We start from the raw sequence: 144,179 nt of genomic DNA, 5'->3' as shown, positions 1-144,179 counted from the left end.
TAGGCAACCTACCTGAAAAAGAATGCAGAGTAATGATAGTAAAGATGATCCCAAATCTTGGAAACAGAATGGAGGCACGAATTGAGGAAATACAAGAAATGTTTAACAAAGACCTAGAAGAGCTAAAGAACAAACAAACAGAGATGAACAACACAATAACTGAAATGAAAAATACTCTAGAAGAAATCAATAGCACAATAACTGAGGCAGAAGAATGAATAAGTGAGCTGGAAGATAGAATGGTAGAAATAACTGCCGAGGAGCAGAATAAAGAAAAAATAATGAAAAGAATTGAGGACAGTTTTGGAGACCTCTGGGAAAAATTAAACACACCAATGTTCGAATTATAGGGGTCCCAGGAAAAGAAGGGAGAGAGGGTCTGAGAAAATATTTGAAGATATTATAGTCGAAAACTTCCCTAACATGGGAAAGGAAGTAGACAATCAAGTCCAGGAAGCACAGAGAGTCCCATACAGGATAAACCAAAGGAGAAACACGCTGAGACACATATTAATCAGACTATCAAAAAGTGAATTCAAAGAAAAAATATTAAAAACAGGAAGGAGAAAGCAACAAATAACCTTATGGGGATTCCCTTGTATGTTATCAGCTGATTTTTCATCAGAAACTCTGCAGGCCAGAAGGGAGTGGCAGGATATATTTAAAGTAATGAAATGGAAAACCTACAACCAAGATTACTCTAACCAGCAAGAATCTCATTTGGATTCGATGGAGAAATCAAAAGCTTTACAGACAAGCAAAAGCCAAGAGAATTCAGCACCACCAAACCAGCTCTACAACAAATGCTAAAGGAACTTCTCTAAGCAGGAAACACAAGAGAAGAAAAGGACCTACAAAAACAAACCCAAAACAATTAAGAAAATGGTAATAGGAACATACATTCACCTTAAACATGAATGGATTAAATGCTCCAACCAAAAGACATAGACTGGCTGAATGAATACAAAAACAAGACCTGTTTATATGCTGTCTACAAGAGACCCACTTCAGACCTAGTGACACATACAGACTGAAAGTGAGGGGATGGAAAAAGATATTCCATGCAAATGGAAATCAAAAGAAAGCTGGAGTAGCAATACTCATATCAGATAAAATAGACTTTAAAATAATGACTGTTACAAGAGACAAGGAAGGACACTACATAATGATCAAGGGATCAATGCAAGAAGAAGACATAACAATTATAAATATTTATGCACCCAACATAGGAGCACCTCAATACACAAGGCAAATGCGAATAGCTATAGAAGGGGAAATTGACAGTAACACAATAATAGTGGGAGACTTTAATACCCCACTTACACCAATGGACTGATCATCCAGACAGAAAATAAATAAACACAAGCTTTAAATGACACAATAGACCAGATAGATTTAATTGATATTTATAGGACATTCCACCCAAAAGTGGCAGAATACACTTTCTTTTCAAGTGCACATGGAACATTCTTCACAATAGATCACATCTTGGGTCACAAATCAAGCCTTGGTAAATTTAAGAAAACTGAAATCATATCAAGCATCTTTTCTGACCACAGTGCTATGAGATTAGAAATCAATTACAGGAAAAAAAGTGTAAAAAACACAAACACATGGAGGCTAAACAGTGTGCTGCTAAATAACCAAGAGATCACTGAAGAAACCAAAGAGGAAATTTAAAAATGCATAGAAAGAAATGACAACGAAAACATGATGACCCAAAACCTATGAAACACAGCAGAAGCAGTTCTAAGAGGGACGTTCATAGCAATTCAGTCCCACCTCAAGAAACAAGAAAAATCTCATAAACAATCTAACCTTACAGCTAAAGCAACTAGAGAAAGAAGAAGGAGAACAACAACAAAAAACCCAAAGTTAGTAGATGGAAATAAATCATGGAGATCAGAGCAGAAATAAATGAAATAGAAATGAAGAAACAATAGCAAAGATCAATAAAACTAAAAGTTGGTTATTTGAGAAGATAAACAACACTGATAAACCTTAGCCAGATTCATCTAGAAAAAAAGGGAGAGGATGCAAGTCAATAAAATTAGAAGTGAAAAAGGAGAAATTACAACTGACACTGCAGAAATACCAAGGATAATGAGACTACTACCAGCAAGTCTATGCCAATAAAATGAACAACCTGGAAGAAATGGACAAGTTCTTAGAAATGTACAACCTTCCAAGACTGAACCAGGAAGAATTAGAAAATATAAACAGGCCAGTCACAAGTAATGAAATTGAAACTGTAATTAAAAATCTTTCAACAAACAAAAGTCTAAGACCAGATGGCTTCACAGGTGAATTCTATCAAACATTTAGCAAAGAACTAACACCCATCCTTCTCAAACTTCCACAAAATTGCATAGGAAGGAACACTCCCAAGCTCATTCTATGAGGTCACCATCACCCTGATACCAAAACTAGACAAAGATAGCACAAAAAAAGAAAATTACAGACCAATATCACTGATGAACATAGATGCAAAAATCCTCAATAAAATACCAGCAAACAGAATGCAACAACACATTAAAAGGATCATACACCATGATCAAGTGGGAGTTATCCCAAGAATGCAAGGATTCTTCAATATATGCAAATCAATCAATGTGATAAATGATATTAACAAACCAAAGAATAAAAACCATATGATCGTCTCAATAGATGCAGAAAAAGCTTTTGACAAAATTCAACTGCCATTTATGATAAAAACTATGCAGAAAATGGGCATAGAGGGGAACCTACCTCAACATAATAAAGACCATGTATGACAGACCCACAGCAAACATCATTCTCAATGGTGAAAAACTAAAACATTTCCACTGAGATCAGGAACAAGACAAGGGTGTTCACTCTCACCACTCTTATTCAACATAGTTATGGAAGTCCTAGACATGGCAATCAGAGAAGAAAAAGAAATAAAATGAATCCAAATTGGGAGAGAGGTAAAACTGTCACTGTTTGCAGATGGCATGATACTATACATAGATGATCCTAAAGAAGCCACCAAAAACTACCAGAGCTAATCAATGAATTTGGTAAAGTTGTGGGATACAAAATTAATGCACAGAAATCTCTTGCATTCCTATACACTAACAACAAAAGATCAGAAAGAGAAATTAAGGAAACAATCCAATTCACCATTGCAACAAAAAGAATAAAATACCTCGGAATTAACCTACATAAGGAGGCAAAAACCTGTACTCAGAAAACTATATGACACTGATGAAATAAATGAAAGATGACACAAACAGATGGAGAAGTATACCATGTTCTTGGATTGGAAGAATCAATCTTGTGAAAATAACTATACTACCCAAAGCAATCTACAGATACAATGCAATCCCTATCAAGTTGCCAATGGCATTTTTCACAGAGCTAAAACAAAAAATCTTTAAAATTTGTATGGAAACACAGAAGACCCTGAATAGCCAAAGCAATCTTGAGAAAGAAAAACGAGCTGGAAGAATCAGGCTCCCCGACTTCAAACTATACTGCAAAGCTACAGTAATCAAGGCAGTATGGTACTGGCTCAAAAACAGAAATATAGATCAATGGAACAGGATAGGAAGCCCAGAGGTGAACCCACGCACCTGTGGTCAATAACACCATATACAAAAATAAACTCAAATAGATTAAAGACCTAAGTGTAAGACTGGACACTATAAAACTCTTACAGGAAAACATAGCAAAAACTCTCTTTGAGATAAATCACAGCAAGATCTTTTTTGACCCATCTCCTAGAGTAATGAAAATAAAAACAAAAATAAACAAATGGGACCTAATGAAACTTAAAAGCTTTTGTACAGTAACGGGAACCATAAACAAGATGAAAAGACAATCCCCAGAATGGGAGAAAATATTTGCAAACAAATCAACAGACAAAGGATTAATCTCCAAAATATACAAACAGTTCATGCAGCTCAATATCAAAAAAACAAAAAACCCAATCAAAAAATAGGCAGAAGGGCTTCCCTGGTGGCGCAGTGGTTGAGAGTCCGCCTGCCGATGCAGGGGACACGGGTTCGTGCCCCGATCCCGGAGGATCCCACGTGCCGCGGAGCGGCTGGGCCCGCGAGCCATGGCCGCGGAGCCTGTGTGTCTGGAGCCTGTGCTCCGCAACGGGAGAGGCCACAGCAGTGAGAGGCCCGCATACAGCAAAAAAAAAAAAAAAAAAAAAAATAGGCAGAAGACCTAAATAGACATTTCTCCAAAGATGACATACAGATGGCCAAGAGGCACATGAAAAGATGCTCAACATCACTAATTATTAGAGAAATGCAAATCGAAACTATAATGAGGTGTCACCTCACACTGGTCAGAATGGCCATCATCAAAAAATCTACAAACATTAGGGCTTCCCTGGTGGCGCAGTGGTTGAGAGTCCGCCTGCCGATGCAGGGGAAACGGGTTCGTGCCCTGGTCTGGGAAGATCCCGCATGCCGCGGAGCGGCTGGGCCCGTGAGCCATGGCCGCTGAGCCTGCGCTTCCGGAGCCTGTGCTCCGCAACGGGGGAGGCCACAACAGTGAGAGGCCCGCGTACCACAAAAAAAAAAAAAAAAAAAAAAAAAAATCTACAAACATTAAATGCTGGAGAGGGTGTGGAGAAAAGGGAACCCTCTTGTACTGTTGGTGGAAATGTAAATTGATACAGCCTCTGTGGAGAACAGTATGGAGGTTCCTTAAAAAACTAAAAATAGAACTACCATATGACCCAGCAATCTCACTACTGGGCATACAGCCTGAGAAAACCATAATTTAAAAGTCCACATGTATCCCAGTGTTCATTGCAGAACTATTTACAATACCCAGGGTGTGGAAACAACCTAAACGTCCATCAACAAATAATGGATAAAGAAGATGTGGTACATATATACAATGGAATATTACTCAGCCATAAAAAGGAATGAAATTGGGTCATTTGTAGAGATGTGGATGGACCTAGAGTCTGTCATACAGAGTGAAGTAAGTCCAAAAGAGAAAAACAAACATTGTATATTAATGCATATATGTGGAATCTAGAAAAATGGTACAAATGAACCTATTTCCAGGGCAGGAATATAGACTCAGATGTAGAGAACGGATTTGTGGACACAGAGGGGGAAGGGGAGGCTGGGACGAATTGGGAGATTAGGATTGACATATATACACTACCATGTGTAAAATAAATAGCTATTGGGAACCTGCTATAAAGCACAGGAAGCTCAGCTCGGTGCTCTGTGATGACCTAGAGGGATGGGATGGGGGGTGGGGTGGGAGGGACGTCCAAGAGGGAGGGGATATATGTATACATATAGCTGATTTACTTCATTGTACAGCAGAAACCAACACAAAATTGTAAAGCAATTATACTCCAATTTTAAAAAATGGAGTGTAATATACATGTAGAAGATGCCTATGTCATAAATGTATGTATTTCTACAAACGGAACCCTCTGTGTGACCAGCACCCAGATCAAGAAATAGTGTATCACCAGCTCCCAAGTCACACCTTTCCATCTTATCACTCAACCCACCAAGGTAACCAATCTTCTGATACCATAGATTAGTTTTACCTGTTTTTTAGTCCCTTATATAAGTGGAGTCATAGTATGCTGCCTTTGTGTCTGGCTTCTTTTGTGCAACATTATGTTAGTGGATTCACCTATACTATTTTATACAATTGTAGATCATCAGTTCTCGTTGCTTTAGTGTATTCTATTGTGTGAATATACTGGAATCTATTTATCCTACGATTGATGGGTATTTGGGTAGTTTCCAGTAGTCTATTATGAACAGTGCTGCCATGAATATTCTAATACATGTCTTTAGTGACATATATACATTTATGTTGAATATATACTTCAGGGTAGAATTGATAAACCATTGAATATGTGCATGTTTCACTTTAGTAGAAAAATGCCACACCATTTTCAAAAGTGGTTGCAATGGTTTTCACTCCCACCAGCAGAGTTGGAGAGTTTCACTTGCTCCATATACATGCTGAATTTTATCGATTTTCCTGCATCTATTGAGATGATCATTTGATCATCAGATTTTTTCCATTAATCTATTAATGTGGTGAATTACACTTAAAATTTTTTTCTAATGAAAAAGGAACCTTTCATTACTGGGATAAATCCAACTTGGTCAAGATGTACAAACTGTTTGTACATTGCTTGATTCCATGTGGTATTATTTTGTGTAGGGTTTTTACCTCTGTCTTCATTGGTGAGGTTGGCCTATATTTTTTATTTGATAATGATCCTAGTTCCCTGCAAGTTTATGAATGCTAAGGTAAACTCTTTTTAAAAAAATTTTTTTTATTAGTTTCTGCTTTATAAAAGTGAATCAGTCATACATATACATCCGTTCCCACATCCCTTCCCTCATGCATCTCCCTCCCTCCCACCCTCCCCATCCCACCCCTCCAGGCGGTCACAAAGCACCGAGCTGATCTTGACACCCTCCATCTCTAACAATCTTTGACTCCCCGATTTGCAAAACTACACATTTGATTTCCTCCTTGTTCTCATGACAAGGGCTTAGCTCAGGCATTCCCCAGGCAGAGGAATGAAGCATGGCTCCTACAGTAATCCTCCCAGGAATCTTCGGTGATGTGTGCATGTCTGCTAAAGCCCCCAGATTAGATGGGTCTCACACACTCACAAGGAATAGATGGAGAGCATGATTGTAGGGGCAGAGGAAGAAAGCCTCTGTGTTCATGAACCTGAGGCCCACTCTACTGTATAGGCATGGGATGTCTCTAGCACGCCTCCACTTTGTTGCTGGAGGCTCCTCTCCTGGTTCCCTGGCCCTACCCTCTCTCTGGTGTTGGTGCAGGATGGAGAGCTCCTGGACCACAAGGCTCCAACTTGCCCACCCCTCCCTGAGTCACTAACCACAAGGCTCCCACACAGGAAATTGGTGAAAAGGAGAATTCATGCCTCTTGAACCCAGGCAGTACAGACCTTTTTCAATGTTTCATCTTTGAGAGAACTTATTCTGCAAAAGCTTCCAGAACAGCACCCCTGGGAGTTTGATGGGAAATGGGATATCTACATGATCTCAAAGAATCTCTCACAAATGGCTTATTAGGTAAAGGGAAAAACAGCAACTTTACTACTGACGGACATTTGAATGAAGTGAACAAGGTTGATATCACCAACGCTGGACTAATGGACATCATGTGTCCCCTGAGAAGGACTCATCATTTCTGTGGTGTTCCTGCCAAAAATGTTTAACCTGAACCTAATCACAAGGAAACATCAGACAAATCCAAATTGAGGGACATTCTGAAAAATAACTGGTCTGTATTCTTTTAAAAATGTCAATGTCTGAAAAAACAGAGAGGCAGAGGCACAGTTTCCAACCAAAGGAGAGTAAAAGGATTTGACAGTACAATCCTTGCATGACCCTGGGTTGGATCCTGAACCAGAGGATGAAAAGGTACTATAAAGGTCATTACTGTGACAATTGGTGAGATTGTAAAATAGACTTCCTAGAGAGTAAGACTGTGTTAATGTTAAATTTCTTGATAACAGTACCACGGTGATGTAAGAGAATGTCCTTGTTTTTAAGAAATTCACACTGAAGGGTTTAGGGATGAAGGAACATGATGCCAAAATTTTCAGCTGATTTAGAAAAAAAATGTATATATCACATATATATAGAGAGAGAGAAAGAGCAAGTGTGTCAAAATGTTAACACTTGGTGAATCTTGGAGAAGAATATAGCAATTCTTTGTATATTCTTGCAACCTTTCTTTTCTGGATATTATTTCAAAACAATAAGCTAAAAAATATTTACTTCCATGCCTAGCAAATAGAAAACCACAAAGGTAAAATGATAAGGATCACCTTGGTGGTTAATATAAAGTGTAGTTATTAACACATACTTGGTGCTAGATGTCTTCAGAGGAAATTTCTTATCTTCTTAACCCTTTGAGAAAGGGATCATCACCCGACGTGTACAGATGAAAATGATGAGGGCTATAGAGGTGAAATAAAACACTCAAGCAAATCACTGAGTGCGATTTCACTCAGGTCTGTGTGACTCCAAAGCCTTCAGGTGCCACAAATTCCCTGGGATGTGACCCTGACAAAAACTGACCAGAAGAGAAGGTGGCACTTATGTCCTCTTTGTTGTAAGCTGTTGGGTCTTAATTCATCCTGCCTTTTCTAAGACCTACCTCTTGCTGCCTGCCTTGGAAGTAGTGAGTGGAGACCAAAAAAAAAAAAAAAAAAAAAAAAAGCAAGATGTGAGTTGAGTCTGGTGAGGAAGACAGCCCAAAGAACACGAGAGTGGATGTGGACAAGATCTACAGTGAGAAGCAAGGGTTTCTGCCAGCCCAGAGGAGAAGGAAGTTGATTCTGACTGCCCTGATGGCTTTGGGTAGCTTACTCTATTTCTGATGAGGATTGATGGATGTGAGAGAAGGGGCACTGGTGTCCAAGTGGACAGTATAACCTGGATTGGTACCAGTTCTGCCTCTTAGGAGCCGTGCAGATCTTGGAAAAGTTGGCTAAAATACCTGCAGGGTTGACCTGAGAATTGGATTTAGGGTAAGTGAAATGCTGGTGTGACTGGTTCAGCATCTCTTTTAGGAGCTGGTGTGGCCTTTTGGGGTCTGGGAGTAGCTAAAAAGAAAACAGAGGTTGGTGGAGATCATATTGATGTTACTGTGTCTTTGGTCATCAAGGAAACTAGAAGAATGTTGTCCCCAGCCTGGTTCCAAAATGAATATTCTGAACCAAGCTTTAATGCAGGAAAAAAAAAAAGAGGAATAATGCATTATTTCATAAAGTCCTCTTATATGCAGGGAACAGGAATGAATGGTGTCAGGAGAGAAAAAGAGAAGCATCTTAACACTCTACCTTCACCCTTAACTTGGGAGTACTTTTCCTGGGGCAGGGGAGGAAGTCCTCCTAGCTTCCCTTTAAGAGTTCTCCATATGCCCGTGAGCTGCAAAGCATCCTGTCTTTGCCAAACATCCTGGTCCCTAGGTTCCTCCCACAGAATTTGGAATCAATAAAACAGACAATACCCATAGGTACAGAGATGCAAAGGTGCCCACCCTAAGACAACACAGCCTGAGCACAGGTTTCACCAGCGATGGAATTGTCCACTGCCTGAGGGCTAGTGCTCAGTCTTGGAGCAGTCTCAACCTCAGTCTCAACCTGAAGCTTAAAAGAAGAGCACAGGGCACTCCCATAACCCCACCAAGGGCGAAATATATAAGCTATGGCTGGCTCATGAGGGGTACTCACAAAATGGAGATATTATTAAGTGAAGTCAGAATATGCCACCCCAAAATATGCCACTTTGGTATAAGGATTATTTTCAGTTAAAGGCAACTGAGAATCAATCAATACAGGAAGAGTTCTCTGCCTTTCCCTCGTATACCAAAAGCAGGGCATACATTTCCCTTTGAGAAAGGTGCCCACTCTGTACCAGAAAAAAAAATGTGCCTCTTATTATCAAAGATAAGAAGTTGACACCAAGTTTAGTTTGCATAAACAGACCTTATTTAAAATAGCTCTTATCTTCTATTAGTTCTCTCATATATTTCCTTGTCACTTTACCACAGTTTATCATCCTTTGAAGCCCAAACCTCCTTGCCTTTGTTAAAATGGTACATAAGCCCCCAAGTCTAACTGCTTCTTTCAGTTTCACTCCTTTCCTGTGAACACCCATGCACCTAAACATTAATTAAAATTATGCCTTTTCTCCTCTTAATCTGTCTTTTGTTAGTTTAATTTATAGACCTTCAATTACTGAGCCTAAGAGGGTAGAGGAAACTATTTTTCTCCCCAACATATGCTTAATAATGATAAACTCAGACTTCCCTTGTATACTACTTCTTGTCATCTAGATGCTTTTTGTCATTGGGAGAATTCCAATTGTGGATTAGTAAATTAATCTACAACTTAATCAGTTACAAAATGGAAACTTCTCTGCTTTAAATTTGTCACTGATAGCCACTTTCTATTTCCTAAAAACTTATTATTGAAAAGACAACATATCATTTTTTAAATATTTATTTATTTATTTATTTATTTATTGGCTGCATCGGGTCTTAGTTGCAGCACATGGGATCTTTCATTGGAGTGCACAGGCTTCTCTCTAGTTGTGGCATGTGGGCTCCAGAGCGTGCGGCTTATTAGTTGCGGCCAGAGTCCACGGGCTCCAGAGTGCATGGGCTCTGTAGTAGTGGCACACGCAGCCTCCAGAGCTCATGGGCTCTTTAGTTGTGGCACGCAGGCTTATTTGCCCCGTGGCATGTGGGATCTTAGTTCCCTGACCAGGGATTGAACCGGCATCCCCTGTGTTGCAAGACGGATTCTTAACCACTGGACCACCAGGGAAGTCCCAACAACATATCATTATTAAAGAAAACTTTCAAAATAAAGAGCAGTCTAATATTTGACTTTAATTTCTGCCTGTTTCATTCTAGAATGTGATCACATGCATCCGTGTCTTGGCACAGACAAACGTAGCATATATGCCACCTTAATCTGCTTTTCTAATCATAAAGATTTTTCTGGATTTCTACATAGTTTTCACAATGACTTTTTCCTTTCATTATTCATCATTCTTCAGAGAGCCATTACCTCCTGGGATTCCTGTGATGAAAGTGCCATTGTTTGCTAAACCCCTAAAGGGGGGAATCATATAATTTCACCTTTTTATCTCTTCTAATGACTAGAGCAGTGCTGGGAATGTGCTAGGTCCTCAGTAAGTGTTTGTAGTGTTGAAAAAAACCAAAAATGTTAGTAGAAGGTAAATTCTGGGAATAAAGAACCATGTTACAGGCTAAGAAGTCTAATCAGTTCGTGCATACAATATAGCATAAGTTTCCTGAAAATGCAACTAAAAGTACAAATATTATACTATTAACCACACATGTTTCTCCATTTTCAACACTTCAAAGCAATATTGCAGTTGTACCTTTGATTATATGTAGGCAATATTCCTGACCACTCTTATACAGGAAATAAATATTCAGCAGTAAGAAAAAAAAATCTGTTTATTGTAGCTTTTTTTGGGGGGTGGGTAATCTATGTGGGAAATCAAATTATATAGATGGCAAAAAAGTTTCTGATAAACTGGCTTTATTATCAATAACACATATGCTTTTAGTAAACTCAGGTTTCTGTCTACCACTTTTTGTTAAGCAAATGCTTTTGTACCCTGAAAATCATGGGTGGATTTATAGTTGGAAAATGTAGAAAACCCAAAAAGATTCCCCCTAGTTTTATCCACAACTCTGTAATACTATCACATGAAAATTTTTAAAATACAGTGTCATGTGAAAAAAACCCTAGGCTACGCTTCAGAAGACCTGAGCTCTGTCTCTGGCTCAACCACCAACTTACTGCGTGTTTTTGTGGGGAGTTACTTCCTTTCTGGGCTTAATATTCCCATTTATAAAGAAAGAGTTAGGTTTGATGACCTGAGGTCACTTTCTGCCCAATGCTCTATGGCAAGTATATGTGATAGTACTAATTTATGCATTTACACTGAGAGTTGACTTAAACACAGTCTTTTCTTTCTTTTCATTTTGAAGGAAAGGAGATAGAAGATGCTGTGATCTATTATTTGTCAAGTGGAGAATTGATGTCCTCTTGCAAGGTAACTGCCTCTGAGGAGGTTATTGTAAGATCTTAAAGTGAGAGAAGGCTAGCCTAGTCTTCCAGAGGAGGTGGAGCTGCTTCTGATAGCAAAGGAGGCTCAAGGGGAACCAGCTGTCCAAGGTTGTCAGATATCTAGGAAGATAGCTCACATTTCGGAAGATGTCCTCCCATCTTTCCTGTCTTTAAAGGAGTTCTGACTCTGTGCTGACGCACATCTGGGGACTGCATGATTGCATCCCTAACATAAAGCTCAGGCTAGGTCTCTTTGCCAGATCGATTTCCTTGGATGCACAAATCAAGCAAGATATATGTAACTGCCTGTTAGTTTGTTCCCATGAATCCCATGATTAACCCGCTTAGCCAGAGACATTGGCCCAACGTGTTATGTCCTAATCTGTGATTAGCTTGCCCACCCCACACTCTGTCCTAACATTGGCAGTAGTTAGCTGTCCTGCCTCAACACCCCAGGCTCTTACTGTCCCCACTGACTGTGGTGCTGTGAGCCCATTTCAACTATAGTCAGTCCCCAGCACAGCACTTTATAAGGATTTGGGGGTTTCCTTCATCAATCTTTTTCATTCTGAGGTGAAGGGAAGTCTTCTGGACTCTTGGAGGGACATGACAGAGTTGGACTTACATGGAACTTCCCTGGTAGATCCAATCTAGCATATCTGTGTCCTAGAGAATTTAAATTCTTTCTCTTACCTCTGTCAAAAGTTTTTTTAAAAAACATGTCCATCCCTGAGGGTATTCCTTCCAGAACCTGGTGAATGTTTCCGTGCAACAGAAGGTGGACTTGGAGAGACCATTGATTCTGGGGGCCTTACATGACCTTGTCTGTGTAGTTTGGTACCTTCTTCTAGGATGCTGAGATCCCTGCTGTGTGCCCAAAGGTGAGGAACGAAGGCTTCTCTTTAACTCTGTCACAGTCTGTGTCTTTAGAGCCAGGGTATAGTAATTTGAATAAAGGCCACCCAAAGATGTCAAGTCCTAATCTCTGGAATTTGTAAAAGTAACCTTTTTGGAAAAAGGGTCTTTGCAGATGTCATTAGGTCAAGGATCTTAAGAAAGGGAGATTATCCTGAATTATCCAGGTGGACCCTAAATGCAATCTCATAGTGAAGACTCCTTGGTGTATAAATGAGCCCCAGAATCACCTCTGCCCAAGTCAAGTCGCTCAGTCAAACTTGGCCTCTACCAAGTGGCCCAGTTTTGTGGAGTTGAGGAAACATGCAGGATGGAGGCCAGCCCACTCCCCCTGACTTCCCTCAGCCCCTACTCAGTTACCCTGCATAAAGCAAGGACATCTGCGCCAAGTCCCATGCTGTCATTCTAGCCCATCCTGGAAGTCGGCTTTGGGAGAATTCCACCAAGTCCCTTAGGCCTGCTTGGCTGAGCTGGGGAAGGGTCCACGGCTCCTTCCACAACTTCAGGTGAAACAGGTATCATAGTTCCCACCCTCATGATGTGAATCAGCAGTATCTGTGGGCCCTGAGTCTCACTTTCTGTGAACCATTGATCTTTGCTTATCACATACAAAACTCTTATAAAAGATCTGAGGTTTTCCCCAAACTGCATCGGCACGTAAATGATGTGGGTGAAGGGATTTACCTAGATATGAACTCAGGCACCAGCAGATATTCCTATGAGATGAGATTGCAGACAAAAGAGGTTGGATGTAGAGGTCATGAAACAAGGCATACAGGAGTACATAAGCATTCTAAATTGCATCTAAAGAAAGAAGTTGAAGTGTAACAGTGATGGGCGTCATCTGCATGTGAGAATTCTTACCTCGCGCCCTGTGTTTCCACGAGGAACTTCCACATCCCTCCAGGAGGGGGGGCAGTAGTGGAAAGGACAGCTCTGGTTCCACCTCTCTCCTCACTTACTGCTCCTCATTGGAGGGTGATGAGCACCTATGATTGGCAGGTGGGGAGAGTTTGTCACTTGTTATCTATTGGACCACAAAAGCCAGAGGGATAGGCACCCCTTCTCTGTTGCCTTCCTGGGACAGCCTGAACCCCACAGTGTTTGTGGCTGTAGACCTTTGTGTAAGTTAACCAAGTTGGTCTGGTTTTGTCAGGCCCAGTTAGGTTCTTGCCTCTCGATATTGAGGCAAGAGACTCTCTTCCATGCAGATGACTGAACTTATCCCACTGTCCTGGTCTCAACCAGCAGAAATAAACCATGAGTTCATCGCTTCACAATTCTGTTCCTGAAACGCCTCTTCTCGCCACTGTAAGGAAGAATCTGTTGCGTTTCTACACATGAAAAATGAAATATCAGAAAGAGAAAGTTTAAAAAAATACCATTTAAAATTGCATTAAAAAAACACCTAGGAATAAACTTTAACCAAGAAGGTGAAAGGCGTATATTCTGAAAACTATAAAACATTGATGAAGGAAATTGAAGATGATTCAAAGAACTGGAACGATATCTCGTGCTCTTGGGTTGGAAGAATCAGCCCCCTGCCCCTGAACCCCAGACAACCACTGATCATCTACTATCTCAATCGTTTTGCCTTTTCCAAAATGTCCTATCGTTGGAGTCATTTGGCATGTAGCCTTTTCAGACAGGCTTCTTTCACTTAACAATATACACTTAAGACTTCTATTTGTGGCTTGATAGCTGGTTTTTTAAAATCACTGAATAACATGCTGTTGTATACATTACCACAGTTTGTTTATCCATTCATCTATTGAAGGGCATCTTGGTCGATTCCAATTTTTGACAATTATAAATAAAGATGCTATAAATATTCATGCTCAGGTTTTTGTGTGGATATGTTTTCAACTCATTTGGGTAAAAATCAGGAGCATGATTACTGGATTATTTGGTAAGCCTATTCTAGCTTTATAAGAAATTACCAAACTGTCTTCCAAAGTGATTATACCAGTTTGCATTTCCACCAGCAATAAATGAAAGCTCCTCTTAATCTTCTCCCTCTCCAGCATTTGGTGTTTTGATTTTAGCCATTCTTCCACATCACAAGTGTGTGGCGGTAACTCACTGTTGCTTTAACTTACAATTCCCTAGTGAAATAATGTTTTATCACATGTTAATTTGCCATCTGTATGTGTTCTTTGGTGAGATCTATTTTTAATTTTTAGGTTTTTTGTGTGTGTTGTCACTATATGTGATTTTTAAGCATTTAAAAAAAATTGAAGTATAGTTGATGTGCAATATTACATGTCACAGGTGTACACTATAGTGATTCACAATTTTTAAAAGTTAGATTCCATTTATAGTTATTACAAAATATTGGCTGTATTCTCCATGTGTATATGATATCCTTGTAGCTTATTTTATACCTAATAGTTCATACCTCTTAATTCCCTACCCCTACATTGCCCCTCCCTGCTTGCCTCTCCCCATTGGTAACCACTAGTTTGTTCTCTATATGAGATCATTTTTTTAAACTTTTTAAATCACTGCAGGGTGCGATAGTAGACCCACCCCTATTCTGCCACTCACCACAGATAAGATACCTGCAGAGGAGCTGTTCTCGTCTGGGCAGAACACATGACAGCGCAGACTCTGAGGAAAGGGAATTAACAACACTGAAAACCTCTGGAAAGAAGGCTCTAATTAAGGTATGTATTACTAAGCATCGTTGGGGAAGAAGGATATAAGAAGCAGGGACAGTTTTATGTCCCTGGGGGCAGGCAAAGGGAAGACCATGATTTCAGAAATCTGGCACAAGAGGTGACTTTTTTTTTTCTTTGCATATCCCCAGAGTTTACAAACCCTGCATATGTCTTAATAGGTGTCCATGGCTCTGGTGGAGGAAAAAAAGCCATGCCATTTTTCTCTGCAGGATGCTAGGAGGTTGTCAAAGCTCCTCCAAGAGTGGGAAGGTGGATAAGAAAAGATCCCTCCTGTCACCAGGCATCTGGGGAGGAATCTGTCCATTTACTGCGTACAGTGCATCTGTGAGATAACGGGAAGACATGTGGGTATTATTCTCAAGGAACAAAGCTGGCAAGCAAACCTTCATCCCTAACCAGATGCTAACTTAAATGACCTCAGGCACGTCCCACCAACCCCTGAAAAGCGTTCTTAGCCCCCTTCCACAGAGGGGAACCTGAAACTCAGTTTGAAAAACAAGTCCAAGTTTACTCTGCTACAAACTAATCTAAAACTTGGAAGTCAGGTGGTCTAGATTCTAAAAGATAAGAGCTTTTTACTCTTTTTTTTTAAACACACGAAATAGAGAAATATGGAAAAGAACAAGGATTGGAGTAGACAGATATGGTTTTTGAGTCCTGACTCTAATCTCTCACCCTCTGTGTAACTTCAGGCACTGGACAGAAGCTGAGATTCGGTATAATCATAACTCCAGGAATAGAAAGGAGATATTAGTGCCTGCTTCATAGGGATTCAAGAGGAATAAATAAGGTGATGCATCTAAAATTCCTGGCCCACTGTGATGAATGGTAGAGCTTGCTAATACTTTCCACAGATTTTAATGATAAAAGAGCACGGGGGAAGTGTGGAGTGGGCGTCAGTAGGAAGGATCTGGGGAAGAAAATGAGTTGAAGACCTCTTCACAGTCCAGGATCTTAGGAGAGCAGAAGAGAAGGACCATGAAATGGAAATTGTTTTAAAAAGTAACTGTAAAAGACAAGTAAGGAGGAAGATGTAGGAGGGGAGACTGTTGTTTTGAAAGTTGCTGGCCACATAAAAAAGAGACTCACCTCCGTACTTCAGAAACTGTTTTAAAATCTATTTTGCGTACATAGTGAAATTAATATTTTTTAAATGGCTAACTTGCTTGGCATTTCAAATTATAGAAATGTGGCAGAGTGGATAGGGATGTCTGAATGTTCAATAATCAAATGCCTCAGAAAAATAATAAGCCTAGGTTGAAATTGCCTTGAATATAAATATCAGTTTGAGGAGAATGATCATGTTTTTGTTTGTTTTCTGAAAATGAATTTATTAATCTATCTCTGTAAGTGAATCAAGTGGATGTACAGCAGCAAGAAACAGAGCATTGAAAATCAGCTATACCCCATTATAAAGAAAATTTTTAAAAAAACATCAAACACAGTGAGAGACAGATAAATACTTACAAAATACATTCAGGGGATGTGATGCAACCGGGATTGACCACACTAAAACCACAGCTGGATGAGACCTAAGGCTGGACACTGGTGGGGCTGAGAGAATTGGTGAGGATGGGTCAGCAAATGTAGCCACTTAAGAGTAATACTGCCTGCCCCCCATTCCATGGGTCCCAAAACTCCAGGTGCAGGGGAACCGTCCTACCGCTGAAACATGCATGGGACACCCAGAGGATGGTACATCGTCTGATTGGGAAGAGTGTGGAAAAGTTGCCTCATCTCCTCATTTCCTGGTGCTCGCATTCTCCCCACCGGCCTCTTTCCTAACAATCTCCCCACTTGGGGAATGCGCACCTTCAACATCCTGTTTGGAACAGCTTGGAATTTGTCCGGAGGATGAAGGGGAAGCGGGGGAACCAATGAGAAACAAGCCCTAGGTGTTTGGATAGGCACATGTCACTCTAATTTCCAATTAGGAAGATGAATTGACCAAAGGCTCAGCTTGCCCCTGGAATCAGATTAAGGCTTGCAGCAATCTTGCTGTTTTGGGACCAGTTCCTACAAAAGCAAGTTAAAAAATGGAGATCAGGGGTACTGCAATTCACAAACCTGCAGGGTTGTAAATGATACCTATCGTCGAAAAATGTCTTGAAGAAAGTCATCGAAAAGGGCTTGAAAACAAGGCAGAATTGAAGGAAAGGGATTTCAAGAGGTTGGTTCGAGTCACTATTGAAGCACATGAAAAGCGGCTGAACTTCGCCATTGCTGCAGTTGGCCAAAAAGGGCATGTGCGTCTTTCCTGAATGTAAGAGAATGATCATGTTTTAAATGTTGAGTCTTCCTTTCGCTTTATCTCTATTGCAGAAGGAAGGAGGGAGGAAAAGGAAAAGAATCAAAAGCAAATATGGGGCTTCCCTGGTGGCGCAGTGCTTGAGAGTCCGCCTGCCGATGCAGGGGACACGGGTTCATGCCCTGGTCCGGGAAGATCCCACATGCCGCGGAGCAGCTGGGCCTGTGAGCCATGGCCGCTGAGCCTGCATGTCCGGAGCCTGTGCTCTGCAACAGGAGAGGCCACAACAGTGAGAGGCCCGCATACCACAAAAAAAAAAAAAAAAAAAAAAAAAGCATGGCAGTATGCTAGCAGTTGCTAATTCTGAGGGGTAGAACTATAGGTATTTAAGTTTTCTTTGCAAATTTTGGCTTTTCTTATCCCATACAACCCCTCTGTATTAGTCAGCCCAGGCAGTTTTCAGCTTTTAAAAAGTGCTAATAGGGCTTCCCTGGTGGCGCAGTGGTTGGGAGTCCGCCTGCCGATGCAGGGGACGCGGGTTCGTGCCCCGGTCCGGGAGGATCCCACGTGCCGCGGAGCGGCTGGGCCCGCGCGTCCGGAGCCTGTGCTCCGCAGCGGGAGAGGCCGCAGCAGTGAGATGCCCGCGTACCACAGAAAAAAAAAAAAAAAAAAAAAAAGAAAGAAAAAAAGTGCTAATAGGCTTTACTTCTTTGAGAAGTTTTAAGTTTACAGAAAATTTGAAAATTTGGGTAGAAAAGGCAGAGAGGTCCCATGTAGCCCCTGTATTAGTCTGTTTAAGCTGCCATCACAAAATGTCACAGGCTGTGTGGCTTAAATGACAGGAATTTATTTTCTCACAGTTCTGGAGGCTAGAAGTCCAAGAGCAAGGTGCTGACAAATTGGATTTCTGGTGAGAGCCTCTTGGGCTGCCTTCACACTTTGTCCTCATCTTACAAGGACACCAGTCCGATTGGATTAGGGCCCCATCTGATGATCTCATTTAACCTAAATTACCTCCTTAATGGCCTGTCTCCAAATATAGTGACATTGGGAGTGTCTTGGTCAGTTTGGGCTCCTATAACAGAATACCATAGACTGGGTGGCTGACAAGCAACGAATTTATTTCTCACAGTTCTAGAGTCTGGGAAGTCCAAGATCAAGGTACCAGCACAGTCAGGTTCTGGTGAGAGCCCTCTTCCAGATTGCAAACTGCCAAATTCCCATTGTATCCTCACAAGCCCTAGAGCAGAGAGAGGAAGCAAGCTCTCCTGTGATTCTTATAAGGGCAGTCATCCCATTCATGAGGGCTCCACCCTTATGACCTCACCTAATCCAATCACTTTGCAAAGGCTCCACCTCCTAATACCATCACAATGGGGGTAGGGTTTCAACATACAAATTTTGGAAGGACACGGTTAGACCATAACAGGGCTTTAGAGCTTCAACACATGAACTTGGGAGGGGCGGGAGGCACAATTCAATCCACACTTTTAAATAAAAATATTGTTAAATGAATCTCTCTTAGGTGCCTCTGTGGCCAAGTCTTCCTGCCTTGATGGATTATACACTTGAGCCCAATGTGACAATAACTGACTACTACTATCCTGATATCATCTCAAGCCCCTGTGATGGGGAACTTATCCAAAGAGATAGCAAGTTGCTTCTTGCCATTTTTTACTGCCTCCTGTTTGTATTTGGTCTTCTCGGAAACAGCCTGGTCATCCTGGTCCTTGTCACCTGCAAGAAGCTGACGAGCATCACAGACATATACCTCTTGAACCTGGCCCTGTCTAACTTGCTTGTTGTCTTCTCCTTCCCCTTTCAGACCCACTATCAGCTGGACCAGTGGGTGTTTGGGACTGTAATGTGCAAGGTGGTCTCTGGCTTTTATTACATTGGCTTCTTTAGCAGCATGTTCTTTATCACCCTCATGAGCGTGGACAGGTACCTGGCAGTTGTCCGTGCTGTATACGCCATGAAAGTGAGGACGACCAGAATGGGCACAGCCCTGAGTCTGGTGGTGTGGCTGATTGCCCTCATGGCCACCAGCCCGATACTAGTATTTTACCAAGAGGCCTCTGAAGATGGTGTTCTACAGTGTTATTTGTATTACAATCAAGAGACGCTGAAGTGGAAGATGTTCATCCACTTTGAAATTAATATCTTAGGCCTGTTGATCCCATTCACCATCCTTATGTTCTGCTACATTAGCATCCTGCACCAGCTGAAGAGTTGCCAGAACCACAACAAGACCAAGGCCATCAAGCTCGTGCTCGTTGTGGTGGTTGTCTCTTTACTCTTCTGGGTCCCGTTCAATGTAGTACTCTTCCTTACTTCCCTGCACAACATGCACATCTTGGATGGATGCGTCATGAGCCAGCGGTTGATCTATGCCACCCATGTCACAGAAACCATTTCCTTCACCCACTGCTGTGTGAACCCTGTTATCTATGCGTTCATGGGCGAGAAGTTCAAGAAACACCTCTCAGAAATATTTCAGAAAAGTTGCAGCCACATCTTCCTCTACATAGGGAGACAAATCTCTAGGGAGGCCTGGGAAAGGTCATCCTCCTATCAGCACTCCTCCCATTCCTCCAGTATAGACTACATTTTGTGAGGCAGGTGCCTTAGAGCAGCCCTCTGCTTCCATCACCCATCTTCTTTCAGGAGACAAAAATGATTCACACTGGAGTCTGAGACTACGTGAAGGGAGACTTAGAAATTTGGATACAGACACAAGACTTATTTCATGATATTCAAGGAATTCCTACTATTGCAAATTAATCTTCTCAACTTTCAAAAACTTTGTTACTATTTTCTGAAAAGAATCTATATATTTCACTATGAATTGTAATGTTAGCTCTAGGGATTTTTTTTCCCTTAGTTTTTGGAGTATCTTTATCAAATACCAACTTAAATTTTATCAAATGCTTTTTCCTTATCTATTGAAGTGATCATGTAGTTTTTCTCCATTATTTTGTTAATTTGGTGAACTATATTGATTGATTTTCTTATTTTAAGTCAACCTGTATTTTCCCTGGAAAAAATGACCTCATGGTTATGATCATTTTAATAAATAATTGGATTCTCTTGGGATTTTTGTATCTGTGTTCATGAGAGATCTTGTCCTGTAATTTTTCTTTCTTATAATGTCCTGGCCAGATTTGGCCCCCAAAACAAAGGGTGGATTGTATTATACGTCAATTATAACATAATAAAAAAATGCAAGTCCCCCTCCGCCACACACAACAAAACCAACCAACCAACCTGACAACTCTTCAACAGGGCCTGTAATACCCCGCAAAGACTGTCTCCCTTTTCTCTTTACTTGTGCTGGTCCAGCCACTCTGGCCTCCCTTCAATCCTGGGAGATTGATCTCCACGATTTATTCAAATGGTTCTTCAATTTGTGTGTGTGTCTTTTTCTCCCTGAATTCTAGTTAACTACTAGAGTGTTAATACTTTTCTTATCCATATCTTGTAGCTCTATTTTATATTTTCTGTTTTTTAAAGAGTTCTTTAATTTGCTCTTCCAATTTTCTAATTCATGTTTTAGCTATATTCCATCTATTATGCTCTCATTTCAGCTATTATATATATATGTGTGTAGATATATATATATGTATATAATGTGCTCCTTATTTCAACTATTATATTTTTCATGCTGGCACAGTGATGGCCTTGATACCTGCTGGGTTGAAATGATGAGGTCAGATAGAATCATGCTGTGTGTAGCCTTTTTTAAAAAAAAATTTTATTGGAGTATAGTTGATTTACAATGTTGTGTTAGTTTCAGGTGTACTCCCCTCTGTTTCTTTTTCTTAATTAATTAATTTATTTATTATTTATTTTTGGCTGTGTTGGGTCTTCGTTGCTGCACACAGGCTTTCTCTAGTTGGCGGCGAGCGGGGGCTACTCTTTCTTGCGGTGCGCAGGCTTCTCATTGCGGTGGCTTCTCTTGTTTCAGAGCACAGGCTCTAGGCGAGCGGGCTCAGTAGTTGTGGCTTGCGGGCTCTAGAGCACAGGCTCAGTAGTTGTAGCGCATGGGCTTTGTTGCTCCGCGGCATGTGGGATCTTCCCGAACCAGGGCTCAAACTCATGTCTCCTGCATTGGCAGGTAGATTCTTTTTGTTTGTTTGTTTGTTTGTTTTATTTTACAAATTTAATCAGTTATACATATACATATGTTCCCATATCCCCTCCCTTTTGCGTCTCCCTCCCACCCTCCCTATCCCACCCCTCCAGGCGGTCACAAAGAACCGAGCTGATCTCCCTGTGCTATGCGGCTGCTTCCCACTAGCTAGGCAGGTAGATTCTTAACCTCTGTGCCACCAGGGAAGTGCCCCGTCTGTTTCTTAAAAGGAATTCCTGACACCAAAGTCAGTCCGGTGGCTTTGTGTGTTCCTTGCTGAGGCAAGCCTCTACTCTTTGCCATTAGCTGTATGCAAAAGGATTTATATATTTGAAACAAATAATCAGCTGACTACTGGGCTATGTTGAGTCAGATTTAGATGACTCTGCTCAAGCCACATGCATAATGGCAGCTATCCTGTCCATGTAATAGATACCAAGATCAAGCCACAGCAAGTTCATTTAAGAGCGTGAACCAGTTTTTAAGTATTTTGACAGATATACTTGCGGGTGAGATGATATAGGAGAAAATAATTATAATACGTGAAAAACATGTTTTGAATTTTATAAAAGGCATTATAATTGGCCCTCGCGTAGCTCTGCTAATGGAGGAAACGTATATAAATAATCTTAAACGGCAAAAGCAAAATGCCATTAAACCCTAGGTCTGAAGTGCGTTGGAATTTACTTTCTCAAAGCAATAGCAAATTACCTTTCTAATAATAGATGGTTTTATTAAATATTAAAAGTGGCTAGTGTTTACTTGAGTTCATCCTGACTTGTCCTGATACATTCTGAGTGGCAGGGGAGTCAACCTGAAATGGAACATTTGCTAGAAATAATCCATCAAACAAAGAATAATCCATATGTGTTTCATCTAGAGATGACTATAAAAAAAAAGAAATGATGAGGTCAGGAGGGATATGGGGAAGGGAACAGAGGGACATTCACATTTTTGGGCACCTATACTCTGAGCTGGGCACTTAACTGGCATTTTCTCATTAATCTTCAAAGAGCCCTTCAGGATGATTATTGTTAACCTAAGAGGCTGCCAAATCAGAATCCCAGAGCATGATGTGTCCAAAGCCACGGAGCTCCCCACTACCTCCTGCAAGTGCACTGTCTTCTTATACGTGCCCTGTGCTCCTCAGCTGGGCTGCCCCGCTGCCTGGCCTGGAATAGGCTGAGTTCTGCAGGACATGACTCTGAGTTCAGCCAGCCCCTCGGAGGGGCCTCCACCTAGGGCACCACCAGACTGGACCAGCTTGATGGTCAGGATGTGAATTGGGGAGGGGTCTACTCTACGTGCTACTGGACTGCTGCCTGCCAGGGTTTTTCTCTCTCCAACCCAGCAGAGACCATTGGGAGCAGCCAACACTTGTGAAGTGGGATGTATCTCTGGATATTGAACCATGCTGGCCTTTCCTGATAGGACATTGCAGGGAATGCCTCAGAATTCCTGTCCTGGACCCTGCTCCTCACTTACAAGCCAGCCTAAAGTAACCTCTCTGCGTGTCAAGGCAGTCATGTATAAGATGAGGTTGAAGATGGTGATGATGATGCTTTCTGTCTTGCCTTCTCCATAGGACTGCCTGATGTCCCACGTGTAACCTGTAAACATCTTTGTACACATAAAAGGTTAATTATTATTACTATAATAAAAATACACAGCACATAGCCTTCTACTAGCTGTGCAACTTTGGACAGCTTACTTTAACTGTTCTGTGCTTCAGTTTCCCTACATGTAAAATGCAGATAGTAATAATGCATACCTCTGATTTCTGTGAGATGGTTGGTTATACAGGGTTATGCGCTGTGTCTAACGCCACCTACCGTTCGTTCACTAGCTGGCAGTAGCAAGAGTCTCCTACAGCAAGATTGAAAGAATGGGGGATCATTCCTGTGTGTATCTGGTATATGTGCTTGGTACGTTAAGAATGTATCTGTCAAGGAAAGGCTGAAAAACTGTTCCAGTTTAAAGAAATACATGATCTTAAATTGGATTCTGGATCGAGGGGGAAATGCTCTGAAGGATGGTTTAGGAACAATTGGTGAAATTTTAATTTGGACTATTTATGAGATAGCATAAGTATTAAAAGCAATAAAACAGGGCTTCCCTGGTGGTGCAGTGGTTAAGAATCTGCCTGCCAATGCAGGGGACACGGGTTCAAGCCCTGGTCTGGGAAGATCCCACATGCCACAGAGCAACTAAGCCCATCCGCCACAACTACTGAGCCTTTGTGCCTAGAGCCCGTGCTTCGCAACAAGAGAAGCCACCGCAATGAGAAGCCCACCCACCACAATGAAGAGTAGCCCGCACTCTCCGCAACTGGAGAAAGCCCATACACAGCAACAAAGATCCAACGCAGCCAAAAATAAAATAAATTTTAAAAAAATGTTTAAATGTGATAGAACAGAGAAACAGAACAGTGCCTGGGTACAGAAAGCACAACAATTAATGTTACTTGTTATTACCAACTAGGATGTAAGCCCCATGAGGTCATAGACTTTATCTGTTTTATTCACTGCTGCATCTCCAAAGTCTGGAACAGTCCCTGGCCCACAATATGTGCTTAATTAATATTTGTTGGATGAAGAAATGAACTGGTTCCTGAAACAAGACACAGTTAAGAACTGGGGTGAGGTATCAGGGCCATCTGTCCTCACACGCAGAGACTGAGGTTATCCACTCTGGTTCCTGGTCATTGTTTGTGACCCTGGTGACCCTGGCTTGCAAAACATTCTGAGATTGATTCAGTTGTTCCAGGCACATGGTTCACACAAACAAAAATTCATCTGGCAGCTCCCGAAATCAAATGCATTTGTAACTTACTAACCTGTGATTGCCTAATGTCCCTTCTAGTTCTGCTCGCCACTGCTTTGCCTGGCAGTGGGAGAGGGACTTGGGATGCCCTGGCTGCCATTCTCTCTCTGCCCCTCAGGGGACCAACACAGGCTCTGATTGGCTGAGTCTGAGCCTCAGGCCAGTGCTCATCTACCAGGAGGAAGGCTTGCCTTTGTAAGGAGGTTCAGTTGACACGTCTCAGCTGGACATCATGCTGCAGAGAGGTCTCAGGTGGCTGGTGAGGCACCAAAATGCAGCACCCCTTCTCCCAGCCCTGGCTGGCCAGCCCCGGATGCTCAAGTCAGACTGGATGCCAGCCCCACCCATCACCGTGTGTACCCACATCATGTACAGATGCGAGCAGCTGTGAGTGTGGTCAGAGAGTCCCAGATTGAGGGAGGTGGAAGGAACCCTAGACTCCATCGACAGATGAGAAATCTGAGGCCTGGAGATACAAGATGGCCTGCCCAAGGCCACAGCAGAGCCTTAGAGCCAGGACTCCTGATTCTTAGAAGATGCTCATTCTACTTGGCCATTTCGTCCTATATTGAGGGGTGGACCCTCAAACTGGGAACTTAGAGACAACATCTGGAGGCTCCTCCAGTCTTACCGACACTGCTGAACATTTCCCATATGGGAAAGTTGGGTTGCTGATTCCCCAGAGCAAGCAGAATTAGGGAAAGAGAATCTGATTAGTGGCAACTCAAGGGAGAGCAGTGATGACAGTTTAATGTAGCATTTTCCGGACCAAAAAAAAAAATAAATAAAGGCATAATTAAAAGTGAATTGTGGCAAGAGGGAGGAGATTTGGGGGTATATGTATATGTATAGCTGATTCACTTTGTTATAAAGCAGAAACTAACACACAGTTGTAAAGCATTTATAGTCCAATAAAGATGTAAAAAAATATACAGTTTTAAAAAGCACAAGCTTTGGAACCAAATAATATTCACTTTTTAAGTCTTCAGTTCAAAAGGAGATCACAGGAAGTTACAAGATACTCAGATCGTGGGTATATCTTAACGGTGCTGAATGGAAAAAGTAATAAATACAATGAAGACCTTAAATTTAAAAAAAAGTGAATTGTGGAGCAGAGTCAAGATGGTGGAGTAGGAGGACATGGAGTTCATGTCTCCTCACAACTAGGGCACCTACTAGGCGCTGGTAGTGGTCCTCGGACACCTAAGGGGATGGGAGGAATCCCTGCATGACCAGGTAGGATGTGGGAGGGAAGGAAAGAGGAAAGAAAGGTGGAGGTGTGATGGTACCCTGCGGGGGGCTGGGGAAGGGGAGAGGTTCCCACACTCGGAGGGGCCCACTCACAGCAAAGGGATCAGCGGGGATAGAGAGGGACCTTAGGGGGATCAGGGGATTGGAGGGGAATGTGGCCAGCCTCTCCCCCACCCACTCAGGCCCTGGCAAGCCTGCTGGGGTCCCAGGCCTGAACCCCCACCCCCTGGGGCCCCCTCCAGCTGGGCAGGTCCTGAGCCTGACCCTCTTGCCCCCCAGCCCCCCCACCCCTGCCAACACCTCTTCCAGCTGTGCCGGCCCCAGCGGGGGCGCCCCTGAAAGGGCGTCCTTTGGCCATGCATATACAGGTAGGTCAAGTGCCGCCTCCAAGGCCTTCTCCGGCTGTGCCAGCCCCTGCGGGTGAGCCTGTGGAGGCCTGTGCCCCAACTGACCTGCATGGGCATGTGTGCTCTGGGCCAGCTCCAGGAACAGAAGCTGGTGAGAGGAACACATGCAGATCTGGGGCTGGCACAGTGGGTCCAGATATCTACCTAGAGGTTTTGGCAGCCTATTGGGGAGGCGGGGGAGGCTGTAGCTCACTGTGGGGGCAAGTACACTGATAGAGAAGGCACCAGGGAATTTTCTAATTAAAAATTTTTTTCATTTTCTTTATTTTCTTTTTTCTTTTTTTCTTTTTTCTTTCTGCTGTTCTGGTTCTGTTTTGTTGTTTCATTTTAATTTTTTTTCTAATATATTTTTTATTTTTCTAATTTTATTTAATTTTTTATTCTTTGTTACTGTTCTGCTCTTTTCTGTTTGTTTTATGTTTTTTGTTTTTGTTTTTTTTGGCCATGCCACATGGCTTGTGGGGTCTTGGATCCCAGGCCAGGGCTTGGGCCTGAGCTCCTGTGGTGGGAGTGCTGAGTCCAAGCTGCTGGACTAACAGAGAACTTCAGGTCCCAGGGAATATTAATCAGTGTGAGGTCTCCCAGAGATCCTCATCTTGGCACCAAGACTCGGCTCCACCCAGCTGCCTGCAAACTCCAGTGCTGGACGCTTCAGGCCAAACAATCAGCAAGACAGGAACACAGCCCAACCCATCAAAAAAAGTGAGATGACAAAAAAAATATGTTACAGATGAAAGAGCAAGGTAAAAACCTACAAGACCAAATAAATGAAGAGGAAATAGGCAACCTACCTGAAAAAGAATTCAGAGTAATGATAGTAAAGATGATCCAGAATATCAGAAATAGAATGGAGACATGGATCGAGAAAATAAAAGAAATGTTTAACAAAGACCTAGAAGAACTAAAGAACAAACAAACAGAGACGAACAACACAACAACTGAAATGAAAAATACTCTAGAAGGAATCAATAGCACAATAACTGAGGCAGAAAAATGAATAAGTGAGCTGGAAGATTGAATGGTGGAAATAACTGCTGAGGAGCAGAAAAAAGAAAAAAGAATGAAAAGAATTGAGGACAGTTTCAGAGACCTCTGGGACAACATTAAATGCACCAACATTTGAATTATAGGGAGATAAGAAGAAGAGAAAGAGAGAGGGTCTGAGAAAATATTTGAAGAGATTATAGTCGAGAACTTCCCTAACATGGGAAAGGAAATAGCCACCCATGTCCAGGAAGCGCAGAGACTCCCACACAGGATGAAAGCAAGGAGCAACACTCTGAGACACATATTAATCAAACTAACAAAAATTAAATTCAAAGAAAAAATATTAAAAGGAGCAAGGGAAAAGCAAAAAATAACATACAAAGGAATCCCCATAAGGTTATCAGCTGACTTTTCAGCAGAAACTCTGCAGGCCAGAAGGGAGTGGCAGGATATATTTAAAGTGATGAAAGGGAAAAACCTACAACCAAGATTACTCTACCCAGCAAGGATCTCATTCAGATTCAACAGAGAAATCAAAAGCTTTATAGCAAGCAAAAGCTAAGAGGATTCAGCACCACCAAACCAGCTTTACAACAAATGTTAAAGGAACTTCTCTAGGCAGGAAACACAGAGAGGAAGAAGAAAAAGACCTACAAAAACAAACCCAAAACAATAAAGAAAATGGGAATAGGAAATTACATATCAATAATTACCTTAAATGTAAGTGTATTAAATGCTTCAACCAAAAGACACAGACTGGCTGAATGCATACAAAAACAGACCCATATATATACTGTCTACAAGAGACCCACTTCAGACCTAGGGACACATACAGACTGAAAGTGAGGGGATGGAAAAAGATATTCCATACAAATGGAAATCAAAAGAAAGCTGTAGTAGCAATACTCATGTCAGATAAAATAGACTTTAAAATAAAGATTGTTACAAGAGACAAGGAAGGACACTACATAATAATCAAGGGATCAATCCAAGAAGATATAACAATTATAAATATTTATGCACCCAACATAGGAGCACCTCAATACATAAGGCAAGTGCTAACAGCTATGAAAGGGGAAATTGACAGTAACACAAAAATGGTGGGGGCTTTAACACCCCACTTACACCAATGGACAGATCATCAGGACAGAAAATTAATAAGGAAACACAAGCTTTAAATGACACAATAAACCAGATAGATTTAATTGATATTTATAGGACATTCCATCTGAAAGCAGCAGAATGCACTTTCTTCTCAAGTGCACACAGAACATTCTCCAGGATAGATCACATCTTGGGTCAAAAATCAAGCCTTCTTAAATTTAAGAAAATTGAAATTGTATCAAGCCTCTTTTCTGACCACAATGCTATGAGTTTAGAAATCAATTACAGGGGAAAAAAACTGTAAAAAACACAAACACATGGAGGCTAAACAATACACTACTAAATAACCAAAAGATCATTGAAAAAATAAAAGAGGAAATCAAAAAATACATAGAAACAAATGACACTGAAAACACGAAGACCCAAAACCTATGGGATGAAGCAAAAGCAGTCCTATGGGGGAAATTTATAGCAATTCAATCCTACCTCAAGAAACAAGAAAAATCTCAAAAAAACAACCTAACCTTACACCTAAAGCAACTAGAGAAAGAAGAACAAACAAAACCCAAAGTTAGTAGAAGGAAAGAAATCATAAAGATCAGAGCAAAAATAAATGAAATAGAAAAGAAGAAAACAACAGCAAAAAAATCATTGAAACTAAAAGCTGGTTCTTTGAGAAGATAAACAAAATTGATAAACCTTTAGCCAGGCTCATCACGAAAAAAAGGGAGAGGATTCAAAACAATAAAATTAGAAATGAAAAAGGAGAAATTACAACTGACACCGCAGAAACACCAAGGATCCTAAGAGACTACTACAAGCAACTCTATGCCAATAAAATGGACAACCTGGAAGAAATGGACAAATTTTTAGAAACATACAACCTTCCAAGACTGAACCAGGAAGAAATAGAAAATATAAACAGACCAAGCATAAGTAATGAAATTGAAACTGTAATTAAAAATCTTCCAACAAACAAAAGTCCAGGACCAGATGGCTTCACAGGTGAATTCCATCAAATATTTAGAGAAGAGCTAACACCCATCCTTCTCAAACTTCCAAAAAATTGCATAGGAAGGGACACTCCCAAGCTCATTCTACAAGGCCACCATTACCCTGATACCTAAACCAGACAAAGATGTCACAAAGAAAGAAAACTACAGACCAATATCACTGATGAACATAGATGCAAAAATCTTCAACAAAATACAAGCAAACAGAATCCAACAGCACATTAAAAGGATCATACATCATTATCAATTGGGATTTATCCCAGGGATGCAAGGATTCTTCAGTATACGCAAATCAATCAGTGTGATACACCATATTAACAAATTGAAAAATAAAAACCATATGATCATCTCAATAGATGCAGAAAAAGCTTTTGACAAAATTCAATGCCCAATTATGATAAAAAAAAAAACTCTCCAGAAATTGGGCATAGAGTGAACCTACCTTGACATAATAAAGGCCATATATGACAAACCCACAGCAAACATCATTCTCAATGGTGAAAAACTGAAAGCATTTCCTCTAAAATCAGGAACAGGACAAGAATGTCCACTCTTGCCTCATTCAACAGAGTTTTGGAAGTCCTAGCCATGGCAGTCAGAGAAGAAAAAGAAATAAAATGAACCCAAATTGGAAAAGAAGAAGTAAAATTGTCACTGTTTGCAGATGACATGATACTACATGTGGAAAATTCTAAAGTAGCCACCAGAAAACTACTAGAGCTAATCAATGAATTTGGTAAGGTTGCAGGATACAAAATTAACGCACAGAAATCTCTTGCATTCCTATACACTAACAATGAAAGACCAGAAACGGAAATTAAGGAAACAACCCCATTTACCATTACAATATAAAGAATAAAATACCTAGGAATAAACCTACCTAAGGAGGCAAAAGACCTGTACTCAGAAAACTATAAGACACTGATGAAAGAAATCAAAGATGACAGAAAGAGATGGAGAGATATGCCATGTTCTTGGATTGGAAGAATCAATATTGTGAAAATGACTATACTACCCAAAGCAATCTACAGATACAATGTAATCCCTATCAAATTTTCAGTGGCATTTTTCACAGAATTAGAACAAAAAATTTTACAATTTGTATGGAAACACAAAAGACCCTGAACAGCTAAAGCAACCTTGAGAAAGAAAAACGGAGCTGTAGGAATCAGACTCCCTGACTTGAGACTGTACTACAAAGCTACAGTAATCAAGACAGTATGGTCCTGGCACAAAAATAGAAATATAGATCAATGGAACAGAACAGAAAGCCCAGAGATGAACCCACACACCTAAGGTCACCTAATCTATGACAAAGGAGCCAAGAGTATACAATGGAGAAAAGACAGTCTCTTCAGTAAGTGGTGCTGGGAAAACTGGAGAGCTACATGTAAAAGAATGAAATTAGAACACTCCTTAACACCATACACAAAAATAAACTCAAAATGGATTAAAGACCTAAATGTAAGACTGGACACTACAAAACTCTTAGAGGAAAAAATAGGAAAAACACTCTTTGACATAAATCACGATAAGGTCTTTTTTGACCCACCTCCTAGCATAATGAAAATAAAAACAAAAATAAACAAATGGGACCCAATGAAACTTAAAAGCTTTTGCACAGCAAAGAAAACCATAAACGAGATGAAAAGACAACCCTCAGAATGGGAGAAAATATTTGCAAACAAAGCAACTGACTAGGGATTAATCTCCAAAATATACAAACAGCTCATGCAGCTCAATATCAAAAAAACAAACAACCCAATCAAACAATAGGCAGAAGACCTAAATAGACATTTCTCCAAAGAAGACATACAGATGGCCAAGAGGCACATGAAAAGATGCTCAACATCACTAATTATTAGAGAAATGCAGATCAAAACTGCAATGAGGTATCACCTCACACTGGTCAGAATGGCCATCATCAGAAAGCTACAAACAGTAAATGCTGGAGAGGGTGTGGAGAAAATGAAACCCTCTTGTACTGTTGGTGGGAATGTAAACTTTTTTTAATTTATTTTTTTTCAAGCCACTGAATAAACTTTTTATTTTATATTGGAGTATAGCCAATTAACAATGTTGTGATAGTTTCAGGTGCACAGCAAAGTGACTCAGCCATACATATACATGTATCCATTCTCCCCCAAACTCCCCTCCCATCCAGGCTGCCCATAACATCGTGCAGAGTTCCCTGTGCTATACAGTACATCCTTGTTGGTTATCCATTTTAAATATGGTAGCGTGTACATGTCGACACCAAACTCCATAACTATCCCTTCCTCTCACTCTTCCCCCCTGGTAGCCATAAGTTTGTTCTCTAAGAATGTAAATTGATACAGCCACTATGGAGAACAGTATGGAGGTTCCTTAAAAAACTAAAAATAGAGCTACCATATGATCCAGCAATCCCATTCCTGGGCATACACCCTAAGTAAACCATAATTCAAAAAGACACATGCACCCCAATATTCACTGTAGCACTGTTTATGATAGCCAGGACATGGAAGCAACCTAAATGTCCATTGATAGATGAATGGATAAAGAAGATGTGGTACTTATACACAATGGAATATTACTCAGCCCAAAGAAAGGAACGAAATTGGGTCATTTGTAGAGACGTAGATGGACCCAGAGACTGTCATACAGAGTGAAGTAAGTCAGACAGAGAAACAGAAATATCGTATATTAACGCATATATGTGGAATCTAGAAAAATGGTACAGATGAACCTATTTGCAGGGCAAGAATAGAGACGCAGACATAGAGAATGGATGTGTGGACATGGGGCAGGGAAGGGGGGATGAATTGGGAGATTGGGACTGATGTATGTGCATTGCCATGTGTAAAACAGATAGCTAGTGGGAACTTTCTGTATAGCACAGGGAGCTCAGCTTGGTCTCTGTGGTGACCTAGATGGGTGGGATGAGGTGGTGGGTAGGAGGGAGTTCCAAGAGGGAGGGGATATATATGTAAATATAGTTGATTCACTTCGTTGTACAGCAGAAAGTAACACAACATTGTAAAGCAGCTATACCCCAATAAAAAAAAGTGAATTGTGTGCAAATTAAGTGCTCAAAAATAACATCGATTGGATGTCACCCCTTTCATCATTTCATAAGATGAGTAAACTCATTCCAAAGTATTTTGAGTTCAGGTTTGGTTTCATATGATCAGTACTAGGAAAGAATTCTTTGGAATCAAACAAGAGAAGGAGAGGCTTTTCCTGTTGGATTCAGATGAAACTACCATCTTAGAATGCTTGCTCTGGGCCAGGTACTGAGCCAGGTACATTCCAATATCATGACCGCATGCAGTCCTCACAGCAACCTACAGGGCAGGTGGTGTTATTCTCATTTTACAGATTTAACAACTGATGCTCAAAGCAGTTAAAGGACAAGTACCATTCAGTGCAGTGTATTAACGGGAAGAAGTTAGGGAGACAGAATTCAAATGCCACTCTACCCTCTACTAGCTGGCAAAAAGCTCCCTGCAAGAGGGCAATAAGGATCGGGGACCATTCCTAGGTGTTAGGCTTTTTCCCCCCTTAAAAGCCTGTCTGTCTATAAATAATATAAGAATCTGTATTTTCTCCATCTGTGTAGGTAAGGAAGAGCGTATATAGGGAACTGTGAGTAAGCCAGTAACTAAGCCAGAAAAAAAGTAGAAACTGTACAAGAGCAAGAAGGACTGATTGGCACTGATGATATAAACAGTAGCCAGGTGGAAGGTACAAGAAAATGTTGCCATATGATGGATTTTCCAAAACCCGGGGAGGAGGGCTGGCCACCTAAACCTGGTCCTCCTCTCCTCTGTCTGCCGGAAAAGGGAGTCTCTGGTCGAGCCCCCAGCTGTAATGGGACAGTAAAGAGGCCTAATAAACCAGAGAGTCAACCAAAGTGAACTGTGTTGGGAGAAGAGCCTGGAGGACGTGGGGGAGCAGGAGAGGGAAACGGCCGGGAAAAGACCGTGTCTTTGAATTGTTTATCAACCAGGCTCCCAATGTCATTGAGGCTTGACCAGACTACAGGTTCCCATGTGCAAGTAGGAATCCTTCTAACAAGAAAATCTGACCATTTCATTCTCCTGCTTATAGCTCTTCTGTATAAAGCCCAGATTCCTTAACATGGCAGCTTGGGCCCTAGTTTTTCTCTCTGACCTCCTCCCTTGCCCCCGTTCCCTTACCACTAGACCTTTCCACTTGTATAGTTCTGGGAACATGCTCTCTCTCATCTCTGGGCATTTATTTGTATAGGCTCTGCCTGGTGAAAACTGCCCCATCTATTAAATACATGCATAAATGAATGAATCAAGTTGGAATTGGATCAGGCATGGTCAGCTACCTCTTTTGGATTTTCCAGGTCTCAATTAGCCACCTCCATTCCAATACAAAGGATTATTCCCTACCCAACGCCAGCTGGAGCCCCATCATGGTGAGGCTGTACAATGAACACATGGAGAAGATGGTGGATGGGACAGGGACGAGACTTCCAGGTTATCTGTGCCCTTTGCAGTTCCTTAAAGAGGCAGACTTAGCTAGGATCACTAAAGCTGTCCCTGGTAAGTTCACATCCCTATATCAGGAGCACTTAACCTCGGCTGGAGCGGGTCTCTGGATAGTGCAGGACTGTTGGCAAATCTTTGCTTATGTGTGTGCATTTTCCTCGAGGAGCTCTGTGCCCCAGCCCAGTTCCCACACCTCCTGTGTGGGCTGCATTAGCCTGAGAGTCAGGTGCAAGGCAGTCTGGGCATGGTGATCCTAGACTCACACAATATTAGGCCAGAAAAGGAACGTGGAGGCCACTTTGTTCAACCTGCTTATTTTACAAGAGAGAAAACTGAAGCCTAGATAGGTGATGAAGTGAGTTTTTGGCAGAGCCTGGACTAGAATCAGGAATTCCTGACTCCTGGGGCAGTGCCCTCTCCACCCGTGTCTGCAGTCACCCCGGCATCTCCTTATACCTGCCAGCCCCACCCTCTCTTGTAGACCAGACAGGTGCAGTCTCAGTGAGGAATTGGGAAGAGGCAGTGCCTGGGATTAAGGATCAGTGTCTGTACCCTGGTACACACAGGGTCGGAAGCTCAGTGATGCAGCCAGCGGGCAGTATCTTACGGACCCCTGAGGCCGGAAGCCAGAACCTGTTATGGACAGGACTCATGCTCCCTCTAGTGGTCAGTTTGAGCTGAGCTCTTGAACCAGTGAAGGACATCAGATGGAAAACAAAGACTGGATCCCGCGTTGCAGAGACAGGAGCCAGCCGAAGTCTTCTAACTTTATATACCTAAGCTGTCATTCGAAATTCTGCTTTGAGATTCTTGGTAAAAATGCAGGTGTTTGATAAGTCTTGGATTTTATATATTGGAGGCTTTACCTCTAATTAAGTCCTCTACATTATCCCCAATTCAAGTCACACTGTATAGACAAATTTCTCTGAAATCTCAGACCTGTGGCAGTCTGAGAGGGGACATATATACTTAATTTACAGAAAGGACTTTTGCCTGCCTATTCCTTGATCTGCCATAATGAATGCATTCAGATTAGTATTTATTATTCAGTTGATAGGAACACCAGTGTCCCAAATTCACAGGCAGTTCACCCCTCACTGTCCCTCACACTGCTGATCTCATCCCTTCCTTGGAAGCTGCTCGTCTCCTTCAGAGGTTTATGGGGCCATCCGGGGGTGCAGATGGGAAGCTGAGGGCAGTGGGTTTCCTGAGGACCTCCTCCTGTTGGATGCTTTCTGCCCTGGAGACCGCACCGTCCCAAGGGTCAGACTCCAGCCCGACGTCTTTCTCACCGACTCAACTCTACTCTCCAGTCCAAATGGTAGAAGACACCCGCCACTTCTTCTGGATCACAGAGATGAAGAAACTCGGCTTTGAGTGCCTTGGAGAAGAAGTGCATCTCCTTGTTCCAGCCTGAGCCCCTCCTGGAAGGGCTGCCTGGGTGAGGCACAGAGAGCCATCCCAGCCAGTAGCTCAAATGGGCTTTTTCTTGGTCAAAGAGTAGGGAGGGGTGGGGGTGAGAGGACAGTTGGTGGGTTCATGGCTGCCTTCAGCAGGTTCTTGGTTACTGCAGCTTTATTCTACTGACTCCCTGGGTAGGGAGGCTCCGCCAGCCCCTCGGTCACCCACCCGAGGTGTGGCCTCTCCCTATTAGGGACTTCCTGAACCTCCTAAATGGCAGTGGAGTAAGCAGTGGACATTGGAAATAAGAAGGGGGAAAAACTATTCTTGTTCAGTGGCCAGTATATGCCAGACCCTTCACATGGAGATTTGGCTGTCTTAATTTAATGCCCACAAAAATTCTTAGGAGATATTCCTATCTTATGGATGAAGAAACAGATGGCCCAAGTGGTTCTCTGACTGAGGTCACATGGCTAGAAATGTGAGATTTAGAGTTAGATCTCTCTGCCTGCAAAGCCCATGCTGTTTTCACTGCACCTTTCAAGTTCCCCCTGAGACCCACTCAAGAGGGAACACAAGATTCATCAGATTTTGTAGTTGGAGCTGGTGGTGGGGCGGGGAGTTTCTTCTGCTTTTAGTTTATTCTCTTCTAAGCAGGTGTAACTTGCTTCAGACAGCCTTGTTTGCTTCCCCTGCATTTCTTTGCTCTCACGTCTCTGCTCTACCCTGAGCGATGCAAGAATCTTCCTCTGGATTGCAGGGAACCCTTCAGCATGGCACCTCACTGGAACCGCGCCGTGCGGAGTGGAGTCCTGGGTGACTCTTTCTTTCCCTTTCTCCCCTCGTCTGCCCCTGCAGGGTTACCCATGGTGGCGCACTGGGGACCATGATAGACAGACACGTTTTTCATGACGTTGTACAACAGTGCCAATGCAGTCTTTACAGGGACCATGACCATCACCTTCAAGAGGTCTGTTTCCTTGCCTGGGTTCAAGTTAGGAGTAAGCTGGCATGGGGTTATTCCATGTGTTGCAATGGAAGATGAGGGCTCATGTAGCAATCCTGAGTGCAAAGAGGAGTTTCTACTTTTGCTTTTCTCATGGACCAATCTAAACTTGTTAGATGTTCCTTTTTCATCCAAGGACAAGGTGATAAGCTTGAAGATGGGTTATGTGTTCCAACATAAAGATATTCTACATAGGACGATGATGAACTACTTTTGGCTGCCTCCGATTTACAGAAAGCCAGCCCATGTGCCTGTAAATATTTACTTCACTCCACAAATAATTATTGGGCCCCTACTGAAATGATAATTCCTGATATTTGATTAGTCTCTTGCGAAACACGCACACATTATTTCTTTCGATCTTTACTATAATCCTGGGAGGTCGGTACCATTATCTCCAACTTCACAGATGAAGAAGCTGAGGTGAATACACAGCTAGCAGGTGACAAATGCAAGGGCCCCTGATACCTTAGAGTAGAACCCCAGGACCTCCACTCTGGCAGCCTCATCCTCCCACAGGGTCATCCCTCCCTTTCTCAGGAGACCAGCCCACCAGCCGCTCTCCCCCATTGCTCTCTCCTAGACCGAGTGGTGAGGCTGGAGGCAAAGGTCACTGGCATGGAAGGAAGAAAGGTGTTTCTCTCTTGTGAAGCCCAAAGCAGTGACAGGACTGTCCTCTTCGCCAAAGCTTCTGGTAAGGCCATTAGAATTCTTTTTTCCTCCTGTTTGTGCCCATCCTTGTGGATGGGCACAGAGGGTGACTTTCCACACTGCTGAGGGCACTGCCTACCCTGGGAGACTCTTAAGGCTGCGTGTTTTGGGTTGGAGGGGATGCTCTCATGGAGAGGAGCGTCTATAAGTTATAGGATAGAGGGCATCATAACACACCCATTCACCTCTCTGGGAGGCCAGTGTTGTCCAGTAGAAAAGTAGTTCGAGCCACAGGTGCAATTTTTAAAAATTTTATTGAAGTATAGTTGATTTACAATGTTGTGTTAATTTCTGCTGTACAGCAAAGTGACTCAGTTTTACATACATATGTTCTTTTTCATATTCTTTTCCATTATGGTTTATCACAGGATAACAAGTGTAATCTTGTGTTCTAGTAGTCATATGAAAAAAGCAAAGAGATAAAATTAATTTTAATAATTATTTCACCTAATTCAATACACCCAAAATATCATTTCAACATGTAATGATGTAAAAATTATTCATGAGATTATTTTATCTTATTGTCATGTCTTAGAAATCCAGCGTGTGGATAACTTACAGCACATTTCTGGCACGAAATGAAAGCGTTAAAAGGGAAATGTGGATCTGCCAAGACAATAAAGTTGTGTTTAATGGAAAAATATTCCACACTGCTTCGGGTTTTAATACAAATTAATTATAATTAAATCAAGTTTAAAATTCTGGTCTTCAGTCACACTAGCCACACTTCACGTGCTTGATAGCCACAGATGGCTACTGGCTACCGCATTGGGCAGAGCGAGTCTGGACTGTAACTACCTTCAGACGTGGCGCCCAGAACCATACCTCCCTGCAGACGCCCGATGCAGCTCCGGGCGCAGGGAAGCCCCGATCCTGCAGTTCCGGAGGTCTCCACGAGGCGGCACTAAGGAGCACACCCTCGCCAGCGCGCGACCCGCGTCCAACCCCGGAAGCTAAATTCCGCCGTTATATCTAGTTCCTCCGGCTTTCTCCACTCCCGGATGCACTCTGCCTAATACTCTCAAGTCCTGAAGACAGCGACGGGACAGGATGGGCAGGGCAGCAGAGCCTCGCAGTCCGCTGAGCTAGTGAAGAGCGGCGCCTGGAGCCACTCACGTGCGGTGGGCGCGCAGGTCCCGACCCCCGACCAGCGCAGACTGCAGAGAAGCCCCGCGGTAGAACGCGTCGCCCGGCTACCGCCATCGCGTCGCCCGGCTACCGCCGTCGCGTCGCCTTCTCTAGAATCGTCAGGGCCGGGCCTGAGCTCCCACCGACGGCACCCCGGGCCCAGTGCAGTCGCAAGCCTCCCCTCCAATGATTCAGAAGTCACGCCCGGCGCTGCTGCAGCCTCAAGATGTCGGAGACAGGGTGGAAACGCTTATGGTAACCTGCGGGGAAGGGAAGGCAGGGGTTCCGGCATTGCCGGCTCGGGGAGGGAAATTCGGAAGGTTGCCGAGGGTCAGCGGCCCTCGGGGAACCTTTTCTGCCTCCGGGATGCGCGCATAACCGGTTGGGGACGTGGCGGCAGAGATGGAGTTTGACTAAGGGATTAAAAGAGGGGAGGGAGGGAGGAAGGAGAGAAGTTGCAGTCCAGTCCTTGGGACAGGCAAGCAAAGGTCTCGCTCCTGTATTGGTAATCTGGGTAGAGGTAGGCGGAATTGCCGGGGCTTTGGCCGGTGTCGGGGGGGAATGTGCCCGCGTGCTCCAGAGCGAGGTGCGAGCGCTACGGGACGTTGCTTTGAGTTGGATGCCTAGAATGACAGGTGGGAGGACACCTGGGTAGATATTTGGACCATTGCAAAGCCCGGCAATAACGCTAAGCCTGAGAAGCGGCCGTTGCTCGAACGAGGTGGGTTATGGCTGCACAGCGCCCGCGGGCTGGACCAGGTGGACTCTCCCGGGAACCGGTGCGGTTTGCCAGCGCCACGAGGCCACGCCCCTCCCGCGCCTGGATTGGCTGCCGTGTTCGTGCCGCGGGGCTGCCATTGGTGGAGGCGGAGGCTGGGCTGGGCCGGCGAGGATGGTGTGGCTGAGTTGCTGCTAGCGGTGGGTGGAGGCGGGGATGCGGCTTCGCTTTAGGCCGGGAATGCGGCAGCGGCTACTTTTCTCCCTGAGGTCAAGGTCACGGGCCACCTGCGCCGGGGGCAGGGCAGGGGTGTGGGGTTTTTTGTTTTGTTTTGTTTTTTATCTTTAACAAAGGTGGAGGCGGGGACCGCTCTGTTTACATCTTATAACATGTGCTTAAGTATTTCTTTTTGGGTCCTCCAGCTCTGGCCTGGAGATCTGAATTGGATTTAGGATATAGTTTTTTTGAAGGGGAGTAGGAGTTGCTTGTGGAATCTGTTTGCTAACTATTCAAGTGCTGCTTATTGCCTTTATGTATCTATGTATCATTGTTTGGTTGTTTTTGCCCTACCCCCCCAAAAAAAAACCAAAAAAACAAACAAATAAAAAAACCCGCTGTATTACTCGTTTTATTTACCTTGAATAAATTTGGGCTGTTTAGGGAAAAAAAAAAACCAAGCATGCCTTAAAGGGTATGCCATCCACCACTGACAATATCTTAAAAATGAAAAGTGTAAATTCTATCTTTTTAATACAATTATGTTACCTATGTTTTGTGTGTGTGTGTGTGTGTTACGCGGGCCTCACTGTTGCGGCCTCTCCCGTTGCGGAGCACAGGCTCCGGACGCGCAGGCTCGGCGGCCATGGCTCACGGGCCTAGCCGTCCGCAGCATGTGGGATCTTCCCGGACCCGGGCATGAACCCGTGTCCCCTGCATCGGCAGGCGGACTCTCAACCACTGCGCCACCAGGGAAGCCCATGTTACCTGTTTTGTTTTGTTTTGTTTTTTAACTATCAGAGGTTAATCTATACTGCTGGTGTATCCTTTGCATCTGTTCTATGCTAATGGACCTGGAAGATTACAAAGTTAAAAAAGTTATGGGCTCTATGCATGCATGTATCCACAAATATTTATTTAGCCAATAAAATGTTCAAACAATGTGCTGTAAAAATAAAAACATTAAGAAAATAGTTCTGCAATGGAGGACAGTGTGTTGGGCGTTGGGGAGCAGTGTACAGTAGTTCCGTGCACAACCTGTGAGAGCATTAGAGAGGCAGCTCCAAAGAGAACTGCTTAGAAGCTGTAACTGCAGGCCATTCCTACAGCCTTACTGGAGCAAAGGGCTGGAGGGAGCCAGGGGAGAGTCCCCTGTCCAGGGGTGTGGCCTGCAGGGCCCTTTAAGCTTTATCCTGTGGAATTGTGCTCAAGGGAGAGCCATGTGCAGATTTCCTGTTAGATGAAGTGATTCGTTCATTCTTTTTTTTTTTTTAATTTATTTTTGGCTGCATTGGGTCTTCGTTGCCATGCGAGGGCTTTCTCTAGTTGCGGCGAGCGGGGGCTACTCTTTGTTGTAATGAGCGGGCTTCTGACTGTGGTGGCTTCTCTTGTTGCAGAGCAGGGGCTCTACGCGCGCAGGCTTCAGTAGTTGTGGCTCGCGGGCTCTAGAGCGCAGGCTCAGTAGTTGTGGCGCACGGGCTTAGCTGCTCCATGGCATGTGGGATCTTCCCGGACCAGGGCTCGAACCCGTGTCCCCTGCATTGGCAGGCGGATTCTTAACCACTGCGCCCCCAGGGAAGTCCCTGATTCATTCATTCTTGATTGTTGAGCACCTGCTGTGGACCAGGCTCCGTGGTCAGTGCTGGAGGAACCACCATGAACAGGACAGTCCAGGCCTCCTCTGTCCTTGACCCTCAGTCATAAGGCAGGTGGGCTCCAGCGCCGTGGAAGCACTGAAGAGGAGCACTGAACGCCAGTGTGGGGTTAGGGTAGATCAATGGCAGGGTGTTCACTGGGATGGAGCGCCCTGCACGAGAGGCACATGGTGGGTGAGGAAGAAAGATGAGTTCAGGTTTGGAAATGTCAACACACGGTGCCTGTGGGACATCGGATTAAGTGGATATGGGAGTCTGCAGAAGACAGGTTGCAAGTGTGGACCGAAGGGTGGAAAAGAAGAGGCCCTGCATGTGAAAGCGGAGAGGCCGAGGAAGTGGGAGGAAGATCAGGACAGTGTTAATCCCAGAAGCCGGAGGCAGAGCACATTTCCAGAAGGAGCTGGTGGTGGTCAACAAGCAACAGCAGAATGCTGCTGAGCTGCCTGGGAAGTGCCCTGGACTGTCACTTAGACTGGGAGGGATGGTGAAAAAAGCATGAACTTTGAGTCCTAGCCAATGGCTTCAAACCCTGTGACTTAGGATACGTTGTCATCCCTGTGAGCTCCAGTTTCATCTGGAAAATGGGTTTGAACATCTAGCTCTTAAGAGCATTGTGAGATTTCGAGGTGCTGTATATGGATGCCTCACCCCAGGCTGCTCTGGTAGCGGGGGTTGGCACTGCTGAGGCTGGAGACCCCCAAGGAGATCACTAGGATGGATCAGTGCGGGGCAGGCTCTGGGAGGAATGAGGGGTCATCAGTAGGAGTTGGTCATGAAACAGTAGGTAGACCAAGGAGTCTTATTTGTCTCCCAAATGTCCTGCTGGGACATGAAGGAGAGGCAAGCGTGTGGAGAACCGTGGACAGAGTTTCCATTAGGGGATGTTGAGTTTGAGATGCCTACAGGCCATTCGAGGGGAGGTGGGGGAAGCATGGGGACAGTGGACTCGGGAGAGAGGCTGAAGTGGGCTGGAGGTGTGGGCGTTGCCAGCATGTGTGCATGGAGCATGGTGTGGTGTGGAGGTGAGGGTGCCCTGAGAGGCCGCAGCTACGGGGAGATAAGAGGAACAGCAACATCTGTGTCTGGGGAAAGGAGGCTTAGAAGGGCAGCCAGAAACCAAAAAGAGAGGAGCGGCGATCAGCTGTTTCAAATGCACCAGAGAGGCCAAGTAAGAGAAGGCCACAGTTGGGAAAGGGGTTCTAGGATATGGCAGGTCCTTGGTGAGGCAGCTTTAGTGGAGGGGCTTTATCTGGATGGCAGACTGGGGAACCTGAAGGGTGACTAGTGAAGAGGGAGTGGAGATGATGTGGCATCAGGCTGGAAAGATGGGGGGCTTTCAAGCTTGTTCCAGACACAGGAGAAGATGCCAGTGGAAGTAAGAAGCTGAGTATGCAGGGAAGAGAGGCTCACTGATGCCATAAAGGTTCGGATGAGGCTGAGAAACAAAATTCGTGGGAATATGGGTTAGCAAAAGGAGCAGGACACACATTTGATGAAGTTGTTCCCATCTGGCTTGGTTGTACTTGTGGTCTTACCTTTGATGCTTGGAAGGCTATTTGAACGTGGTTATAAGCTCCAGTATTTATTATCTGAACTTATTAAGTCCTTTTAAGGAATTCCAGTTATAAATTGAGACTTGCTTTTTTGGTGAAACGTGGAATAATCTTTCTTCTCTGTGAAACAAATACCACAGATTACAAACATTTTGGTTCCGGGTAGGTAGTTTTTTTTGACGTGTGTAACAGGCAACTTCATCTTAATAGCATTTTAGGACTATAGTATGCCATTTATTAAAAAGTAATAGTGCAAATGACATTTAATGAGAAGACAGAAGATCTTTGGATGGAGTTTGCCAAGTGTCTCCTTTGGAAAAGAGGACATTTGTTTCCTGCTTGGATTTTTAAAAGTGTGTTTTCACAACCATTTGATTGTGTCTGGATTCCGGGGCGTGCCGTGGGGCCTCTGGAGTGTGCTTGGGGGGGAACACAGTCAGTCTGCGAGGCAGTCCTGCCCTTCTGGGTGCCGCCTCTCGATTAGACAGTGTGTGTGACTCTCCCGGCTTAGAGGACAGCCAGCAAACCCAGGAGTGGTTGCTGGCCTGTGGCGCCCCTGTGATCTGTTTAGGTCCCAGTGAGACGAATGGGTATATGACAGGGGGAAAGTTTTACATTAAGGAAATGCATGGGTTTTACAGGAAGTGGCACAGACGTTTCACATTCTACCTGCTCACTTATGGTTTCACTTCCTTTGTCTTACTCCTGTAAATAGCCTGCAGGCCCTACAACCAAAGGAACCTGAAACCAGCAGTTCAGAGTTAAAACACTGTTCAGTTGATTTTTGCTTTTGTGACAAGAAGGAGTTGGCCTTTAACTTACCGTCAAGACAAGTAGGGAGGTGTGGTCAGTGGCATAATTCACAGACGGAAATTACCGTGTTGCTCAGTAGGAGCAAAGTTATCCATAAGTTTTTAATTATCAGTAATTACTAAAGTTGTTATCGGTAAGACCAGAAAGCTACCTCTTGGAGTATACTGTGTTCTCAGCAACATTCCAACACTGTTCATTCCTGGCTATGCTTTTCCCTTCTGTGAAGTCTGACGCTAATACAGGGCGCCACCAGGTGAGTTTCTAAGAGATGCTTACAGAGAACTGACTGGTCCAGGTGTGGCGAAGGCTGAGACAAAGCTGCTGACACAGTGTTCTCTTGCCCTGCAGTTGCAGCCCGTGATCAAAGCTTTCCTGTGTGGCTCCATCAGTGGGACCTGCTCTACCCTCCTTTTCCAACCCCTGGATCTCCTGAAAACGCGCCTGCAGACCCTCCAGCCCTCAGCCCGTGGGTAAGGCCTGCTGCCCCCTCCCCCCGCCCCCTCCCCCCCTTTTCACCAAGGACCTGGTTTCAACAACTTCTCTCAGACACTGGCGCATCTTTACTGTGTTCAGTCAACTTCCATTCTGTTGGATGAGCAAAGAGAAACACAGGCCAGGCCGAGCTTTCATGTGTTCTATATATACTCTGTTATATGTGACATTTCTCTTAATTAAGTGGGGTCCTTCCCTGAGTAGCTTCCTGGGATCTGCCTTGGTGACGTTTGCATTTTACTGTGCCAGCCTGTAATGTCATAACTGTGCTGCCTGGCACAAGTAGTGGGTGGTTTTCTGGAAATAAGGTAGGTATTGAGTGTATCTTGTGTGCCCCCTGTTGGGCTCAGCCCTGTGGAAAGTACACAGAGTGTATGTAAAATGAGAAGTTATCCCATTGCTTGCAGTGTGAATGGACAAAGAATCATGCACCTGCCACATCATGAACGCATAGGAACTCAGAGTAACTCCAAGGTGCCTTTTAGAGATTCTTAAGTGTTCTAGAAAAGAGTCCATACAGAGAAGTCTGTGAGCGGGGAGTTCTTTCACAAGGATGTGGTCTAAGTGATTTCTCCTTCCTTGCCTCCATTTTGTCTGCCTTCAGATCCAGACGTGTTGGGATGTTGGCTCTGCTCTTGAATGTGGTTCGCACGGAGAGTCTTTTGGGCCTCTGGAAAGGGATGTCCCCTGTAAGCTGCCTTTTGGGTCTTGTCTTGCACCCCTTCCTTTAATAACTAGCCATCTCTCATTCACCTCACACCTCCTCTCTTTTAAGGGTACATGAGGTTGGAGGTGGTGGGAGGGCCTTTCTGGTCTTCCTGCCTGTCCCTCTCACTGTCGCTGGCTTCCATTTGAGGGCCCTGGGAATAGCACACCTGTGCGTCCTGGGCACAACTTCTTAGTGCAGCATGAAGTCCTAGAGCAGAGGCAGCTGGCGCCCCACCTGTCAACAGGCCTTGCCCTCACCCCTCCAGTGCCTCCACACCTGCATTTCTTCGCCTAGACAGCTTTTTCTGTCCTTAGGAACTCACTTTGCTGGAAATGGCAGGGAATTCACGCTCACCCCAACCCCGCAGCAGCCCTTAACCAATGAAAGATGAGAGCTGATGTTTAAAACTTTCCTTCCCTCCTCGGGTGGCAGGGTAACCGAGGTGTGGACACTAATTCCCAGAGTTCCCCAGAGGGATTCCGTTGCCCATGGCAATAGCTGATGAGATGACACAGTCTTTGTTGGCTGCCTTCTCTCCCATCTCATTTCCCTACTCTCCCATTGGTGTTCCCTCCACACCTTAAATCGACTCCTTGCATGCGAATCCTGGGTCTTCTTTGGGGAAATCCAGCTCAGACAGGATCTTATGTGTTGGTGTTTGATTCCGTTCCTCCCTCCGACTTGTTCTGCAGTCCATCGTGAGGTGCGTCCCTGGCATTGGAATCTACTTTGGCACTCTCTACTCTTTAAAGCAGTACTTCCTGCGAGGCCATCCCCCCACCGCCCTGGAGTCAGTCATACTGGGGGTGGGCTCCCGCTCTGTTGCGGGGGTCTGCATGTCACCCATCACTGTGATCAAGACACGGTACGAGGTGAGTGGGCAAACAGAGACACTGGGCTCTTGAGTCTAGTGGCCACTGATGCCGCCTCCCAATTTATAACCTAACACAGGGTTGATGTGGTCGGAGAACCCATCTGTGTAGTCAGGCCAAGCACATGCAAACTAGAGCCGCCAGGGCTCCGGTAATGCACCCTGAGGATGTCTTCGCTCAGTACACAAACCCAGGGCCACTGTGCCAGCCGTTGGTTCTGTGCTTCCTTTGCAGAGCGGGCGGTACGGCTATGAGAGCATCTTCGCGGCCCTGAGGAGCATCTATCACAGCGAGGGGTACCGGGGTCTCTTCAGTGGCCTGACAGCAACACTCCTTCGTGATGCCCCCTTTTCTGGAATCTACTTGATGTTTTACAACCAGACCAAAAACATTGTGCTTCGTGGTACGGGTAAAGGAAGGTGTGGTGGGAAGAGATATCCCTCGAGAGATCACATCCTCACCACTTTCTCTGAAATAGGAGACTATTCGTTCTTAGCAGCTCCAGATTCTTCTCCTAGTTTTAGAAACCGAGCCATATCTGCATTGTGTCAGGCATGGGACCCGGTGCTGGGATGCAAGGGCGGCCATGAAGACATGGTCCCTGCCCTTTTGAGTTTATAGCTTCCTAAGGCAGACTACTGTTAGTATGTAATTCTTGAGTCGGGGAGGGGGTAGGATAAAGCTCATTTTGCATACGTTTTGCAGCAATGCTTCCCACATTTGCCTGATCTTAAGAATTCTGGGTCCTACCCAAGGCATCCTAAATCAGAAGCTTTGGGGTAAGACCTGAGAGACTGTATTTTTCAAGAAGCACTTGTTGTGATTCTTATCAGACAAGTTTGGGAAATCCAGTGGGTCAGGAGCTAGAAGAAAAATATTTTCATGTCCCTTGCTGTGCTCCTGGTTAACGTTGTTTTGAGCCCTCCTTTTGGATGGAGAGAAAGATGCCAAACCCCTAGCATTCTGGCAGGCCCACCCTCCCAGTAAGCTCGTGTTGTCAAGACATGGGCAAAATCGACAGGCAGTAAACATCCACCCAGGCAGAGCCAGGCATTGATAGAAACATCCTATAAAGTGAACCTGCATTCAGTAAGGTGTCTATGGATAACATGAGCAAGGAATTGCAACCAAAGTCGTTTAATTGGGAAAGCCAGAATGCCACCCCCATGACAGTGGTGTCAGTTGGGGTGCTTTGGGAGATTGGCTGCTTCTCCCCAGGCGCCAGGAGGTGTGCCACTACAGGTCACAGCCTTACCTTACAGGAGAAAGTTAAGGCAATAAGGGAGCTTGGATATACATTTTTAACTTCTTCATCCATCCTAAAATTTTTTTTTAATTTGGTATTTAGAAATCATTTTATGCTTACCAAAAAAGCCACAAGAATAGTACCTATAACTCCATAGCTCTTCATTATTCTCTTTCTATGTGTATAATTGTTTTCCTCAAACCATTTAAGAATAAGTTGCAGACATGATGCCTCTTCACCCTCAAATACATCAGTGTGTACTTCCTAAGAACAAATGCATTCTTGTATAATCATCGGTAGTTCTTTCATCTATAGTCTTGATTTCTCCAATTTTCCCAATAATGTATTTTGTAGCAATTTTTATTTTTTATTTTCAAGAGTATAAGCCAGTTATATAACCTCAGCATGGGTTTCCCTGATGTTTCCTTTCAACTAGATTCATTTATACCTTTTTAGCAAGAGGAGCACCTAACTGAGGTTGTGTCTTCAGTGCCTTATATCAGGAAGCTCATGACATCCGTTTGACGCACTGTGGGTGATGTTAACTTTTTATCACTATAAAAATAGTGTCTCGGGCCTCCCTGGTGGCGCAAGTGGTTGAGAGTCCGCCTGCCGATGCAGGGGATACGGGTTCGTGCCCCGGTCTGGGAGGATCCCATATGCCGCGGAGCGGCTGGGCCCGTGAGCCATGGCCGCTGAGCCTGCGCGTCCGGAGCCTGTGCTCCGCAACGGGGGAGGCCACAACAGTGAGAGGCCCGCATACCGCAAAAAAAAAAAATAGTGTCTCCACTGAAAACTCAATTGTTTGTTCTTTTTTTTTTTTTTTTTTTTTTTTGCGGTACGCGGGCCTCTCCCGCTGCGGAGCACAGGCTCCGGACGCACAGGCCCAGCGGCCATGGCTCACGGGCCCAGCCGCTCTGCGGCATGTGGGATCTTCCCGGACCGGGGCACGAACCCGTGTCCCCTGCATCGGCAGGCGGACTCTCAACCACTGCGCCACCAGGGAAGCCCTGTTTGTTCTTTTGTAATTTCTAAGTATCTCTGTGGGGAGATACTTTGAATCTATATAAATCTATATAACTCCTCCTGTCCTTTCATCCATATATTTTAGCATCAGTGAATGACTTGCCTGAATCAATTATGCTGATGGTTGTAAAAAGGTGAACTTTTAGTTCCATTATCCTACTTACACTGATTAGTTTAGATTTTGAATTCTTAGCCTTGTTTGAACCCAGACCCTTCTGGCTTTCAGGAAGAATTAGTGGGCAACTTGGCATGGATATTTATCTGATGAATGTGGGATTTATTTATAACCGAATGTTGCCTTTGTCCTGTTTCAGACCAGTTGGATGCAGTCCTTGTTCCCGTTGTAAATTTCAGTTGTGGGATATTTGCTGGGATTCTGGCCTCACTGGTAACTCAACCTGCAGATGTTATCAAAACTCACATGCAGCTCTCCCCAATGAAATTTCGGTGGATTGGCCAGGCAGTGACACTCATTTTCAAAGTAAGGCTTTAGAATAAATATTGGTTCATATTGTGGTTAAGGCTTTCTCTCTAAGGCAGTAGCTCTTATCCTTCACATGGTAGAATCACCTGGGAAGCTTTTAAAACAATCCCGATTCCCAGCTCATAACCTGGGCTTATCATATTAGAATCTCTGGGGGAGATGAAACCCTGGCATCAGTGTTTTAAGTTCCCTGGTGATTCCAATGTGTTGCCAAGGTTGAGAATCAGTGCTAAAAATCTATGGTTGTGGGTTTTTTTGTCGTTTTGGTTTTGTTTGTTTAGGGAGGGAGCCTGACATTAGGACAACATGTGATATTTGTTAAACATGCATATTGTTGGGCTCTACCCCAGACCTACCTAGTCAGGAGATCTGGGAGGACTCCTTAATCTAATCAAGGATCTAGGAGAAAATGTAGTCAGAAAAAAATCATAGGCACATTGTTTTGTTTCCAGGAGTTTGCACTAATGCAAATGGACAGATGGTATTGAAGATAAAAAGTACAGTAATTGTAAAGTACACTAAAATGCTATTTAAAAGACACTGAGTAAGCCCTTTGGAAACATGTACTGTTATCAGATATTCTTTTTGAGAGTAAATTTGTCACTTAGATCTTTAGATGTTTCTGTACTTCTCAATTTTTGTATGTAGCACAGGAAACATGTAAGCATCTGCAGCAAGTATCTGCCTTATCCTAGATACAAGCAAGTATTTGTGACTCTGATCATATTCATCACACTGCTTAGGTTGCCTGCTTTCTTATTCTTTATACCTAAAATCATGAAGTTTGAAAATAGAGTCTTCAGTAAATGTGAAAATGGTAAGATTTTCAGCGAAGAAATAAATTCCCCTGGATGGAGCAAGCCTAAAAAAGATAAAACTTAGCAACTACTCCCAAAAAATTTTTTTTTAGTTAATTGCCTCCTTGGACCCAGTATTCGTAGTTTTAACATTATTTATAAAAGTCTAAAAAGTAAGACTTAACAATGGGGTAATGCAGAGAGAGATCCTCACTCTCGTGCCAGGTATATAAGTGTATTGCTGCTTTAGTCCCAGAGTTTTGGCCTCCATTTTCCTCCTAGGACTATGGGCTGCGTGGCTTCTTCCAAGGCGGTGTCCCCCGGGCCCTCCGCAGAACTCTGATGGCAGCCATGGCATGGACAGTCTACGAAGAGATGATGGCCAGGATGGGCCTGCAGTCCTGACCGAGCCAGGACCAGGCAGAGATGGGATCTGTTGCCCTGCCTGGTTTCTGCCAAGGACCTCTTCAGCTCACTACCCTGGACCTGGACGAAGTCCTATCTGGAGAGGCAGGCAAACACGTCATCTTCAGTTACCCAGCTCAAGAAGAGAATAGGTGGGCCCGACTCAAGCCTTCCAGACCTCCCAGAAGAGGAGTCACTGACATGGACATCATATTGGGGAGTTAGGAGAAGGGTCTGCATACCCTGCAAGGCTACTTGAAAAGGCATTTCCAGAGGGTGCTCTGTCCGGTGGCTCTGCTCAGCCACCCACTATGCCACAGTGCCTCTTTGGATCTGCTCTTGGGCAATGCAGCGCCAGGGATGCTGTGGGCCGCCTGCAGTGGCGGAGGAGTTCCAGCAGCCAGGCTGGATCTGCTGAGAGAGGAGTCACTGGCACCAGGCTGAAGTCTGCCTCTGAGGTGATGTTAGGATGAGGAAGAACAGATGTCACGACTTCATTGGTTCCTCATCGACCTCTCAGAGGCTCCGGAGAAGGGGGGCAGTGGCTTCCTAGCCCCTAAGTGTCCAAATAATATCGTTTGATCTTGGCTCCTGCACTGTTGCAACTCCAAGTCACTCTGGCATTTTTCTGCAGCTAAAGTTGGGTAAATAAAGTGAAGCACTTTATCATCGAAAAACCTCAAGTGCCACGACTCCACTCTAAAATAACAAAATAGTCTAAGGTGGCTGACTCTTGAACTGTATAGGTCCTCAAACCTAAAATTTTTTAAAATAGCTTTATTTTACATATCATACAATTCATCCATTCCAAGTAGACAATTCTGTGATTTTTTTAGTAACTTTACTGACTGGTGCAGCCATCACCATAAATCAGTTTCAGAACACAGTCACTCCCCCGCCCCCAATAAGATCTCTTATTTACAATTAACCCTCGATCCCAGCCCCAGCACAGCCTAGGCAGCCACTGAACTGCTTTCTGTCTATAAATTTGCCTTTTCTGTGTACATAGTGTCATACACTACGTAGTCTGTTGTATCTGGCTTCTTTCACTTAGCATAACGTTTTGGAGGTTCATCCATGATGTGGCATGTTCAACACTTTATCCTTTTTTTATGGCCAAATAATATTCTATTGTGTGCCTATTTATCCATTCATCAGTTGATGAATGTGTGAATTGTTAGCACTTTTTGGCACTTACGAATATTGTCACTATGAACATTCACGTATGAATCCTTTGTGTGGACATATATTTTCATTTCCCTTGTGTACATGCCTAGGAGTGGAATTACTGGATCATGTGGTAACTATGTTTAATCATTTGAGAAACTACCAGACTGTTTCCAAAGTGGCAGCACCATTTAACATCACCACCAGAAGTTTATGAGGGTTCTGATTTCTGCACACCCTCCTCAACACTTGTTATTGTCTGTTTTATTTATTGTACCCATTCTAGTGGGTTCTATCAACTTTCAAGCTTAGGAAGCGGCTGTTGTTTTATCCAAACAGCAGAAGGGGGAAGTTTGATCTCCTGGTTAAGAACATGGGCTGTGATCCAGGCGGCCCAGGTTAAAAGGCTGGCTCTCCACCTACTTAGACACATTTGAAATTGTCCCGAGGGGATGGGGATAGTAATATTTCCTACCTCCCAGGGTGGTGGCAAGGGTTAAATGAGCATATGTTTCTGGTGCATTACATTAGTTTCCTAGGGCTGTCACAGCAAACCACCACAAATTGGGTGGCTTCTAACAAATTTATTATCTCAGTTTGGAGCCTACAAGTCTGAAATCAAGATGTTTGCAGGACCATACTCTCTGAAGGCTCATGGGGAAGATGGTTCCTTGTCTCTTCCAGTTAATCCCATGGTGGCTGGCAATTCTTGGCGTTCATCAATCCAATCTGTCTCTGTCTTCACAATGCTTTCTCCCCCGTGTGTCTCTCTGTCCAAATTTGCATCTATTTTTAAGGACACCAGTCATTGGATTAGGGCCCACCCTACTCCAGAATGACATCTTGATTACATTGCAAAGACCGTATTTCCAAATATGGTCATGTTCATAGGAACTGGGGGTTAGGACTCCAACATATCTTTTTGGGGGACACAAGTCAACTCATACATATTAAGTTTAATGATTTATAAGTTTAAGTTTTAGGTTAGAATGCCGTATTCAAAATTATAATGTGGAGAGGAGTATGGGAGAAGACAAACCAGGATCGTAATCTCCTAGTGGTACCCAAGCCACCAGTGCTTGGTGACCTATGTGTGTGAGGCTGTGTGCTGGGGAAAGCAGGGGAGCACCTAGGGCTGGAATTGGTGTGCTTGGGGCAGGAATGCAGGGCAGGCAGCTTAACACGGATGATGGATGGAGTGCCTCCCGCCTAAGGACTTAGCCTCTGAGGCAGGATGTTCAGGTTTCTTGGCCTCTTCAGTCTCCCTGAACCTCATCTTGGGCTCTGGGAGCCTAATGCCAGTGGGGCCCAGCCAGGGGCTCCTGGGAGTGGAGGGGCAGAGATAAGCCCCAGAGGTGCAGGCTTCATCCCAGTGCAGATTGCTCTCCTTATACACAGCTGGTGAATTTCAGCCACCAGAGTCCCCTCCCTACTCTTCATTTGTTCTTTTGGGGACAAATCATCTTAAAATTTGGAGAAATCATCTCATTTTCTCTAAATATGGAGTAAAACTGAAATTTGCCATTATGAACTCTGATTCCAGAGGCAAGTGGCCCTGGGGTCTACATATCCCAGGCCCCCAGAATTTGTTTTTTCCTCTCCTGCAGTCACCCACAAGTATTAAAGTTCAGAAAGGAAGTGGCTAGTGAGCTTCAGAGGGCTTTGGAAACACTGCCCAGTGGCCCCCCCCCCCCCTTTTAAAATTCGTTCTTGGCTACCTTAGACCTAAAGCAAATTATTCAGGGGCGGAGCTTTGTGGGAGTAAACAGTCATCTGGCGCTAGAGATAAGGCCTAGTAAGGCAGGAGGCAAAAAGGGCAGAAGCAAAGCTTTCAAGCTGCTGTACTCAATTTCCAAGAATATGTTATGAAATATCTCAATCACAAGAGTAGAATAGATGGTACATTGCCCCTTCACTCACATCACTCAAATGGAACAATTATCAGGATTTAGCCACTTTTGCTTGTCTTTCCCCTCTCCCCCACCTCCTTTTTTCTTAACTGAAGCTTTTAAAAGCAGATCCCAGACATCATACCATTTCACCCTTCCACATTTCAATATGCATCTCTAAAAATTATGGACATTTTTCTTAGGTAATTACGTTATTATCCTACTTGAAAAAAGTTAACATTTTTTTTTTTTGCTTATCATCCAATACCCAGCCCATATTCATGTTTCCCTGATTGTCTCAAAAATTATTTACAGTTGGTTTATTTGAATCAGGATTCAAACAAGTCCTAAGATTCTTTCACCAGCTGTTAGAAAGGGTAAGTAATTTTGAGGCAAACCACGGTTAAAAAATGAGTCATCACTTCCTGAGGGCCCAATCAAGTCAGGGAGCCTAGCAATAGGACTCCGGGGGGTTGCAAAGCTGAGATCTGCTCTCCAAGGCAGTGCTCCTTCTACGCCTCCAGGCTGAGCAGTGTGCACTGCCACCTTCTTGCTGCCTTCAAATTCTCAAATATCAGCTTTTGTCACCGCGTCCTCTCTAAAAAAAGCTGGCTCAATGCCATAATCTGTAAGTGTTCTTTCACCTTCCAAGTTCTTCCCTGCTCCTTGGGAACTACTGGCTTAGGTAGCTGCTAAGCGCTATAATGTCAGTGGTTCTCAAACTTGGCTGCACACTGGAATCATCAGGGAGCTTTAAAAACCACTGATGCGGGCCTCCCTGGTGGCGCAAGTGGTTGAGAGTCCGCCTGCCGATGCAGGGGATACGGGTTCGTGCCCCGGTCTGGGAGGATCCCATATGCCGCGGGGCGGCTGGGCCCGTGAGCCATGGCCGCTGAGCCTGCGCGTCCGGAGCCTGCGCGTCCGGAGCCTGTGCTCCGCAACGGGGGAGGCCGCAACAGTGAGAGGCCCGCATACCGCAAAAAAAAAAAAAAAAAAAAACCACTGATGCCTTGGTCGGCCACCCAGACGTTCTAATGTAATCAGCTCAGGTTGTGGCCTGGGCATGAGTAGTTTCAAAAGTCCTCCTGGTGATCCTAACGCGTACCAAGGCAGAGCACCTCGGAGTAGCCCTGCAGGGCGGGCACCACTCGGCTTTGCTAACCAGGCTCCAAGGGTTAAAGAAGGAGCTCTTGTGGGCGGAGCGGGGCCTCCAGGGTGCGGGGCGTGGCTCTGGGGCGGGGGCGGAGCTAGGGCCCGAGAGGACGGAAGGCGGGAGCTTGCAGGCAGCCGGCGTCCAAATCTCCGGGCTTCAGAGGACGAGCGGAAACGCCTTCAGTTTTCAAAACAAAGAAGAGAAGCGGGAGGCGTGTGAGGCGCGCAGGGCTCAGATTGGTCCCTCCCGCCCGGTCGCTTCAGCATCATTGGGTGACAATGGAGGGGAGCCCGGGAATCGGCTGGCGCTCGGGGTCCGACGGTTCGCGGGCGCCTCCGAAGATCCCGCCGGCCATGGAGGAGCTGCAGAGCCGCTTGCAGGAGACCCTGGACCTTCTGTCCTCGCAGGAGCTGCGCAGCTTCCGCGACCACCTCAAGAAGGTGGAGCCGCGCGTGAGCCAGGTGAAGCTGGAGCTGGAGGGCCGCAGCCCGTCGGAGCTGGCCAGGCTCCTCGCCAAGCAGTACTACCCGCCGGCCGCCGCCAAGCGCGTCCTCGTCCAGGTGCTGGAGCAGCTGCCCCGCGCCGACCTGCTGCCGCGCTGGCAGAGCGCCGCCGCCGACGGCCCGGGTGAGCGCGCGGAGATTCCTGGGGTTGGGCGGACCGGAGGGGGCGCTTGGTGACCGCGGGGTTTGGCCCTACCGCCCGGGGATTCCCGGATTGGCGGAGGGAGGACGGACCGGGATTCCCGGGCAGGGGGAGGGGGGACTGACTGGAGGGAAAGGGGACTGGCGGGGAGGGGGGTGTCCTAGGTGAGCGCCGGGTTAGGCCTGGGGCACAGGTGAGCGGCGGTGGACCGAGCTTCAGTAGGGTTGGGTGGGGGAAGTGGAGCAAGGAGGATGTGGGCGTTAAGGGACCAGTGAACGCGCGGCGGAAGTGGGAACCGGGGGATAAGCGGGCAGGAGAGAGACAGTTCCCAGGCACGGAATCCAAGTGACCAGTCCAAGAGTAGCCATCAGGGTCTACCAGTTCATTCTGGGGTTGAGAAATCAGATGGACTCAGCAGGCCTGAGATGCATTTTTAACAATTACCTCCAAGTGATTATGATGGGGGAGGTTTTTAGATGATGCAGTGAGAAACCCCGTGTTGGAATCCACCATTAGAACATTTGCCATAAATCTGGGAAGATGTGGCTTAAGATCAAGAAATGTAACAAGCTGGGGGCGGTTAGGGTTTCCCCTTGTAAGTTTAATAAATGTATGTGTGTATAATATGTGAGTGAGTTTGTGTACATAGAGAAAGAGAGAGCGAGAAAGAAAGAGAACACTTCTACTGGGCACACTGAGGTAGACACTAAAATATACTGTTGCTGGTCTCTGCCATCTCATGCTTATGATATGGTTGAGTTTTTTTTTCCTTTTTAATTATTTTATTAAATCAAAAGTACAACCGCTACTTAACTCTACACACACATTTTTTTTTTTTTTTTTTTTTTTGCGGTATGTGGGCCTCTCACTGTTGTGGCCTCTCCCGTTGCGGAGCACAGGCTCCGGACGCGCAGGCTCAGCAGCCATGGCTCACAGGCCCAGCCGCTCCGCGGCATGTGGGATCTTCCCAGACCGGGGCATGAACCCGTGTCCCCTGCATCGGCAGGCGGACTCTCAACCACTGCGCCACCAGGGAAGCCCTACACACACATTTAACATTTTAAGGAATAACGTTATGTGTCATTACACCAAATTCCTGGCTTAATAGCTCTCGAAAATTTTGAGAAAAATCACGCGGAGGGGAAGGGTAAGCTGGGACGAAGTGAGAGAGAGTAGCATTGACACGTATACACTACCAAATGTAAAATAGATAGCTAGTGGGAAGCAGCTGCATCGCACAGGGAGATCAGCTTGGTGCTTTGTGGCCACCTAGAGGGGTGGGAGGGAGACACAAGAGGGAGGGGATATATGTATGCATATAGCTGATTCACTTTGTTATACAGCAGAAACTAACACAACATTATAAAGCAATTATATGCCAATAAAGATCTGGTTGAGTTTTGAGGCATGTTTCTTTGCTGACTTTTAGATTCCTAATGGGTGACGACTGTAAACGACCTCAAAACATGGCCTGTAGGCAGAATACTGGCCCCACGAAGCCTTTGATTCTCCCTTGACTGCATCTGCACAGCACTTATCATAATGTCTCTCCAGGCTTAGTGGTTAATGTATCAAACTTTTGTTATCACCCCTTTAAACTGTGAGTCTCTTGCAGTTGGTAAACTGGGTTTTTTTGTTTTTCAGAATCAACCAAACTACCCGGTATCATGACTACACACTGTAGGCACTCCAAAAATATTTGAATTGAATGCTAAGAGTTTGTTTAATTAAAAAATTAAATAGGGTCTAGTTCCTTTAACTTCATTTTTCTCTTCATTGATGTCTTGGTCTCCTTTTCTGGAGGTGCATGTTCACTAATGTTCATTGGTGCTTCTCCTTTTCATCTCTGGCCTGGCTCTCCCTGCCCCTGATTCTGACTGGGGCCTAAGGGAGTTCTGTTAAGTTTTCATCCTTATGAGTTTGGGAGAGGGTTTTCAGAATCCTAGAAACCTGCTTTAAAACATAAGAGGCAACTGATTTCCTTGGCAGGTTCTTCCTGTTAACAGGAATGACAGCAGATCATGATTAAGAAGAGAAAAAAGAAAAAAATATGTTCTTTTCTGTTTTGTCTTTTCATGAAAATTCATTCAGTGATTCCACGAAAGATTCCAAAGAGAAGCTATGACTGTGTGGAAGGTGAATTGGTAAATATCTGGACTCTTAAAGATAGTATTTAGTCACCATTTGAACATTTTTTTGTGCTGCTTCTGTTGGATTGGAGGTGGGTATCTGTGTCATTGTCTCAAGTGGTCAGATCTCCCTGCTTTCCGTTATAAATAGGAAAAGCAAAACATTAGCCAGATAAAACCACTTTGCACGCATTAGCCAAATGAGGTAAGCACTGTTAGTATCTGCATTTTACAGACGAAGGCATTGCAGGCTGTGTGGCCTCTCGAAACTACATAAATTGCTGGCTTCCAGCCTTTTTTTGCTTGTTTTATTATGGACATTTAAAACATAAGCTAAAGTAGAGAGAAGAGAAAAATGAATCTCCAGACTCCAGCCCAACCTACTCTTTGCCCTGCTTCAACAATTAGCAACGTGGCCAATCTTGTTTCATCTGCTCCTCTCCCCGCCCCCCCCCCCATTATTTTGAAGCAAATTCCCCAGCTACCATATCACTTTCATACATACAATACTTGAGTATGTATTTCTGAGAAAGACTTTTTCCAAACATAGCCATGATACCATTATCATACCTAGAAACAAATTCCTTATTGGCAGTCAGCCTTCAGATGTCCCTGACTAGCTCTTATGCCTTTTACAGTTGGATTGAGTCAGGGTTCGACTCACACAAGGTCTACACAGTTACACTTGATGGTTTGTCTCTTAAGACGCTTAATTTATGATACCTCTCCCTTTGACCTCTTTTCATGTTTGTTGACGAAACCAGGTTATTTGTCCTGTAGAATGTCCCACATTCTGGATTTTGATAACTGCAGCCCTGTGTTGTCATTTACCATTTTCCTTAAATGGGCAGTTATGGCTATGTATAGGAATTTAAAAATAAGATTGGCCTATTCGTCCTAGTTTGAGAAAGGTATTTGAAAAAATTATAAATGAAGTCATGATGAGAGAGGAAATCAGTGTTGTGCCCCTGCTCTGAGCTGGGAAACGTTATCATTAACTCCAGAAGAAACTCATTTCACATATAAGGCGTATTTGGATTTGGTTTGGTTTAAATATTGTTTCTTGGCTTTCCTTGAAAACAGGACCGTTATGACCTGAGTGGCAGGCGGAAGGCCTTCCTCATGTGTGTGACGAGGAACAGGCCGGGCGCTCACCAGGATGTCCTACTGATGGAAGACTGGCTTGGCCAGTGCCAGTTCGAAAATACGTTGTGCATCGATCCCGACAAAATGGTACCAAGTTAAAAACAAAAATGAAAATTTGTGGCTCGGGACTTCCCTGGCGGTCCAGTGATTAAGACTCCGTGCCTCCACTGAAGGGGCGCAGGTTTGATCTCTGGTTGGGAAACAGAGATCCCACATGACTTGTGGCACAGCCAAAAAAAAAGAAGAAGAAAAATTGTAGCTTGGATATTATAATTTTCCTTCCTTTTTAAAAAAATTGGGTTTTATTACCTGGTTAGAACCAGGGCCTGCTGAGCAATGGATGTGTATGTCCTGATGAAATTCTTACCCAGCTTACCTGTTGGATGCGGATGCTTTTGTCATGTTAAGTGTGTGATGATACTCCAGCTTCCCTTCTAGTCAAGCAGGGACCTCTTGGGTCCCTGCATTTGAAGAGGGAAGGGAATCCAAGAAGGTGTAAAAGTGAGTTGGGCAAGGAGGCCCAAGGACAAGCTGTGAGTCCAGAGTAGGCAAGGTCCAGAGCATTTGGGAACAGGAAGACCAAGGGGACAGCTTTGAGAGGTCATCAAGCAGCCAGGCCAGAGGAATCCCAGCAGCATTGGAGCCCAGGGGCTTTGAAAGATCCTGGTGGGACTTGCTTAGAACCATGGGAGGGGTGGGGAGAGGAGTTGCTGAGAGCCCTGGGCAGAATTGCCTTGTGATTTAACTAGAGGACACAAGAAAATGAGGTGGAAGAGCGGTGGTGGTGGGTGGGAACTGCATTTTGACCTCTCTTACCCCAGCTGAGTCCTGGCCTAGCCCTGCCCATGTTTTGGGATAATAATAACTGAGGAAAGTCCTTCACAGACCCCAGGAGGCACCGCTAGTGAATATCAAGGAACAGCATAGCAGAAGGGCTAGGAAAGCAGCACACACTGACTGGTGGAATCTTGTCTCTTACTAGTTGTTACCTTAAATCTTGTTCTCAACTGAGGGTGATTTTTGTCCCCCCAGAGGACATTTGACAATGTCTGGAAACATTTTTGGTTGTCACAACTGGAGGGTGCTATTGGCATCTTGTGTAGTTGCCGAGGTAGAGCCAGGGTGCTACTGAACACCCTATGGTGCACAGGATGGCCCCCAAGGCAAAGATTACCTGCCACAAAATAATAGTGCAAGAGTTCTAGAAATTCTGTCTTAAATTAATTGACTACTTTCTTATCTCTAAAATGGTGGGGGTGATAGTAATTTATCTTGTAGGGCTATGGTGAGGATGAAATGAACTGTGTTATGTAAAAGTTCTCAGAATAGTAGCTGGCTTATAGTAAGTGCTCAATAAATTTTCATTTTATTATTTCAAAGCTAAAAACAGACTCCTTCATGTTTCCCAAGGATTGTACCAGAATCTCTTCCAATATTACGTGATTTTTTTAATCCTGTCCTTTCCATTCAGATTACAGGTAATTGCCAATGTTCTTCTGGTTTATTCTCCCAAAGGTCCAGAAGTGGCCTCTTTCTCTACATCCTGTCAACATTTATTTGCAAATATTTAGCAACTTTACTGGTAAAATTATTTCACTGTTTCATTTTCCTGATTATTAGTTTGGTTGAACATCTTCTGGCCATTTTTTTCCTTCTGTGAATTATTTGAATTACCTGTTTGCCCGTTCTCTTACTGGATTTTCTTTTTCCTTTTTGTTTTCGCTGCGCCATGTGGCTTGATCTTAGTTCCCCGATCAACTGTCGAACCTGGGCCCTGCATTGAGGGCACGTAGTCCTAACCACTGGACCACCCTGGATTTTATTTTTCTTGCTCTGTAGTTCTTTTTCCTGAATTTTAGACAAAATAGAATGCAAATATTTTTCTCCTGCCTTGTTACTTGCCTTTTGACTTTTTGTTATCTTAAGTCAAATGGAAGTCTTCTTTCTTTCTTTCTTTCTTTCTTTATTTATTTAATTTTTTTATTTTTAGCTGTGTTGGGTCCTCGTTGCTGCGCACGGGCTTTCTCTAGTTGTGGCGAGTGGGGGCTACTCTTCGTTGCAGTGCGCGTGCTTCTTATCGCGGTGGCTTCTCTTGTTGCAAAGCACAGGCCCTAGAGCACGTAGGCTTCAGTAGTTGTGGCACGTGGGCTCAGTAGTTGTGGCACGGGCTTAGTTGCTCCGTGGCATTGGAAGTCTTATTTATTTATTTATTAAATTATTTATTTTGGCCGCACCATGCGGCTTGTGGGATCTCAGTTCCCTGACCAGGGATGGAACCCAGGCCACAGCAATGAAAGCGCCAAATCCTAACCACTAGACCACCAGGGAACTCCCCTGGAAGTCTTAGTTTTTGTGAGTAAACTTGTCAGTCTTTCTGTTTGTTGGCTTCTTGGTTTTTACGTCTTGATTAAACCCCATGATTTCCCAACTTAAAATTTTTTTTAATTATTTTTCTGTAACATTTTTATAGTTTAAGGTTAGCCTTCTACTCACTGGAATTATATTCTTTGGAACAGTGAGGTGGGAGGTCTAACTTTATTTCCAAGCCAGTCATCTCATTTTGTTGATGATACATTCTTTCCCCACATATTTGAATTCCATTCTTATCATAAACTAAATCCCTATATATATATTTGGATCAATTTCTGTATTCTAAAATATTCTATTCATACATTTGTTTATTCTTAAGCTGGTATATCAGTGTTTTGTTCACCATGATTTTATAGTACCTTTGGATGTCTGATAGGACCTATCCCCCATTCATTGTTTTTTATGTTTTTTTTTAAACTTCTGAATGTTCTTTGCTATTCTTGAGCACTTTGCTGTTCCTGAGCATCTGTTCTCTGTGACCTTGAGAACCATCTGGTTAAGTTTCACAGAAATCCTTTGAGATTTTAATTGACATGACATTGAGTTGAGATTAATTTAGAGTTAATTGGCAAATTAATAGTATTGAGTCATCTCAGAAACATTGGTATGTCATAGTTTATGTTGCCTCTTCACTAAAGTTTTTGTTTAATAATTTTCTTCACTTAGGTAACATGCATTTCTTGTTAGGTTTATTCCTAAATATTGTTCTACTTTTGTTATGACCATGAATGGATCCCTTTTCCATTATGTGGTTTAAGTTATTATTCCTGGGTAATTGGGGAGCTATAGATCTTGGTAAATTAACTTTGTATCTGGTCAACTTGCTGATCTCTAGTTCTAGTAGTTTTTAGTTGATTATATTTCCAGATAGTCATATTATCTGTAAGTTGATTATATTTCTAGATAGTCATGTTATCTGTAAGTAATGAGTTTGTTTCCAATATTTAAACTTCATCTAATTTTTTACTTTACTTTATTGAAATGGCTAGGATCTTTGTTATAACACGTATGAGGCTAGTGAGAACAGCCATTCCTGTCTTCTCTTTTTAGTGGGATTGATTCTGATGTCTCCTGACAGATTCTGGCAAGTAGATATGATTGGGTAGACTCCTCCATTCCCTTCCATTTCTAGCTTATTGAGGGTATTAATTTTATAAGATAATTTTATATATTAAAGTAAGTTAATAATATAGCATTGAAATACATTAACCCTTTGGGGAGCTATAATTCTGTTGTATTTTGTGGTAGAGAATCAGAAATATCCTAATTTTGTCAAACAAGAACCACCAGTGGTACAAGAAGAAATCATATGAATTCCGAAAGCAACCAAAAGGGAGGTGACAAGTTATACTGACTCTGTTAGAGATGCAGGTATTTTCATATTTGTCGTCTCATTGGATCACCTTGTAAAGGAGCCATCTCTTGGATTTCTGGGTTTTCCTACTTGCAGTTCTTTTTAATATGTTTTCCTGTTTTACAGGAGTTACTTGGAAAAATAACATCATTTCGAGATGGACTAAATGAAATTAACGATGACGTTGGCTGTTGCCTTGTTGCTCTTATGTCCCACGGAGAAGAAGGCTTTATCAAAATGAAAGATGGTGAAAAAGTCAGCCTGGAAGGCATTTTTGAAATGTTTAACAATAAAAATTGTCCAGCACTTCAAGAGAAACCAAAAATCTTTATAATCCAGGCCTGCAGAGGAGGTAAGTGGAGACCTCTTTGTAATAGTTCTGTTTCTAGGAAATTCTCATATTGATGATTGAGGAAAGAAAACCGAGTTTTAAAAAATTATTTTACATTAGCGGACGCTTAGCTGATGTAACTTTAGTTACGTAGTATAGTAGCGACTTTGAGCTGGGAGGAAAGGATGAAGGGAAAGCTTTCCTGGTATAGGATAGTTAATTTAGGCTGAGGAAGTGTCTAAGTCTTTAAATTCATGAGGTGGGTTGGGGAACCTCAAATTCTGGGAGAGAGGTGGGCAATTTCCAGGGGATGTCCCACCGTTCATGTGATTCCAGGTGGCTTGTGGGACTAATATCTGATTCATGTTAACTTTGGTGGATATTTCTCTCTCTTATGGAGATACAAGCTTGTTGTGACTTTTATTAAAGGTTATTGGTGTCAGTGGTGTATTATCGTAGTTTGCATTTTCATTCCTCAAAAAATAGAGAGAAGAGACAGTGGTGTTGAAACGGATGATGAACCCATGGACTCGGATGAAGGATCAGAGAAGAGGAGGCTGCCTACATTCAGTGATTATTTCATCATCTATCCCACCCAGGCAGGTAAGACAGTGAGGCTTGATGACAGTGAGATACACATTCGTCCAGAGGGTTTAGCTTCTTCCTAATGATTTTGAAAATCTTTTAATTTTTTTTTAGCTGTGCCACGTGGCTCATGGGATCTTAGTTCCCTGACCAGGGATTGAACCCAGGTCCTCGGCAGTGAGAGTGCTGAGTCCTAACCACTGGGCTGCCAGGGAATTACTGAAAATCTTTTTAAAAAATATTATCTGTGCTTTACAGATTGATGTACATAAGGAGAAATTTTCATTAACCTATCCATTTTCAACTGTTCCACTTTCAGAGATGGCAGGTTTGCATCTGACTGTTCATGTCTTCCAGGAAGACGCCATCCTTTTAGCAAACTATCACATAGTAAATAAGATCATCGGCTCTCATGTGAAAAAGATCTTCGTCCAAAGCCAGCTCTGCCACTTGCTGTCTTTGAGACCTTCAATATTTCTTAGCCTCTAGATATGTCAGTTTCTTTATGCAAAAGAAGAATGATAAAATATACTTGTGTCATTGGGATGTTATATAAATTAAATTATGTAGTGCAGGTATTGTGCTTATCATAATAACTGGCATAATAAGGTAAAAAAGAAATCAATATTATTACTAATATATTATGCTGATTACGTTATTATCCTTATTATTACTATACTATTAATACTAATAAGTTAAAATCCAAAAGAATCTTGTGTGCTGAAGGGGTGAACTTGATTCATTTGTGAAAGGGAAACAGGAAAATGTAGAGAAGATAGAAATAAATGGTCAAGGGCATTTATTTAGCCGTTTTTATCTTGACTTTCTTCAAAAAGGATTAAAATAGCTTATGTGTGTGTATACACACACACACACACACACACACACACACATATGCAATTCAAGATAAAATGTTAGTGAAGAAATGGAAGCAAAGGAAAATAAGGACAATAATATAAAATGAAAATGCCCCATTGAAGTTAGATGTAACTTTATTCATCCAAGAGAGATGAAAGCATATGTCCTGGGACTTCCCTGGTGGTCCAGCAGTTAAGACTCCATGCTCCCAATGCAGGGGGCCCGAGTTTGATCCCTAGTCGGGGAACAAGATCCTGTGTGCATGCTGCAGCTAAGAAGCCTGCATGCTGCAACAAAGATCCTGAGTGCCAAAACTGAGACCTGACACAGCCAAAAATAAATAAATATATAATAAATAAATAAGTATTAAAAAAAAAAAAAGAAAGCATATGTCCTGATAGACACTTGTATGTAGCAAGTGCAAGCAGGTTTATTTGAAATAGTCAAAGACTGGAAACAACCCAAATGATCAACAGGTGAAAGAATAAACAAATCGTGGTATATCATACATGGAATACTACTCAGCAGTAGAAGAAATGAGCTCCTGATGCATGCTACAGCATAGATGAAGCTCAGAATAATCCTGCTGACTGAAAGAAGTCAGACAGAATAAAGCAGATACTGTGTGGTTCCATGCATACAAAATTCTAGAAAATGCAAACCAGTCTATAAGAGAGCAAATCAGTTGTGTTTGGAGGTAGGAGTGGAGAGGGAAGGAAGGATTACAGAAGGGCATGAGGACATTGGAGGGGGCTGATTGGATTCATTATCTTGTTTGTGATGGTTTCACGGAAGTATATATATGTCAAAACTTATTAAATTGTTTGCTTAAAATATGTGCAGGACTTCCTTGGTGGTCCAGTGGTTAAGAATCCATGCTTGCAATGCAGGGGTCATGGGTTCAATCCCTGGTCAGGGAACTGAGATCCCACATGTCGCGTGGTGCCACCAAAAAAATATATATATGCAGATGCTTGCCAATGATCAATCATACTTTAATAAAGCTGTAAATTTTTTAAAAAGTTAGATGTAAGACAAGCATGCCCATTCTCACTCCTACTGTTTGACATGGCATGGGTAGTCCTAGCTAATTCATTAAGATAAGAAAAGATGTAAGGATCAATATTGTAGAAATCAATAGTTTTGAATATCTAGCAGTAATCACTTAGAACATATAATAGAAAAGAAAAAAGATACCATGTTATTTTTTTATTTTTATTTTTTGCGGTACGCGGGCCTCTCACCGTTGTGGCCTCTCCCGTTGCGGAGCACAGGCTCCGGACGAGCAGGCTCAGCGGCCATGTCTCACGGGCCCAGCCGCTCCACAGCATGTGGGATCTTCCCGGACCGGGGCACAAACCCGCGTTCCCCGCATCGGCAGGCGGACTCTCAACCACTGCGCCACCAGGGAAGCCCAACCATGCTATTTTTTCTTGCTTTAGTGAATGATGTCTAGGAATGACCAACAAAAGATGAGCAAGAACTTTATTAGAGAAAATGAGAGAACATTCCAGAAAGGCATAAAGAAAGACCTGAATCAATGGTGGGAAATACCATGCTCATGGTTGAGATTTTCAATACCATGGAAATGACCTTTTTTTCCCCAAATGAGTTTGTAAATTGAATTCTACGTGTTTTTTCATGGAATTTGACAAACTAATCACAAAATTATTATGGAACGCTTAAGGGTCAAGACGAGGAATCTTGAGCTCCAATTTTGTTGAATGAATGAATTTCATGACTATGTGCTGGCTATTTATGTTGAGGACTAGAAATTCAGTATTGAACAAAAGAACTAAAAAATCTCTGCCTCCATGGAGCTTATGTTCTAGGGGAGGAGAAAACAGTAAGCACATACAGAAAATAGATCCTGGGTTGCTTTATGATTCCATGTCTATGAAGTTCAAAAACAGGAAAACTAATCTATGGTGGATGGTAGAAGTCCGGGTGATCCTTGTCCTCAGGTGCACAGTGTTTGGAGTGGTTATGACCAGAGCAGCAAAAGGGGACTTCTGGAGTACTGGTATCATCGTGTTTCTTAATGAGGGTGCCAGTTATGGGGGTGTGTTCAGTTTATGAAAATTTATTGAGCTATTATATACCCATATGCTTTGCATACTTTTCTGTATGATGGTTACCCTTCAGTGAAAAGTTTACCAAATAAAATGTTAGATGGTGATAAGTGCTATGGAGAAAAGTAATGCAGGAACCGGGGGGAGGGAGTATTGAGGGGAAGAAGTGGAGATTATAAATTTTTTTTTTTTTTTTTTTTTTTTTTGGCTGCATTGGATCTTCGTTGCTAAGCACAGGCTTTCTCTAGTTGTGGCAAGCAGGGGCTACTCTGTTGCAGTGTGTGGGCTTCTTATTGCTGTGGCTTCACTTGTGGAGCACTGGCTCTAGGGTGTGCAGGCTCCAGTAGTTGTGGCTCACGGGCTGTGGAGCTCAGGCTCAGTAGTTGTGGTGCATGCGCACGGGCTTAGTTGCTCCGCGGCAGGTGGGATCTTCCTGGACCAGGGAAGATCGAACCCATGTCTCCTGCATTGGCAGGTGGATTCTTAACCACTGCGCCACCAGGGATGTCCCGAGACTATGGTTTTAAAAAGAGATGTGTAGAGATGTTTCCACTGAGAAGATGATTATTGTGTACAATTGAAGGCCATGAGAGCATAAGCTATGCAGATATTTGAGAAAAAGTGTCTTCTAAGATATGAATACTTACTAGAAAGCAATAACAAAAACTCTATCAGCCGGTACATAGACAAACAGATCATTGGGATAGAATAAAGAATGTAGAGGTAGAACCAAATATATAGGGAAAAGAGAAACATGACAAAGAAGCCATTGCTCATCAATGGTGAAAGGATGGACCATTTAATAAGTGATGGGAAAACTGGCTTCACGACGGGAGAAAAGCAAGTTTATTTTCTTCTTTTTTTAAAAATTTTATTTATTTATTTTTGGCTGTGTTGGGTCTTAGTTTCTGTGGGAGGGCTTTCTCTAGTTGCAGTGAGCGGGGGCCTGGTGCGTGGGCCTCTCACTGTCGTGGCCTCTCTTGTTGCAGAGCACAAGCTCCAGACGCGCAGGCTCAGTAGTGTGGCTCACGGGCCTAGTTGCTTCGTGGCATGTGGGATCCTCCCAGACCAGGGCTTGAACCCGTGTCCTCTGCATTGGCAGGCAGATTCTCAACCACTGTGCCACCAGGGAAGCCCAACTTTATTTTCTTATTTCTTGGTGTAGGGTTCCTTGTATCTTTAATCACGTGGACTCTCTATCTGTAGTTATGTTCCCTTCTTTACCTCTAATATTTCTGGCTTTCTTCTTTTTTTTCTTGATCAGTCTTGCCAGTGGTTTATTTATTTAGTTAAGAACCCATTTTTAGTTTTGTTAATCCTCTCTATTATTATGTTTGTTTTTGATTTCATTCATTTGCCTCACATTTCCATTTTTCTCCATTTTTTAAGGGTGTATTCTACTCTTAATGTCCCAACTTTTTCAGTTAGGTACTTGGATCATTATTTTCTAGCTTTTAAAAAAAATAAACATTTTCAAACCTATAATCCCCCTCTAATTACTGCTTTCACTGTATCTTTTATATTTTAATATGTAACATTTTTATCCTTCAGTTCCAAGAATTCTTAAATTTCCATTATTCTTTTACCCATTAGTTATTTAGAAATATGCCTCTAAATTTTTCTGGTATTGAAATTATAAAATTTATCCTTTTTATTATTATTATTATTATTATTATTATTATCATTTATCCTTTTATTATTGATGTCTAGTTTATTCTTGAGAAAGAATATCACCTATACCAATCTGAAATCGGTTGAGACTTGCTGTAGTAAATTTTTTAATGGCTATTGATCTATCATGAATATCCTATATGTGCTTAAGAATGTGTGTTCACTTCTTGAATACAAGGTTCTAAATATTTCTATTAATTGAGCTCAGTTATGTTGTTCCAAGTCTCTACTAAAGGTCAAGCAGACATATTTAGTAATTTGTCTGCTTGACCTGCCAGTAACTGAGATAATGTGTTACTATGTCATGTTATCATAGTGGATATGTCAGTTTCTTCTGTAGTTCTATTATCTATTTTTCTTTTCTTTATATATTTTGAGGCAACTTTAGTAGAGGCATATGATTTTAGAATTGTTATACTTTGTGGTGAAATAAATATTTTAATCATTGTTTAGTGAACCTACTATCACAAATAGTGCTTTTTTTGGTATTAGTTTTTCTCTGATATTAATATAGATACCCCAGTATTCTTTTGGCCCATATTTGCCTGGTATATCTCCTTCAGACCTTTTTCTATTAACCTTTCTGGGCCTTATGTTTTAGGTAGTCCTTTAAACAGAATATAACTGGATTTTGTTTTTTAATCCAGTCTAATATCAATCTTCTTACTGGTGAGTTAAGACAATTTATCTTTATTGTGACTATTGATATATTTACATTTTTACCATTTTACTTTGTGCTATTTACTTTTATTTGCTTTTCTCCCCTCCTTTATTGCTCTTTTTTTAAAAAAATTGAAGTATAGTTGGTGTGTACAATATTATGGTAGTTTTATTGCTCTTGTTTTTGATTGATTGTGAGTTTAGTTTGTTATTCTTACATTTTATCCCTCTACTGACTTGGAAGGTATGCGTTTCGCATCTCTTCTTCTCCTGGTTCCCTGTGAAATGTTATAAGTAAGTAAGCTTATTCTTACTCCCTGATGATACACAGAACCTTAGAACACTAATTCTCATCACCTTCCACACTTAAGCGCTATTGTTCAACATTTACTTCTAACTTTTATTTTTTGTATCTTTATTTATATGTAATTATTTATGTATTCTTACACTCCTTCTCCTTCCACCCTAATTTTCTTCTAAATTAGAACATTAACCCAACACATTTTCATCAGATAGGTTGACATGTTCTAGGGTGACAAGCACTATGCTAGGTAATGCCTATTCCTTTTTTAAAACCCCACAAATTCAAACACTTTTGTAATATTTTATACAGTGTATGTTTGTTTATATTTATGCATGTGTTTACCATTTTCTTCTCTATCTGTCCTGAATCTCAGACCATTTTCTTTCTTCATGAAGTATATCCTTTAGAAATTCATTTAAGGAAGATTTATAGGTGGTAAGTTCACTTTACACCCAAATCCGGCCAATGATGTAACAGTGTCTTTGCTTGTTCTTCCTTGTGATTCCATCATTTATTTCTTTAAACATTTCATGCACAGTTATTTTATATTTTTTACCTTATACTTTCAATATCTAAAGTCTTTGGGGATCACTCTTGTGGTCATTCTGTTGCCTGTCACTCATGGGGTTTTGTTTCTTTGTGTGTCTGAACTCTTAGCTCATTTATTGAATCTTAATCTGTGATACTCTTGGGGGCATAATTCAGTTATGCTTCCCTTTAGAGAGGATTATCACCCGCGTGGACCTCTGTAGCTCTGCTCAGGGTCACATGGTTAATGCAGGATCTTAAATTCATCTCCCTATCTCCCAGGTACACCTTCCAGACTTGACATTTCCCCTTAGACACAAGCGCAACTCTGATTTTCCCCTTTGCTTTCTGCTTCTAGCTCAAGTTTCAGCTTCCTTGTTTGGAGGAATGGCATGCCTTGGGGATTTCCATTCATTCCTATCAGCCGAGAATAGCATTAAACTTTTACTTTAATCAAGAATTAAGTTTTGGGGCTTCCCTGGTGGCGTAGTGGTTGAGAATCTGCCTGCTAATGCAGGGGACATGGGTTCAAGCCCTGGTCTGGGAGGATCCCACATGCCACAGAGCAACTAGGCCCTTGAGCCACAACTACTAAGCTTGCGCGTCTGGAGCCTGTGCTCCGCAACAAGAGAGGCAGCGATAGTGACACGCCCGCGCACCGCGATGAAGAGTGGCCCCCGCTTGCCACAACTAGAGAAAGCCCTCGCACAGAAATGAAGACCCAACACAGCAAAAATAAATAAATAAATTACTAAACTCCTACCCCCAATATCTTCTTTAAAAAAAAGAATTAAGTTTTATACCTGGAGGGATATTTAAAGTACCCAAAGCGCCCAAAGTGGAAAACTTGGAATATGTGATAAAATGAATCTTTTGGATCATCCTTTTTTTTTTTTTTGGCATGATTCCAGTTCTTTTTATTTTTATTTTTATTTATTTTTGACAGGAAAGTAGGATTTATTGGTGGGCACGAGTAAGGAGGGGACAGCACCACGGCTCTCGCGAGTGCAGGACCCACTGTTTTTCCAGGGCCGCAGTTAGGGATGTATATGACCCCACAGCCATCCGGGATGAGTCGCTTTTTATGCCATCATGTTTTCAAATTCGTCAACATTAAACTTAGTAAATCCCTACTTCTTGGAGATGTGGATCTTCTGGCAGCCAGGGAACTTGACCTTGGCCCTTCGGAGGGCCTCAATCACATGCTCCTTGTTCTGCAGCTTAGTGCGGATGGACATTATGACTTGGCCAATGTGGACCCTGGCCACTGCACCCTGGGGCTTTCCAAAGGCACTGTACATACCCCTCTGGAGCCTGGATTGGGGACAGCATGCCAGTCATTAATGTCGACTGAAAAGGGCTGTCTCCAAGGTTGCTTAGGGCAATCCATACAGGCAACAGGCTGCATACACTACTGAGGAGGCTGCTATTTGCAGCCATTGCGCACTGGGCCCCCATGGGGGGAAGAGCACAGTCGGCTTAATTGGCTGCAAATATATTTTTTCAGGCTCCGGATGCGCAGGCTCAGCGGCCATGGCTCACGGGCCCAGCCGCTCCGTGGCATGTGGGATCTTCCCAGACCGGGGCACGAACCCGTGTCCCCTGCATTGGCAGGCGGACTCTCAACCACTGTGCCACCAGGGAAGCCCCAAATATTTTTTTTAATTTTTAATTAATTTATTTTTTATTTTGGCCGTGCCATGCGGCATGTGGGATCTTAGTTCCCCGACCAGGGATCAAACTTGTGCCCCCTGAAGTGGAAGCTCGAAGTCCTAACCACTGAACCACCAGGGAATTTCCTTGGGTTGCCCATATTTACCTGATTGGATGAGGCAGTACCAAATATATGTGGGGATGGGGGGCAATGGGTACTTCCATATACCATTGATGAGAGCAAGTTATAATGCCTCTTTGGAGAGCAATTTGTGATACCTAGAAAGTTTGTTTATTCCACGACCCAGCAATTTCACTTCTGGGTATACACCCTACTGGTGCAGTCTCCAGATCAGGGGGCCACAGTGAAGTCACACAGCTATACTTAAATCTGTGAACCACCAGCTCAGGTGAGGTATGGTTCCAAAAATTAGATCGTGCTGTGTTCTTTTTGATATCATATTTTGGTGGTATCTAGGTTTTGGAGGTTCGCTAAGCTAAAAAGCAAGTACCATGGTGGTATCCTAGGTTGAGAAGTCATGCAGTGCCCAAAAGGGGCACACATCCCATTAGTAATTGTGGTTATTTAAGAATGAGGGAATTCCCTGGCGGTCCAGTGGTTAGGACTCTGTGCTCTCACTGCCGAGGGCCTGGGTTCAATCCCTGGTCAGGGAACTAAGAGCCCATGAGCCGCTCGCACAGCGCAGCCAAAAAAAAAAAAGAATGAAAAAAATATTTTTTTATCAATTTGTATGACCATCACCTTTCAATTTTTTTGACCATCTATTCATGTGCTTATTGGCCATTGTGTATCTTCTTTTGCCCAATGTTGTATTGGGTTGTTTGTTTTCTTATTAAACTGTATATATTCTGAATACAAGTCCTTTCTCTGGTACGAGTTACAAATATTTTCTCCCAATCCGTGACTGGCTTTTCATTTTCTTAATGATGTCTTTCAAAAAGCAAAAGTTTTATAAGCATTGATGGTTCAGCGGTAGAATTCTCGCCTGCCAAAAAACAAAAGTTTTAGATTTTAAGTCCAATTCATCATCTTTTTTTCTTCTATGGCTTATGATTTTTGTGTTGTAAGAAACTTTTGTCTACCCTGAGGTTGAAAGATGTCCCATGTTTTTTTTGTTCCAACCCAGGTTTACTATGAGAGCGTGCAATTTTAACATTCCCATTGAATTTCCACACTATATAGACATATTTCATGTTTTTCAGTCTAATAATAAAGATAATTTCAGTAAACTCTTGAATACCCCCAAATAAATTCCACATGGTTGTATTTAGGGCGATTTAGCTTAAAATTCTAGAGCAAAAGTCAGCAATAAAAAAAATAGAAAAGGAATAAATAAAGCAAATACGACAAAATGATAACTCTTGGATCTGAGGGATGATTATATGGGGGGTTGTTAAACTTTGCTTTCTACTTTTTTGTATATTTGAAAAGTTGTATTTTATAAATGCGTATAAAAAGAATGTCCTCTTGAGAGGTTATGTACTATTGGTCACATGAGTTCTCTGTGATTGTATCTTAATGCAAGTGTTTCTATATTCTTGATTCAAAGCCATTTTCCAGGTTTCAACTATGGGTCAAAGAACAAGTTTGCTGTAAGTTAGAGGAGGAAAATGGATGAAATGACTTTTTTCCTTTGTAGATCATGTGGCTTTACGGGACCCCCGCACCGGCTCTGTGATGATCAAAGCAATGACCGAAGTCTTTAAACAGTATGGAAAAAGGTGGCACATTGCTGACTTCTTCACCAAAGTAAGTAAATTCCAAGTGAACATGTGCTCCATTCTGTCTAAAGCTAATGCACTTGATGAGAACATTTTCACGAGAAGATTGACTTAAGCCCGAGAAAGCGTGAGAGATGGTGAGAAGTTGTTTGGAAACAGCAGGCTGATGGTGCATTAAGAGGACTGTCGCAGAAGTCACGGCCGATCCAGGTGCGAAGGGAAACTGATAGTGACACTTTATTCATTGGTACATGAGTGAGTTGGATTTTAGGTGAGCTTTGAAGTTCTGCTTGCTCTGCGGTCCTGCTGGCCTGACTTAGCCTCCCCCCAGGGAGAGGGGAGAACCCAAAGGCTTCTTCAAGAAAGAAGCTCACGTTTGTCTGAATGTTCACTGAATGAATGAGTGGCCAAGAATTGCAGCAGATTTATACACGAACCGTAGTTTGGAGGAGGGCCTGATGATAGTGGTTTATCATATCAGGATTGAAGAGTAATTTTCTGTGTAATCTGGGGGTTTTATTCCTAAAGAGAGCTAATTAGAAGAGGTTGTAAATGAGCACAGTAACAGCAACAGTAACACCCATCCAGGTCTCACTCTGTGCCAGTTGCTGTTCCCTGCACTTCACAGATATTAATACATTAAGTCTTTCAACAGCTCTCAGGCAGGTACTGGGATTCCCATCTCCTATTACAGATGGAAAGCAGCCTTGGCTTTCCAACCCAGGCAGAGCACTTCTAGAGCTCATGCCTTAACCACAGTTATATAGGATTACTTACTTCTTATCTCCCCAAGTTATGGTAGCTATTTTTATTTTTTTAAAAAAATTGTTTAACGCTTTACATATGATGCTTAACAGCTTTCAAAACTCCTTTTCACCTCATTTTTATTTTTTAACATCTTTATTTGAGTATAATTGCTTTATAATGTTGTGTTAGTTTCTGCTGTATAACAAAGTGATTCAGCTATATGTATACATATATCCCCATATCCCCTCCCTCTTGCATCTCCCTCCCACCCCTCGAGGTGGTCACAAAGCACGGAGCTGATCTCCCTGTGCGATGCAGCTGCTTCCCACTAGCTATCTGTTTTATATTTAGTAGTGTATATATGTTCATGCCACTCTCTCACTTCGTCCCAGCTTACCCTTACCCCTCCCCGTGTCCTCAAGTCCATTCTCTTTGTCTGCGTCTTTATTCCTGTCCTGCCCCTAGGTTCATCAGTACTTTTTTTTTTTTTTCAATTCCATATACATGTGTTAGCATACAGTATTTGTTTTTCTCTTTCTGACTTACTTTACTCTGTATGACAGACTCTAGGTCCATCCACCTACTACAGATAACTCAATTTCGTTTCTTTTTATGGCTGAGTAATGCTCCATTGTATATATGTGCCACATCTTCTTTATCCATTCATTGGATGACGGACACTTAGGTTGCTTCCATGTCCTGGCTATTGTAAATAGTGCTTCAGTGAACATTGTGGTACATGTCTCTTTTTGAATTATGGTTTTCTCAGGGTATATGCCCAGTAGTGAGATTGCTGGGTCATATGGTAGTTCTATTTTTAGTTTTTTAAGGAACCTCCATGCTGTTCTCCGTAGTGGCTGTATCAATTTACATTCCCACCAACAGTGCAAGAGGGTTCCCTTTTCTCCACACCCTCTCCAGCATTTATTGTTTGTAGATTTTTTGATGATGGCCATTCTGACCGCTGTGAGGTGATACCTCATTATAGTTTTGATTTGCATTTCTCTAATGATGAGTGATGTTGAGCATCCTTTCATGTGTTTGTTGGCAATCTGTATGTTTTCTTTGGAGAAATGTCTATTTAGGTGTTCTGCCCATTTTTGGATTGGGTTGTTTATTTTTTTGATATTAAGCTGCATGAGCTGCTTGTATATTTTGGAGATTAATTCTTTGTCAGTTGTTTCATTTACAAATATTTTCTCCCATTCTGAGGGTTGTCTTTTCATCTTGTTTACGGTTTCCTTTGCTGTCCCAAAGATTTTAAGTTTCATTAGGTCCCATTTGTTTATTTTTGTTTTTATTTCCATTTCTCTAGGAGGTGGGTCAAAAATGATCTTGCTGTGAATTTATGTCATAGAGTGTTCTGCCTATGTTTTCCTCTAAGAATTTTATAGTATCTGGTCTTACCTTTAGGTCTTTAATCCATTTTGAGTTTATTTTTGTATATGGTGTTAGGAAGTGTTCTAATTTCATTCTTTTACATGTAGCTGTCCAGTTTTCCCAGCACCACTTATTGAAGAGGCTGTCTTTTCTCCATTGTATATTCTTGCCTCCTTTATCAAAGATAAGGTGACCATATGGGCGTGGGTTTATCTCTGGGCTTCCTATCCTGTTCCATTGATCTATATTTCTGTTTTTGTGCCAGTACCATACTGTCTTGATTACTGTAGCTTTGTAGTATCATCTGAAGTCAGGGAGCCTGATTCCTCCAACTCCATTTTTTTTTTTTTTTTTTGTGGTACACAGGCCTCTCACTGTCATGGCCTCTCCCGTTGCACAGCACAGGCTCCGGACGCGCAAGCTCAGCGGCCATGGCCCACGGGCCCAGCCGCTCCACGGCATGTGGGATCTTCCCAGACTGGGGCACGAACCCATGTCCCCTGCATCGGCAGGCAGACTCTCAACCACTGTGCCACCAGGGAAGCCCCCAACTCCATTTTTCTTTCTCAAATTGCTTTGGCTATTTAGGGTCTTTTGTGTTTCCATATAAATTATAAAATTTTTTGTTCTAGTTCTGTGAAAAATGCCATTAGTAGTTTGATAGGGATTGCATTGAATCTGTAGATGTTTTGGGTAGTATTGTCATTTTCAATGTTGATTCTTCCAATCTACGAACATGGTATATCTCTCCATCTGTTTGTATTGTCTTTAATTTCTTTCATCAGTGTCTTATAGTTTTCTGCGTACAGGTCTTTTGTCTCCTTAGGTAGGTTTATTCCTAGCTATTTTATTCTTTTTGTTGCAGTGGTAAATGGGAGTGTTTCCTTAATTTCTCTTTCAGATTTTTCATCATTCATGTAGAGGAATTCAAGAGATTTCTGTGCATTAATTTTGTATCCTGCTCCTTTACCAAATTCACTGATTAGCTCTAGTAGTTTTCTGGTAGCATGTTTAGGATTCTCTATGTATAGTATCATGTCATCTGCAAGCAGTGACAGTTTTACTTCTTTACCAGTTTGGATTCCTTTTATTTCTTTTTCTTCTCTGATTGCTGTGGCTAAAACTTTCAAAACTATGTTGAATAATAGCGGTGAGAGTGGGCAACCTTGTCTTTTTCCTGATCTTAGAAGAAATGGTTTCAGTTTTTCAACATTGAGAATGATGTTGGCTGTGGGTTTGTCATATACGGCCTTTATTATGTTGAGGTATTCATCTCATTTTAAGGTAAGCCCTTGGGGGGAAAAATGTTAAACAGAAGGAGTATAGACAATTTTGACAGTCATTCTAACCATATTTCCAAATCTCTTATATTGCTCAATTTCTCTAAGAAAATAGTTTCTCATCAGCGTCTCAATAAAATGTAATAATAAAGACAGATTTAACCTACCGTAAGTAGAAATCCATTTTAGTTAATGCTAAGTGAAAGTTGTTTTGCCAACTGGTGTTCATTAAGTCTTTATTGAACAGCACTCATTTTTTTAAAATTGAAAGTGATATTTTTTAACTGAATGAAAGATTCTTTAAATTCTATAGTGCTTTACAATTTTCAAAAGTTTCATACATGTTTTCATATAATCCCATAATAACCCTTCTCCCCCCACGCCTACATTATCCCTGCACCCTTCCCTCTCCCCACCGTAACCACTAGTTTCTTCCCTATATCTGTGAGTCTGCTTCCTTATTTTTTAATGCACTTGTTTGTTGTATATTTTAGATTCCAAATATAAGTGATATCATACAGTATTTGTCTTTCTATGACTTATTTCACTTAGCACAATACCCTCCAGGTCTATCCATGTTGCTGCAAATGGCAGAACTTCATTCTTTTTTATGGCTGAGTAGTATTCCATTTATGTGTGTGTGTGTGTCTGTGTGTGTGTGTGTGTGTGTGTGTGTGTGTGTCACATCTTCTTTACCATTCATCTGTTGATGGACACTTAGGTTGTTTCCATACCTTGGCAATTGTAAATAATGCTGCTACGAACATTGGGGTGCATGTATCTTTTCAAGTTAGTGTTTTTGTGTTTTTCGGATATGTACTCAGGAGTGGAATTGCTGGGTCATATGATATGAACAGCATTCTTTTTTTTTTTTGAAATGTGGGATCTTAGTTCCCCGACCAGGGATGGAACCCGCACCCCTGCAGTGCAAGCGTGGAGTCTTAACCCCTGGACTGCCAGGGAAGTCCCAACACTGTTCATTTTTAAAGCACTTGCTGAGTAGACACTGGCAAGAAAGTCCAAAAATGAGCATGATGCAACCTTTGCATTAAAGGCACTTAGAGCTTAGTGAGGCAGCAGGTGGTAGGGTTACAAGCACCACTGGAATTAACAGAGCTCTTGGATACTTTGGACAAAACATAATCAAATGCTTTCATATGCCATGAGTTACCAAGGCTCAGAGGAGGTTACTGTCTTACCTGATGTTACCCAGGGGCAAGTTGACTTGAACCCAGGTCTGTGCACGCAGCCACTCGATGCCTTCAAGCACTTGGTGGGTGGTGTCTGCATTGTTTTCCTGGTGCAGTCAGAGAATTCTCCCGTCTCCTTCTGTGGGCTTTACTAAGAGGCTTTTGCTGAGGGCTTTACATTCTTTTGGACAGTTTGTGCTTTTATCTTACAGGTGAATAACAGAGTGGTGCACCGTGAATTTAATCTTCGTAATGAACCAATAAAAGTATCACTTGTAATGGAGTCAACTTTAACTAAATTTGTATACTTTTGACATCAGGAAGATTAAGAAACAAGGACTGTAGAGTTTGAAAAGAGCTGTGAGCATTTGTAGCATTGTACTAATGGTTACCATTTTGCATTATTTTTGTCATTCGTTGTATTTGTCCAATTTGTTTTGTATATATATATATATATATATATATATATATATAATTTTTCTAAGATTTAACTATGTTTACTTGATACTTGTAAATAATTTGACTTTTTTTTTTTTAAAGATCACTGTTTTCTGAAAAAAACGTTTTCCTGAACCGTTACCAAAACATGGACGTCCAGCTCCATTTGTGTACTGTTTTTATCCTGTGTTTCTCTTGGTGATTACACCCTACCTTCTCCACTCTCAGCTTGATGCTGGTGTTAAGCCTCAATTTCTTGGCTTAGTCAAGAATTGCCTGTGTGTGGTCTTATCCTCTGTTTTACCTTATTTACCCAGATTGTTTTCTGCAGTCAGTCTGATCTCCTCTTTGACTCCGTAAGCCATTCTCAGGTCTTACCTGGATGTCTCTGTGCACTTGATGCCTTCATGTGTTCCACCTTCCATCCATTTCCCCGCTTCCTCCTTGCTGCCTCATACCTTTAAACTGCTGTTTTCTCCACCTGGAACCCTCTGTTCCACCCCACATAGGTAAGTCCTCTCCATCCTTCAGAGTTTGGTTCAAGCATCACTTGCACAGGGAAGCTTTCCACAGCCCCTCATGCTAGGTCAGCTTCTTCTAAGTGCTCAGATACCCTCAGCTTCTCTTCTGTAGCATCGAAATGACTGTCTGGTGGCTGTTTAATCTCTCTCTCCAGTTCAGTCGTAAGATCCGAGAGGCAGAGGCTGTGTGTCTCATTCATGGCTGCATCCTAGCTTCCATCTGTGCCTTAGGGCACAGAGAAGCCATGCAATGAGCGTTGAGTGAGTGACTGATCCCTGTCTTTTAATTATTTTATCCATCCCTCAGACCTCTGTGCATATCTAGCCACTTGCTACTTATCCCCACACACGTGGATGTCTCATGGCTACTTTAACTCAACAAGTTGGACGTTAACCTGAGTTTCCCCTAAATCTCTTTATAAAACCCATCCCATTGTTAATAATCCTTTGACTCCCCACTGCCTGCTAGATATACCCCAAAATCCCGTAGGAGAGTATTGCAAGTCTTTCTCCGTCCGGCTTAATCTACACTACTCTTTTACTGCCTGTTTGTCCTCGTAATTCGCCCTCCCCTTAATAATCCTGTCACACAGAATCGGGCTTGTGGATCAATGACTGTGGATAAACACTCTTGGATATGTTATCATATCATAGTTCAATCTCTCCTTTCTGTCTGAAATGCCCTTCATTCTCACTGTGTGCTTCCTCTATACTGTGTATTCTTTAGGGTGCAACTTGGGTCCCCTCCCACTATAAAGCAAAGCTGTATGTAGACTAGTGTTTTTAGAGTAACAAATTGTGGACTGAGCATGACTGATGGGCCTGTATGAGGATGCAGGTGTTTGGTGAGAATGCTCTGAAGACTGAAGCAATCCAGAATCTCCAGGCCTGTCTCCATTTCAGGGATAATTGTGTCCTTTTTAGTTAATGTGATTTCTTAAGTATAAATACATGTGATTTAATTTTTAAGCCTTTGTGTTCTGATATTTGATATATAGCTTTGTTTTTGTATAGAGCATTAAAATGTCTCTGGTTCATAAAATATGAACATCAGATGAGCCTTCTCTTTCACTCGGATTCTGGAGGATTTCTAGGCACAGAGGCTCGTTTCGGGGGGACAGCAGCAGCTGAAATATCAACAACTCTTATTTCCTGGGAGAGGTTGAGTGACTTGGTCAGAGTCACAGCATGTGGTGAAGCTGGGATTCCAAAGCATGAACTAATTCAAGACATGAAGTACCAAGTGATAGAGAAAAGTTTTAAGACAGAATGTTTTTGATGGACAGAAGGGACCATCCCATTACCACTTAACTCATGGAATGAGGGCTTTGGGACAAAGGAGGGAAAAGTGATTTTGGAACCCTGCTCAGACCACTACAGGTAAGGGTCGTGGAGAAAACTGTAGGACAACTGGATACCAGACAAACAGGTGAAGAGGAGCAAGGAGGAATTCTGGTTAGAAAGGTAGGTGGCCCAAGATGAACTTGATGCCTGGGGCTAGCTAACTGCCCCATATTTTCAGCTTCAAATCAGTAGAGACTGTCCTAGCCATCCAATGCCATGTGAAATATAGCCCAAAAAACTAGTCTCTGGCACAATTTTATATTTGAAAAAAAAAATTTAAGCCCAGTTTATTTTTTAAATACAGCCCCCAGGAACCAAAGTTTGCAGAAGGAAGGCTCTGAGATTTTTATTAAAAATGTGTATGAATAAAAAATAGTGGAGAAACTTGTGCAGAAGACTAGGAGGCTGAGGTGGGGAGGAGAACATGTGGCTGGGGAGCTACAGCCCTTTGACAAGTGCCTCTTAGGCCAAGGGCGCCTCACCATGGCTTATTATCACTACAGCACGTTTTCACCTTTGGAGTTAACTCACTTCCTTGCTGAATATTTTCATTATGCAGATCACATCTCAAGGACAAAGTTATTTTGCGGGAAAAAAATATTTTGTGGAGAAACAAAACCTAAATGTAATTACAGTACCATTTCCTAGTTGTCATAATGGAAGTATTCTGGAGATTCTGTGGTGCACAGGGGAGGGAGCTGCTGAGATAGTTTGGGAGTGCCCCAGAATGCCCTCCAGAGAAGTCCTGCAGTGATAGAACACTGTCCCTAAAAGCCAGCCATTCTTTTTAAGTCTTTTTTTTTTTTTTTTTTTTGTGAGCCAAAATGTCTACAGGTATTTTCAGCAGTTTCTAAGGATGCTTAAAGCCATGACTAAATTTACTCCTTTCCTTGTATGTCAGCTCTTTATTTAAATGCAGTGGGGTTTGTTTTGTTTCAGTTTAAAAACCTGTGTTCCTCATAGAAAATTTCAAGAAACACTAAAAAAATGAGGCCAAAAACCTATCCAGTTTCTCTACTTGTATATCCGTAGTTCTCACCATGGCTGCACATTAAAATTATCTAGATTCTTTTGGTTTGGAGTTGGGCATATGTTTAAAAGCTCTCCAAGTGATTCTAAGCGCAGCCAGGCTTGAAACCTACTGTATAACTAATAATCTGGCTATTGGTTATTTGTTTACAATCATTTAATGCCTAGGGCTTCAATTTTTAAAAATAATCGCCCTCATCCTGCAACTCCTTTTTGTATTTTAATTATTTTTTAACGGCTGCATAGTATTGGGCGGAATAAATATTAACTAGTAATGGATATTGCAATTTTTCTCCTACAAGAAAAATTCTCATGCAAACCACCTGTGCAGTCTTCATTTTATTTTTTTTTTTCCGGGAAACTTCCCGTAAGATAACTTTAAAAAATCTGAATTACACACTGCTAACTTGTCCTCCAAAAACGCAAAGTAATTTCTCCAGCTTTTGTTTATCCAATACAGGCTTGTGTTCAACACCCCTTCCCATGTAAGGAAACTGCAGCTTAGGTGAAGGACCCGCTCAAGTTGATAGGTACAAAAGGCTGGGCGAGACCTCGAATCCATACGGGCGGGCTGGCTGACTGCCTGGGCTGACTTCCGGCCCGCGTCCCTGGTCGCAAACTGCGTGTTCCAACCGGCCCGCCCCTTACCGCCATTCGCTAGTGTCCGCGCCAGCGCCGCAGCCCGCCTTCCGTAGGAAGACCCGCCCCAACGACTCCCGCCTTGCTAGCGCTTCCGCTCGCCTTTCGTTGTCATTGGCTGGAGGCGGACTATATAAGGACGTCATTTCCGCCCGCGCGTTCTTTCCGTGCCAGATAAGGGTCCATACGGCTTTGTTCTGGGTGAGTACCCTGTGGCGTCCGGGCGTACCCCAGGGCCACCAGGACGAACTTCCTGCCGCGACGAGTGTTGCGAGCACCTGGGTGGAAGCCCGCAGGTGGGGCGCGTCTGTCTTCATCTCGGCGCACTCCCCCTCGGATCTGGCGGCCTGCACGTGGCTGGGCTCGGGCCCACGCGTTCCCACAAGGCCCCGGGAGCCGGCGGAGGTCGCGCTCCAGCGGCGGAGGGCCCGAGTTGGAGTGCGGGTGGCTGGGGGTGCAAAGAGACCGGCCTACGCAGCGCGCTACAGTCTCTTCGGGTCCCGACAGTCGGCGGTAAGCCCAGAGACCTGGGCTCCAGTTTTCTCCAGTTGGTTGTATTGGTCTGTTTTCCCCGTTCGTGGTATTCCGTTCAAGAGTTAAGGTTCTTGGCGAGGTTTTTGATGCCGGACAGGCAAAATTAAAGGTCCAGGTTCTTATTCTACTTGTCCAAGATTTCGGACAGGGGACGCAAAGAAAGGCACCTACAGGGACTTCCCCGGCGATCCAGTGGTTAAGACTCCGCTGTTACACTGCAGGGGCCCCGGGTTCGATACCAGGTCGGGGAACTTAAGATCCCGCATGCCTCGCGGTGTTAAAAAAAAATTTTTTTAATTACCAAAAAAAAAAAAAAAGAGAGAGAGAGAGACTGAGGTGTAGAGAGAAACGAAGCAATTTATGAAGGGGCAGAAGCGAAAGTACGCACTCGGAGAAGAATGCGAGCGTCCTCACGAGTGAGGAGCGCACCGAGGGGTTTTTCTGACACACCACCACCCGCCTTTTATTTCACTTTAATTCCTTGAATGGGCGCATATTTCTTTGTTTAGGGTCGGAATACTCATTGTTGGGAGAATCGGAGTGGGATTTTGATTTCACCTGTTACATAAGTTTTTGCTCTTCCCCGTCCGCCTCCAGAAGCCACCGCACCTGCGCTCTAAGAGCCATTTTCCCTTGCTAGTGGAGCGCCAGGCGTGTGAGGTTGTACAGCAGTCACCTGCAGCCTGTGTGCTCGGCCAAGCTCTCTGGGTTTTATGGTCAGGGTTCCCTCATTAAGTGCAAAACAGGAGGTGGCTTTGCTTTTTGCCTGATGTCTGTTTGAGGAGGCTGTTCTTGGGTCCAACCCTGTCTCTCCTGCCTGATTTTGAGGAAAACTAGTTGTAATCGCAGGGAGAAGTAATGCCAAAGCTCCCAGCTTCAGTCGGCTTGAAAATAAACTTCACCACCTTTGCTCAGCTTTAGAATAGTCTAGAACATGGCTGCTGTTCCACGTCTAAGTCCTGCGTACCTTGCGAAGTATTAAGTCTCAGTTCACTATTTTCGTTTAGTTTCATTATCTGGGTGTTTTGTTCCTCTCCATAATACTCTTTAGCAGGATTTCCAGCAATTTTACAAGGTGTTCATGTGTCTCATCCCACTAGACAGCCCAATGCCTGACACTAGGAGGTGTGGTCTGTGGTTAGATTGTATATTTCAAGTTTATCAATATATATTTTTTTCTTTTCTTGTGGTAAGTGGGCCTCTCACTGTGTGGCCTCTCCTGTTGCGGAGCACAGGCTCAGCGGCCATGGCTCACGGGCCCAGCCGCTCCGCAGCATGTGGGATCTTCCCGGACCGGGGCACGAACCTGTGTCCCCTGCATCGGCAGGTGGACTCCCAACCACTGCGCCACCAGGGAAGCCTTATCAATATTTTTTATTGAAGTATAGTTGATTTACAGTGTGCTGATTTCTGCTATACAGCAAAGTGATTAGGTTATACATATGTATACATTCGTCTTTAACATTCTTTTCCATTATGGTTTATCATAGGGTGTTGAATATAGGTCTCTGTGCTATAGAAGAGGACCATGTTTATTCATTCTGTATATAAAAGTTTACATCTGCTAATCCCAACCTCCCACTCCACCCCTCCCCTGTGACAACCACCAAGTCTGTTCTGTCCTGTTTTCTGTTTCATAGATAAGTTCATTTGTGTCATATTTTAGATCATGTAAGTGATAACATGGTGTTTGTCTTTCTCTTTCTGATTTACTTACTATGGTAATCTCTAGTTGGATCCATGTTGCTACAAATGGCATTCTTTTTTATGGCTGAGTAGTATTCTATTGTATATATGTACCACATCTTTATCCGTTCATCTGTCAAGATGGTTAGATTTAAACATTGAGTCATTTGACTCTCAAGAGTTAGAATGCACCCGTTACCTCATCCCACTTGTCACTGGAGTGTAAAGGACTTTTGTTAACTATTGTTTTTCAGGTTCCCGTCGTAACTTAAAGGGAAACGTTAACAATGTCCGGAGCCCTTGATGTCCTGCAAATGAAGGAGGAGGATGTCCTCAAATTCCTTGCAGCAGGAACCCACTTAGGTGGCACCAACCTTGACTTCCAAATGGAACAGTACATCTACAAAAGGAAAAGTGATGGTCAGTCATTGCTTTAGGGTTCTTTTTCTTGGTCATCCCAGCTATAAGGACAAATTTTGATGCTTCTGTTCTGACGGATAGTGCTGATGAAGTGATTTCTAAAATATCAGCCTTGGAGGGCTCTCACTAAGTAACAGATGAAACTAGATCTTTAGATGGGTAAGAAGCTTTAAAACTGGGTAAAAGTGCTGTGGTTGTTTTTGGAAGGAAAGGTTTCTGGACTCCAGTGGAAGAGTGGCTATTGCTAGGTTATGTGACCTGGTTTGGGCCATAAAGCAGCATGATGTAAACATAAAGAGGAATTTCGTCAGCTTAGTTTCTAATAACTTCTCTCCCATGGTGCCTTATATTTTGTGGCTACTGATACAGGTTTGTAAAGCTGAATTCTGAGAGGAAAAGCCACAGATGGGAATTTGGCTTGTTTGAATGTATCAGAAAAGGGAATGTAGGTTGTGATGAGAATATGGGAGGCATTAAGTTCTTCAGCTTAGAACCACTGAAGGAATTATTATGTGTGTGAGTGCGGCAGGGTTTAAAGGAGTTGGGGATGAATCTGACATCAAGGCAGAAGATAAGAGGAAAAGAGTGGTAAGAGGCCAGAAGTAGGTAAGACCTTGTTGGATTCTGCATGGGGGTCCTGAGGGCGGGTTAGTACAGGGGAAGAGTAGGGAGAAGGTGCACTTTGCCTACTGAATCAAGGCTGCACACTATTAAAGCTCAGAGCGGAGGCCAGTGTTGGCCAATGAACTTCTGAGTGTCGGAAGTGTGCTATATTAACGGCAGGATTTTCGCTAACACCAGTAGAGCTTGCCTCTATGACTGGAGTTTGATAGTACTTGCTGCCACATGCATTCAGCTTTTTAGAAGAATGTTAACTTCTAAAGCTTGGCTAGTTGTTAACAAAACCTTGTGTCTAGGCATCTACATCATAAATCTGAAGAGAACCTGGGAGAAGCTTCTGTTGGCAGCTCGTGCCATTGTTGCCATTGAAAACCCAGCTGATGTCAGTGTCATATCCTCCAGGAATACTGGCCAGGTTTGTGGAACAATATGCTTGGTTTTTGTTATAGAACCTAAAGATGTTTTGGGATGTATAGAAAAGCATAAGAAAAAAATAACCCGTAATTTCACTGTTCAGAAATCATTTGAAATTGCCCTGAGTCAGAGGAATTGCCAAAATTCAACCATTTCAGTGTATTTATCACTTTGCATCTGACAGTATGTCAAGGTTCATGTTTTCATGTCATTGTGTGTTTTCTTGTGCCACTAAATATAGAGAAATGACGCTATTAAAGTGGCTCACCACATTTTTCTGCAGTGAGCTTTTTATATTTAAAATGATGCAATACTGGGTTAAAAAAATTAAATGTCAACTTCAGAATATTTCAGGAAGGTCTTCTGAGGGTAGGGTGCCCCCAGTCTTTGCCTCATAAGCAAGAGTAATAATCTTTGCCAGCTTAAATGAATAAAAAATAGCTTAGTATTTTTTAATGGCAAGTAAGGTAAAACTTCAGTCTTTTTTGTCCCATTTCTATCTTGATAATTATTTCCTTTTTCTGCTGAGAAAACTAATGGATTTTTTAAAAACGTGCTTTATAAAAGCATTAAAGCTCTTATTAAAAGGATTTCATTCACCCTGTTTCTAATTTTAAAAAATTTGACTTGGATTTTGACAGTTTTTAAATTATGTATTGATAGTAAGATGCTCTTTTTGAATTTCATTAAAAAATTTTTATTGTATAGTATTTGATTTACAGTGTTGTGTTAATTTATGCTGTACAGCAAAGTGACTCCATTACATATACATATATTCTTATTCTTTTCCATTATGGTTTATCACAGGATATTGAATATAGTTCCCTGTGCTATACAGTAAGGCCTTGTTTATCCATCTTATATAGCATAGTTTGCATCTGCTAATCCCAGACTCCCAATCCTTCCCTCCCCCATCCCTTATCCTCCTTGGCAACTACAAGTCTGTTCTATTTTTCTCTTTCATGGATATGTTCATTTGTGTTGTATTTTAAATTCCACATTTAAGTGAAGTCATACGATGTTTGTCTTTTTATCTTACTTAGTGTGATAATCTCTAGGTCCATCCATGTTGCTACAAATGGCATTATTTCATTCTTTTTAATGGCTGAGTAGTATTCCCGCTGTTCATACACGCCACATTGTCTTTATCCATTCATCTGTCTATGGACATTTCAGTCGTTCCCATGTCTTGGCTATTGTAAATAGTGCTCCTGTGAACATTCAGGTGCCTGAATCTTCGAATTACCGTTTTGTCCGGGTCTCTGCACAGGAGTGGAACTGCTGGGTCATATGGCAGCTCTAGTTTTTTGAGGAACCTCCATAACTGTTTTCCATACTGGCTGCACCAGTTTATGTTCCCACTAACAGGATTAGAGGGTATTCTTTTCTCCACATCCTCTCCAGCATTTATTATTGGTAGACTTTCTGATGATGGCCATTCTGACCAGTGTGAGGTGGTACCTCATTGTAGTAGTGATTTGAATTTCTCTAATAATTAGCAATGTTGAGCATCTTTTCATGTGCCTATTGGCCATCTGTAGTTCTTTGGACAAATGTCTATTTATGTCTTCTGCCCAGTTGTTTGTTTTTTTGTTATTGAAATGTATGAGCTGTTGGTATATTTTGGAAATTAATCCCTTGTTGGACACATCATGTGCAAATATTTTCTCCCAGTTCTTTGTATATTTGGTAGAATTCGCCTATGAAGCCATCTGGTCCTGGACTTTTGTTTGAAGGGAGCTTTTTAATTACACATTCTGTTTCATTTCTAGTAATTAGGCTGTTCAAGTTGTCTGTTTCTTGATTTGGTTTCGGTGGGCTTTATGTTTCTAGAAAGATATCCGTTTCTTCTAGTTTGTCGAGTTTGTTGGCATATAATTGTTCATAATGTTTTTTTGTTGGCATATACTTGTTTGTAATGGTAACAGTTGTGGTTTCTCCTCTTTCATTTCTTATTTTATTTGGGTCTTCTCTCTTGTTGGTGATCCTGGCCAGAGGTTTGTCAATTTTGTTTACCCTTAACAGATCTTGGTTTTATTTTAATCTCTTATTTCCTCTCTGATCTTTTTTTTTTTTAATATTTATTTGTTTGGTCGTGCTGGGTCTTAGTTGTGGCTCACCAGCTCCTTACTTGTGGCACATGAGCTTAATTGCGGCTCATGGGCTCCTTAGTTGTGACACGCATGTGGGATCTAGTTCCCTGACCAGGGATCAAACTGACCCCCTGCACTGGGAGTGCAAGTCTTAACCACTGTACCACCAGAGAAGTCCCTCCTCTCTGATCTGTCTCCTTCCTTCTGCTGACTTGAGATTTTTCTGGTTTCTTAAAGGCCTGTATCGCTGTGAACTTCCCTCTAAGAACTGCTTTTGCTGTATCACATAGATTTTGTGTTTTCATTGTCATTTGCCTCAAGGTATTTTTTAATTTCTTGGATTCCATTGTTGACCCACTGGTTTCTTAGCAGCATGTTTTTTAGTCTCCCATGCAGTTTTTTTTTCTTGTTTCTTTTTCCATGGTTGATTCTAGTTTCATGCAGTTGTGGTCAGAAAAGATGCTTGGAATAATGTCTATGCTCTTAAATTTGTTGAGGCTTATTTTATGCCCTAGTATGTGGTCAATCTCAGAGAATGTTACGTGTGCAGTTGAAAAGAATGTATATTCTGCTTTTTTGGCTCTAATGTCCTGAAAATGTCTTAAGTCTATTGTATCATTTAGGATCTCTGTTGCCTTATTGCTTTTCTCTCTCCCAGATATGTCCATTGATATGAGTGGGGTGTTAAAGTCTCCTATTATTAGTGTATTCCTGTCAGTTTCTCCCTTTATGTCTGTATTTGTTTTATGTATTTGGGTACATGTTGATGAAGAGTATAGTGTCCTCTCCTTTTATTGATCCTTTTACCACATGTCGTGTGCTTTATCTTTCTTTGTAGCCTTTTTTTTTTTAGTCTGTTTTGTCTGATGAGTATTGCGACCCACACTTTCTTGTCATTTCCGTTTGCATGCAATATCTTTTTCCATCTCCTCACTTGCAGTCTGCGTGTGTCATTTGCCCTAAAGTGTCTCTTGTAGGCAGCATATTGTCTAGGCTCTTTTTTTTAATCTAATCTGCTGTTCTGTCTTTTGATGGAACGTTTAGTCCATTGACATTTAAGGTAATTTTATTGCTATTTTAAACATTGTTTTCCTGTTGACTTTATATTTCTTCTTTGTCTCTTTTTGTTTTTCCTTTTGTGGTTTGATGATTTTCTTTTGTATTGTGCTTTTGTTTTCTTGGTTTTGTGAATCTATTGTGTTTTTGATTTGTGGTTTTTCAAATATGTTAACCCCTTCCTATATCAACTTGACTTAGACTGGTAGTCATACAGGCTCACTTTCTAGAAGAAAAAAAAATCCACATTTTCTTTCATCCCCCACATTTTGTGATTTTGATGTCCTCTTTTACATCTTCATGTTTATCCCTTTGCTTTAAGTGGTTATCATCGCTTTAAGAGAAATTTTTTGATTTCTTTTTAAAATCTGTTTACTGGCTTATTTAAGTGATTTACTTTCCAACTGATTTTTTTTTCCCTTTCCTATAGATTCTTCTTTTCTATTTAGAGAAGACCTCTCAGTATTTACTTTAGGGTAGGTTTAGTATTGCTGTATTCTTTAAGTTTTTGCCTGTCTGAGGAAATTCTCCTGTTCCAAATGATAATCTTGCTGGGTAGAGTTGCAGGTTTTTCCCTTTCAGGACTTCGAATATATGTTGCCACTCCCTTATGGCCTACAATCAGCTGAAAGCCTTATGGGGGTTCCCTTGTAATTAACTCTTTGTTTTTCTCTTGCTGTCTTTAGAATCCTTTGGGGTTTTTTTTTTTTTTTTTTTTTTTTTTTTTTTGCGGTACGCGGGCCTCTCACTGCTGTGGCCTCTCCCGTTGCGGAGCACAGGCTCTGGACGTGCAGGCTCAGCGGCCATGGCTCACGGGCCCAGCCGCTCCGCGGCATGTGGGATCCTCCCGGACTGGGGCACAAACCCGTGTCCCCTGCATCAGCAGGCGGACTCTAAAGCACTGCGCCACCAGGGAAGCCCTGGGGGGTGCATTTTAATTATGTCTTGGTGTAGGTCTGTTTTGGTTTATTTTGTTTGGGGTGCTCTGTGCTTCCTGTACCTGGATATCAGTTTCCTTCTTTAGGTTTGGGAAGTGTTCAGCCATAATTTCTTCAAATACATTTTCAATCCCCTTTCTCTTCTCCTTCTGGGATCCCTATTATGTGTAGATTGGAATGCTTTATATTATCCCATAGGTCCCTTATATTGCTTTCATTTTTCATTTGGCTTTCTGTCTGCTGTTCTCATTGGGTGATTTCCATTCTATCTTGCAAATCACTTTCTTCTGAAGATAGATCACTGTCTTCCAGATAGCGTTCCTCTGCATTATTCATTCTGCTATTCATTGCCTTTAGTTTAGCTTTTGTCCCTGCAAATGAATTTTCTGATTTTTCGTGGTTCTTCCTTAATAATTTGTAGTTCCTTTTCACAGTAATCGCATTTCTGTTGATAGTCCTTCTCAATTTGTTCAGTATTTCATTATTTCCTTTTTTAATTCGATGTCTGTTAGACTCAGGTCATTTTCATTGTTTGTTCTTCAGGGGAATTCTCTTGATCTTTTAATTGGGAGTGGTTCCTCTGTCTCTTCATTTTACTTATATTTCTCTTGCTCTGTGAGTTGAGAAAGTTATCTACTGTGGCGTTGGAGGGCTTTTTTTTTTTTTTTTAACTTATTTTATTTTGGTTGCCCTTGGTCTTAGTTGTGGCGTGCGAACTCTTAGTTATGGCATGCATGTGGGATCGATCTAGTTCCCTCACCAGGGATCGAATCCACGTCCCCTGCATTGGAAGGTGGATTCTTTTTTTTTTTTTTTTAATGTTGAGCCTTCTTTTAAATTTATTTATTTATTTATTTATTTATTTTTTTTTTGGCTGTGTTGGGTCTTCGTTTCTGTGCGAGGGCTTTCTCTAGTTGTGGCAAGCGGGATCCACTCTTCATCGCGGTGCGCGGGCCTCTCACTGTCGTGGCCTCTCCCGTTGCGGAGCACAGGCTCCAGACGCGCAGGCTCAGTAGCCGTGGCTCACGGGCCCAGTCGCTTTGCGGCATGCGGGATCTTCCCGGACCAGGGCCCAAACCCGTGTCTCCTGCATTAGCAGGCAGACTCTCAACTGCTGCGCCACCAGGGAAGCCCTGGAAGGTGGATTCTTAACCACCGCGCTACCAGGGAGGTCCCTTGGAGGGCTATTTTTATGTGGGAATGTCACTGCATAGCCTCTTTGGGTTTAACATATTTGGTGCGAGGGCTGTTTTTACTGTGGATGCTTGCTGCCTCTTTCCTCAGTGTATGGTGGCCATCATCCCCTTGACAGGAGGTGTGACTGGTGCGGTGAGTAGAGCCTACACTGGATGTTGTTTACTCTGTGGTTGTCACTACCCTGTCAGAGGCAGGGTATGCTCCCTAGTTGTTATTATAGAGTAGAAGCCCCCAGAGCTGAGCTGCGGCGTAAGGTAGGCTGGATTGGAGCGTTTCCACTGGGGGAGGAGCCACTGCGTCTTTCTCTGCAGGAGCTGTTCACTGGCGAGTGTGCTCTGTGGTGCCACCTGTCACCTGTTGTGCTGTTGGCACTGCCCTCAGCCCCATCGTAAACCAGGGAATGCTGGCAGTCAGCCCTGGCGTCCTTCAGGTGTTGTTTTCACAAGGCCACTCGCGCAGATCCACTGAAGTCAGGTGCCAGGACAGCAGTAGTCGCACACCTGGACCCCCTGTAGGAGCTATGGAGGCAGCTCAGACCCTGGCCCAGCCCCCGTGTGCCCGTGCCCACAAAGCTCACAGCTGCTTAGGCAGGACCCGTCCCAGTTGCAGGAACACTCGTCCATGTGGATGTCCTGCAGGAGCTGAGTTTACAAAGCTGGTGGCAGATGTGTAAATCCACAGCTCGTGTAGCCGTGGGGAGAGATTTCAGCCTGCTTCCTAAGTTGCGTGGCCCCTGGGGCTAGGCTGCAATTTCAGCCCTGCCTCTGCTCCTGGGCAACTTGCTGGCGTCTGCTCCTGGGTCCACTGAGCCGGCTGTCGGCGCTGGGGCTGGTGAGTGGAGAAAGAGGCTGCACTGGCGACCCCACTTCTCCTTTCGCGTGCCACTCAACAGCGGCGCTTCCCTTCTGTGGTGGGCCCGGCCTTTTTCCACAAACACTCCTGGTTGCGGCTGTGCCACTCTCCAGCCCCTTCAGGCTGTCTCTGCAAAGCCAACCAGTCATCTCTCTGGGTCTGTCCTCTAAACCAGCACCCAGCCCCCACCTGTACTAACGGACACGCATCTCAGGCTGGGGTGTGCAGGTCTCTCTGTTATGCCCACCACAAGCCAGTTGTTGTGCTCTCCTCTGAGCCTTAGGAGCTCCCTTTCTGTCCCAGTTGATCTCCCCACCGTTGAGGGGGCTTCCCAGGGTGTTGGGAGCCTTTCCTCTTCTTCACCTCCCTCCCGGGACACAGGTCCCATCCTGCTTCCTCTTTTTTTTCATTTTGTCCAACCCAGTTATGTGGAGATCTTTCTTGCCCTTTCAGGTGTTTGAAGTCTTCTGCCAGTGTTCAGTAGGTGTTCTGTGACAGTTGTTCCATTTGTAGATGTATTTTTGACGTAGTTGTGGGAGGAGGTGAGTTCCATGTCATTCTACTCCACTATCCTGATTGGAACCCCCTGCAGATGTATGTTAATGGGGTATTCCCCAGAGGCTGGCTTATGACTGGACCTCTGTGGTTTGATGTATGGCTGACAGTTTTAATTACTGCTGTAGAACGAACTTAGTGACCACTCTGTGCTTCCCTCAGCGAAAATTTACTGAGTATCTAGATTGGTCCAGGCAATGCTTGCTGAGTGCTCGGAATATAGCAGAAAAGCAGTCTGTTTTTGAAGGGATGAAGGAAATGAGCTTTCTGTAGGGGGAAGTTAGAGGATAAGAAAGGTGGGTGTATTCCTGCTCTGTATAGGTTGGCTGTGACAAAATCTGACCGGTAACAGAAGTGCTTACTAGATGCCAGGCACTGTTCTGCGTGGTGTGTATCGATTCATGTAATTTTTACAATTCTATGAGGAACTTGGAGGCACCTGAGTAACTTGCCCCAGTTACTTGTAAGTGACCTACTTGGTACTTGAACCAGGCTGGTTGGCTCTGGAACCTGCAGAAGTGAGGAAGTTGTAAGCCTCAGATACCTGAGGGAAGAGCATCCCCAGCAGAGGGCCTAGGGGTGGGGCCGTGCTTGGCATGTTTTTTGGCTCTAATTTTGTAAGTATTTTTCATGTAATAAGTGAAGGATATAGAAGAATTACTGGATGTTTTGAGTGTTTAACTTGATGGTTTCATTTTTGAGTAAGGGATTTTGGGAGGTTCTGACCAGATAGGCTGCTTCATGGGATTACAGAACTTGGTGTTGACCCACTTATAATTGCAGGACTGCTGCAGTTCTGCAAGATGGCACCATCTCTGGAGCACTGTTACCTCTTAACATTGATTCTTCCAGCGCGCTGTGCTGAAGTTTGCTGCTGCCACTGGAGCCACTCCTATTGCTGGCCGCTTCACTCCTGGAACCTTCACGAACCAGATCCAGGCAGCCTTCCGGGAGCCAAGACTTCTGGTGGTTACTGATCCCAGGGCTGACCACCAGCCTCTCACAGAGGCCTCTTACGTTAACCTGCCTACCATTGCTCTGTGTAACACAGACTCTCCTCTGCGGTATGTGGACATTGCCATCCCATGCAACAACAAGGTAACAATTTTATGATCTAAACTAGAGCTGGAGAATAAGTGCTCTAGAGACAGACATTCCTCTGCACATTGTTAGAGCTTGGAGTTGAGGCCACTGGCCGATGAACTCACAAGTGTAGGTAGTGTGCTACATGAGGGGCAAGTTTTTCGCTAACATCACAAGGGTCTCTGGCCCAATGAGTGGAGTTTGATAGTAATACTTGCTACAAACGTATGATTTTAATACATGAAAGCTTTAAGGAGAGATGAAAAAACATTTAAAAAATGGCCTGTGTTTTCTTCTGCTTTTCTCCGTTATTTCTTACTCCTGGACCTCTCAGGCATTACTTGGCCTTTCTGTTTTCAGACTAACTTGATGTATCCTGATGTAAGATCCTAAAAAGGTGGGTTGCATATGGTTCAAATTAGTCTGGTTTGTCACTGGTCACAAAACCCTTGTTACACAAAAGAATCAGGCAAAGAGGTTTTTTTTTTTCTCCCTACTACCAGTGTTCAGGCACTGACCCCAGGTAATTCATTTTGTTGTCTAGAGTGGACTCTTGATTAATCCCCATGATTCATTCCAGTGGCAATCAAGGTTGAGAACCAGAGTTACGGAATAATCTTGCTTAAATAAGTCTTTTATTATTTTTATTGGAGTGTAGTTGCTTTACAATGTTGTGTTAGTTTCTGCTATACTATGAACACTTTTAAACTAAGATATGTCTGTTCACATGGTACCAAGGGACCCAGCTGTTAGGTGGAATGGGAGGTGCTTGCTGTTTGGGGTTCGCTGACTATCACTTTATAATAACCTGGCACTCTTGCAGGGAGCTCACTCAGTGGGTCTGATGTGGTGGATGCTTGCCCGGGAAGTTCTGCGCATGCGTGGCACCATCTCCCGTGAACACCCATGGGAGGTCATGCCTGATCTCTACTTCTACAGAGATCCTGAAGAGGTGAGCTTCCTCCACAAAGGCTTGTGGTAACATGAACAAATTAGACACTTTAGTCTGTGCTTCTTGGCAGTAAAGTCTGTCAGTCCCTGTAAACGAAAACATTTTTTTCTAAACCAGATTGAAAAGGAAGAGCAGGCGGCAGCTGAGAAGGCTGTGACCAAGGAGGAATTTCAGGGCGAATGGACCGCCCCAGCTCCTGAGTTCACTGCTGCTCAGCCTGAGGTGGCGGACTGGTCCGAAGGTGTGCAGGTGCCCTCTGTGCCTATTCAGCAGTTCCCCACTGGTACGTATCAAGATCCAAGGGCGTCAGGCTGGTGGTTTAGAACTTCTGTGTTTCCAGTGTAACATATATATACACACTTTATATATATATATATATATATATATACACACACACACACACACACACATATGCATATATACACACAGTTTATATATACGTGTACAGTAAATCCTGTACATAAAAACGAATTCCCATTCTGAGAGCACATTTGTAAGTCCAACACAGTTAGCCTAGGTACCCAACTAACACAATGGGCTATATATAGTACTATACTGTAATAGGCTTATAATACTTCACACAAATAACAAAAAAAAAACAAAAAATAAAACATTTTTAATCTTATAGTACAGTACAACAGCTGGCATACAGGGGCTGGCATCGAGTGAACAGGCAAGAAGTGTTACTGACTGGAGGAGGGAGAGGAGGTGGGAGGGAGATGGTAGAGCTGAAAGGTCGTCAGCTATTGGAGATGGAGGGTAATTTCACTCACGCTTGACCTTGATGGCACAGGTCTGGTTCCCTGCTGGATTCAGTTCCGCCTACTCTTGAAAAAACGGAGTCAGTGATGTCGCGGTAGTACTATATGTACCAGCTACATCACCACTGCTTTTACACTTGCTTCCGGACATCCTGTGCTTGAAGTAAAGATACTGTAACTGTGTGCTCTATACAGTACTGTACAGTACACAAAAGTACAACCACTTGTAGAGGATGCAGGCACGTGATAGTGTACAGCAGACATGTGAATTAACTTACGTGATTGGACATGCGAATGCACTTTCTCTTTGAGAGTTCGTAACTTGAAGGTTCGTATGTAGGGCACTTAGTGTATGCATGTGTACATGTATACGTATATACACACATACATACACTATATATATATATATATACACACCCATCCTAGCATTAAAGGATTTTTGTCTCTGCCATAGCTGTGCTAATAACTTGACAGGTTGAATTCAGGTGCTTTTGAAATATTCTGTCTTTTGTCTTTGTCCTTTGAAATGAGTTATCTGTTGGAATGCAAGGCAGATTGCTGCTGGTGGTGAGGTGACAAAAATACTATGGGAATGGGGCTGATGGCTTTTTTTTTTTTTTTTTTTTTTTGGTATTTTCTCAACAGAAGATTGGAGTGCTCAGCCTGCCACTGAAGACTGGTCTGCAGCTCCCACTGCTCAGGCCACCGAGTGGGTAGGAACAACCACTGAGTGGTCTTAAAACTGTTCTTCCACAAACTCTTAAAATGGGAAATAGGTTGATGGAAAATAAACAGTTTCTAAAAATTGTGTCCATTTATTTCAGTTCATGGGACAGGCCTGGGATGAAAGCCTTGCTCAGCCCGTTCCTAGTGTGTGGCTCTGGGCAAGAGATGATGTTTCTGGGCCCAAATGTCCTCAGCAGGGGATAATCTTGGAGCTGTGATGCAGAGCAATGTATCACATTGTCCTTTTGTTAGTATGTAATTTAAAAATAATTTTAAAGAGTAAAATATACATGCAGATGATCATGAAAGACATACCTGTGTATTCTTGGAGAATAAGGATCAAGTTAAAACCTCTAGCCATTACACAGATTACCAAGTAGGAGGGTGCCAAGATCTGAGAGTCTTCATGTTCCCCTCCCTGCTCCTTCGTGAAGTCACAAGCTTCTCTCCTTCGATCCTTTGGAAAGGGTAAGATGATCAAATCAAGAATTCTTTAGTTTGTTTGTTTTTGAGCTTCCTATAAATGGAATCATATCTTGTGTGACTTGCTTCTTTTCCCTCTGTTATTTTGTGCTTTTTCACCCCTCTTGCCATGTTCCCAAAGAGTCATCCATGACCTCTAACTGCAGTGGCCATTTGAGTTGTTTCCATAGGCCATTAGCAGCAGAGCTATTTTGAACATTTTTGATAGATCCTGGTGTACGGAAATTTCCTCACTCTGGGTTTCAAACTCTAGCTTCACCAGATAATGTCAGATGATGTCACAGTCATCTATAAAATGCTCTGAAAACAGCCACAGCCCTTAGTACTAAAGCGCTGTCCTCTAGTCACTGCTCAGAGCTGCTGCCTCAAAAGTACAGGATGTGGGGCTTCCCTGGTGGCGCAGTGGTTGAGAGTCCGCCTGCCGATGCAGGGGACACGGGTTCGTGCCCCGATCCCGGAAGATCCCACATGCCGCGGAGCGGCTGGGCCCGCGAGCCATGGCCGCGGAGCCTGTGTGTCCGGAGCCTGTGCTCCGCAACGGGAGAGGCCACAGCAGTGAGAGGCCCGCGTACAGAAAAAAAAAAAAAAAAGTACAGGATGTGATCCTGGCCCCTCTCTTTCCCCGCTGCTCTTAGGACTGTCCCCAGGCCAATGCCACACTGTCTTTCCTGTTTACTGGAGTTTTATAATCCACTATAGCAACGGGTAGCACGGTCTTCCTGCCTTTTCTCCAAATGTTATGGTTATTATTGAACCTTCTGCATTGTCATATACATTTTTTAACCTAGTGCAGCTCCAGTATAAAGCCAGTTGGGATTGCATTGACTGTAATTTAGTGACTATAATTGACTGATTGACTGGAGTTTTTCAGTCCATGAACAGTCTACATCCTGCAAGATTCTCATTTTTATGTCCCTCCCTCAATAAAATTTTAGAATTTCTTCTAAAGAGGTTTTGCACATCTTTTGTTAGGTAAATATATTTATTCCTAGATTCTCAAGGTGTTTTAAATCGTACTCTTCCACAATTGGGGATCCTGTTGGAATCCATATTTAAATAAAACATGTATGCAGTGGTAAATGGCACTACTGCCATGGTGCTTCTGACCTTGCCTGAGCAATCCACGCTTTCTGTGCAAGGCAAGAATGAGATTACCGAACTCCACCTGTGAAAAACCTCCAAACCTACATGCCAAACATTGAACTCATTTAGTAGAGAAGAACCTACTGCACTCCTACCCATGCTAAGTTCAGTGGGTTTCACTTACAAATAAACTGAGAATTTTCCAATTCTACCTTTGCAAAGAATCTCAAGTAAAATAATTCAATAATCAACGTAAGTATTAAGTGCTTACTCTGGACCAGACATGAGTCTAAGCACTTGGGGGCAGAGCAGTGAATGAAGCTTGTGACCCTATGGCAGTAACATTTTGATGGGTAAGGCAGTAATAAAGCTTAAGTATGCCGTTGTCTGTAGGGTCAGAAGTGAGGATGTAGATGTGAAGGTTTGCCTCAATCACAGGCCTCAGGCTATAGGAGAGAAAAATGGGAGAGGATCACTGGGGGAGAACCGAAAGAGCCCAAAGAAACCCCTCTGGAAGGAGTCGTCTCATCAAGCTGGGAGAGGTTCTGCTCTCCGTCGGGACTTGGGGCCCTTTACCAGAGGCCATGGAGTCTCCTGGAGCCCATGCTGTGTGAGGTATGGAAATGAGTTGGGGACCTGGGTGGGGGGCAAGGAAAATCTCTAACCATACAGACATCTGTTCCAGTTCTGCTCCCTGCTGTACAAGCACTGGAAGACGGTGGCCCGAGGAGCACTCCGCAGCCCCACTCCCCGCCACATGTGATGCACGTGGTCCACACCGGTGCAAAGAGCTCTCAGCGTTGTCGGAAGTGTCCACCATCATGTCCCCACTGGAAGGCTCTCTGCCACATCCTCAGCCACTGATCTCTGCATTTCCTTCCACCCAATACCCTGTGCCAACCCAAGGGGTGTCTTCCACTTAGAATTTTCAAGAGAAAGTTACAGCTTTCAGCATGGGAAAGTAGCCCTCCTGACCATCGTGGCCACACAAGATTTCAAGACAAGGAATGACTGCGCTGGCATAACATGACATTTGTTTCAAAATCCTTTTTGGAGGTTTTTGCTTTTTTTTTTTTTTGTATTATTTCATATAGAAATTGTTATAAATTGCTTCTTAAAACAATGTTTAATAACACTGCTTTTGCAATTTAAAAATGAAAAAAAATACAATTTATAACAAGGGCATATGAAACTAGACACTGTTGGAGAGGAGTCTGGTGAACTAGAAAAATATATGAAGAAATGACATAGGGATAGAACATAGGAAAGAGAAGATTAATATAGAGGACAAAATGAGAGTCAAACATCTAGTTGGAGTTCCAGAGGGATAAGAGAGAATGAGGGAAGTCAGAATTTTCTGAACTTCGCATGAGTCCACCAATTCAGGAATTCCAGTGTTTACCAAGTAGGATCAATTTATTTTTAGAAACCTATCCTTACACTGTTGAGGAATCAAGGAAACACCAAGCACAAAAGTGTTCTTGAAAATAACCAAAGAAAAAGGACACCCGACTGTTCCCTATCAACAGAGAAGACAATAAAATGAGAAAAAAGAAGTGGTCAACCCAGCTCTGTTAGCCGAGAGTTAGTTAGGACACTATACTTTTCCAGAAAACAAAGTTACTAAGAAAAAGTGATGCCAGAAGGAAGCTGTAGCCAAGAGTGCTGGTGGTCGACCAATGTCCGTCCTCCCTTCTTCCATAGTAACAGATGTGCTGATTGTTAACTGGGTATAGGCTGAGAAGCTGGTGCCTCACGTTACACAGTGATAAGATGTTCAGTCAGGTTTGGGGGCCTGCATTACTTTGGAGGGTGGACTATAATTTGACCAAATCTGTGTCATTAGGGACATGGTCAGGAAGATTTAGAATGATGGATTATGTTGACAATTTTTTGACTGCTTTGAGCAAAGTCCTGTGAAGGAACAACTCCAGCTAAATCTAGGCAGCCTGTAAGCAGAAATGGAAGGACACAGAGTTCTGCTAATATAGGCACGTTCTGTCTCTGACCTGCAATATACTCAGCCACACATTTCTGTACGACCAAGTCAAGCAGTTATGAGCTATGCATCTGAAGGGGCAGACTCTGAAGAAGGTAACACTCTTGCTCCTTGGAAAGCTAGCACACAGAAAGAGTAGGTAGGATCAAAGGTGTTTTCCATTACAAACCCGCGATAAGGAAGAAAAAAATCTGGAAAAATCAGATTATGGTAACCAGGCTTTGGAACAGGAACGCTCATACTGGCTGGTGGGAGTATAAATTGGTACAGTTTGGCATTATTTAGGAACACAAGCATCTGTAACATCCCTCTTGGGGGTATACACCAAAGACACCTATGCACATTTGCACTAGGATATGTGGACAGGAATGCTAATCAATAAACCTGGAAATAGCCTAGGGTCCATCCAGAGCACAGTTCCTAAGTTGAGGTATATTTATATCATATCAAAGAGTGCCAGGCAACAGTGAAAATGAACGAAGCACAGCTACATGCAATGACATGCATAAATTAAAGTGTTTCAATGTCTGTAATCTGAGAGAGGTTAGAATATAAGAATGTCTCTCATCCACACGCTCATTGTACGACGTGACCTTCCCACAATCCCATGGGTGGAACCTATGTCCTCTCCCTTTTAACCTGAGTGGAACTTCGTGACTCCCTCAACTAATAAGGTACAGTGAGTGATGCTACATGATTTCCAAGGATAGAGCATAAAAGTGCCACTCCCTTCTGTCTGCATCTCTTGGGACATTTGTTCAGGGAACTCAGCCGTCATCCAGTGAGGAAGCCCTAGGAGATTAGAAGCCCACTTGGAGAAGCAGCATCAAGGCCCCTCACTCCCAGGCCCCAGACCAGCAGAACTGCCAGCTGACAGCCAGCATTAACTCGCCCGCCATGGGAGTGATCTGTACTGAAAGTGGACTGTCCAGTATCAACTAGAACCATCTCAGTTGATGCGACGTAGAGCAGATGAAAGTCACTCCTGTCAAGCTCTGTCAACAACTGCATATTCATGAGCAAAATAAATGATTTTTGTTGTTTTAAGCCACTTAGCTTTAAGAAAACTTGTTACTCAGTAACAGATCGCTGATATAATGGGAAAATTCTAGAGACATTTCCACTAAAGTCAGAAACAAGACATAGATGTCCACTATTACCACTACTTTATATCATAGCAAATCAGGCAATGCAATGAAGCAAGAGTAACTAATTAGGGCTTCCCTGGTGGCGCAGTGGTTGAGAATCTGCCTGCCAATGCAGAGGACACGGGTTTGAGCCATGGTCTGGGAAGATCCCACATGCCGCAGAGTGACTGGGCCCGTGAGCCACAACTACTGAGCCTGCGCGTCTGGAGCCTGTGCTCCGCAACAGGAGAGGCCGCGACAGTGAGAGGCCCACACTGCGCGATGAAGAGTGGCCCCCACTCGCCGCAACTAGAAAAAGCCCTCACACAGAAACGAAGACCCAACGCAGCCAAATAAATAAATAAAATAAATTTATTTAAAAAAGAGTAACTAATTATATACACAATCTATAGTCACCTGATTTCTTTATAGAATTTACCATAAGCATTTCTCCACAATATTATAGCTTTTGTATATATATTGTGTGTATATATATATATATAGCTATTGTATATATTAACTATAAAATAAAGTATTAAGTGGCTACCAAACGCTTTGTATATGTTTTTTCCTATTTTTAATATTTTCCAAATTTCTATTTTCATAAACATAGCTATCATGAACATCCTGTGGTTAACTGGATCAAATAACAGGAATATTTTAAGGATTTAAAATAAAATCATTAAGTATTCTGGAATTACATTTTTAGTAGCAGCAAAAGGGACTGCAGGCTCAATTTTATTGTCACCCACAATAATAATAATAAATAATAATAATTATTATTATTCTGGTCATGCTGCATGGCTTGTGGAAGCTTATTACCCCTACCAGGGATCAAACCCGGGCCCCTGGCAGTGGAAGCACTAAGTCCTAACCACTGGACCACCAGGGAACTCCCCACAATAATTATTAATCTCTGTTAATCTGATTAATGAAAATTTTCATTTCAGTGTTGTTTCTTTGCATTTCAATTACGTAAAGAGCAGTTCTTGACCTGCTTTGATTTGAACATCCAGAAAGAAGCTACAAGGCTTGATGCTTCCAGAAGCATTTCTCCACATACTGGGAAGCTAGTCTAGGTGGCATTAAGGTACCCTCTGCCAGCAATAATCTATGCATAAGATGACCAAATAAAAAAGCCACTGCCTTCCATTTTTGTTGCAAAAATAGAGGAAGATAACAAACTGATATCTTGTAATTTTACTATTCAATGATATGTGCTAAAAACTATGTGCTCTGCACAGAACTAGGGACATGGGAACCGACAGAGAACTAGGACCATTCCCTACCCTCCAGGAATTTACTCTGTAATTTGGAGAGAAGACAAATAGAAAGGTGTCTATTGGGACTTCCCTTGTGGTCCAGTGGTTAAGACTCTGCGCTTCCAGAGCAGGGGGCGCGGGTTCAATCCTTGGTCGGGGAGCTAGGATCTCACATGCCACAAGGTCCAAAAAAAAAAAAAAAAGAAAGGCATCTATCATGTGAAGGCGACAAAGGGCAGAGATACCTATGCTACTTTTGTTTTTCTATCAAAACAGTAGGTTTATGAGTTAAAAAGATAGACTTAAGAAAAGCGTTCCATTTTGTATTTCGAATAATTTAAGTATTTTACCTTAGCTATGCACATAACAGAGGCTACCATCTAAACGAAAATGGGAAAATAGAGGAATTTATGGCTTTACTACATCTAAATCTAGAACCCTAAGCAGAGACCTTGCCATGTCACTGTCGATCACTCTGTTAACCACAGGAGGGCAGACTTCACGGGAAATGCTTCCTCACCAGCACTTTTCCAAACCCTGGTGAAGATCTGTACCTTCTCCACCACCTGAGATCTGGTGCTCAGGGATCAGAACATGCTCCAGGGTGCTTAAAACATGGTCTCTCACCAATTAACCCTGCACAAGGTTTCCACCGGGAGATAGGTCAAAGGCCAGGGAAGAATGTGTTCCCTTTTGTGACATGAGATTCACAAAGAATTCCTTTGAGTCCCCTACATCGTGCCAGTGATGGGCAGCCCGAGGGGCTCAATGTTGCAGAGGGCTTTCTCCAGATCACGTGGGCGCATGGGATGAGAAAGGCCACGGGGAACGAATGTCTTTCTTAGAGCACTTTTCTGAGCCTGGAAGGGATGTATTGTCATCACCAGCATAATTCCTGTTGTTTGAACAGGCCCTGAATGAACCTGTACTTTAGTGTGGAAAAGCTTTTTGTTGTTCTTTCTTGTCTTTTGCCTTAGACTCTCTCATTTTATTCTAACTTTTGAAGATGCCAGCTAGTACATTATTTACCATAGCACGGACTCTGAACACTTGCTACTGTATAAACGCCATCTACTGTTATTCAGGAAACCAGAACCTTAAATGTAAGACTTAAAACTTTCAGCAAGAACACCCAATTTTATTCTGAGCAAGAAACCTGGTGTATTTATACACCTTCCATATTAAAGTCTGCTTTTGTGAAACAACCCAGACAAATTAATTAAGTTCTTGTCCTTGCCTTTGAAAGAATCCCTTTAGGCGGTGGCTTGGCCACTTCATACCTGGGAGATCCTGGCTTATTACCACTCTTGGGTGCCCCCCTACCCACCCAAAGTCCATAGCTCAAAGGGCTTTGAAATATTTTTTAAGGTGGGACATCACTATGAGAGTGAACTGAATTTTTGATACATATTGAAAGAAGTTTGGAAACAATGATGTGAATAAAAGGGCAATCAAACTGCATCCTCCTATTCGAGATGCAAAATGGAAACTGACTCTATAGGCAATGAGACCAAGTTGTTACGTGACTTCTAAGCTGGCTTTAAAGGAGATTTCCAGTGATGGGTCCTAAACATATTTTGACCACCTAAAGGGCCCTATTCCTGTGCAAGTTTAGTCTGGAGTTTAAGGGTTAGTCATGAAATTTTACCCATATTTCCTGAAACTTTGTCAAAGGATTGGACCTGCTTTTGTAATGGCCAAACAGCTCCTATCAGATACGATCTTCCCTGGATAACTACTAAAAACTCTAGGGAAAATATTGTTTAAAACTATTGCCAGAGCTCTTTGCTTGAGCTGACACATCCATCTTCTTCTGCTCTTGGACACAGGTGATCCTGACTTTCAGGCCTTCGGACTCAGACTGAGATTCTTATCACTGCCCCCCACCCATGGCCCTATTCTCAGGCCTTTGGACCCGAACTGAATTACACCACTGTGTCTCCTGGTTCTCCAGCTTGCAGATGGCAGACTGTGGGACTTCATAGCCTCCATAATCATTTACTATAATGAGCATCTCAAACTGGAGAATCACAGCTTTCAGCAGCACTTCACTACCTGGAGTTCTGCATAGAAGCTACGTGGGGGAGTGAGTAGGAAAATTTGCTTTTTCCGACATGATTCCTGATTCCTGGGAGAGGTGTAAGAAAAAGAGAAACTAGCATTTTAGAAGATGGTGGAGCAGGAGGGCCTTCAGCTCACCTCTTCTTACCAGCACACCAAAATCACAATTAACTGCTGAAAAACCATTGATAAAAAAGATTGGAATCAGGACCAGATGGCATCACAGGCAAATTCTATCAAACACTTAGAGAAGAGCTAACACCTATCCTTCTGAAACTGTTCCAAAAATTGCAGAGGAAGGAACATTTCAAAAGTCATTTGGAAGATCTAAATAGACATTTCTCCAAAGAAGATGTACAGATGGCCAAGAGGCACACGAAAAGATGCTCAACATCACTAATTATTAGAGAAATGCAAATCAAAACTACAACGAACTTCACACTGGTCAGAATGGCCATCATCAGAAAGTCTACCAATAATAAATGCTGGAGAGGCTGTGGAGAAAAAGGAACCCTCCTACACTGTTGGTGGGAATGTAAACTGGTACAACCACTATGCAGAACAGTATGGAGGTTCTTTAAAAAAGTAAAAATAGAGGTACCATATGATCCGGCAATCCTACTCCTGGGCATATATCTGGAGGAAACCATAATTCAAAAAGATACATGCATCCCAATGTTCATTGCAGCACTATTTACAATAGCCAGGACATGGAAGCAACCTAAATGTCCATCAACAGATGAATGGATAAAGATGTGGTGTCCATACATATGTACATATATACATAAACGTATACATATATAATGGAATATTAGTCATAAAAAAGAATGAAATAATGCCATTTGCAGCAACATGGATGGACTTAGAGATTGTCATATTGAAGTAAGTCAGACAAAGAAAGACAAATATCATATATCACTTATATGCAGAATCTAAAAAAAAATGATACAAATGAACTTATTTACAAAACAGAAACAGGCTCACAGACTTAGAGAACAAACTTATGGTTACCGGGGGGAAGGGTGGGGTGGGGATAGTTACGGAATTTGGAATTGACATGTACACACTACTGTGTTTAAAATGAATAACCAACAAGGACCTACTGTATAGCACAGGGAACTCTGCTCAATGTTATGTAATGACCTAGATGGGAAAATAATTTGAGAAAGAATAGATACATGTATATGTATAAGTGAATCATTTTGTTGTGCACCTGAAGCTAACACAACATTGTTAATCAACTACACTCCAATATAAAATAAATATTTTAAAAAAATACTGGAATCTACCAAAGAAAAAAGATATTCTACATCCAAAGACATAAAGAAAAAACCACAAGACAGCAGGAGGAGTGCACTCAGTATATTATCAAATCCCATACCACTTGGGTGGGCGTCCCACAAGCTGGAGAATAAGTACATTGCAGGAGTTTGAGATCTCTGAGCCCCAGGCCTGTCTCCCCAGCCTAGGTGTCCAGCATCGGGAGGAAGAGACTCAAGAGCATTTGGCTTTGAAGACCAGTGGGGCTTGACTGCAGGAGCTCCATGGGACTGGGAGAAACAGAGACTCCACTCTTGGAGAGTGCACACAAGGCCTTGTGCACAGTGGGTTCCAGAGCAAAAGCAGTGACTCCATAGGAGTCTGGGCCAGACCTACCTGATGGTCTTGGAGGGTCTCCTGGGGAGGCAGGGGTGGCTGTAGCTCTCTCTGGGGCCATAAAAGCTGGTAGCAGACAGAGCGGGGACCTACAAGAACTCTGGCTGGAGGCAGACACTTTGGATCCTAGGTACTGAGACCTGGCCCCACCCAACAGTGTGTAAGCTCCAGCCTCAGGCCAAACAACCGACAGGGCAGGAACACAGCCCCACCCATCAGCAGACAGGCTGCCCACAGCCACCTCTAGACATGTCCCTTGACATGGCCCTGCTCACCAGAGGGCCAGGACCCTGTTCTACCCACCAGTGGACAAGGACCAGCACACATCCAGCAAGAAGCCTGCACAAACCTCTAGACCAGCCTCACCCACCATGGGGCAGACGCCAGAAGCAAGGAAACTATGATCATGCAGAACTGAGTCTGCAAACACAGGTCAGAAACCACGCTGGGACCAGCTGGCCCCTGGTCCTTGGGTGATGACAGGGAAGTGTACTGCTGGAACATATAGGACATCTCCTACAGAGGGCCACTTCTCCAAAGTCAAGAAATGTAACTAAGTTACTACATACATAAAAATACAAATAGAAATTTAAACAAAATGAGATGGCAAAGGAGTATGTGTCAGACAAAGGAGAAAGATAAAACCCTAGAAGACAACAAAGTGAAGTGGAGATAGCCGATCTACTGGAAAAAGAATTCAGAGTAGTGATCGTAAAGATGATCCAAGAACTTGGGGAAAGAATGGATGCACAGTGCGAGAAGTTACAGGAAGGTTTTAGCAAAGAGTTAGAAAATATAAAGAACAACCAGACTTGAAGAATACAACAACTGAAATGAAAAATACACTAGATGAAATCAATAGCAGAATAAATGAGGCAGAAGAACAAATCAGTGAGCTGGAAGACAGAGCGGTAGAAATCACTGCCACAGGACAGAATAAAGAAAAAAGAATGAAAAGAAATGAGGACAGTTTAAGAGACCTCTGGGACAACGTCAAATGCAATGACATTCTCATTATAGGGGTCCCAGAAGGAAAAGAGGGAGAGAAAGGGCTTGAGAAAATATTTGAAGAGATAATAGCTGAAAACTTCCCTAACATGGGAAAGGAAACAGTTACTCAAGTACAGGAAGTGCAGAGAGTCCCATACAGGATAAACCTAAGGAGGAACATGCCAAGACACATAGTAATCAACTGACAAAAATTAAAGACAAAGAAAAAATATTAAAAGCAACAAGAGAATAGCAACAAATTATGTACAAGGGAATGCCCATTAGAGATAGCTGATTTTTCAGCAGAAACCCTGCAGGCCAGAAGTGAGTGGCATGATATATGTAAAAGGATGAAAGGGAAAAACCTACAACCAAGAATATTCTACCCAGCAAGGCTCTTGTTCAGATGTGATGGAGGCAACAAAAGCTTTACAGACAAGCAAAGGCTAAAAGATTTCAGCACCACTGAACCAGCTTTATGACAAATGCTAAAGGAATTTCTCTAAGCAAAAAAAAAAAAAAAAAAAAAAAAGACCACAACTAGAAACTATAAAATTATGAATAGGAAAGCTCACTGGTGAAGGCAAACATACAGTAAAGGTAGAAAATCTCCACACACAAATATGATATCAAAACCATTAATCGTGAGAGGAGGAGAGTACAAACGCAGGATATCTGAAATGCATTTGACATTAAGAGATCAGCAACTTAAAACAATCATGTATGTAAACTGCTATATCAAAACCTCATGGTGGGCTTCCCTGGTGGCGCAGTGGTTGAGAGTCCGCCTGCCGATGCAGGGGACACGGGTTCGTGCCCCGGTCCAGGAAGATCCCACATGCCGCGGAGCGGCTGGGCCCGTGAGCCATGGCCGCTGAGCCTGCACGTCCGGAGCCTGTGCTCCGCAATGGGAGAGGCCACAGCAGTGAGAGGCCCGCGTACCGAAAAAAAAAAAAAAAAAAAAACCTCATGGTGCGGGCTTCGCTGGTGGCGCAGTGGTTGAGAGTCTGCCTGCCAATGCAGGGGACACGGGGTTCATGCCCCAGTCTGGGAGGATCTCACATGCCGCGGAGTGGCTGGGCCCGTGAGCCATGGCCACTGGGCCTGCACATCTGGGGCCTGTGCTCCACAATGGGAGCGGCCTCAACAGTGAGAGGCCTGTGTACTGCAAAAAAAAAACAAAAAACAAGAAAACCTCATGGTAACTGCAAATGAAAAATCTGTAATAGATATACACACAAAAAAGAAAAAGGAATCCAAACAACACTAAAGATAGTCATCAAATCACAAGAGAACAAAAGTGGAAAGGTAGAAAAAAGACCTACAAAAACAAATTCAAAACAATAAACAAAACAGCAATATGAACATACATATCAAGAATTACCTTAAATGTAAACAGATTAAACACTCCAACCAGAAGACATAGACTGGCTGAATGGATACAGAAACAAGACCTGTATATATATTGTCTACAAGAGACCCACTTCAGATATAGAGACACATACAAACTGAAAGTGAGGGTATGGAGGAAGGTATTCCATGCAAATGGAAATCAAAAGAAAGCTGGAGTAGCAATACTCATATCAGACAAAACAGACTTTAAAATAAAGGCTGTCACAAGAGACAAAGAAGGACACCTCATAATGACCAAGGGATCAATCCAAGAAGAAGATATAACAATTGTAAATATATATGCACCCAACACAAGAGCACCTCAATATATAAGGCAAATGTTAACAGACATAATAAAAGGGGGAATTGATGGTAACACAATAATAATAGGGGACTTTAACACCCCACTTATATCAATGGACAGATCATCCAGACAGAAAATCAATAAGGAAACACAGGCCTTAAACAGCACATTAGACCAGATGGACTTAGTTGATATTAAAGAGCATTCCATCTGAAAACAGCAGAATACACATTCCTTTCAAGTGCACAGGGAACATTCTCCAGGATAGGTCACATGCTGGGCCACAGAGCAAGCCTCAGCAAATTTAAGAAAATTAAAATCATATCAAGTATCTTTTCCAATCAGAATGCTATGAGGTTAGAAATCAACTACAGAGAAAAAACTGCAAAAAAACATAAACATGTGGATGCTAAACAATATGCTACTAAGCAACAAATGGATCACTAAAGAAATCAAAGAGGAAATCAAAAAATATCTAGAAACAAATGAAAATGAAAGCATGATGATCCAAAACCTACGGAATGCAGCAAAAGTAGTTCTAAGAGGGAAGTTTATGGTAATACAAGCTTACCTCAGGAAACAAGAAAAATCTCAAACAACCTATCCTTACACTAAAGAACCTACCTACACTTAAAGCAACTAGAGAAAGAACTAACAAAACCCAAAGTTAGTAGAAGGACAGAAATCACAAAGTTCAGAGCAGAAATAAATGCAATAGAGATTAAGAAAACAATAGCAAAGATAAATGAAACTAAAAGCTGGTTCTTTGAAAAGATAAACAAAATTGATAAACCTTTAGCCAGGCTCATCAAGAAAAAAAGGGAGAGCACCCAAATCAATAAAATTAGAAATGAAAAAGGAGAACATACAACTGACACCACAGAAACACAAAGGACCATAAGGCACTACTACAAGCAACTATATGCCAATAAAATGGACAACCTTGAGAAATGGACAAATTCTTAGAAAGGTATAATCTCCCAAGACTGAATGAGGAAGAAATAGAAAATATGATCAGACAGATCATAAATACTGAAATTGAATCTGTGATCTAAAAACTCCCCCAAAACAAAAGCCCAGGACAAGATGGCTTCACAGGCAAATTCTATCAAACATATGAGAAGAGTTAACACTTATCCTTCTGAAGCCATTCCAAAAATTGCAGAGAAAGGAACACTTCCGAACTCATTCAATGAGGCCACCATCACCCTGATACCAAAACCAGACAAAGATACCACAAAAAAGAGAAAATTATAGGCCAATATCACTAATGAACATAGACACAAAAATCCTCAACAAAATACTAGCAAACCAAATCCAACAATACATTAAAATTATCATACACCATGATCAAGTGGGATTTATCCCAGGGATGCAAGAATTTTTCAATATACGTAAATCAATCAGTGTGATACACTGCATTGAAAAATTGAAGAATAAAAACCATATGACTATCTCAATAGATTCAGAAAAAGCTTTTGATAAAATTCAACATTGATTTATGATCAAAACTCTCCAGAAAGTGGGCACAGAGGGAATTTACATCAACATAATAAAAGCCATATATGACAAACCCACAGCCAACATTATACCCAATGGTGAAAAGCTGAAAGCATTTCTTCTAAGATCAGGAACAAGACAATGATGTCCACTGTCACCACTTTTATTCAACACAGTTTTGGAAGTCCTAGCCACAGCAATCAGAGAAGAAAAATAAATGAAAGGGATCCAAATTGGAAAAGAAGTAAAACTGTCACTGTTTGCAGATGATATGATATTATACATAGAAAATCCTAAAGACACTACCAGAAAACTACTATAACTCATCAGTGAATTCAGTAAAGTTGCAGGATACAAAATTAATACACAGAACTCTGCTATGTTTCCATACACTAACAACGAAAGATCAGAAAGGGAAATTAATGAAACAACCCGATTTACCATTGCATCAAAAATAATAAAATATCTAGGAATAAACCTACCTAAGGAGGCAAAAGACCTGTACTCCAAAAACTATAAGAAACTGATGAAAGAAAGGAAGATGACACAAAGAAATGGAAAGACACACTGTGTTCTTGGATTGGAAGAATAAACATTGCCAAAATGACCATACTACCCCAGGAAACCTACAGGTTCAATGCGACCCCTATCAAATTATCAATGGCATTTTCCACAGAAGTAGAACAAAAAATTTAAAGATATGTATGGAAACACAAAAGACCCTGAACAGCCACAGCAATCTTGAGAAAGAAAAACGGAGCTGGAGGAATCAGGCTTCCTGACTTCAGACTATACTATAAAGCTACAGCCATCAAAACAGTATGGTATTGGCCCAGAAACAGAAAGATAGATCAATGGGACAGTATAGAAAATCCAGAGATAAACCTGCGCACATACGGTCAACTAATCTATGACAAAGGAGGCAAGAATATACAATGGAGAAAAGACACTCTCTTTAATAAGTGGTGCTGGGAAAACTGGACAGCTACATGTAAAAGAATGAAATTACAACATTCTCTAACAGCATATGCAAAGGTAAACTCAAAATGGATTAAAGACCTAAATGTAAGACTGGATACTATAAAAATCTTAAAGGAAAACATAGGCAGAACACTCTCTGACACAAATTGCAGCAAGATCTTTTTTGATCCACCTCCTAGAATAATGAAAATAAAAACAAAAATAAACAAGTGGGACCTAATTAAACTTTTTTTTTTTTAATTTTTGGCTGCATTGGGTCTTCATTGCTGTGTGGGGGCTTTCTCTAGTTGCGGAGAGCGGGGGCTACTCTTCATTGTGGTGTGCGGGTTTCTCATTGCGGTGGCTTCTCTTGTTGCAGAGCATGGACTCTAGAGCATAGGCTCAGTAGTTGTGGCACACAGGCTTAGTTGCTTGGCGACATGTGGGATCTTCCTGGACCAGGGCTTGAGCCCATGTCCCCTGCATTGGCAGGCAGATTCTTAACCACTGCGCCACCCAGGAAGCCTGGACCTAATTAAACTTAAAAGCTTTTGCACAGCAAAGGAAACCATAAGCAAAATGAAAAGACAATCCACAGAATGGGAGAAAATATTTGCAAATGAAGCAACTGACAAAGGATTAATCTCAAAAATATATAAACAGCTCATGCAGCTCAATATCAAAAAACACCAAACAACCCAATCAAAAAAATCGGTGGAAGATCTAAATAGACGTTTCTTCGAAGAAGACATACAGATGGCCAAGAAGCACATGAAAAGATGCTCAACATCACTAATTATTAGAGAAATGCAGGTCAAAACTGCAATGAGTTATCACCTCACACTGGTCAGAACGGCCATCATCTAAAAATCTACAAACAATAAATGCTGGAGAGGGTGTGGAGAAAAGGGGACCCTCCTACATAGTTGGTGGGAATGTAAATTGGTACAGTCACTATGGAGAACAGTATATAGGTTCTTTAAAAAACTAAAAATAGAACTACCATATTATCTAGCAATCCCACTCCTGGGCATATATCCAGAGAAAACCATAATTCGAAAAGATACATGTACCCCAACGTTCACTGCAGTACTATTTACAATAGCCATGACATGGAAGCAACCTAAATGTCCATCAATGGAGGAATGGATAAAAAAGATGTGGTACATATATACAATGGTATATTACTCAGTCATAAAAAAGAACAAAATAATGCCATTTGCAGTGACATGGATGGACCTAGACATTATCATACTGAGTGAAGTAAGTCAGACAGAGAATGACAAATATCATATGATATTGCTTATATGTGGAATATAAAAAAATGGCACAAATGAACCTATTTACAAAACAGAAATAGAGTCACAGATGTAAAAAGCAAACTTACTGTTACCAAGGGGAAAAGGGGGGGAGGGATAAATTGGGCGATTGGGATTGACATATACACACGACTATATACAAAATAGATAACTAATAAGAACCTACTGTATAGCACGGGGAACTCTATTCAATACTCTGTAATGACCTATATGGGAAGAGAATCTTAAAAAGAGTGGAGATATACATATATGTATAACTGAATCACTTTGCTGTACACCTGAAGCTAACACAACATTGTAAATAAACTATATTTCAAAAAAATTTTTCTAAATGGATTAAAGACCTAAATGTAAGATCATATACTATAAAACTCCTAATGAAAAACAGGAGGACACTCTTTGACATAAATCTCAGCAATATCTTTCTGGATCCGTCTCCTAGAGTAAAGGAAACAAGAACAAAAATAAACAAAATGGGACCTAATTAAACTTAAAAGCTTTTGTGCAGCAAAGGAAACCATAAACAAAATGAAAAGAAAACCTACAGAATGGGAGAAAATATTTGCAAATGATGCAATTGAGAAGGAATTAATCTCCAAAACATACAAACAGCTCATATAGCTCAGTATCAAAAAAACAAACAACTCAATCAAAAAATGGGCAGAAGATCTAAATAGACACTTCACAAAAGAAGACACAGATTGCCAAGAGGAACATGAAAGGTTGCTCAACATTGCTAATTATTAGAGAAATGCAAATCAAAACTATGAGTTATCACCTCACACTGGTCAGAATGGGCATCGTGAAAAAGTCTACCAAAAATAAAAATGCTGGAGAGGGTGTGGAGAAAAAGGAACCCTCTTACACTGTTGGTGGGAGTGTAAATTGGTACAGCCACTATGGAGAATAGTATGAAGGCTCTTTAAAAAACTAAAAAAGGGCTACCATATGATCCAACAATCCCACTCCTGAGCATATATCCAGAGAAAACCATAATTCAAAAAGATACATGCACCCCAATGTTCATTGCAGCACTATTTACAGAAGTCAAGACATGGAAGCAACCTAAATGTCCATCAACAGATGAATGGATAAAGAAGATGTGGTATACATACACACACGCACACAATACACAATGGAATATTACTCAGTCATAAAAAAGAATGAAATAATGCCATTTGCAGCAATATGAATGGACCTAGAGACTATCATACTAAGTGAAATAAATCAGACAAAGACAAATATCATATATCACTTATATGTGGAGTCTAAAAAAATGATACACATGAACTTATAGACAAAACAGAAAGAGACACACAGACATAAAAAACAAACTTATGGTTTCCAAAGGGGAAAGGGCGGTGGGGGAGAGTGACAAATTAGGAGGTTGGGATTAACATATACACACTACTATATATAAAATAGATAACCAACAAGGGCCTACTGCATAGCACAGGGAACTATACTCAATATTTTATAATAACTTATAAGGGAAAAGAATCTGAAAAGGAAAAAGAATCTGTATGTATAACTGAATCACTGTGCTGTATACATGAAACTAAAACAATGTTGTAAATCAACTATACTTCAATAAAAAAGTTTTTTAAAAAAACTATTGCTGGAAGATACTGAAGAGAAAACAAAAGCAGTTCTGGAGGGGAATAAAGCCCTATAGGAAGAAAGTCACTAGGTGAGTTTCCCTTTTTGTGTGTGTGTGTGGCTTTGGTCCTTTGATCAACCTCTGTCCCTCCCAAGCAGGACAGCTAAAACCTGGGTAGAATCCAGTGGGTCTTCTAATTTGAAGAACAAGAACTAGTTTGAGGCAATTTAACTAAAATCACTTGTAACCCCACTAGTACACACTGGCAATCATCTCACACAGAGAAAGAATTGTATTTCATACACCTGTCCTCACAGGTACAAGAATGGGAACAGGTACCTGAGATTGTTCAAGGACAAAGGACTGACCTCAGGCAGCACACTGTACAATGGCCGTACAATGACTGTTCCTTTCCTTTCTCCTCTTCCTTCTCAAGGAACACGAACAATGGTCTCAAGAGTTCACATTTCACATCCCCAGGTCCCCTTTGGCCCCTTCTCTGAGCTCAGATAGTCTAATAAAACTTAAAAGAAGGGCATCTGTCTGTGGATGACGGTCCCATAAATATTACTGAGCAGAGAACCTTCAAATACCAAAGAAATCTTAAGTTCAAGACGTTGCTAGAAAAAAATAGAGTTGGACAAAGTCACTTTGGAGGGATACTTAATATTCAAAGGAAAGAGAAACTTGTAACCACAAAAGGAATTAGGCAGCAAATTCTTCTTTCATCCAGAAACAGGGCTGGGACTGATAGGATTAAGGCAATTAGCCTTGGGCCATCCTCGGGAGATTTAAAGTGGTCCCTGGTCCTGGCCACCATCACAACCACGCCTTCATGATTCTATCTTCCTTGCTTATTGTTATGCATTTGTCTATTTTAACTGTGTGGGTTTAAGAAGCTGCCTTGTCCCACCTCCATGGTGGCTCATTCTTAGCAGTAAAAGACACAGCTCTCGTCTGTCAAGGCCTTTGTCAGGAAAGCTTTTGGGAAAAGTGGACAAGTCTAGCTGATCTCAGCCTGACATGGGGAAACCCTGACCAGGAGTTTGGTTTGGGGGGTTAGGACATCTCAGGGCCTTCACAGGCTAACATCATCCCTTCGTTCCAAGTCACTGAGGTCAGGCTTGGTCTTCAGTGTTCCAGCCATAAGCACGCAGCCTGTGGGTGAGAACTGGCTGGGCAGTTGGCAAGGCCTTTTGAACACTCACCCTTAGCCAGTGCTGGGAAGAGCCCGTGTTAGGTGAAAGCAGTGGGCTTATAAGCAGCTCTTTACAGGAAACCACCCTCGGTAGGAAGCCCCTTTTCCTGTCACTTTAGCAAAGCTGTGTTGTAACTAACTTTTAAACCAGGCACCCCCACAATCTACTCATCTCCAGCCCAAGCATACCTTTCAAATCTTTCAATCACACACAATACCTGGCCTAACTTGTGATTAATAGATGACCAGATCTCTTCCCTAGCTTCCCTTTCAGTAATCTCCCAAACTGTGTGAATAAGACAACATCTAGGGACTTCCCTGGTGGTGCAGTGGTTAAGAATCTGCCTGCCAATGCAGGGGACACGGGTTCGAGCCCTGGTTTGGGAAGATCCCACATGCCACGGAGCAATTAAGCCCATGCGCCACAACTACTGAGCCCACGTGCCACAACTACTGAAGCCCGCACGCCTAGAGCCCATGTTCCGCAACAAGAGAAGCCACCACAATGAGAAGCCAGCGCATTGCAATGAAAAGTAGCCCCCCACTTGCTGCAACTAGAGAAAGCCTGCGTGCAGCAACGAAGACCCAATGCAGCCAAAAATAAGTAAGTTAATTAATTTTTTAAAAACACAAAAGAGCTTTAAAAAAAGATAAAACATCTAGAGGGGGAATTCCCTGGCAGTCCAGTGGTTAGCGCATTCACTGCCAAGGGTCTGGGTTACATCCCTGGTTGGGGAACTAAGATCTCTTAAGCCTCGAAGTGTGGCCAAAAAAGAAAAAAAAAGATAACATCTAGAGGAAGATCATGAGGAGTCGACAAGCCTACACACAGTGGGAGGATGGCAACGACTCTGACCCCCTACCTCAATGATTAACTGAGATTACTTCCCTGTTTTCCTTTAAAAAGTTTCATGAAAAGGGAACCCTCCTGCACGGTTGGTGGGAATGTAAATTGATACAGCCACTATGGAGAACAGTATGGGGATTCCTTAAAAAACTAAAAATAGGGCTTCCCTGGTGGCGCAGTGGTTGAGAGTCCGCCTGCCGATGCAGGGGACACGGGTTCGTGCCCCGATCTGGGAAGATCCCACATGCCACAGAGGGGCTGGGCCCGTGAGCCATGGCCGCTGAGCCTGCGCGTCCAGAGCCTGTGCTCCGCAACGGGAGAGGCCACAACAGTGAGAGGCCCGCGTACCACAAAAAAAAAAAACACTAAAAATAGAACTACCATATGACCCACCAATCCCACTACTGGGCATATACCCTGAGAAAACCGTAATTCAAAGAGTCATGTACCACAGTGTTCATTGCAGCTCTATTTACAATCACCAGGACACAGAAGCAACCTAAACGTCCATCGACAGATGAATGGATAAAGAAGATGTGGCACATATATACAATGGAATATTACTCAGCCATAAAAAGGAACGAAATTGAGTTATTTGTAGTGAGGTGGATGGACCTAGAGTCTGTCATACAGAGTGAAGTAAGTCAGAAAGAGAAAAACAAATACCTTATGCTAATGCATATATATGGAATCTAGAAAAATGGTACTGATGAACCTAGTGGTAGGGCAGGAATAAAGATGCAGACGTTGAGAACGGACTTGAGGACACAGGGTGGGAAGGGGAGGCTGGGACGTAGTGAGCAAGTAGCACTGGCATATCTACACTACCAAATGTAAAACAGATAGCTAGTGGGAAGCTGCTGCATAGCACAGGGAGATCGGCTCGGTACTTTGTGACCACCTAGAGGGGTGGGATAAGGAGGGTGGGAGGGAGGCTCAAGAGGGAGGGGATATGGGGATATATGTATGCATATAGCTCATTCACTTCGTTGTACAGCAGAAATTAACACAACACTGTAAAGCAATTATACTCCAATAAAGATGTATTAAAAAAAAAGCTTCATGGCTGAGCAGAATCTTGGGAGGTGGTTTTTGGGGGACACTGAGTCCATTATCTCCCCAGATCGCTGGCATTCTGATTAAAGGCACCTTTCTTCTCTACCATTTATGAGTATGTAATTGATTTTGTAAGCGGTGAGCAGCGGGACACAATTTATTTGGTAACAGGCTCAGTTCTCTCTTAGGAACTCACTTTTTAGAGGAGGGGGGATAGCAAAGTATGCAGTGGTGCAATGGTACACTTTATTCTCTTTAGGGCACAAATCCTGGGTTCTTTTTCTTAGAAAAGCAAGCTCAGGAGCACTGCAGCGAGGGAATTAGTGTAAAATTAATTTCCCCTTAGTTGACTTCTCAATGCAAAGTCAGAGGTGAAGACCATTTTCCAAGACCTCACCTTGACTGCTCCTCCAGCTTCATTTTCAGTCTTCAGAAGTCCCTGGGCTGAGTGCATCAGCCTGAGAGAAGGCTGGCCCTGAGTCAGCCCTGGGGTGGCTTGAAGGAGAGCACTGACCCATGGAGAGGAGGAGATGGGGAAACTGGACTTCCCCAGCTCTATCCAGCACATGCTGTATGATGACCTCTTCCAAATTCCCTAAGGTTATCTTCTTGGGTCAACGTCACGTGTTACCGAGCCCAAGTTTGTACTGCTCTTACTGACACGCTCTTGATATTGAAGCCCACGCTGTCCCCAGGAAGGGCTTTACTCAAAGCTTCATGGTGCGTTTCAACAGACTTTACTTCAGCTGTAACACTGACTGGAGCAAAGGTGACCACCATGCCAGCTTTGAGAATACCAGTCTCCACTCGACCCACAGGGACAGTACAAATACCACCAATTGTGTACACGTCCTGGAGGGGCACACACAAGGAATATACTGGCTGGTATTTTGACAAGTCAATCTATGGGAGAAGGGATCCTCTTGCCTCCAAGGAGGCTGTTTTAGATGAGGTGTCCCAGCATCCCTTTTTAATGGGATTCATATTGGCCATGTCTTTTGGCCTTACCTGGGATGCTGTTAGCACACACTTCCGGTCTTACCTCTTTGTAGACCTCGGGGGGTCGGGGGAAAGAGCTCTGTCTCCTTTCCTGGGGTTTTCATGGGTGCCCTCTGTAGGCTGAAAGCCTGTTCTGGTGGGACTCTGATGTCAAGCTGTTCTGGTGAAAAACTTCAGGGTGAGGTCTATCAGAACGTTAATCAGCTCATTCCTCCACTGTCAATTTTACCCAAGGCTCCTGTGGGAAATTAGGTGCCTCAAGTTGGAGGGAGCCTCAAGTCCAAGGGCGCCCCTGGGCCTCTTCTTTAGAGTGTTCCTCTCCACCATATGAGAGGCTCTTGTCTTATTGTTTTTCTTATGTTTTAGCCTAGGGCAATCTGTTTTCCTTCCCCTAATAGTGACTTACAGCCAAAAATTTGGCATTTCATTTTGCATCTTCTTTCTTCTGTTGTTCCCTGTTGAACACCTGAAAAGCAACATCTACCAAGAACGGTTCATTCCAAATGCACTATCTAATCTTTGCAACTTTCTTCTGATATTTGAGGCACTTTGGCCCCCCCTCAAAAAGGTCAAATTTACCATTCTAATATATTCAGGGGCCTCGGGATATGCATTAGTATGACATCTGTAGGCCTGATAAATCCCTTCTAAAAATTCACAGAGGTGTTCATTTGTTTTGCTGAATTTCTTGAATTTTGTTCAAAGTCTTGCTTTGGTTCCCTTTTCAAAGCCCGTCCAAGATGCACTAACATGTTAATGCTCCAATAAGGGCAGTCCTCCCTCATTGGGGCCACAATTTGGTTCAGCTGTGGGTGCTGCCAAGTGGGCTTCAGGTGTAGAGGATCCTCCCTACAAGGAGGGTTGTGATCTTTCCAGTTAAAAAGTCTGACAAAGTCAGCTGGCTGGTCATTTGCATTTAGCCCCCTATATGAGGCAACAGCAATGAAAACTGCCCTGCCCTGCCCTGGGAGTGGCTCCTGGACCAAGCTGGGTGCCCTTTCGGGTCTTAGATGGTGAAACCAGACCAAGTCCCCGTACTCCAGAAAAGAACACAGGATTTTCTAATTGATCCTTATAAGGAGGGACAGTCCTGAGCCCCAATGCCAGGAATTGGGGCTGGACAGGAACGGAAGGTGGTGGAAGGGGTGGATATATTGGCATAGCGGCCAGAGTGGCTGGGACAGCGAGCTCACCAGGAGGAGTGAAGGTTTGAAGCAACATATCCTCACTCTCATTCCCTTCCTTTCCTTATTCTCCTTGATGTAATAGCACAAGTGCTTGCACATAAAGGATTTCATCATTCTCCCCCACTTCCTCACAAAATAGCTGGAGAGTCACTCAAAAGCCACTGTAAAACCATAAATAGCAATTGATCACCTCTAACCATTAAAAGGATGCTTTTTGCTTTGGCGTCAACCAACCTGGTGACAAGGCAATTGAAAAGAAACTTGGTCACTGCACTGACGTACAACAATTTAAGATAATTACTAAAATTATGACTGATATCATTTACCAGGATATACTAGCATCTTAGGAATTCCATATAATTTCTAGAATGTGTATATTAATAACATTTACCCACATGATACAGTCTAAAAAGTGTTATCACCACCTATTTGACACTGCTTATCACGTAATTTAACATATTAAATGCTTAATTAGTATTTCTCTCTTGAGGATGGAGAGAAAACAAATAATTTGAGGTGTTCCAGGGACCCTTTGGAAAACCTCAAAGTTAGCTACAGGTCAAATGAACTTCATTTGGAATTCGATTTTTGGGAAGTTTGTCAAAATATAAAAAAGTTTAAACCAGTGGTAATAAAAGATCTTAATGGCAAATACAAATCACTTAAAGAAATTCACAATTACCAAAAGTGGTTCAACAATTACCAAAAGTGGTTCAATATTTTGAGAGAACTTTGGCCTCTTAGAGAGCCAGATTCAGGTTCTGTACCATTTGACCTTTAACATTCATTTTCTTAATTAAATTCAATCTTATCTTAGCCAATCCTGACCATGCACAAAACCCTTTCAGTGTTCTTCCTCCACAAACCTTCCACAATTTTCTGTATCCAGACTAATCTGTCCCTTACTTTCTCTTCCATTCAGAAACAACCAGCTCGAGGACAAAACCACCTTTTTCCCTTTAACAAAATACATTTTCAGGGGCTTCCCTGGTGGCGCAGTGGTTGAGAGTCCGCCTGCCGATGCAGGGGACGCGGGTTCGTGTGCTGATTACAGTTCGTGATCTGATTACAGCCATGAACCCATGGGTGAGAGGAAGATGATACTTTATTGTAACCATGTGTGGCCAGAATACCTGTTAGGATCTCCACAAGGGGTTTAGGCAGGGTTACCTTGGGACCCTGTGCACCATGCACTGCTACCCTTACTGTGTTAATTCCGTCATTTTTGGCCTCCTGTGTCCTTGATATATGTAAAACCCGAAGACCAAACCTGAGGGTTCATTTAGGATCTTATGTTTGTCCTTTGGGTTTTTTCGTTTCATTTTGCTTGGTACTCTTTCTCCATTTACATCCAAATCAGTTTTTTGATATTTAAAATTTTTACTGATGTCAAATGGAGGAAGAACAAAAAACCCTGTCTGTTCTTGGCTAAAAGTGGGACATTCCCAGGAAGAAGAGAAAGGTTCCACTTGGTTCCCGAAATCACCAAATGCTACAAGTAGAAATAGAAGTGCCTTTTCCATAAATATTAGTAAAAAGGGTTTAGCTATCTAGACAGGTGACCTTGATTTGTCCCATCTGCCAGAAACCCAATTTCAATCCAACCTCTTTTGTAACTGATGGATTTTATATTGTTGTACCTGATTCATGGCTGAAATTTTGGAATGGGAACTGGGAGGTCCCTGTGTTTGAGTTTGTACGTGCGTTGTAGATGTGCGACATTGCCACAATTGATTTGGGGTGTGTGGGGGGGGCTCTGTTTGATCGGCTTGAAAGAAATTAAGTGCTTATATTCATGTTCAAATATGGAGGAGACCGACCAGAAAGACTTTTGGGTTCACGTGATCTAGGAAATATTCAGTATTGCATTAATATCTGGTATTAAAGTTAGCTTAAGCTTGTTGGTGTGATTAATACAGACATGTCTTTTGAGTAATCAACACTAAGTATAATACTTTTATTGTGCCTAGGTTTACTAGAAGTTAAATAAGACCTTATTCCTGTTACAAAGTTTGTCAGCAAGAAAAATAACAATATGACAAAGCTTTTAAATAAACAAAATAGAGGTAAATGAGGTAAGAGTTTTAGGTAAACTCTCTAGGAATACTTATGCTTTGGAAATGTCTATCTAAAATAGTCTCTCCAGATTTTCACAACTTGAAATTTTTAAACTAAGTTCAATGAAGAGAATTCATTGACTATCTGGGCCATTTCAAATAGGATAAAATACTCAAACATTAGTTGCTGAGCAGGGAGGAAGACTAAAGCATAAGTTTGTCAATCAGGAGATACTGGTATGATAAACAGTTTACAATTACTTGCCTCTTGGTTTTCACTGAGAGTAAAATGATGAGGGAAACATTTCAGTATGCAAAGAGGTAGGATGTGTGTTTTCAGCAAAGCAGGTGTGAGGAATGAAAATGTATTTTTTTTTTTTTTACGGTACGCGGGCCTCTCACTGTTGTGGCCTCTCCCGTTGCGGAGCACAGGCTCCAGACGCGCAGGCTCAGCGGCCATGGCTCACGGGTCTAGCCGCTCCGCGCGGCATGTGGGATCTTCCCGGACCAGGGCACAAACCCGTGTCCCCTGCATCGGCAGGCAGACTCTCAACCACTGCGCCACCAGGAAAGCCCACATTCCCCATTTTTAAAGACAGAAGTTCAGGACAAAAAAAAACACAAACTGCACACACAAATGCTAGCAGCCAAACAAACAAACCGGTTCACAAATCGGGGAAAAGTCCAACAACTCTTTCCTCTCTCCAACAGGGCACCCCAAACAAACTGACTTATTCTGCGGAAAAAGCCTCAAACAGAGAGGAAATGCAACTACCTCCAACAGAGTACCTCAAACAAGTTGGCTTATTCCGGAGAAAAAGCCCCAAACGGAAGGGAAATAAAATACCCAGATGTACACAGGGGAGCGACTTACCTTACTGTATCGAGCCCATCAGTTCCCAAATGTCGATTCCTTGCTCCGACTGCCAAGTGCTGGGGCAGCTCGTGCTGCTTTGGGGAATTTTGAAGGGTATATCCTCAGGACAAGTGGTCCCGGCAGCTGTTAGGGCCTTATCTGGATAGCCATGAGTAGCAAGGCTCCTGGATGGCTGGCTGGCCAACATTTGTTTCCAAGCCCAAGCTCCTACTGCTTGCTGCAGAACAAGCCAATAAATCGAGAGACGAGTTGCTGGGGCAAGGAATGGCAACTTTGGTAGGGAAGCCAACAGACCGAGAAGATGGTGGACTTGTGTCTCCAAAAAACATCTTGCCTGAGCTGGAACTCAGGCTTCTTTTAACTAAAAGGAGAGGGAGTCGAGTCAAATGTTTCCTGGCTCCCGTCAGCCTCTGGTGCGGCTGTGTTACTTTCTTCCTCCCTGCAGTCATTCACAGGTGGGCCTGGTCAGGATGATTCCTGTGAGCTAAACAAGGGTATTTTAGCTTAATGCTTGTTACCTACCTGGGAGACAGGGTTCCCAGAGATGGGCCAGAATGTTTAATTTAAGCTTATAGGCAACATCCCTTTACTGATTAACTTGTATAGAATACAAAGGTTTTTCCCTATTACACAGGGACTAGGGCAAGGAAGGACACTGCAACAACTGTGGATGAGGAAAGAGAACTGTTAAAGTGTGTCCAGCAGGACAGAGGGACTTATTAAGTTGGAGATTCTCATCCTGCACTCCCAAAGATGCCCAGCAATCACCAGGACTCACTACTTCCAAAAGATTCTCCAGATGATTCTGATGCAGGGGGGTCTATGTAAAAGTTTTATTGGGAAACATTTCTTTAGAAACCCTAATGGGGTTCCCTCCAGGCTTGTTGTCTAGAGTGACAGAATCAGGATAAGAGATGGGAGTGGCGGGGGGTGGAGAGAACAACGGTATTTGAGTAGCATATAAGTCATCTGTTGCTATATAACAGTCTATCTCAAATCAACAACACTTATTTAGCTCGAGTCCACTGGTTGATTCTTTTCACCTGTGCTAGGCTCAGCCAAGCTGCGATGGATTTACTCACATGTCCGGGGTCAGGTTGCCGATGGGCTGGATGATTCAAGATGGCCTCTCTCTCAGCTGGGTCTTTGGGGGTCCTGGGCCACGTCATCTAGCAGAGTCGTCAGGGTTTGCGCACATGGAGGCAGATTCCAGGAGTAACAAGAGATTTTCAAGTTTCCTCTTGCCTCACCTTTTTTTTTTTTTTTTTTTTCGGTACGCGGGCCTCTCACTGTTGTGGCCTCTCCCGTTGCGGAGCACAGGCTCCAGACGCGCAGGCTCAGCGGCCATGGCTCACGGGTCTAGCCGCTCCGCGCGGCATGTGGGATCTTCCCGGACCAGGGCACAAACCCGTGTCCCCTGCATCGGCAGGCAGACTCTCAACCACTGCGCCACCAGGAAAGCCCACATTCCCCATTTTTAAAGACAGAAGTTCAGGACAAAAAAAAACACAAACTGCACACACAAATGCTAGCAGCCAAACAAACAAACCGGTTCACAAATCGGGGAAAAGTCCAACAACTCTTTCCTCTCTCCAACAGGGCACCCCAAACAAACTGACTTATTCTGCGGAAAAAGCCTCAAACAGAGAGGAAATGCAACTACCTCCAACAGAGTACCTCAAACAAGTTGGCTTATTCCGGAGAAAAAGCCCCAAACGGAAGGGAAATAAAATACCCAGATGTACACAGGGGAGCGACTTACCTTACTGTATCGAGCCCATCAGTTCCCAAATGTCGATTCCTTGCTCCGACTGCCAAGTGCTGGGGCAGCTCGTGCTGCTTTGGGGAATTTTGAAGGGTTGATCCTCAGGACAAGTGGTCCCGGCAGCTGTTAGGGCCTTATCTGGATAGCCATGAGTAGCAAGGCTCCTGGATGGCTGGCTGGCCAACATTTGTTTCCAAGCCCAAGCTCCTACTGCTTGCTGCAGAACAAGCCAATAAATCGAGAGACGAGTTGCTGGGGCAAGGAATGGCAACTTTGGTAGGGAAGCCAACAGACCAAGAAGATGGTGGACTTGTGTCTCCAAAAAACATCTTGCCTGAGCTGGAACTCAGGCTTCTTTTAACTAAAAGGAGAGGGAGTCGAGTCAAATGTTTCCTGGCTCCCGTCAGCCTCTGGTGCGGCTGTGTTACTTTCTTCCTCCCTGCAGTCATTCACAGGTGGGCCTGGTCAGGATGATTCCTGTGAGCTAAACAAGGGTATTTTAGCTTAATGCTTGTTACCTACCTGGGAGACAGGGTTCCCAGAGATGGGCCAGAATGTTTAATTTAAGCTTATAGGCAACATCCCTTTACTGATTAACTTGTATAGAATACAAAGGTTTTTCCCTATTACACAGGGACTAGGGCAAGGAAGGACACTGCAACAACTGTGGATGAGGAAAGAGAACTGTTAAAGTGTGTCCAGCAGGACAGAGGGACTTATTAAGTTGGAGATTCTCATCCTGCACTCCCAAAGATGCCCAGCAATCACCAGGACTCACTACTTCCAAAAGATTCTCCAGATGATTCTGATGCAGGGGGGTCTATGTAAAAGTTTTATTGGGAAACATTTCTTTAGAAACCCTAATGGGGTTCCCTCCAGGCTTGTTGTCTAGAGTGACAGAATCAGGATAAGAGATGGGAGTGGCGGGGGGTGGAGAGAACAACGGTATTTGAGTAGCATATAAGTCATCTGTTGCTATATAACAGTCTATCTCAAATCAACAACACTTATTTAGCTCGAGTCCACTGGTTGATTCTTTTCACCTGTGCTAGGCTCAGCCAAGCTGCGATGGATTTACTCACATGTCCGGGGTCAGGTTGCCGATGGGCTGGATGATTCAAGATGGCCTCTCTCTCAGCTGGGTCTTTGGGGGTCCTGGGCCACGTCATCTAGCAGAGTCGTCAGGGTTTGCGCACATGGAGGCAGATTCCAGGAGTAACAAGAGATTTTCAAGTTTCCTCTTGCCTCACCTTTTTTTTTTTTTTTTTTTCGGTACGCGGGCCTCTCACTGTTGTGGCCTCTCCCGTTGCGGAGCACAGGCTCCAGACGCGCAGGCTCAGCGGCCATGGCTCACGGGCCCAGCCGCTCTGCGGCATGTGGGATCCTCCCCTACCGGGGCACGAACCCGTGTCCCCTGCATCGACAGGCGGACTCAGAACCACTGCACCACCAGGGAAGCCCTTGCCTCACCTTTGATATCTTTTTCTTGGCCAAAACAAGTCACCTGTCCAAGCCCAGCCTCAGGAGTTGAGGGTTCCCCAAGATCGTGGATATTGGAAGGCACGAGCAAACACAGGGGCCGAAGTCTACCCCATGGAGGAATGAGAAGACACAAAAGACAACTAATTATAAAATAAAAATAAATAGGAGGTTCCTGAGATTGAGTGGGGCAGGTGATCTCGACCCTGACTTCAGAAGGAAAGAGTACCGGCCAAGGCACCTGGAGCCCAGCTCCACTGACGGAGGGTTTGGAGGAAGAGCTATGGGAGCCTAAAGTCAGGGAAGCTCCCTCCCCCAGTCCTCCACAGCCTCTAAAACCAGAGCCTGTATTCAAATAGGTCTGAAAGAGCCACAGTAAGACGGGGAACTGGGTCCAGTCCAGGATCCCTCGCTGCTTCTGTGGGCGCAGGGCTGAGGCCACTGGGGCTTCTGGGCTCTCAGCAGGAGCAGCCCCGAACCTGGGAGCCAGCTGAACTCCCTGCAGGCCCAACTCTCCCAGGGACAGTCCAGGGGCCTCGGCCTCCTCCGCCTACCAGACCTGCCCCTCCCTGGCGGCCGCTGCCCGCAGCCGGCCTGGAGGATGCTCAGGAGCGCCCTGGCTCTTGGTCATCTCCTGGTCTCGGTCTTTTTGCGGCTGGCGGGTGGGCGGACTCCCTGTCGGATTCCGTCACTCCAGGTCCTGGCCTGACACGGCGCCTACTCCTTGGCCTCCTGGTTCCATTTGCCTCAGCTCTCTACCCTGGACATAGGCGGGACCTCTCTCTGCAACTATCTGCGACTCCAAGGGCCTCAGCCAATCCCCAACTGTCCCAGCCAATCAACAAGGGCCCCAGCCAATCAACAAGGGATGCACCCCCACCCCCAATGGCTCTAGCCAATCAACAATGGCCCCAGCCAATCAACAACAGCTCTAGCCGATCCCCAACGGCCCCAGCCAATTCACAACGGCCCCAACCAAACCCCAAGGCCTACATCCGGACCCCAGCGACTCTCAACGACCCTGGATCTTAACCTCCATTTCTGGCGGGGTGGGCACTGATGCTGGGTGGACTCCTTAGAGGAGACAGTGTTTAGGGGGCTGGAAGCTGACAAGTGAAGACGGTCTTCAGGGTGTCGTGTCGTAAGCTAAGGATAAGGATGGCGTGATATCCTGGAGGGGTGCCTGGAGAAGGTCATAACTTTGGAAACCTTTCTCGTCACTAGTGTGCGGCTGGACCTTAGAAGCAGAGGAACGGGTGAAGAGAGACACGAATGGGTAGGAAAGTAGAGGCTAGATCCTGAGGCCTCCATGTCCGGAAAGAAGAGGGCTGAGGGGTGCCATCAGATGTGTGATGTAGAAGGAAGTTCTGGGAACAGTGAGGGCAATGGACAAAGTTCTCGGGCAAGTCTGTGACAGGAAGCTGGCCAGGAGATTGTGTGGGTGACCTAGGTAGAGGGGAGCCCGACCTGGGCTAGGGATGGCCCTTACGGTGGAGAATGGCCGACTTTTTTTTTTTTTAAAAGCTATAAACAAGAAGTATGAATACATGTCACAGACCAATCATTCTGATGGGGGTGGGGCTGGGAGGACATCCAGCCAAGGGTGAAGATGGCTGAGTTTAGTAGCTGGCTTATCCTCTGCCCTTAACTGAGATGGGGAGGCAGGGGTAAAGGAAGTCGAGGGTATGCTGGAGAGAAAGGGGTGTGTACAGTTCAATTTGAGAGATGCTTCATTTGTAAACAGAGATACTCTGGGCTCACCCAAGATTCACAGGGAGAGGTCCAGTGTGTGGACAGGGCATCAGAAATGGGCTGGATTCATCAACATAAATGTGGAGCCACAGAACTGGATGAGATCTGAGAGAGGTGAGCTCAGAAATTGGTGGACAGCCCCATCCCAGGGCCAGGTAGAGGGAGAGAAACTTCGTCGGAGTCTGAGGAGGTCAGGGGAGAGAAAATGAAGAAAATCCTAAGTAAAGTTGTCTTAAAGGCTGATGAAAAAGCCATCAAGTTTGGAACAAACATTTGTCAACACTCATGGAAACTGAAATGTGATCCCACTTTTCCGTATCTACCAAGAAGTAGGAAGCACGTAACAGCAGAGGTGGAGGGGAGGGCAGCGGTCTACTCCCACCAGCAACAGGAGTGCATGGTGCAGACTATAAAAAGTCACCTCACTTAAAGCCTTTCCGCTAATTATCATCATGAGAAAGAAATTCTAGAAGTCCTTGATAAACTGCTTCTCTCCATTGTAGCCAACTGCTGCCATATACCCCTCCAGCTTGGCCTGGCACTGGGTACCAGCATTATTGCAGCATCATTTATAATAGAGGAACTTGGGGGAAAACCTTCATGTCCATCCATAGGGGAAAGGCAGAATCATAGATGATATCTACATGTGATGACACAGGACATCCAGCAGTTAAAAGGAATTCACATACCTGTACATCTGAATAGATCCTAAAAACACTGCTGAAAAAGCCAAAAGTGCACGAATATATTCATGTTGACCCCTACTAAGAGGCAGTACCTCACATGTATTAAGGAATAAACATACAAATCTGAATGTGTAATGAAAGGACTGGAGATCCGCCACATAGCAGTTACTACTGAGAAGGACTTGAGGGCTCTGGGGTTGGGAGTGGTATTAAAGAGGACTTGAACTTGGAGTTAAAAAAAAAAAAAGACAAATGTAAGTTACTGGTATAATTAAAAGTGATACAACTGAAAGTAAACAATTTTTTTCTAAGTACTTATGAAGAATAATGGCCTAAGCCTCTTACTCCACTGTTTAGAAGTTTAGATCACTGTTTGATCCTCCCTTGTGTTTTCCTTTGCCTTTATCTTGTGGATAATTGCAAATTCATACCAAACAGGTATTGTGAACAGCAAGCAGAAATGATAAGTTCTGAAATATTTGAAGGCTGGGACTCATTGCACCAAAAAAAATCCATAACAGTATTTTTTATGCATATTAAATGAGGGTGGATATATTTTAGATAGTCTGCTAATTTCTGGACTGTTTGATTTTGTAATAATTTTTGTTAACATAATAAAGACCTTTTGGTCTGGCATGACTAAATGCGCTAGTTAGGATTTTGCTCTGAGTTTTGCAGGCTGGAATCTGGATTGTATAATCAAAGGCAGGTTTTTCATCTGAAAGCATGTTGAAATGCTTTGGCTAATAAAGATATCCCTCAATAGGATGGGTTGCATTTTCTTTTTCCCGTAACTCAGTATTCTTTACAAGGCTCTCCAGCAAAGCAGCCCCTCCCCTTTAGCCGGGGAGGAAGAGGAGCCTGCACTCAAATCTAACAGGGTCTGGGAAAGTAGCCCAAATAAAGAATAATAGTATTTCTTTAAAAGCTCTTGTTTCTTTTTAAAAATAAGAAATTTACTCCATAATACATCTGAGTAAAATTGACACTGCATGCAAATGCATCATTTTATTTCTGAAATCCCAAATACCCTTGGGGTCCTCTTATGCTCCACCGCAATAAACACAGCACGATCGTATTCTGGAAACTGTGTGTAGAATCCTAATATTGTTTGAGAATTTACAAAACATAGCTTAAACATCTTATTTAAAATCAGGGATAGGAGAAACTTTCTTTTTATGTAACTTCATCTTAAATACTAAATAGAGGAGAAGTTCAATGTTTTTTTCCCCCAAATTCACTGAATTTGCAGAAAAGATTAGCGGGTGAGTTTGAAACAGAAGCAAAATCCTGTGACAATCTGTATTTTTGAAATAACAAATAAACTACCAGCTGAGTTCTTTCCTACAATGCCAATTTGGATTACTGAATATCAACTATAATCACTAAAGAATTATCATGTTAGCTATGGAATTACTATTAAATTGTTAGGTGTGATAATAGCATTGTGGTCAATTTAAAAAGTCATAATTTGTTAGAGATACATACAGTACATAGTGCAGATTTGTGGGTGAAATAATATGATGGCTGAGATTTGAATTTAAAACTTCTGACCCACCCCCAGCAAAAAAAAAAGTGTATGTGGGTGGGGAGAGGGTGAGTGAGGATTAGGTATAAATGAAACAAGAAAGGCAAATGTCGGGGCTTCCCTGGTGGCGCAGTGGTTGAGAGTCTCCCTGCCGATGCAGGGGACACGGGTTCGTGCCCCGGTCTGGGAGGATCCCACATGCCGCGGAGCGACTGGGCCCGTGAGCCAAAATTACTGAACCTGCGCGTCTGGAGCCTGTGCTCCGCAACAAGAGAGGCCGCGATAGTGAGAGGCCCGCGCACCGCGATGAAGAGTGGCCCCCGCTCTCCACAACTAGAGAAAGCCCTCGCACAGAAACGAAGACCCAACACAGCCAAAAATAAATAAATAAATAAAGCAAACTGTCAACAAGTAAAAATAAACACTATTATATTTAAAAAAATAATTGGAAGTAATTTTAATATCAAATCAATGTTAAATGTAGACATATTAAAAAAAAAAGAAAGGCAAATGTCGATAGTTACTGAAACTAGGTAAAAAAATACAAAAATTCCCCTCCTAATCTTGTGTACATTTAAAATTCTTCATAATAAAGACAAACTACCAAGTTATGTTGAACACTGGCATTCACTAAAATTTCCTAAGAAAAAAAACAGAATTAACCAATATCAAATATTTAATTAAAAATACTGACCATAAAATACAGCCTGCACAGTGGGTTTCCTGAAATATTCTGTTTTCAACCAAAGTATTTGTGGGATCTTGGTTTTCGGCCTTGTGGGTGTTTTTTAAAGTCAACCACTGCAATTAACTAATATTCAAAATGGTAATAATTTGTGAAGAGATTAGAATCCCATGTCATAAAAGGATTATGATTGAGACTTGCTGGGCTCAAATCTGTACAAAGGCTGGTGGCACTTGTAATTAGATGCAAAATCACACTTTGTATGATTAACAAAGACACTGCAGATGCAGAGAGATGCAACAAGTTCCTTATTTGCAAGCCTGGATGCCCGGCCTTTCAGTGTTCAGTTCTTCCAATCACTGGTTCCAGGAGACCAAGTCTATAGCCTCACATGTGAGGACTTAACTGTTTACTTGTATCACTGGAATTGGATATGCACTTATTTGTAATCTCCAAATGGTCAAGCATAAAGTTATTTTCCTTTAATAATCAAAATGAACGTTACATATTTACATACATATGCTATATATTTACATATATACTATACAATTTAGTATATACTGTATGTATAATCTGTTCATATTATTTTAAAAAAGAGAGTATTTCTTGATGCTAATAAACTAAAACTGAGTGGCTGGGTAACACTTTCATAGGGAGATGTCCTGAGTTTCAGCAACTGTTAATGGACTTGCTAAAGCAGAAGCTGCTAGTAGGAACAAGGCATCTGATTTGGCAGCAAACACTTCGCTAAATCATGCCAGACTTCAGGATGACCTGGGGCTAGGTTAGGGTTCCGGATGAGGAAATCTGACTTCCCATACAAGGTAGATACAGACCCCAAGTTCGATGAGGCCCCCCATTATATGAACAAAAAAGGGCAAGGCTCACAGGAAGACTGTCCTGTAGTCTAGCCTTAGATTGGGTCCCACCAGGAGCAGACCCAGGGACACGGAGTCTAGTACAAGTAAGTTATTGGGGAGGTGATGGCAGGGGGCCCCCACAAGTAGGGGAGTGGGGAAGGGAGACGGAGCTGGGCGCCTCACTGAGCAGGCAACGGGGGCTGCAGCCACTGGGAACTGAGAGGCAGCGCAGGACACAAGTATCTCAGTGGAAGGGTGATGGCGCAGGGGATTAACAAGTTTCTCGGGTTTGACGATAACTGTGATTTGCTGAAACTTCAAAGACAAGTCTTCAGTGCTCCATTCTTTGAATATTTTACTTAAGGAGTTCTAATTCATTTTGAACAAAACGCAACCAAAATTTAAAGTAATTCATTTACGAAAGTGAGTAGGGCCACCGTTTGATTTATAAAGTAGTTTTTCAAAGGCTCAAACTTTTCTAAAATCTGATGATTAGCAGCAAATTTCAAATGAAAAATGAACAAACTTAAAAGGGCAGTCATTTGATCTTCACAGAATGCTCTGTAAATGCACATCCTGTAGCTGCACCTGTTTAACTGCCATTCTAGGACACAGTCTTCTTAAAATACTTACTTTTGAAGTGGACACTGATGCTTTGTCAGCGGATTTCTCTCCTTTTTGGGGGGTGTGGAAAGATCACCGACATCACCACAGAGCCTACAGTGGTATGTAAATTCTTATATACATTTTGTGCAAGTTACAGATTCATCACCACCTTTCTGGAGAAACTGAGATTCAATGCTTAGTTTTCTATTAAACCTTGGCTTTCATTTATTTGAGCTCTTTGTCATCAAAAACTTTACTGCAAAATGCAAAAACCATTGCCATATAGTTAAATAGTTGCATATTTATATCTTACAAAGAAATCTAAAAACCACTGTAGCAAAAGCCATCAGACTGCTCTTTGTCACTGTGCATCTGGCTGGTACTCAAGTCTCCCGCAGAGGCAGCAGCTTGGAGTACTTCTCTCACCATCTGAGATAAGTAGGTATTGACCGTCCCCAGGTCCTCGAGTCCCAGCTCACTATACTTTTAGCAAATATCCTGATGCTGTTTTTGAAAGGGAGGCGTTAGTTAAGCTGCTGTTTCTGGAAAGAGTAGAGAAAAGAGAGATAGTTACTGGGATCATCTTTCAGACTTAAGCACGTCTAAGTGAGAGTTCCTTTCACTGTACGCGTGTCTCACACACCAGCAGGAGAGATCATGGCAGAATCGGATGTACACAGTGGAGGCCTACCAAACTCGTCCTGGCTTATTCCAATGTAGTGATTAAAAATAATATTTTGTTACAAAATAAAAATTTCACACACATGATAAACCAGAAGGGACACAGGGAAAGGAGACACAAACTACTCCTGCCCAGGCCCATGGGGATGTTTGCTCACCTGTCAGGCATGTCATCCAGCTACAGCTGCTTGTGAGCCTTGGTGGAGTGAGGAAGGTGCTTTGGCTAACACTGCAGCATTTCTGCCAGGCTGCAATCTAGAAAAATCCCATTCCCAAGCCAGTAATAATAAGTACTCCTTATTCCATACATTTTATCACCATCCTCCTGGCAGTGATGACTTTCTGCTGTTTCTTCCCGCTCGGCCTGGCCACATCCCGTGTATATAGCCAGGCAGATACAACCTATTTTAGCCATGTTCCCAAGATAAATGATAACTGGTCCTCAAGTAAGAGGGCTTGCCAGCACCTCTTAAGACAGACATTTGATAAAAAGGACATTTGATTCTTTTCAGGGGTGAAATATTTTAGAAGAAAGAAAATGACACTGTCCCAGAACTTTCAAAGATATCACAGGCGCATTTGGTTTGTGGACTTTGTCACACACAGTTCATCCTATATTCAGCTGGTAATTGGAGTGACCATCCGTATCAGCTAATTGGCTTTATCCAAAGGAAAAATAAAACTTCCTGTATCTTTATGAGAGGAGGTTGGGGCGCTATCTTCTTTGGTGATGATATTTCAAGAGTCGGCTCCCAGGTCCCCGAGGAAGACACTGGGGCTGGAAAGCTGGCAAGAGGCTTAGTGAGCTTTTAAAAGGATTTATATACATTTTGAAGAGACAGAGAAAGAACGTATATTTACACATTTTCTAAAGTAAATGCTCTAAGAAGAAGGGGTGGGGAGAGTCCTTTATTTTCAACAAGTAGAATTAAGTCTCTTAAAAAATCTGGGACTTCCCTGGCAGTCCAGTGGTTAAGACTCCACACTTCCACTGCAGGGGGCGCCGGTTTGATCCCTGGTCAGGGAACTAAGATCCCACATGCCGCACCGAGGCAAAAAAAAAAAAAAAAAGTCTTTCTTATTTTTAATTTGTATTTATCCTTACACAGGTAATGTAGGCAGCCTCCTAAAGGAACGCAAGCTGGGAAAGGTAAGGGAACATTTTCTTCCCTAGAGTCTCAAAAGGAATGGAGAACTCTGGAATGCCTTCCAGAACTGTAAGATAATAGACTTGTGTTGCTTTAAACCACTAAGTTTGAGGCACTTTGTTACATTAGGATTAGGAAACTAATAAACTCCTAATCACATGATAAGAAAAGAAATACTATGTATACAGAATAGATCACTATTATATTTTATATATTTATAATCTATACTAATATATATATATGCTAACATAGTATATATGAAAATCACTTCAGAAATATATTTGACATTTTTGTGATTGCTAGTGTTTTCATCATCGACTCTGTCTGCTGAAGTAGATCACAGAGTTTTAGGTGAGATACATTTAATTTAAAAATTGATGTTTTAGGGCCTCCCTGGTGGCGCAGTGGTTGAGAGTCCGCCTGCCGATGCAGGGGATACGGGTTCGTGCCCCGGTCTGGGAGGATCCCATATGCCGCGGAGCGGCTGGGCCCGTGAGCCATGGCCGCTGGGCCTGCGCATCCGGAGCCTGTGCTCCGCAACGGGAGAGGCCACAACGGTGAGAGGCCCACATACCGCAAAAAGAAAAAAAAAAAAAAAAATTGATGTTTTAAAGTTATATAACATGAAAAAATTCGGGTTTTTTTTTAACATCTTTATTGGAGTATAATTGCTTTACAATGTTGTGTTAGTTTCGGCTGTATAACAAAGTGATTCAGCTATATGTATACATATATCCCCATATCCCCTCCCTCTTGCGTCTCCCTCCCACCCTCCCTATCCCACCCCTCTAGGTAGACACAAAGCACCGAGCTCATCTCCCTGTGCTACGTGGCTGCTTCCCACTAGCTAGCTATTTTACATTTGGTAGTGTATATATGTCCACGCCACTCTCTCTGTTTAAGTTTTATAACATGAATATTTATTACACATAGGAGTCAGTTCCAACCATGTTGCCTCTCTTCCATTCCCCGTGGAGACCAGCTTCTATCACCTAGAAATTGTTTAGCTGCTAGTTACAGAGGCCTCAAATAACTGTGCCTTAATTAAGATAGGGACATATTTTTCACTCTTTTAAAGTGACTTCCAGAGCTAGGCAACCTGGAGATTGTTTGGAGGCTCTGTCTGGCTGCTTTCAGTGTTCCAGGGTCCTCCTTTGTTGTTTTTTGGGGGTGTTTTGTTTTGTTGTTGTTGTTGTTTTGTTGCTGTGTTGTTGAACTGAGCGGCTTGTGGGATCTTAGTTCCCTGGCCAGGGACTGAACCAGGCCCTCAGCAGTGAGAGGACAGAGTCCTAACCACTGGAGCGCCAGGGAAGGCCCCAAGGTCCTCCTCTTTGCACTCTGCTGCCTTGGTTTTTATTCTCATGGTTGTAAGATGGCCACTGTGGCTCCATTTGAAATACCTCATGTTACAGGCAGGAGGGGGGGAAAAGGGAAGGGGCAAGGGCACCTTCCAGCTGAGCAAGTCCCCGTAAAGAGTCCCCCAAAGGCCCACCAAGGTGTCTGCTTCCACATCAGGGGACCACCACGGGTGGCAAGGCTGGGATGTGTAGGTTCTTTTACCAGCTGAGCACGTGGCTGCTCCGATATTAGAGGGGTTCTGTGACAAAGAAGGAAAGGTGAAGGAGGTCTTGGGGGGCAATTAGTGGTTTGTGGTACAGGGTTCCTCCCAGGTAGCCCAGGACATTTCAGATGCTCTGCCCTGCCCTCCAGCTGTCACACCCAGGTGGGACTGATGTGTCTGGATCAAGGGTTTAGAACAATTCCTGTCTGTTAGTTTTTTGTGCTGTTCTCTGTGTTTTTCATACTGTTGCTCTAGGAGGAAACCTAGGGCTCTTCAGAGTCGCTTCAGGGGTTCCACAGATAATACACATTTTTCTAGTAAAAGTAAAGACAACGTTGTGTGGCACACCTCTCTCATTTTTATGTTTTATATCAGAAATTCTTGAGCATCTCTGTTCAAGGAGCTTTTAGGGTTTCTGTAATTTTTTCACAGCACCCATAGGCCAAAAGAAATCCCTAACAGTTCTTTTTATGAAACAGGCCCAAATAACTTCATAAGAATTTATGTTCTAAGAACTAAGCAGCAATTTGAAAAATACACATAAATTGAAAAGAACAGTAATATTTTAATTTTATTCTTAGATAATCACAGTTACCTACTAACAGGCTATGTGCAGGAATCAAATTGTGACAATGTCATTCTCATTTCCTGTTCCACATGATTGTCCTGCAGTACTTGCTTTTTATCAAGCAAATATCTAAAAACCTACCTTTATAAAGAATATGACATCATCTAAAAAAACAAGTACAGGGAATTCCCTGGCAGTCCAGTGGTTAGGACTCCGCACTTCCACTGCAGGGGTCGCAGGTTTGATCCCAGGTTGGGGAACTAAGATCCCGAAAGCCGCGCAGCATGGCCAAAACCAAAAAACACCACAGTGCAATGTACTGTTAAAATGGTGAACTATCTCAAGCTGCTGGTCCATGGGGTGTCTGACAGAGGTCTGTTGAGTTTTTCTTGACATTTTAAATGTTCCATGGCACACTGTGAGCCTGCTGTGCACACCAGGGATTCCTGCAGTGCTTGAGAACCATGGGTTTTATACATAGAAGTGCTCTGTGATGTGTTACCTGGGATCCTGCAGTGGCCCATCGCAGCTTGTTGGCTTGGGAGGAGCAAACCCTGAATAGAGGGCACACCGCGGAGGGGTGAACAGGACGTGGCCAGGAATGCACTCGTGTGCAAATAAATCTTTACTTCACTTTCCAAACAAACTTATTGTACTTTCTAATACAACTCTAAACCTGGACACTCACTCCATTTGCCCTTGTCACTGTGAAGATATGGACAGCACTGTGTGAGAGAAGAAAATGCCACCCAATGACAGGACTCAGACAAAACCAGAGGAGTTAAGTCCCCACCATTATTTTACTTGGAGTGAATGAGGCTCTTCTTTACAAACAACAGCTGCTTGTGACAAACGTTCAATATATGGGTTTGACCAAGGACAGAATTGCATTCTGCGATTTCTTTTTATGAAGTGGAGAAATGCTGCTCTTCTCTTTACTTCAAGTACTGTGTGAAATTCTCTCAGGTGCTGAATGAGTTCAAGGTGTGGTGTGTCAGGCTCCCAGCTCTTACCTCCCTCAAAGTTATGGTGAAATAACTACTGCACACGATCTGTGAGGAATGATTGAACGTTTTCCCCTCACATAGCACTTTATAAGTAACTGTCCATTTAATTTTTTTTTTCTTTTGGTGGTGCCGCGGGCTTGCGGGATCCTAGTTCCCTGACCAGGGATCGAACCCGTGACCCATGCAGTGGAAGCCTGGAGTCCCAACCACTGGACCTCCAGGGAATTCCCAATAACGGTCCATTTAATTCCCTCTCTGGGATTCAGGGCAGACTCAGCCAAATTTACTGGAAATGAAAACCCACTGGTAACTGGCCTCACCAGGCACTGAACTTTGAGAACAATTTCAATGGGCGGGGACCCTTTTTATTAAAAAGAAATCTTGCAGAAGTCTTGTCATACTCTTAGCCCTCTTTGAGAATTCTGCCCAGTGGAATTGATGAGGCAGGCACTGCTGAGAGGAGGGGGAACCTGGGAGGGAGCAGATGAGGACGGTGGGACGGAGGATTCCCACAGCGAGATGGTCTTCTCCCTGGAGAGCGAGCCTGGCACTGGTCCTGTCTCACCCTAGGACAGGATGCAGATCTTTCTCACACCAGACCACACCAGCCGAGAAGCTGAACTTGACGTAAAAGGAAGAGAGTCAATGGGAACTTTGGGTAAAAACTTCAATAAAGGTTATATTAAATACAGGCTGCTTTCAGTTTAGTCACATGTGTGCTGTCTACACTTTATTATGGATTTCAGATTAACAGGATCAGGAATCAGATTTTTAGTTTGTGAAGGGGCAATACATTAGAGAAGGTAGCTTCTATTATAGAGATCTTACTGTGTGTCAGGCAGTGCGATGGGCATTATTATTACTTTTTTTTTAACAGAGCCTGATAATGAATTCCAATCTATTAACTCAAATGGCGACAGATTACCCAGGATCTGTGCTTTTCTCAAGGCACTTTCATGATGAAAGGGAGCAGAATATAACACTCTAAAATGTGCCACTTTGGCTTGTGAGTTATTTTGATAACATAATGATAGGTGCTTGGCAGCTTGGTAAGCATAGAACTAAAACAAAGATAGTTCTCTTTTTTCAAAGACTATTTCCATTAATAATAATTAATATTATTAATAATTAGTATAATAGTTGAGTCCTTCACTTCACTCTTGTCTCTGGATAACTGATATCAGTAATTAGAATCAACATGTTCTGCCACTGCAACATGCTGACATCTGACAAAGACCCTCCTGGACCAACTTTAGTCAGGCCAACTCTGAACCCTCTTCCCAACTAGGCCTTGACCTTGGGACCTCAATGTCTGTCTTTGTATCACTTAGTTTTAACAAGAATCTTGCTAAGTCATCTTAGCAAGAATCCCCCACTCTCAGTATCAGATCATTCTCAATATCTGGTCCAATTCCTCATCCCTCACCATCCACCAGATGATGTCTGGTCACCCTGGCCTGATTTCAGCAAGAATCCTATCAAGTCAGTTTAGCTAGAAATCCCCTCCTTACCACTGATATTTGCTCTTAGTAATTTTCCATCCACCAGCTCCTCCTCCTCCAACGTGCTCCTTGGCTATTAATCCCCACGTGTCCATACTGTATTTGGAATTGAGCCCCGTTTTACAGTGAGATCTCTTTTTTCCTATTATAATAGTTCCTGAATAAAATCTGTTTTTAACACTTTAATTACTATTCAGCTTTGGTTTTCTTTAACACATCACAACAATATATTCTTATTCTGAATCTCTCCTTTTGCTAGAATCCTTGCATATTGCTATGCTGTGTCCACCCTTTCCTTTTCTAATGGTAATATTACAAGGGGTAAAATCCCTGGGTTAGGTCCAGAAAGTTGAACAACAGAAGCATGTCTTCTACAGAGTTGAGTTTTAACACAGCAAGTTGGATAAAACCCAGTCCCTTAAGTATGGAACATAATGTACATTTACACAGGTCACCACTGGCCAGAACACAATTGTAACTGAGCCCAAGCACAGCAGAAAGAGAGAGAGAGAGAGAAAGGGAGGGAGGGAGAGGGAGGGGGAGGGGGGGAGAGAGAGAGAGAGAGATTCGGTGGGGTTGTGGAGCTTGGGAACACACAGAGGCTTTGTCTGAATGGCTGGCAGCTCAGAGGGTGTCTATTCCTCTGATTACCATTGAAAGCTGGGGACTGTATAGCTCAAAATCTGTGAGATCCAGGTCAAAGTCTTAGAGGAGACAGATTTGCTCTCAAAGTGAGGATTGAAGGGCAAAAAATGAAGAAACGTTTTGGTTTCTCTCAGATTTGATCAATTCATTATTATTTACCTTGCAATAATTAAATGGTCTTATAGCTATTTATAAAGGTCATTTTATTCATATTTCTACAGGAAAAATAGGATTGTCATTAATCTGAACATCTCTTGGCCTTTTAAATTTTAATAAAAAACAACATTTACAACACATATTTTGGTACATAATTTTGTTAGGTAAACAACAATTGTCTGATTGTGGATATGAGTTTATGCACATTAAATTTTCTAGGGAGAATATGGAGATGTCCTTCTCTCACCAGTGTCTTTCCTAAGGTAACGTTTTTCTGTGGATGATTCACTCACTTTGTACTAATGTTCAGTGATTCCCCCTAACACGATGTTCGCCATACCCTCTAACCCCTTTTATTCTTGACTCTCTCTATGTGCTGATATAAACTAGTATTGTTTCACTGCTACAGTATGGATTTATTTTTAGAGTGATGAAAATGTTACGGAATTAGATAGTGGCGATGCCTCCATAACCCTGTGAATTTATTAAAAGTCTCTAAATTTTACACTGTAAAATTGTGAATATTATGGTATGCAAATTATATCTCAATAAAAAACGACTACTTTTTTTTTGGTTAAAAGTGGCAGGTTAACTACACATGCTTATTTTATCTACTTTTATCTCCCCCCAAATTACTAAAATTATAGTAGTAAAATATTTTTAAAAGGTAAAGAATTAAAAACAATTTTTACTCCCACAGGGGCAGTAGAGAATTTTCAAAAAGCTTTTAACCCATCAAAGAAAAGGAGACACCAAAAGATGAGTGATTATAACACAGTTTGGGGGGTAGAAATGAGTGGAGGGCAGTTAATGGCTTGGCCGACTGGAGGAAGTTCCATTTTAAGAGCTGGCAGGGGCCATGCCCGAGAAAAGCATGTCAAAAGGATGTGTCAAAAGACAAAGCATCTACAGGCTTGGGGGACCAGGTATAGTGGAAAGCAGGATAAGGTGTGGGGAAGGTGCACATTCTGAACAAACTTCCAACTTCACTGCACAGCTTGCCCTAGTTCCTGGAAGTTTATTATGGAGAAATATCTAGACTCAGAAACTGTGGAGAGCAGTGTGATGGGCAGGGCTTAGAAAAGGGAACATCCACATACTCACGTGGGTCCCTTGTCCACCCTGATCACAGAATATCAGTAGTAAGATATTCAAACTCCTCCACCTTCCCTACCCTGCCAGGCTGGAAAATGGATTGCTCTTTCTTGAAGAAACTGAATGACCCCACGGGAAAATCTTCCAGCTACTTGGATTTTGAGGTCTGCCCATGTGAAGGCCAGCATGGCTGCCCATTCCACCACTCATCAACAAGCCCTGGGCTTGTACTTGGAGTCATAGTCCTGTGACCATCCAGTGTTCAGGATCACCAGAGCCCATGCTCTGAACCACCTCACTCCACCTAGCCCTCAAGCACATCCATGGCAGCACAAGCAAAGCCCTGGCTTCATCGTAGGAGTGAATCAGCCAGCACACATTTATAACTCGTTAACTTGCTACTCAGAGAAAGATGTTAGTGTACAATGAGATTTCTACTGGCTGTTTGTAGTCTCATTGGATTGCCTTTTCAGGGTTCCCTGGGTGATTCTTTTTTGCATACAATGAGACGAGAGCCTAAAAGGAAACTTGATGGCAATGTTGGCATTTTTACCTCACCATCAAGCAAGGCGTTCTGGGAATTCAAGAGGCAAGGCTGCTGTTGGCTGGATTAGTTTCAGAAGTGTCCTTCCATCTTTCAAATCATTAGCGTGTAGTTCTGCATATACAAAATGAAGTTTTGCAGAAGCACAGGGTTATAGGACCCATGAAATTTAACAGAGGCACAGAGCTATAGGACTCAATAGTGTGATCCCCAAATTTTAGGACAATGATAAGAAAATGCAAATGTCTAAGACTGAAGCCAATATTATCATGTTAATTGAATGAGATTCATCATTTACAGAAATCGTGTACCAAAAGTGATTTTTTTAAAGTTTTCATATATTTGAATGCAAAGGGTAATTGTCACAGAATCTTCCAAATCCAATCTCAATTGTGACTAGACTGAGGTGGTCTTGTTATGAGGGTATGTGTATATGAGGGTAGGTGTATGTGAATGTTAGTCGTGGGGGCGTGTGTATGTAGGTGTGTTAGCGAGGGGAGTGTGGATGGGTATTTAATCTGCATAGAGTATGGAAACAGAAGCCTAAAAATAGAGATTTGTCAGTGTGACTCCATCTCTGTTCATGGCTTGTGGGTTTGGCATGTGGTGTGTGGCGTGGCACATAGCATGGTGGGGTGAGATGGTTGCTGTGGTGGGATGGCTCATTGGTGGAAGGGTGTGTGGTTTGCTGGGGTGAGTTGGTGTGGACTGAGTCTTAGTGAGGGGCTTGACATGGAGTGTTAATTATGTGGGCTGTGGGAGGTGGAAGACCAGAATATGAGAGTGTGTGTGGGGATAGTGTGTAGATATGGTGTATGTGCATGTAGATATGGTGTGTGTGTGTGTGATACAGTTGTAGCTTAGCTTAGCTTTTGTTTAGATTTTCTTTTGCCCTTTGTTTTGGTCTTTGTTTTTGTCTTTGTTTGGCCTTTGTTTTGTCTTTGTTTCATTCTTTGTTTAAACTTTCTTTGGCTTTTGTTTGGTCTTTCTTTAGCCTTTTGTTTAAACTTTGTTTGGCCTTTTTGTAGTCTTTGTGCAGCTTTTGTTTTCAAGTGGATCTTGGCTGAGAACTCATCAAAAACACCTTGTGTAATGAAAACCCCGGATATATAATCTGTCCCTATATATTCTGCATGCATTGAGGTAGCCTCAACCCTCCCAGGGACCTGGTGCAGACGTGGGACCTGTTTCACACAACTGCTACTTGAAGGTAAGGTGATGCCACTGGTTTTCATCTCACTTCATGTTCTGTTTCATCTTTAGGTGGCAAGTGCACATTTTTGTATGGGCTGTTTCTTTATATCCCAGGGGGAACGAGGTAACAACAGTCAAGATTGGGAGGAGACAGAAGAATGGAGGAGATAAGCACAGAGGACACCAAGGTTATTCCACTGCGGGCAGAGGGACTTCCTGGAAGGTTCTGGCTAGTGTTCGGGATTGTCTGAGACTCAGGAGAGTCTCCGAACCTTAATCTAAGTTCTCCTGGGTTTAAGGTCTCATGTTACTGGAGCTAGATCAATAGCATTTACTGGCTTTTTCTTTTTTTCCCCCTATTTCTTCTTTTATTGCTTGTCATAATGTGAAAAAGAGTTTTTCTTCATATGTAGAAGAGCTTCTTTCCTCATACAGCCGGGTTTATGTGTGGGTAGTACTAGTGGAACAACAAAGCCTAAATCTTGCTAGAATTTTGCTCCCTGTAGACTAGCAGCCTTCAATGGAAGGGTGCTAATGCTTTGTCTTGTACAGAATTTCCTGAAAATCAGAGTTTTTCAAAGTTGTGGTTGACAGAAAAAGGAATGAAAAGATTATGTGTCAGGGGAATAAAGTAATGAACCTGGCTAGAATACTAGGAGGACAATGGGGGAAAGTATTTTGAATGCTTTGTGAATAAAACAGGAGAGAGAACAGACCGCCGTCAGATGTGCAGCTATGCCATTTTATGTTCATCTAGAAAAACAGGAGAATGCCTTGGTGGGTGGATTTTAAAATAGTTTCAGATTTACAAAAAAATTACCAACAGTACAAAAATTTCAGGTGTACCCCCATCAGCCAAATGTTGACATTTTACCACATTTGCTTTATCACTCTCTCTCTGTATACACATTTATGTATTTTTTTCTGAGACTTTTGAGACTATATTACAGACATGATCCAAATCAGAAAATTAACATTGAGAAAATGGTGTCGTCTAATCTACAGATATCAGGATTTCATCAATTGTCCCAGGAGTTGATCCGGGATCACCCATCACCTTTAGTTGTCACGTCTCTTTAATCTCCCTTAATCTGGAGGAGTCCTGAGACAGTCACTCTCCTTCATGATCTTGACCGTTTTGAAGAGTATAGGCCTGTTATTTTGTTAAATGCCCTCAATTTGGGTTTGGTCTGATGTCTTCCCATGATTAGGTCAGGATTATGCAGTTTTGGAAGGAATAGGGTTGCATTTTAGATCATACATAGCCAAATTCATTCTTGAAGCTTGAATTGTACAAATTTTTAATTCGAGGTCTTATTCATCTAATGGTAACTAGGATTTTAAATGAGTACCTAAAATCTTACAAGAAAATACAAAAAAATTAAAAATCCAAAGCTTTTACATGTAATTCTCAAGTATTCACCAAATGTGTATAAGTGTTGTCTTTGAATTGTAAATGGTACTTACAATGATATATACATGAACTTGATAGGCGTGTAGTGAAGTATTTATCAAGATTCTTCACGTGTGTTGGATTCATGTCTACTGCTCTATGAGTATTCATTTCATCAATGTGATCATTCTTTTCTAAGTAAAAGCATCTGCTAAAAACAGAGTTCAATAAAGAGCTGTCCTGATTAGCAACTTTGGGTTCACTGACGTTTAGCATGTTAACAGGGTATCTGGTAGAGAAAGAACTTTCATTTTGTTTGTTTGTAAGTGGGAAAACTTCTGTTTGGAGGTATCTGGCAGCTATCATTCCAGAAGTGGAGACTTTGATTTCCTAGCAGACTTCCTTTTTGGGGGAGTATTACTAAACTACATTCCTTAGATAAGCAAATATAAGGCATCCATTTTTTTTTCTCAGAGAAAACTTTGAAGTCATCATAAATCTGAATGTGGGGCAATTGATTAAACTTGATACACGATCTCTGTGGTCAAGTGAATGTATTATGGTTTTAACAGAACTGTTCCCTGGATGAGGTAGACAACTATTTTCTTTCCTAAACATGGAGTTAGATTAGAAGTTTGGGGCTCTGCACATGGTGCAATTTAATGTTGAGGAACTCAGCTTTTGGGAAATGTAGCATTACTTATTATGATTGCTTTATCTGGGCCATGGAAGTCGCTCTGGAGGCTGAGGAAGTATTTTGACTTAAAGGGTTATGTGTTCCCATGATGAACATTTTCCTATATCTTCCTATCTTGTAATTTTATTGTATGCTGAACATGGTAGATAGTAGATTGCAGAGGTTCTGGATTATGCTAAATTACTGGAGGATCACCTTGATCCTATCCAGGCTTGGTTTTAGGCCTTGTTAGGGCAGACTTACTTCATCTTTGCTCTTTCTCCTAGGCATATAAGACCGCTTTGTTTAAACAACACTTCCAAGGTCTGAGATGTATTAAGAAAGAAGGGACAGATGGTATGAATAGTCACATAAATCTCCGTAGTGCATGAGAAACCAATATTGATATTTTCTAGAAGTTCTCAATTTGATGCCTTGTCAAAGCAGATCCTTCATTGAGTTTATAGTGCAAAAACTACATCATGATCCTTCCTAGGGCTGTGAGTGTGAAGCTTGGTGATTAAGACACTTGATTTAACTACAACCTCAGTAATCAAAACACTAAATTAACCAGAACACATTCTACTGCTTCCATTTTAGGGAAAAAAGAAGCCAATGATACCAAGAAAAGCTCATAACAGAGATCTATTCACCAGATGTGTATGGATGAAAATACAGGTACAAACGAATCTCTTATACTCTTTTGGATCAGCATCTAAATTCCGGTATAATGATTACTAGTATTCAGAATGTCAAAGTAGAATGTAGAATCAGCAAAAGACGGAGCAATCAAACTTTCAATAAGAGTTACACACTTTAAAAAACTATTCCGGGTGTCTTACAGTATTCTAGGTTTGGGGTATAGAAATATGAGAAAAACACGTCCTTGCATCAATCGGAGGGACTATGACCCAAGCCACCATTTGTCCACCTTTGACGAACCCATGTACCACAGTGTGTAGTGAAATGGAAAAGGAGACTTCATCCCCTGTAGCCTCAAACTCTACTCAGGAGATTCCTTCCTTATCTCATTATCTTAACTGAATCCAGCCAGTCTTCTGAGAACAAGGCCTCATCTGTCAGCCTGTCAAGTGAGGGCCATTTTACACTCCAAGTACCTCCAGATCTGAAAGTGGGGCAGTGTTCTCCCCATTGCCACGTTCAGGCCACTGCTCCTTCACTCTCTACTTATTCCTCCATAATTTGAAGCTTGTGCTCCATTCCCTGTGTCAGTCTGCATCTGACTTCCCAGTCACTCCTCCTTTTTCACTGATAATTTTGTAACCAGACTCCATACTCCCCCACTCCCTCTCCACTTCAGCTCCATCCATCGACTTAGATGACTTTAGTGTCCATGTGACTAAACTATCACTACTCCGGTGAATTATCCACTCTGTCTCATCCATCCACCGTCGTGCTGTGGAACTTAGCAATACTCGAAACTACTCAATCTCTGAATCAAACAGTGCAAACATCTAGCATCTCATTCACAACTTTCCTTTTTTCAACTTTATTTGTTAAGCGCCCCACTACGACTATTCTTTCACTAGGTGCTTCTGATTGACTTGTCCCTTCACCTCCCCATCCATTTATGAATCCATTCACCCATCCATTCATCAATTCATTCACCCATCCATTCATCAATCACTCATTTCTACCTTTTATTTTCTTCTTATTATGAATAGATGCTAGGATTTATCACTTCATTTTTTCTCCTGCAAATTCTCTGGCAAACTCCAATCCTAGATGAACCTATATGTCTTCTCCATGTCTCCACCCAGGCTGCTAAGAACATCTGGAGAAAAACACAATGAAGCAGATTGGTACCACTGCAAATTAATGATCAGTGACCTCAACTAGGCCATCAAAAATACCCAGTAGCTTGGTCTAAAAATTTCTGCAAAATCTCTTTTAAGCCCATTCTATTCTTCTTAAATCTCCAACTCTCTCTTTCTCAGCTGATAACCTTGCCTCTGTTTCACTGGAAAAATGGAAGCTATTAGATGGGAACTTCATACAGCCAGTGTTTTCCCTCTTCCAACAAAAGCCAACCCTTCTACATGTGCTCCGAACTCCATCTCCTCAGGTTTCACTCAAGAACACTAATTATTTTACCTCTTTCTTATTTTATTTCAATCTCTTCCTCTCTATTAGACCCTTTTCCATCAGCATTTATGCATGCTCTCATCTGTCTCATTACAACAAAAAATAAATCAACAAATAAACAAATCACCATTCCCCCCCCCCCCAAAAAAAAGCCCCCTGGAAACCACAGGCTTCTCTATCTTCCACCAATCTCCTCCCCTTTACTCTCAAATTTCTGGCCTAAGTTGCCTATAGTTTCTCTTTCCAATTCCTCAGCCCCTTTTCCGTCCACAAACCCTCTAATCAACTTGTTTCAATGACTCCATGGAGACAATTCTTGTTAAATTCACCAAATATTTCCATATCACTTAAGCTAACGTACTTTTTATAGTCTTCATATCACACCACCTCTCAGAATCATTCTACAACTTTGACCACTCCCTATGTTGAAATAATCCTTCCTCTGGCTTCTACGATACCACATGCTCCAGTTTCCCTCCTTCCTCTCTGATTCTTCTCTTTTTCCTTTGCTAATCACTGTTCCTCCACCTAAACTGCAAATGTGGGCGTGCCCCAGGACATAGTCATACCCTCTTCTCATTCCACATTCTACCACCTGGGCAATCCCTTCCATCCCCATGGCTTCAATTGCCACCTATACTCCAACAACTTTCAAATTCTATCTCCTGCCCACACTTCTCTGAACTCTCCACTTGATGTCTCTATCTAGATGCCCCTCAAACACCTCAACTCGAATGCATCTAAAACTGAACTCATGATTTAGCCTCTTCCTTCAAAGCTTCTCCTCCAGTGGATGCTTCCACCACCGATGTAGTTGCTCAAACTATATACCTTGGAGTAACCTTTGACGACTCTTGCTTCTTTGAGGAGGTGAATGATTTCAGTAAAATATGGTAAATACAAATTGCAAAATGGAACAAAGATAAGTGGCATTTCATCAAACTGAG

General features: G+C 42.8%; 4 protein-coding genes and 3 non-coding genes across 10 annotated transcripts; 6 read left to right on the top strand and 1 right to left on the bottom strand.

Annotated features, from left to right (window-relative positions):
- The first annotated feature begins 19,028 nt into the window (after nucleotides 1–19,028).
- On the top strand, nucleotides 19,029–20,090 carry CCR8 (C-C motif chemokine receptor 8). Its single transcript, XM_060111243.1, has one exon. The coding sequence runs from the start codon at nucleotides 19,029–19,031 to the stop codon at nucleotides 20,088–20,090; it is 1,062 nt and encodes a 353-aa protein (XP_059967226.1).
- A 17,951-nt stretch (nucleotides 20,091–38,041) lies between these two features.
- Nucleotides 38,042–49,023, top strand: SLC25A38 (solute carrier family 25 member 38). 2 transcript variants are annotated; one of them, XM_060111034.1, is made up of 7 exons: nucleotides 38,042–38,193; nucleotides 43,242–43,363; nucleotides 43,990–44,074; nucleotides 44,787–44,966; nucleotides 45,201–45,369; nucleotides 47,553–47,719; nucleotides 48,802–49,023. In XM_060111034.1, the coding sequence occupies exons 1-7, from the start codon at nucleotides 38,125–38,127 to the stop codon at nucleotides 48,922–48,924; spliced, it is 915 nt and encodes a 304-aa protein (XP_059967017.1). In that variant the 5' UTR covers nucleotides 38,042–38,124; the 3' UTR covers nucleotides 48,925–49,023. The 2 variants fall into 2 exon arrangements, with proteins under 2 accessions (XP_059967017.1, XP_059967016.1); XM_060111033.1 differs by having other exon boundaries at nucleotides 45,201–45,375.
- Nucleotides 49,024–53,257: 4,234 nt separating this feature from the next.
- On the top strand, nucleotides 53,258–76,201 carry CASP14 (caspase 14). Its single transcript, XM_060109864.1, has 7 exons — nucleotides 53,258–53,760; nucleotides 55,870–55,922; nucleotides 56,991–57,140; nucleotides 60,904–61,129; nucleotides 61,595–61,711; nucleotides 71,101–71,210; nucleotides 75,992–76,201. Exons 1-7 carry the CDS (start codon nucleotides 53,412–53,414, stop codon nucleotides 76,091–76,093), a joined length of 1,107 nt encoding a protein of 368 aa, XP_059965847.1. The 5' UTR covers nucleotides 53,258–53,411; the 3' UTR covers nucleotides 76,094–76,201.
- LOC132498058 (small nucleolar RNA SNORA70) lies at nucleotides 69,145–69,279 on the bottom strand. The gene has a single exon (XR_009533681.1). It is a non-coding gene; the product is annotated as a small nucleolar RNA SNORA70 (small nucleolar RNA).
- Nucleotides 76,202–79,903: 3,702 nt separating the features above from the next.
- Nucleotides 79,904–93,717, top strand: RPSA (ribosomal protein SA). 3 transcript variants are annotated; one of them, XM_060109695.1, is made up of 7 exons: nucleotides 79,904–79,951; nucleotides 82,225–82,390; nucleotides 83,308–83,426; nucleotides 90,969–91,214; nucleotides 92,023–92,151; nucleotides 92,269–92,434; nucleotides 93,558–93,717. In XM_060109695.1, the coding sequence occupies exons 2-7, from the start codon at nucleotides 82,258–82,260 to the stop codon at nucleotides 93,650–93,652; spliced, it is 888 nt and encodes a 295-aa protein (XP_059965678.1). In that variant the 5' UTR covers nucleotides 79,904–79,951; nucleotides 82,225–82,257; the 3' UTR covers nucleotides 93,653–93,717. The 3 variants fall into 3 exon arrangements, with proteins under 3 accessions (XP_059965678.1, XP_059965679.1, XP_059965677.1); XM_060109696.1 differs by lacking the exon at nucleotides 79,904–79,951 and adding an exon at nucleotides 79,985–80,263 and having other exon boundaries at nucleotides 93,561–93,717; XM_060109694.1 differs by lacking the exon at nucleotides 79,904–79,951 and adding an exon at nucleotides 79,985–80,263.
- Nucleotides 83,090–83,240, top strand: LOC132498054 (small nucleolar RNA SNORA62/SNORA6 family). Its single transcript, XR_009533677.1, has one exon. It is a non-coding gene; the product is annotated as a small nucleolar RNA SNORA62/SNORA6 family (small nucleolar RNA).
- On the top strand, nucleotides 91,275–91,424 carry LOC132498052 (small nucleolar RNA SNORA62/SNORA6 family). Its single transcript, XR_009533675.1, has one exon. It is a non-coding gene; the product is annotated as a small nucleolar RNA SNORA62/SNORA6 family (small nucleolar RNA).
- Nucleotides 93,718–144,179: the final 50,462 nt, after the last annotated feature.

Source organism: Mesoplodon densirostris, chromosome 10 (genome assembly GCF_025265405.1).
Source record: "Mesoplodon densirostris isolate mMesDen1 chromosome 10, mMesDen1 primary haplotype, whole genome shotgun sequence".
NCBI classification, from domain to species: Eukaryota; Metazoa; Chordata; class Mammalia; order Artiodactyla; family Ziphiidae; genus Mesoplodon; species Mesoplodon densirostris.
The sequence above is the reverse complement of the archived record's forward strand: the minus strand, read 5'-3'. Positions and strand labels throughout refer to the sequence as shown.

Coding starts and splice junctions, on each gene's coding strand:
- CASP14 (XM_060109864.1), top strand. CDS start 53,412: ATGGAGGGGAGCCCGGGAATCGGCTGGCGCTCGGGGTCCGACGGTTCG. Junction 57,141..60,903: donor GCATCGATCCCGACAAAATG/GTACCAAGTTAA, acceptor CCTGTTTTACAG/GAGTTACTTGGAAAAATAAC. Junction 61,130..61,594: donor AATCCAGGCCTGCAGAGGAG/GTAAGTGGAGAC, acceptor CTCAAAAAATAG/AGAGAAGAGACAGTGGTGTT.
- SLC25A38 (XM_060111033.1), top strand. CDS start 38,125: ATGATTCAGAAGTCACGCCCGGCGCTGCTGCAGCCTCAAGATGTCGGA. Junction 44,075..44,786: donor TCTGGAAAGGGATGTCCCCT/GTAAGCTGCCTT, acceptor CTTGTTCTGCAG/TCCATCGTGAGGTGCGTCCC. Junction 44,967..45,200: donor TGATCAAGACACGGTACGAG/GTGAGTGGGCAA, acceptor CTTCCTTTGCAG/AGCGGGCGGTACGGCTATGA.
- CCR8 (XM_060111243.1), top strand. CDS start 19,029: ATGGATTATACACTTGAGCCCAATGTGACAATAACTGACTACTACTAT.
- RPSA (XM_060109695.1), top strand. CDS start 82,258: ATGTCCGGAGCCCTTGATGTCCTGCAAATGAAGGAGGAGGATGTCCTC. Junction 91,215..92,022: donor CCATCCCATGCAACAACAAG/GTAACAATTTTA, acceptor GCACTCTTGCAG/GGAGCTCACTCAGTGGGTCT. Junction 92,435..93,557: donor TATTCAGCAGTTCCCCACTG/GTACGTATCAAG, acceptor TTTTCTCAACAG/AAGATTGGAGTGCTCAGCCT.